The 114,735-nt window shown below is 33.6% G+C and overlaps 1 protein-coding gene and 1 long non-coding RNA gene across 7 annotated transcripts; both read left to right on the top strand.

Moving 5' to 3' along the window:
* The first annotated feature begins 24,442 nt into the window (after positions 1–24,442).
* Positions 24,443–80,994, top strand: LOC124368717. Its single transcript, XM_046826024.1, has 14 exons — positions 24,443–24,728; positions 34,968–35,076; positions 43,530–43,741; positions 45,391–45,541; positions 46,657–46,865; positions 51,378–51,630; positions 55,965–56,234; positions 59,512–61,743; positions 66,028–66,198; positions 67,586–67,629; positions 69,329–69,398; positions 72,422–72,583; positions 78,134–78,216; positions 79,632–80,994. Exons 1-13 carry the CDS (start codon positions 24,612–24,614, stop codon positions 78,163–78,165), a joined length of 4,032 nt encoding a protein of 1,343 aa, XP_046681980.1. The 5' UTR covers positions 24,443–24,611; the 3' UTR covers positions 78,166–78,216; positions 79,632–80,994.
* A 13,732-nt stretch (positions 80,995–94,726) lies between these two features.
* LOC124368716 lies at positions 94,727–108,307 on the top strand. Of its 6 annotated transcripts, none has more exons than XR_006922992.1 (10): positions 94,727–94,952; positions 96,752–96,858; positions 98,002–98,221; positions 99,365–99,584; positions 100,730–100,949; positions 102,095–102,314; positions 103,998–104,217; positions 105,361–105,580; positions 106,724–106,943; positions 108,087–108,307. It is a non-coding gene; the product is annotated as an uncharacterized LOC124368716 (long non-coding RNA). The 6 variants fall into 6 exon arrangements; XR_006922993.1 differs by having other exon boundaries at positions 96,639–96,858; positions 99,478–99,584; XR_006922995.1 differs by having other exon boundaries at positions 96,639–96,858; positions 102,208–102,314.
* Positions 108,308–114,735: the final 6,428 nt, after the last annotated feature.

The raw sequence follows: 114,735 nt of genomic DNA, 5'->3' as shown, positions 1-114,735 counted from the left end.
TAAGAAGAGAATAAGAAACTCCTAGAATGATACACTGGTTTTGTTCTTTGCACGGCATATTTTTCAGATATTAAAAAAAAATATGTGCTAAATGCTAAGTAATAAGTGTTTTATATCTATTTTTTGTTATAAACCAGAGAAAAATGTTAAATAATTAAAATATGCACTTAATGAAGCATTGTTTTTTATTTTTTATTTGTACATAAGTTGAAAAATGTGTATTGTAATTTTTTGTTTTCTAAGTTTTACTCCATGTAACTTTCACATGACTTGAGACAGTAAGATACTGTAAATGTATAAAATATACACAGTTTTGTAGTGAACAAAAAGATTATAACATATACACACTTGAAGAATCTTGGAGCATTTTAAAAAGGTTTAATTTATTATCACTGATAAAAGAATAAAACGTTTTCCAATATACTGTAAATCTTGTTATTGGGCAAGGTCTTTCGGAATCAATGATTCCATCATCAGCACTTCACAAATTAACAAATGTTTAAATTTTTCTAAATAATAGATATCATAATAACATATGGTAGAATATTTAGGTATATGATCAGCCAGTATAAGATTTATACAGAAACAGAATTACATTTTAATTTTCTTATAAATTGAGATGAGAGAAGAAATTTCGAATAGGTCCGTCTCCATTATTGAAGTTTTTACTTCATTTACTAAATTTATTAATTTTTTATGGTGAAGTTTAGTGAAAACCCGAGTCATCAAAAAATATTGATGATGGACGCTCGGATGGTAGAACTTTTAAACGTAAATAGGTAATTACGTCAATGTATTTGTGACTGGAAATGTTTAGTAAAAGTGTGTTAGGATTTGTGATTCAGCAGAATAAGGAGGAGAGTAGGTGCAGTGCGAAGTCCAAAGTACTGATTTGAACTCAGATCCAAAGTCTGACGCATTAGACCGTGCGGACCGGCTGTTTCAGACCGGTTTGAGTATTGTGTACTACACGTCTTGGACTCGGGTATTCATTAATTATTGACATTCTACTGCCCAGTTTATATACTTTATTTACTGTGTGTTATTATTTTGTTAACTGTTCTTCTTAAATCACTGTCAGCAAGGTCCGAGTTATATTATATACAGCATTATCAATGAACGTAAAAGATAAATATAAAAATCTATACAGGGAACTTTATCACACTGCTAAATGGTTTCATTGTTGTTGCAGAATTGTATTTATTCATTATTCTCTGTCTTGCTATATTATACCGGGTGTTTATAAATGAATATCGGTGAATGTGGTGTTTTACATGGAACTTAAAATTATAATACATACATTAAATCAAAGAGCAGCTCAGTTTTTTTTGTTCTCACCTGTGCGCATGCGGACGCAATGTTTCCTCCGGCATCCGTTAGAAAGCAAAAATGGTGACTCGTGAACCGAAGGCTTTTTGTGTTCTCCAGTTTGCAACAACCGAATCTGTAGTAACTGTGCAACTCGCGTTCCGTATAGAATTCGGTTGTGCTCCTCCAATTGATAATAACATCGGTATATGGTAACATCAGTTTGAAGATACTGGCTTCCTTTGCAAAGTGTTGACTACGGGATGACCAACGGTTAGTAAAGATAGTGTTGGGCGAGTGAGAGATACTTTCACGCGTAGCCCACAGAAATCAGTTCGGAAGGCTGGTCGTGAATTAGCAATGTCAGTGGCGAATGTTTGGAAAGCTTTACGGAAGCGCTTACAACTACGTCATTATTGTTTGCAGTTGTTACAGGCTCTAAAACCTACAGACTGTGGTTTACGTGTTAATTTTTTTGCACGACAATAAAGATTTTCTTGATCATGTCGTTTTCAGTGATAAATCGAAATTTCACTTAAGTAGAGATGTAAACACTCATAATGTGCGTATCTGGGGCTCAGAAACCCCTCATGTGATTGTTTTGTGTGCCATATCGAGACGAAAGGCCTTTCTTTTTTGAAGAAGGAACTGTCACTGGTATTTTTATCTTGATGACTAATTCCTCAATTGGAAGAAGATGAACCACAGAACTTCATTTGACAGGAAGATGGTGCATCGACCCACTGGCATAGCTCAGTACGCAATGAGTTGAACGTCATTGTACCCGACCACTGAATTTGGCCGCAAAGGGCCTATGAGAGAGATTGTTTCGCATGGCTTCCAGATTCATAAAGAATTGTGTGCAAGCAGCAGTTGCAACAATCACTCTAGACACACTGATCAAAGTTTGGGAAGACCTGGTCTATCGACTTGTTGTGTGGCGTGTGTTGAATGTTGCTCACATTAAAAACTTGTACTATCGACTTGTTGTGTGGCGTGTGTTGAATGTTGCTCACATTAAAAACTTGTACTATCGACTTGTTGTGTGGCGTGTGTTGAATGTTGCTCACATTAAAAACTTGTACTATCGACTTGTTGTGTGGCGTGTGTTGAATGTTGCTCACATTAAAAACTTGTACTATCGACTTGTTGTGTGGCGTGTGTTGAATGTTGCTCACATTAAAAACTTGTACTATCGACTTGTTGTGTGGCGTGTGTTGAATGTTGCTCACATTAAAAACTTGTAAGCTTGTAGATATAACTATTTGAGTTGCCCTTTAATGTCATGCATTAATTATAATTTTAAGTTTTATATAATAAATTCAACAAAACGTAAAAACTCCGATATTCATTTATAAACACACGGTACCTATTCTAGTCATTACAATTAGAGATAACACTTACTTAATGATGTTAATTAATAATTAAAAAAAACTCTTTTTCGAAAAATAAATGCAATGTAAAGCATGTTTCTGTGTAGAAGAAGCGTAGAGTAGCACTCAACACATTCATGTGATGCGTACACCCAAAGATTGGCCTTGCATTATTTATAACTGGTTACTAATTCAAGCACCCGGTCCCTGACAATGTCGTAAATTTATTTATATGCTGAATTATTTACAGGTTGTTCGAATCGTTAATTTTCCCTCCATTTTCTCAGCTCTTTAAAATGTTTAGTCAATAATATATTGAAGTGTGACGTTGACGTTGGTTTAAAAATAATGTGAATATAGTTCAATCGAGGGTATTAAATATCCTGAAAATGTGTTTAGAGGTAATTGTGTTCACGCAAGTACACAGATAAAACAGTACTACGGTGTATATATTACCTCATTTTTTTAAGCAAAAACTTCAACTACCTTACTCCTTGCTCTCTATCCTTCCTTTTATTCCTTTTCCTCGCCCTTCGATCTCATCCTTTACCTCTTGCGTCTTCTCTTTTTACCCCTCACTCTTCATCCCATTCCTAGTGCCTCGATCTCACCCTTTGCTCTAGCTCCTTACTTCTCGTTTTCATCCCTCATTACTTACCCCTCCATCTTACCTTTCCTCGATCTCATCTCTTAATCTCACTCCTCACTCCTACCTCTCGCCTTTATCTCCTTGCTCTCACTGCTCTCACACGCCTATTGCTCCTTAATGTCATACCTTGCTCCTCGCTCCCACTCCTTCCTTCCTCCTCAGACTCGTCACTGTCACTCACCTACTCAGTCAGCTTACTCAGAGTATTTCCCTTTAGTATCGCACTCATGTTTAAAAAAAAACCAGCAATCGTCTCTAACATACAAATAAGCTTTTTATGAAAGGTAACTGGTTGACAAATGCAAGAACTTTCAAGTATATAATTCCGATTAACTAATCATATACAAAACTGTGATAATGAACTATAAAATAAAGTACAACCAAACTGTAACTCATCTGAAGTGTTAACACTGACACTTTAGAGGAACCTCCAACGGAGATCATTTTAGATACGTATTCTAGCAGTGACTTATTCAGGAACAGTTTGGCAGAACAGGAAATAAGTTTTAAACTATTATAAGGTGAACTAGAAAACTCAAACAAAAATAGTGGCTCAGGATTACATCTTCGTTTACTCCCAAGCGGAGACAGTGATGTGGTGTTCAAGAATGCTAGGAGTGTAGCGACAGAACTGGCCAGAGAGAACACCGCTGTGTAGTCTGCACTAACGACCTCTCAAAGTGTAGTCTACGTGACATGACACCTGCAGCGTATTAGCGGGAAAAGTAAACTGGTTGGTGACAACTCTACACAACATGAATGATCTCTCTTATAGCCACATTGCAATAAGGAAATCCGCAGTTAATTCAAAAATGGCCCAGACCTTCAATAACAACAAACTCCAGTGGCTTGGTTTAAAAAATTATCCAGGCAGTGTTTTGAAAACATGGTAAAGTTAAATGCTCTGTGATCTCATACTAAAGTCCATGAATGAATTCGAAACAGATGACGTTCTGAACAAGACCATGAATGAACGACCTCAGCAGAGCTTCGCGTCAGCAACAGCACCTACGGACACTCCAGATCTCCGTTCCCTTGCAGCCATCCCTCTTTACCGAACTCCACCGGTGTTGTTGGAGAGGAATCCAGGAAATTTATCCAATAAGAATCTTGTGCAGACTGATCCACCTCGGAGGACCCACCAACTGGCCGCAGGGAACAATCTGTCAGCCTGAGCGAGTCGCCTGTCAGCGGGGAAGAGCGGTTCTTGTAGTCGAATTTCGAGAAGGTGTGGTCAAATAAGCGCCGGTCGATTGTGAGAGTCTGAATCGGCGCGAGCACATTCCTATTCCTATGACTGAATGGTTTTTAAACATTCGTATGTATAGATGTAAGACACGTTGTTCATCGTCCATTTATTGAGGTTGTGGCGTGATTGTTTTCGTAGATGATGTTGCGAGAAAGTACAGAGTTAATGCTGTGTATTTTAATATTCAACATCCAAGAGAGACAATTTGTTGTAGCTTATTAAGACTAATTCCTGGGATTCTGAAGCAACTAGAAGTAATAATTCGCTTAAAGTGCATTGGGATTTTATTGTGAATGACCTCGAGTAATGAGTAAAATGAGCGATTCTCGACTACATGGCTGCATTTGAGGAGAAACCAGGTCTAACAAAAACTTGCAGTGGACGAGCCGACTTGGCATCCTCTTACACCGGATCCTGTCCAGCCGGCTAATGATGTTAATGTCATCCAACTAATTAAGAAAAAAACATCATGATATCTGGATAAGGTTTCAACAAACTATTAAAAACCTGCTCTAAAAATAGTGTCATACCTTATCACAGATTCTTTTGTTTAAATTTTGTTATTGACGTTGAAAGGTTTGAAAGGATAACAGGATTTCAGACATTTGCCATCGTTATAGGTTATAAAAGGTATAACATAACGTTTCGAGGATTGAAATCTATCTTCGTCAGGTGGGGGAGATATTAATACATACAAAATAACGAACGGAAATAAGTAAAGAAAGGAAAGAAAAGAGGTCAAACATATCCAAAAGCTGTTTGGAGTCCGGTCCATATACTGTATCCTACTGTAGCCTGTGCTAGTGTGATGTGTGATTGGTATACTCGTACTTGTGATTTGTGCTCAGGACTTGGATCCTGTGCAGTGACAACGCCTGGGCTGGATTCCAAGCAACTTTTGGGTATATTTGAACCCTTTTCTTTCCTTTCTGTATTAATCCTCCCTTTCCTGACGAAGAGGATAGATTCCAATCCTCGAAATGTTGTTTTACACCTTTTATAACCAATACAGATGGCAAATGACCAAAGTCCTGTCCTTTATCACACATTTTACCACAGGTAAATACAGATCTAGACTGTTAAGCTATCTGGATAAGCATGAGAAGCCTAAAAATCTCCAAAACCTTTAACCGTGTCAACCACTCAGAACTGCTTGAAGTTTTGCCTGACACTCCGAGACGGAGCTGTGAGCTGGCTGAACTCTTATCTCTCTCAACGAGAAGAATGTGTGGAGACCATGAAATAACGTCAGATTGGCTGCTAATTTCCTATTCAGTACCTCAGAGGTCATTGGACTATTGTGCATAATTTGCATATAAAAAACTTGCCTAAGCTTACCCATTGCAAAATCACAATGTATGCAGATGATATTGCCCTAGTATGTTCTGGAAAGTCATTGGCTGGTAATGATCTTAGCAGTAATCTAACATTGTCTCACATCCAACACACAAGGGTTGCAGTAATCTAACATTGTCTCACATCAAACACACAAGGGCTGCAGAAATCTAACATTGTCTCACATCCAACACACAAGGGTTGCAGTAATCTAACATTGTCTCACATCAAACACACAAGGGTTGCCCCAGAGACAGCTAAGCCAACAAACTTGTAATGAAAGTATTTCGATTTCTGGGAAAATCACTTTCCTAGGTAAAGTGGAACAGATCATGCTTTATACAATCTTGATTAATCATTATCTATAATTAAAATATTGCAATAATTTAGCCCGCAGTCTGTATAAATTCTGAGGAACTTTGTAGCATCGGTTTCCCCTAAACCAAAGAGATCAATGGAAAAATTGGTTTTGGTTCAATTGGATGTTCAAATCAACGTGAAGTACTGATTGCATACCTTCTAATTATGGTCATGTTTAGCTTAATAAAAGAGTTAACTTCTAAATCTGGAATGGTCTCAGCTTAAAACAGTTGTATCGTCAGCATATTTTAACATAAATTAACTTTTAGTGGTCTAGAACAATAATAATAGTTTAAATCTGAGGTGCCCAAAGTCCTTAAACCTGTGTCTCAATTACAGATACTTTTTGACGGGACAAAGAGTAAAAACCAAAACAATACATTACGATATGTTAGAATTCATTTAAAAATTTGATATCAAAATTTAATTGTTATTATTTATTGAGGTTTTAATTATTTTATGTAATAACGCATAAAAATAAATTGCTTTTGAGACAAAATTGAAGGAATCATTGCTACAGAAATTTCAATTATTATAACCTGTGAATTGCTTTTATTGAAGTAAATCTAAATAACAAATTGTGTTTTTATCGCAAGAGAGGGATGGGTATGTAATCTCTTTAATAGTTTGTTAATATAACGACACAAATTTCTTTTTATATGGAAAATTTATTTATAAATTTAGATTTTCTGGTGGGTGAAAACAACACTCGCACAGGGTATGAGATGACAAACTGGTATAAATGTTCGAATTCCAGTACCTTCTTGCAGTACTAGATGCTGCTGCACCTATCTTTGCTGTCTATTTTTGATGCTGCACCAAAATTCAAACAAAGACAGACTAGATCAGATTTAAAATATGAGTCTGTAGAGATTTCAATGAGCTTTTCAACTTTCTCTATAGGGTCGGAAGGTTTGATACTTGTCAGGGAGCTTATTGATTAGTCGCAATTTATCAATGTGCCGCAACACACCTGTTGTGGCATGTGTTCAGATGTCTGTCAATGTTGCTCCTGCCTGTGGTTTCCTTAATTGGTTTCCTCAGAAATATAGAGGGTAGGCATAGCAAGGAATGCCCTCTGAAAGATTCTCCACACGATTCGCTATAGTTCAACTTCCCAATAACTTTGATAGGCATTGTAGGACTTGCTCCATTTTATTTTTCGCAAAACCTCATCAAAATCCCCAATCCATTCAGGCAAGAAGTGAATGGATTAGTCCATGAAGGGTGTCTTGAGTAGTCCACTATGAGTATCGAAGAAACTTTTGGGATTAGGCTACTAAAAGTATATGCTATGCAAACACAACCAGCCATACAGTGCATAATTCTGATGAAAGGCAATTTTGACTGATTTGATGTCAACTACATCTTCGTGAAATACTGCTTTTAAATAGGAATACTTAATACTGCAGATATCTACAAGATCGACATAAGTTTTTATTCCTGTCGGTCCACAAATATAGTATTCATAAAGATACGAGTTGTTTAAAAAATTGTAAGGTTCAAAAACTGTGTGGAGTATATTTTCTTGTTTGTAATTTTATAGCGGAGGATTAAACATAAATTATTTGAAAATCGTATGGTTTCACAGACATACAAGACATTCAAAAACTCTACTTTCCCCATATTTAACCAATTTTTGTCCAAATTAAGATGATCTTTTTGAGGCTTGCTTCCCATCACACATTTTGTAAACAAAATTTTCATTGTTGCTTTGTCCAACCAATCCCAATGAAGTCTAACGTATAATTATCAAATTTTAAAATAAAATGTTAATGGAATTAAATTTAAATATTGCTGCACATAATTGAGGAGTTGGGAGCAAAAACGACCTGAGTCTGAAAAGTGAGTTTTGAGAAAACGGGCTTTGAAAAGTTAGAACATGATTTTTTATTTTTATTATATTTTTTTATAGTGCTGTACATTGTAATATTCTGTAACATTATATTCTTCTAGTTAAAGAATATATCAGTTGCTAAGTGATATCATTTTTTATACCAAAAGTTATTAAACATAATAGTAGCTAGTGTCCACGTGTCGTTTTTGCATAAAAGTATAGGTTGGGAAAAATTACAAGGATACTGTTTGAAATAATGGCACTAAAACACTGCAGTCTTAAGAATATTATTATTATTAATAATTCAAATTGGTATAAAAATACAAATAAAGCATTTGTTAGAAATTAACTTAATTAAGGATTAATGAAAAAATTAGTTCAAAATTGAACTGATCATATTTTAATGTTTTTTTTTAAACTTTGAAAAGTGAACAATGTTTTAAGGAAACTCATAGGCGAGTATGTTTTCATAGTCCGACTCCTCTTCAATGTCACTTTCTTCGTTTTTCTGCGACCACATTGTCATCTACTTTGGGCTTTTCAATGACATCATTGAACCAACACTGTTCTTCTGCACTTCTGCACTTAAAAAGCAGAACAGACTTGTTAAGTCTTTCTCTTTTGCTGGTTTTAACTGTTTTCTTGGCATACCAGGAATATCTTCAGGGATAAAAAGGTTCAGGTTGGCCCCCTTTACAAGGAAGTTTGAATGGGATGAATGAACCGAGGTAGCTGGAGGAGGCTGAGATGGTCCCTGATGGGTTATACTGGAGCCTGCAGTATTGCTGGATTTTGAAAGAAGTTTTTTTTTGAAACTATATTCTTGTATTCTAAGAAGTAGTCAAGTAACGAAGCACTCCAGTTTTTTTCAAATGTTGATATCCATGAACCAGCTCAGACTTACTGGAAATTATTTTGTCATACTCTTTAGTTGTGGGCCATTCTCGCGCAGTTTTTCTTAAAACGTTTTGAATAGGCCCCAAAGTTGCGGGTCACACTGGCAGTAAGAGTTGGCCTCTTACAGGAAATAACTGGCTAACTTTAATTTTGAACTTCACAGCCAGAAATGAACAAAACATAAGCATTTTATGATTTTTATTTTGACCTCCAGCATTGTCTGACATCAAAATGATTTCTTTGAAGTTTTTATTCTCTTTTAGTCTGTTGTCCCTATGTAGTGGTACAAAAAAGAAACTACAGTGTCTGGATCTTTAGTACACTCAGTCTCTAGGTAGGTATACATAGTGCTAGAGTTATTGTTATGGCAGTGAATATTAAACACGTAATACCACAGCTGTCTTTTATAAAATACAGAATTTACTGTCAATTTTGGCAGTGCAAATTTTGACCGTAGTCAAACTCCAACAATAGACTGTGAGTGTCATTAGATTTTGCTTTTTCTACAATTTTATTTTTTAAATCTTTGTAAGCAGCAACCTTTTTTTTCATGTAATTGCAACATAGTCTTTGTGTTCATTGTCACTAGGATTTTCTTTTAACTTAAAGTTGAGCTTTTCACACATGTCACAAGTATCTGACCTAGGTTTTCTAAATGAGTAGGGTGAGTTCTTTTTGAAGTATTGAAAGTAAGTGTTGTATTTCATCTTGGAGAGAGGTGTGCTTGTTTTTTCTTGAAAATACTTTTTGAACAAGTGGAAAAGCGCTGTAACAGTGAGTGAGGAATTATCAAAATAAAAGTCGCTTGCTTTTTTTGCAGCGTAGTGTGAAGGGGTATTGGGTAATGAGGCCCAATGCTCTTCTACAAAATTCCACACAGAGTCATCTATTTTGGTACGCCTGTTTGTTATGAGTACCTCTTTTTTCTTTAAAATCTAGGCTCCCTTTCTTTAGAGTATCCTGAACAGTACGTATTCTTCTAGAAGATATTTGAAATAGTTTAAGCAAAAACTCTCGACATGTTGCATGTCTTTACGTTAAGTTCTGGTACATTTATGTTGTACTCCCACAATGCTTCAACAGGTCTTGTTGCATTAGTACTCTTCCGAGTCAAATGTCCTTATTCAACATACATCCTGATAAATACAAGTTTTGGTTTGCTTTGTCACCCAATGCATAAAAATTTTTCAAATATCTTATTTTGTTGGCCTCTCAAAACTCGATCACAACATTTCTTTGGGCAACATGTTTTGTTACGACAGAAAAACTGTTTTACCCTTAACTTTAACATTTCCCCTTATTGTATTTTTAAACAAATGATTTACCTTCAGCTCGCCTCTTTTTTATTTACATTTCTTTTCCACGTACTGCTATCACGTTCCTTTCGTCTCCCTCTCTTACGCGAAGGTCCAGGATCACTATGTTCTGAAAGTTCACTTGAGTCATTAGACATTTCAGCATCAGACTTTTCTTCATCAGACATTTTCATTGTCAGTTTCCATGGATGAGAACTGTAAAGACACTTAATTATTCACTAATAAAAGAAAGACACTTATTAACTACGCCAATAAAACGATGGACGCATAACCAAACAATCTTCACAATAACACAGCAGACAGCAAAGTGTTAGTGTTTACGTCCAACAGGTGATCAACAAGTCAAACACTGCTGCAAAAAAAATCCACGGTTCAGCCAATTTCAAAGATATTGGAATGAAACAAACACCAAAATGTTAGGAATTAAAAGGCCGCGTATTTAAGATGTTTTTTTACGCAAAAACGACCCGATGCTGCTCAGGTCGTTTTTTTGCACCCAGCTCCTCAATTTATAAGTATTTAATTACATAATACATTGCTTCTTTAATTAATATTCCTTTTAAAAAGGAATTATTCTAAAAAGTTAAATTTTTTATACCAAAACTAATTTCTTCCATGAATTAAACTATAGCCCAGTTATACGAGTATATTAAAGATATTTTAAGATATGTTTCTTATAATTGTCACAAATTGTGCAGGTAGACACGATGTTATAATATATAGAATTAAAGTAGGTTTAGTTCGATTTGCTTAGAACAATCATAAGCCATCATCGTAGGTTTCTGCAAAAAACGTTTTGCAGTTTTTAAGTTAACATTTTTAACGCATATATATGTGTATATTATATTTATGTATTTGGGTATGAAAACGTTTTCTATGAAAACGAAATACCTCACCAGTTATAAATAATATGAACGGATTTAAAAAAGTTTTAAATCTATAAAAACTTACACCGAATGACAATCAGCTATGTATCCTTCAATACTCAAGTCCTGTCAACTTAACGTAAAATAAAGTGGTTTACTGCTGATATAGTAATTATTGTTTAAATTGTGTAAAACACAAGATCTTTCGTAACGTATTAAAACACATTTTGAATACGTAGTAGCATTAAAGATAAAACTTACGTAAAAAATATAGTTTCTTAAAAGCCTTCAAGTAAAGTAGCCCAAACCCGAAACACCTGACTAAGATTGAACCTTGGGTCAGTAAATTATTGCTACTGCAAAGTGTAATTGAGGATTCCCCTCACAGTCGGCATCAGGAATTGAGTTACAGAGCTCTCCGCGCGGCCGGGCGCTTCTTTGTTTTGGGAATCAGGGAAGCGTTCCATCTTTATGTCGTTACATTCCACTGATCTCTTTATATTGTACTAATCAACACAAACACACAACACGAAAGTCGATATTTTACTGTTTCCTAGTTTGGATATAAATGTTTCTTCAAACTATGTTACGGCAATGTTTTAATTGAACTCAAGAGTTTTTATTCTAATATTTTGTACTCTTTTGGAATTTATTATTTGCAAAGTTGTTCCGCAACATTTTAATTTGGTTAACAGAAGTAAATAAATAAATAAAATGTCCTATATTTCAAGCATATCTCAGAGTAAAAATTATTTACTTAGTAACATAAGTCAACCGTATATACTCGGTGTAAATTAAGTCCTGATACGCCTGGATATATTCCAAATGGGTTAAGATATCAATGTAGTACAACCTTCACCACACCTTTTAAAATACTTTTTTGGACGTTTTGCAGGGTAAAAATATATCACCCTCCTTTTCAAAGGAGGGTAAAAGGGGGTAACTTTAAATTTTCAAGTTGCAACCCCTATCTTGTGACATTTCATTTCAAAGGTAAATTCAAAAGAAGCACAATGACATGAACAAAATATCTCTACGAAGGTCCTACCAAAAGTTATGGGCAAACAACCTCATGCCATTGTGTTTCCATTGAATAAACCTATAAAATGACATGTCAAAAGACAAGGGTTGTAATCTGAAATTTTAAAGTTACTCCCCTTTTTGAAAAGGGGGTGAAATTTCTTACCTTCCAAAACATCCAAAAGAGTAATTTAATAAGTATGGTAAAGATTGTTCATTAATATCCCAATCCGTTTGGAATATATCCAGACGTATCAGGACTCAATTTAAACCCTGTATAGTAAAACTTAAATAATAAAATGCACATGTATACATATTTTTACAGAATATACACGAATTATTGAAAAAGATAAAAAGACATTGCTAAGTGGGGGTTTCCTGTTAAATTAGAGAGTAAGGTATGAAGACATTTCCTCACCTGATTTTTGGTACCCCCCCCCCCCCCCCAAATGTAGCAACGGCAAACTGATTGACCAGCAACCAGCTGCGGCTTAGCAGATTCTGGCAGTATGACTCGGTACCTGTACAGACCTCACATCCTCCCTAAAGCCATTTGGGAAACATAAGTGATGTGTCCGAGGATGTTAGGTTCCTGTCAAAGACCACACCTAATTTCTTGAAAATATCACTCAATCAAATTTTTTGTCACCAAATTAATGTGCACAAGACATCTACTATCTCCACATCATACATACCCTTGACAAAACTTGGCCATTTGGAATCGTGCTCATAAGGAAAGTGGAATTGACAGTCATCAGACTACAAAATGCAGTATTTAGTGACAGGAGGAGTGAATCTAAAGTAAAAGTAACAAATTCTTCCTCACGGAGCAAAGTAACGACACACATGTTACCACTGGGGAATACAGATCTGGTCCGCTTGACCCTTTTGGTATTATTTATGAGGGTACTATTGTACATATGATACTTAGGTCATGCAAAAACAAATACATCCCTTATTCCTCAGTAATATTTACAACTCCTTCCTCCTACACACCTGTAGCTACAGGGAAAGACAGATCTAGACTGTACAGAATACAGTATGTAGTACAGGATGGGAGACCCTGAGGTGGAAGTAACATATTCTCTCTCACGGAGCAGAGTAACGACACACCTGTTGCTACAAGGAAAGACAGATCTACACTGTACAGAATACAGTATGTAGTACAGGATGGGAGACCCTGAGGTGGAAGTAACATATTCTCCCTCTCGGAGCAGAGTAACGACACACCTTTTGCTACAAGGAGAGACAGATCTATACTGTACAGAATACAGTATGTAGTACAGGATGGGAGACCCTGAGGTGGAAGTAACATATTCTCTCTCACGGAGCAGAGTAACGACACACCTTTTGCTACAGGGAAAGACAGATCTAGACTGTACAGAATACAGTATGTAGTACAGGATGGGAGACCCTGAGGTGGAAGTAACATATTCTCCCTCTCGGAGCAGAGTAACGACACACCTTTTGCTACAAGGAGAGACAGATCTATACTGTACAGAATACAGTATGTAGTACAGGATGGGAGACCCTGAGGTGGAAGTAACATATTCTCTCTCACGGAGCAGAGTAACGACACACCTTTTGCTACAAGGAGAGACAGACCTATACTGTACAGAATACAGTATGTAGTACAGGATGGGAGACCCTGAGGTGGAAGTAACATATTCTCTCTCACGGAGCAGAGTAACGACACACCTTTTGCTACAAGGAGAGACAGATCTAGACTGTACAGAATACAGTATGTAGTACATGAGGGGAGACCCTGAGGTGGAAGTAACATATTCTCTCTTTCGGAGCAGAGTAACGACACACCTTTTGCTACAAGGAGAGACAGACCTATACTGTACAGAATACAGTATGTAGTACAGGATGGGAGACCCTGAGGTGGAAGTAACATATTCTCTCTCACGGAGCAGAGTAACGACACACCTTTTGCTACAAGGAGAGACAGACCTATACTGTACAGAATACAGTATGTAGTACAGGATGGGAGACCCTGAGGTGGAAGTAACATATTCTCTCTCACGGAGCAGAGTAACGACACACCTTTTGTTACAAGGAGAGACAGATCTAGACTGTACAGAATACAGTATGTAGTACATGAGGGGAGACCCTGAGGTGGAAGTAACATATTCTCTCTTTCGGAGCAGAGTAACGACACACCTTTTGCTACAGGGAAAGACAGATCTAGACTGTACAGAATACAGTATGTAGTACATGAGGGGAGACCCTGAGGTGGAAGTAACATATTCTCTCTCTCGGAGCAGAGTAACGACACACCTTTTGCTACAAGGAGAGACAGATCTAGACTGTACAGAATACAGTATGTAGTACATGAGGGGAGACCCTGAGGTGGAAGTAACATATTCTCTCTTTCGGAGCAGAGTAACGACACACCTTTTTGCTACAAGGAGAGACAGACCTATACTGTACAGAATACAGTATGTAGTACAGGATGGGAGACCCTGAGGTGGAAGTAACATATTCTCTCTTTCGGAGCAGAGTAACGACACACCTTTTGCTACAGGGAAAGACAGATCTAGACTGTACAGAATACAGTATGTAGTACATGAGGGGAGACCCTGAGGTGGAAGTAACATATTCTCTCTTTCGGAGCAGAGTAACGACACACCTTTTGCTACAGGGAAAGACAAATCTAGACTGTACAGAATACAGTATGTAGTACATGAGGGGAGACCCTGAGGTGGAAGTAACATATTCTCTCTCTCGGAGCAGAGTAACGACACACCTTTTGCTACAAGGAGAGACAGATCTAGACTGTACAGAATACAGTATGTAGTACATGAGGGGAGACCCTGAGGTGGAAGTAACATATTCTCCCTCTCGGAGCAGAGTAACGACACACCTTTTGCTACAAGGAGAGACAGATCTAGACTGTACAGAATACAGTATGTAGTACATGAGGGGAGACCCTGAGGTGGAAGTAACATATTCTCTCTCTCGGAGCAGAGTAACGACACACCTGTTGCCACGGGGAAATACAAATCTGGTCCGCTTGACCCTTTTGGTATTATTTATGGGCGTACTATTGTACATATGTTACTTAGGTCATGTAAAAACAAATACATCCCTTATTCCTCAGTAATACGAGTTATAAATCATCTTTGATTTACGTACGGATACATGATGGTTTTTAGATTACTCTAACATGACTACATAATTGAATAGCTTTTTTTTATTTATTTTTTTTGTATATTAAATCTGGTACGATACCTTTTTCTTCTTCGTGAAGCATCAAATTGAATAATGTTGAAAGTTTCTACACCATTTGCTCTCTTGTAATTCATTTCTGTAAATATGCCAATTAATTGACTTGTATTATACACGGAGAAATATATTGCAAAATGTATGTTTTACTGTTTTTGAATGAATTTCCTACTATAAAAATATTCTACACAAGTTTCGTCTATCTAATTAATTGCATCTAATTTTTAGCAACATCTCAAATGATATTTCTTAGGCGTTAGGTAAAAGTGAATTCTTTTTCAAATGAAGCCCTAATCATTTGCTTTCTAATTAAAAGTTTGCACACAGGTTATGACAAATAAGAGGAAACATTATTGTCAGTTGAGAGGCATCACCTGTTTGTTGCTCTTTATTTGAGCGAGCAAATGCGTTGACGAATTTTGTGGAATATAGCATAATATGAATTTTAATAAATATTGTAAAATAGTTTATATCTTGTACATTTGTTATTGTTATACTGTTTTATTTTTGTATTTGATTATAACACTGTTAAAAATGCACCATTTTTGTGTATTAAAGCACATATAAAAATGTTTTCCCTCTTTCGTCAGAACCTATGTGCAAAGTTACCTTTACTGTTTCTAAAGATAATATTTTTTTATAGAACATGTGACATGGCGGCTAACGGCTAAACGGCACATTTCTCGACCTATGTTTATATGACTTTTTGTTTGAAATCATGAGTACTTACAGGCACAGAGTTTGCGACACTCTTTTCTGAACATTCTGTATATATATATACAGAAATATATATAACAAATATATATATATATATATATATATATATATATATATATATATATATATATATATGTATATATATATAACAAATTAGACTTCTTAGTTTAAATTTCCTTTAATATTTCGGCTTTGCCGTTTTCAAAAAGGTATAATAAAAGGTATAATAAAAAGTATAAAACAAAAATAACACAGCAACAAAAATTTACACAAGTAAATAAATAAACATTTGCATAAATAAATAAATAAACAGGAATTTTTGAACATGTGATTAACACCAAAGAGAAATATCATGAACAGAGAAAGAATTTAGAAAAATAATTTAGAAAAAAATTATAATAACAAAAACAATTGATCATTTCATCTTTTATTCAGACCAAAGGGTACTTTTGATTTTAATATTAACTGATGTGCCTGTTCTAAATTTTCTAAGTAAATTTTGTTTCCATCTTCTGGTACTTTGCAAATACCTTTCAATGAATAACATTGTTCAAAATTTTGTTTGTGGCCTAATGCGTGTTGTGAAACCAATTTTTCATCCTGTTTTTTAGACGAACAACGATGATTATTCATTCTTATGTGCAATGGATTGGTTGTCAATCCAACATAATCCATTGCACAATTTTTACATGTTAATTGATAAATTACATTTTTGCTTTTGCAATTAATTTCTCCTCTAATAGGGTAAATTTTCTTTGTTTTACTACTGGTAAAAAAAATTTTACGATTTTATAATTTTGCAAGTATTACATCGTTTGTCTTTACAGGGTTGACACTTAAAACTTTTCTTCTTTTCTGAATTTTTGAATGTCAGTAGGTGGCAATTTGGGCCGTACCAGAAGATTTTTCAGGTTAGTATTTCTACGAAACACTAGCCTGGGTGGTTTTGAAAATAAGTTTTTTAGTAATTGGTGAATTTTCAAGAATTTTGTGTGTGCCGTTCTTAGAATATTGTTTGTTTTATATAAACCAGGAAAATATTTTGTTATAAATTTTACATCATATATATATATAAGGTACACTGAGGGCTGTGACCAAAATTTAGATTAAAATAAAAAAAATATTCTAACCGAAAAGCGAGTACCACCTTAAACTTTTGACTGAGTAAACGTGTGCTTTCATTCCGTTCATTACAATAGACTAAATATCAGCCATAGTCCGGAGTTTGATAACCGACCTCAGTCATACTGACTAATTCTAGAGGAAACTTTGCTCATCACTTGAGGCTTAACGTTTAGATTTACTGCCTTTATTTCCGGGGCATAACATCGTTTCCGTTCCGCCTAATAGCGCACGTTGTGGATTTATGAGTGAACTTAAACTGCTTTCATAAATGCTTCCTTAAATCTACCCTATTGTACACCGGCACCTAATTCCCGCATAGATCAGCTTCTACTTTTCTTTTGTCATCTTTTGTTACTCATCAGTCAGAGCTAACATTCTTTATCACTCGTAATTATTCTTCACTATCGATCGTAATAATGCTGCTTCTGTAAAGTATGTATTGTAATTTAAATGAAGAAATATATTAATGCGAAACATTAAAAAAAGTGTATTCCTCTTTTTAGATCTAACAACTATTAAGCATTCGAATAAGTTGGTAATTAGTATGTATTCTGTTGTGGTCGTGTTTCGTTAGATAAATAACCTGACATAACATACTGGACACAATGAAAGCATTGTTTAGCCCATTGTTGTAGCCGTAGTGTAACGTTATTTAAAATATACTAAATCAAATACTTTTATCGAAATTCAAAGAAAATACGGGAACGTTTAATGTGGTTTTAATGAATATTTTCTAATACGTATAACAAAACCGTAAAATAACTTTTGAGAATTGATATCTGGTCTCTTCGTCAGGTGGATATTCGAGCACATATATCGAGCACGATTCGGTTGGACACCTCTTTATGTTTCGTGAACCAGGGAAACTTCGACAACCCAATTGGCGATATTTAACCGTCTGTCTTTAATACACTTTTATTTATTGCTTTTCCCAAGAAAGGCAAATTAAAATTCATTATTTTGAATTATTTTATTATGTTTTGATGAAGGTGCTGTACCGTGTTTAGCGAAATTCGATTACAATTTCCTTAGTGTAGAATAGAATTAAATACTTTATTGTCCATTGTCTTATTACAATGTTTCGAACATAGTCATAACGTATAAAAATACTATTCTTAAAATACTATTAACACAACTATTAAAATTATGGGAGACTATGAACAAAAACTAACAAATTCTAATAAGTTATAAAACTCACCATTCATATAAGAAAGGATCCCAATATGGATTTAAGAGACGATTGCCAGGGTAGTTCTTTATGCAATCACGTAAGGAGTCACGGGTACTCAAAATTGCATTTTTATATTTTAAGGGAAACCCCTTTAGTAAAACACATTACTAAATTTCGATGATAAGAAGTAATTAAAAAAATAACAAAATAAATTCACACCAACTTTTTTTGAATTTAGTATCTATGGTAAGGAGCATATTTTCTTATATTACTGCTTTCCATAAAACATGCCATAACCTATTTTCTTCTCTCAACTGTTGGTAAACTTGCATTTTTACATTTTAAAGGGATTTGGTGAGGCAAATACCTAAAAAGTAAGTATTTGTATAATGTTTGTTTTTTTTACGATTATTTCTGAACATTTTGGTAAAACATGACTAAATTTTGATAATAAGAAGTAATTTTAGAAAATAACAAATTGAATGCACACTAACTTTTCTTGAATTTAGGAACTGTGGTAAGGAGCATATTTTCTTATAGTACTGCTTTCCATAAAACATTCCATAGTCAATGCTACCAAAAGTGAAACCAGGAGAAACCTTCTCCTTAACATGATGGAGAGAACAAAACCCCATTTTTAAGGATCTTAGTGCACCTGATCTACTAAAGAAATGTCTGCATGGTAAATTACAGCACCTGAATGAGTCTGTGAACCAAATAATCTAGAATCGCCTCCCAAACAGCGTGTTTACAAGTGTACGTACTCTTCACTTTGGAGTATATGATGCCATACACTCTTTTAACAAAGGAAATATAGGTGTATAGTTTTACAAAAGCTCGGCATAGTTGTGGGGCAGAAAGCCATGAAAAACTTTAATATATATATATATATATATATATATATATATATATATATATATATATATATATATCGGCTACAAAAAGCTCAGCACATGGTTTCTGATGTTGCCAAGAAAACTCGACAAGTCCATGTAAGTGCTAAGAGGAAGCTGGAAGATGAGTGGGAAGACCTAGAGGACCTTGATAATCCCAGTTATGGAGCAGGATGTCACTAAACTACAAATTACCAAGTAAGATTATTTTACCTATGTAAAAAACGTCGGGAACTATTGCTTGGATTGTCTTAAAAATACATTTTTTCATTCCATCAATACACACATTTTAAGCGTGAGACATGGTAAAAAACGTAAAAGTACTAAAAAAGGTAAAAACACTCTTTTTGTTTTTTAACATAGGTTTAAAAAATATTAAAAATAAAACAATTTGAAGTGTTTCGCGCCCTAAGTAGTATAAGCGGTACATATCATAAGGTCCAAAAATTTTATCATGATTAAATCAGTGGTTCTTGAGGAAAAAGTACATAAAGTATAGCAAAGTAACATTGGAAGGATAAATCTTACCGAACACTCTAAAATCTGTATGAATGTAATAATTACTATGCCCCTATAGCACATATGGTTTTATTTGCCATTTACACTTAACTTACTATATTTAAGTGTAAGTATTATTATAATATACACACCTTTACTATCGCAATTCATAAATGAATAAAATTAAATAAAGACAGCTAACTATATTATGTATTTAGGTTTAAGGTGTAAAACTTTAGGATGAAAATTTAAAATATAATATACAAATATTTTAAGAAGTTGCCATTAATACTTTTTTTAATCTACAAGAAACGATCATGTTTAATAGTTTTAGTACTAGAATATAACTATTATAATCATCCATTTACTCTGTTTTAACATACTGGTTCATATCGTGTTTGTAAAATGTAATCTCGTGTATTATGGAAATAAAAAAGTTCGTTCATAAAATTCATTCAAAATGCAATAATCATGTTATGAACATTATTTTAAAATCAAACGTTTACATTTTGTTTTTATTATGAAAAATTCTTTTTGTTTTAATGTTCGTTTTTGACTATGGAAGGTTTAGTTTTGAATGGATCAATGTTTTACTAGATAATTCTTCCTTGCTCTAATCCAAACTTTCCCTTATTAAGATTACCGTCGGTTTTACTCTTTCAATGCCATAACCAACATAAGGATTACACTTACGCCACATGTCCTAATCTCCAATATTAATGCAGTTTCTAATCTGTACATGGTTTTCAATGCAAACAAATTTTCACAGGGGATATTTTATAAAAATGAAAGTGACACTACAGTGACCATCTTCAAGCACATGGCACATTGTATCAGATAAATACTTTACAGTGTTACGTTTATGTGCCTGGCAATGCATTAACCTCTCCCATTGTTTTAAGCTGTGCATATATATTTTGTGCTGAATTGCGGACGTGCATGTCTCCTGGTAACAGCTTGCAGCACGTATGCTCGTTAAGTTGAGTGAACGTGCATCACAAAAGCCGGAGGAGTAAATACCAGACATACTTATTTTGTGTAGGATAGCTCTCGACAGTCGTGATGTGTAGTTCTGACACAATTAACTCAATTCTCTGATTTGTTTTGAAAGTTGAAATGAATAGTAGTTAGTAATAGTTCAACGTGTAAACCATTTCTTTGCAATATATCTTTTTGTAATAGACAACTGGCCAGTTTGAGAGATATCAGAGGTTTGGGTCTACTATTACAGAGAAGTGTTCGGTAATCTTTACTAGCAAGTAAATCAATGACTTTATCACCCACGATTGAACAAGTGCTTGGGGTGGTTCCGGATCGCTTTATAGTTTAATCAGAAAGGGATAAAATTCAACATCTGATCTAATGGCATCGTGTATTCAACATTGTAAAAAGGCCGATTTTTTTATCATAACCTCGAGGAGAACGGCCTCTATTAAATTTTACACAATTCTAGAAAGAACATCTCTTCGGTAATTTGTTTCACTTTCTATATAAGAAACATATTGACTTTAATACTTCGTAACCTTTTTTCGTGTTAACAGATTTAACTCGCCGTTGTTATGACCTTCAGAGTTTTTGTATTGGGGAGCCACTGAATGATGTATTTCAATACACTTTCTGAAGCGGGTACTAAAGTATTTAACATTTTATAAATATTTCATATATATATATATATAATTCTAACGTACGGGAAATTTTGGAAAAGCATTGTTGCTAATGGCAGTAAATCAATGTGGACAGAACATTGGCCAAGACTAGCTAAGAATGAACTTTAGGCCCTTTAAGCTATGAACTTCCACATCAACAGCAGTACACTCCTGAGTTGTGTCGTAACGTGGGCTGACTAATATATACTAGCAGTTACCCGCAGCTTCGCACGCAAATTCCTGTCGAAAAGCGGGAATTCTTAACGCTCTTGAGATGTCAAAGTATAAAAATATTTAAAAAATTCCGTCATTATAGGTTTTTCAGGACATTTGAAGGAACAGGCATAATCCTTCCATCGTCAAAAATAAACTTCAAACAAAGAATTGATTCTCGGTACGGACCCGGAACCAGTAAACAAATAAAAGACCTTGAGAGCTTGTATCTTACGTTAACTAAACACACTAATCGTTTAACTTTTTTGCATACATACGAGAAGGTTGAAAACCTTATGCCTATAGGGTTAACTCTAAAAACTCCTTTTTATAGTAGGAAAGCCAGTCACATTTTGTACGTATTATAACCTGTATTCTGTAGTTCAGTTTTAATGATTAGTGTTTTGTATAGTTTTTTATTAAGTGCGTGTTTCAGAGTTAGTGTTGACACACAACATAGTAGTTGTGATTCCTGACTTAAGCGTGTCACAACGCTTGGGCATGATTTGTTTATTTTAACCTAGTTTGTAATTATTATGTATAACGTTAGTTACTCGCGCCTAATATGCATCTTCTGTACATTGGATTTTAATAAAATTGTTAATTTATTGTCTTTTACAGAATAAATGAATCGGTTTCGATGATGTGACTAATTTCAAACCACACTATATCTATGAAACTATTTCTTTGCTTTCATAAAGATTTTGATTGCAGAAGTATCTAATTTATCATTAATTGCCTTGTTTATGTGAAGCGATGGTTTCGTCATCCGCAAACATAACTACATTACATAACACAATATACTTGGGGCGATCCCTTATGTGTAATAAGATAATATAAGGCCTGTCGTAAATAAGATGTTTTGAAAGTTTGATTCGTGTTGGCAGTGGACTGCTCCTAATAATAGTATGCACATTCTAACCAATGGTTAAAATAAAAACAAATTTTCAAACGTTTTGAATCGTTTGTTGTAAAATGTAAACACATCTAGCTCATGTCTTGTTTCGTAAAATGATTGACGTGGAGTAGTATATTATTATGTTTAGAATTCCAATAAAAACAAGTTCAATTAATTATTGTTAATTGAGTTCTTTGAATTGCCTTTTCTTTTTAAGCTGAAATCTGTTAGGTCGATTGTCAGTTGAAATTCCAATTAAATAACAAGGCATAAAACACATCTCAACTGTTCTTCATAATCTTGTATCTCAAAGTTGTATTGGTGGCGTATGAATGTATGTATTGTCAACGTACTCGACGTTCTATCTCCGTTCCGTAAGGTAGATCCTGAACCATTAAAAACATGTTCCTCTCAGACTATAGGAGTCCAGATGGACGAGCAACATTGCATAATCAACAAAATAAAATATTTTGCTGATACCATACAGAATACAGATTACTCCATAACCTCTGCTATTCTACTTAGAGGTATTGAAATGAATAAAATCGTACATGGTACCACTTGAGTTGATACACTTGCAAAATAGAAATTACTTATATATAATTTTAGTAGCTCCAAGAAAACCAATAACTCGAGCTAGAATTGGCTTTTGATATCAGCCTTTCAAATTAAAATGCTATTTTTGTAGACAATTACCTAACGGAGATTTCTCATTTACAACATTACGTTCCTGAAAGTCTATTAAAACTAGATGCATTTTAAACGTTATACACAACAACTACAACAACAACAACACACAACACACACACACACACACACACACCACACACACACACACACACACACACACACACACACACACACACACACACACACACACACACAATATGCGTTTTCACATAGACACAATACAATTTATATTACAATTGAAATTTATAGCTCAAATTTCTTCAGCTACCTACTCGAAAAACAACGTTTTCAATGGTACTTGACTTTTGAAATAGTAGTACAACGTATGAAAGCATTATTTACGATTGTTTGAGCAAGATTAGAAAGTGTTCCTTGTTTCCGAACGCTTTGACACTAATGTCTTCTGTCTGGAGTACAAGTTGCAGCAGCACCTTTTCGAAAAACGTCCCTCGAGGTAATGCATATAACCTTTCATTATAACCAAGGATATCACGTAACAGAAAAACTTCTGGTAGTCCTCCTCCGTAGACTAATGGATATAGTCTCGGCTCTCTAACTGAGAGATCACGGGTTCAAATCCCGGGGAGGGTCCATCAGGAATAAACATGAATAACCAGTGTTCAATGAAGCCGTCATAGCTTAAAGCTGAGGCTTAAAAAAGAGGGAAAAAACTTCTGGTAGAGGGTCTGGTTCCACATGTCTATGAGATATATATCATATATTACAGACTTGCTTACATAAATATACCTAATGTATACAAAGTTGGGGTTTTATGGACTATTAACAGAATCTGGTTAATTTCTAATGAGAAATAGGAATATAGCACTTTTGATCTTTACGGATACTGAAATGGATTCGAACGGGAAAAAGGAGTTCCATTTATAAACATAACACTCTTTAAAACCTAGAATTCTACTCAACATGAAACGCAAACGCGCGTTTGATGCTAAGGAATTAGAATGTTAGCTTGTGTTTGGGCAAAAAAGGCCTTTTTTGTTAAGTTCTATTATATTTTAACGGGTAAAAATGCAAACCCACCACGGCCTGCGTTGTTCGTCTTATGTCCTATATCGCCAAACGGTCGAAAAGAAAAAAAAACTCAGTTTAGTCAAAGACAATTGGCCAATGGCACAACGGAACGCAACGAACGTTGAACTGAACTGAGTTATGACTTATGAGTCGACTGCAGTAGATTTAAGGTTGGAAATAAGGACTAAATGACAGAATTTGAGCTGTGTCATATATTTATAGGATAATAATGGAAGTGAAATTTATTTTTGGCGAGGTTAGGTATTTATAATTATAGTTATGGGTCAGAAATGAAAGAAGAAACAGAGAGAATACCTTTAAGAACTATACTCTCAAATTTTCTAAACCATATAGATACACTTGAAAACCAACGAACACCTGATAATACATATGAATCTGAGTTCCAGGTAATTAAAAATTTATGTTTATAATATATAACAAATTATATATTTCTCATAATGTTGATGGTTAGAAATTAATGTATGAAAGTGGGTACATGTATCTTTATTTGTTTTGTTGTTACAAACATAACCTACAAACAGTATGTTTTCACATTAGCATAGTATTTATAAATAAATAAAGTCTAACGTTTATAATTTTAAGTTAGTGTTTATGCATATATATTTACATGAATAGTTGATGTCTAGTTACATTTAGACTCATCTTTTGGTCTGATTAATCCATGGTCCTACTTGTATAAAATCAGGCCATGCATGGTATTAAGCTTATAAACAGTGTAGGGCATTGGAACTAGCCTACCTTTAACAGGCAAGCTATAAGATGAATGTTGTGTCTTCCAAATTTATTTCTGAAAAATAATAACATTCCATATTTGCAGTCTTGTGTTTAGTTCGGCTAAATTTGGCCCAAAAGGCACACTTCAAATGTTTGAAAAGGCTTAGCCCTACAATATATACACGGAAAGTGTAGATTATCGATTTAACAAGGTTATACTTGTACACTCATGTGCTAGGTGCCATTTAAAGTATAGATTAACATTGATAGAAAAACATCAACATCAATGACAGCAAAACATTGATGTTTAATGTATCTAAATATACAAGCCGAGAGATTCTATGTGGTCTCCTAAATGCGCAAGAGGGGAACTGCAGCTGGCAAGGATGGGGAGTGGCAGCATAGGGGAGCCGGCTCTCAGCTTAAGCTTGTGACTTCCCCCTCCACTCCACATGACCTGTATGTAGGCTACTGTGCATTGCCGTGCAGAGGACCACATGGAAACTTTCGGCCTGTACACGTTTTGAAAAGCAAATTTTAATGTTTTTTTTTAATTATATTTGGAAAAAGTAGTAAGTATTACTAGTAAAAAGTAATAAAGTATATGTATTTAATTCAAAATTGTCTTAAGTAATTTAAATGTTTATTATAAACACATTTTTTTAGACAATGTAACACAGTAATAAGTATTATGGTTTTTAATCTATAAAAAACATGTCCCACTTCACATGATTTCCTGATTTTGTTTTTAGTTTACGGTACTTAAAAGCGTTAAAGATAGCAATACTAAATAAAATAGTGAGAAAAGACCAGTTAAAACAAATTTTCAGTGTAGGGAATATCTTGATATTCGTAACTTAGACCTGAGATTAAAAAAAAATATTGAAAAATATATGATAATAACAGTAATTAATGTTATTTATTTTATAAAGCTTTTTAAATACTTACCTAACCTAACTATGTGACTGCCACACCTACCCCAGGGCCAGACTGGTTTAGTCAAAGGTCTACCACCCTGCATGAGAACATAAAAGTATTAAAAATGTTATTGTGATGATGAAAATAACAAATAATTACTTAACCTAACTACTTGGCTGTCACGCCTACCTGGGGACCTACTGCCATACCCAGGGGTGTACTGCCCTACCTGAGGCCGTACTTTCCTATCCCATACCCTACCCATGAGCAAACATCTTACCTAAGGGCCTACCACAAAAAACTGAACATATAATGGCAGGAGGTGAAATAAGAATAAGCTGAATAACCATAATATTAAATTAATGTGCTAAGAGGAACTCTGTCCAAACAGACAGTCACTAAAGTAATGTTAAAAATAGCTTATACATAAAAATAGTTAATAGCCTAGTAAATAGTACACAATAATATGTTACTTACAAAATTGATGAAGAGGAGGATAAAGCTTTGTTAAAAAAAATATGAAACCCGTTTTAACAAGGAATACCCCTGCTTGAACTGCTACTCAAGTAAGGTATCCAAGAAATTGTTTTTGGAGATGCAGTACAAGGAATAGTTGAATGCACATCCCTCCAAACCCTCTCTGTAGTGGGAGCACTAGTCTCAGGATTGAAGTGAAGGGTATGGTTATCTTGGGATGCATGAATCCCTCCTGTAACAGTCATAGGTCTTCTAGCAGTTACTGAGAATCGTAGTCACAGAAAGAATTCATTCCTTGATCAAACCCAGCAAAGTCTCAGAATCCCTTTTCTCCACAGTAAGAAGAAATATCTTCTTAGATATAGGTTCAATCCCCTCAAACACCCTAGTTACTCAGTAGCAAATGTCGGAAGAAAGAATACTAAAATGTTGCAAACGAACATGAGTCTCTACTAATGAAATGGTCCGGTAATTATCAGTATTGATATGTACAAACTAAGATGTACAGAGCAAAATTTATGAAGAAAAAACATCAGATCCTAGACATACCGTTGAAGACCTAATATGGTAACCTATAAAAAAAATCTCTTAATTAATTGTTTGTATAATAAAACAAACTGACTGTTAACCTCTGAAAAACAAAATTATATATCCTTGTATGCTCCCCTGCCCAAAAAAACCATTTCTCCTACAGTCCCCAAAATTGTAGGGATATTATTATAAGCATTAAAAACTTCTCTCCTACAGTACAAAAGTCCCTCATAGTGCACACCACATAGTAATGCACTTCCATTGGCCAAAACCCTGATTCTCCCTGTCTCCTAGCTTTTTGGAGTAATTGAGATATGTCTACTATTCGAATAAAATTGTAATTTATTTATGTGTCTGAATTATTGTTCATCGTGCTAAAATTTTTGTTAAAAAGAAAATTATATGTTGTTAAGTTAATTTTAAGTATTTTTCAAAAGTGGCCCTTTTAAATAAAAAAATATGTTTTGTTATTTTGGCATTGAAACAAAATTATAAAAATCGATAGCGACTTGCGAATGTTTAAATTAGGTCAAATGTAAAGTCGGAAACTCAACATAAACCAAAAATGATACATCTATTATTATACAAAAATTATTGTTCTTCTCTCATGTACTTGAAGATTGTACAATGAGAGTGTTTCTACATAAAACATTATGGTTTTTTGAGTTGGTATTCAGCTCAAGCATTCAGGCCATCTAGAATTTTGATATTTTACTAGTAAGTACTAGTTGTTGTAAAGGTGTGCTTCTTGTTCACAGCTGTACCCGTTAAACTAATAGTTTTACGACATTTTGTAAAAATGTTACTACTTACCGATACTTAATTATTTTGAGTTGTTTTTCAACCTATACACTTTTGAGGAATTTTCATTTTGTAAAATTGAACTAGTCGAGTGGGCTGATTGTAATACGTCCGGTCATTAGATGGGAGACAAAAAACTTTCAATTTCATCAGTGAACTATCAAACTTTTAGAGGCTTTGATCACGATTGCAACTGGCTCAGCAGTAGAATTTGACTTGGTGATGTTACCGTTGATCATCTACAAATATCTTGAATTTTTATTCACGTTTCTTTATCTTCAGAAACACATTGTGAGTAACATATCTCAATATGAGTAACATTGTGAGTGGCAAGTGAATTGTATGCAATTGCCTGTTTAAGCACTACCATGAGCACTACATTTAACATGTTCTGTAGGTTGTTTAACACATTTAAATCTAACCTAACCTAACATCACAATAAACAACAACTTCATTGAAAGTTGTGTGTCACAACTGAACTCTTTTATAAAAGTTAATATGTCATAACAGCTTATCAATTAAACAACCTTGTGTTAAAATCAAATAAAAAATTAGAATCTAAGGTTATAAATTAAAGTTAAAATACATGGTTAACATTTTTAAGTTAAAACGAAAATTAAAATTTAATGGTTGTCTCATTAAAAGTCAAATTAAAAAAAAAACTCTCTAACATGATAAAATGGATTTACTAAAAGCCATTAATACATAATATTCTTTAATCTAACATAATTTGTGTGATGAACAATTGGTGGCAGCCTATTAAATAACTTAATGCTCATAACATTGTGGGAAGACATAGTTTAATAGCCTATGGTGAGGCACACAAATTAAATGACTAGACCTGGTGAAGTGGTTATGTACATCAGTAGCAAGGAAGTGGTTATGTACATCAGTAGCAAGGAAGTGGTTATGTACATCAGTAGCAAGGAAGTGGTTATGTACATCAGTAGCAAGGAAGTGGTTATGTACATCAGTAGCAAGGAAGTGGTTATGTACATCAGTAGCAAGGAAGTGGTTATGTACATCAGTAGCAAGGAAGTGGTTATGTACATCAGTAGCAAGGAAGTGGTTATCCAAGTTATTTCCAACATGACATAGACACAAATATGTACAAGTTGATCACAGTTAGGATTTTATTATCTGACAAATAATAGTCTGCAATGGTCAATAGGCCTAGAGAAGGTTAGGGTTCTTAGTGCTTTCTTTTGTATCAGTACGACATTTTATATACCAATGCCATTCCCCCAGTACAAAATACCATATAGCAAGACAGAGTGAAATAGTTCGGTTTTGACACCAGAAAGAAAGCATAATAGCATTGTTTTAAAAAGTTTGAGGCTACAATTTCTCTTAATCTTTTAATCAGGTATATTACTTTTGCCAGTTTATTACTAACATGTTCTGTATGTGTATTCCACGATAGTTTTGGGTGAATATATTTCCTTACCTTATGTTATTAGAAAGCTTATTTAAATTTTAAACCAAATAGAACCAAAACTACGTAATTGAGAAGAATATTAATATATTTTAAACATTAAAAAGGAATTGAAAACAGCAATTGTGAGAATTGAATTGTAACGGTGTATGTATCATACCCGTGTACTCACTCACCTTATATGTACTTAGAGGAAGGACAACTGTGTAAGACTAGGGTTCTTGAACATGGATGAAGTTCCACTAACTACAATGATGTTATTAGAGACGGTGACGTGTGTTACATTAGAATGCATGCATGTATCATACCCGTGTACTCACTCACCTTATGATGTACTAGAGGAAGGACAACTGTGTAAGACTAGGGTTTCTTGAACGTGGATGAAGTTTCCACTAACTACAATGATGTTATTAGAGACGGTGACGTGTGTTACATTTGAATGCATGCATGTATCATACCCGTGTACTCACTCACCTTATATGTACTTAGAGGAAGGACAACTGTGTAAGACTAGGGTTCTTGAACGTGGATGAAGTTCCACTAACTACAATGATGTTATTAGAGACGGTGACGTGTGTTACATTAGAATGCATGCATGTATCATACCCGTGTACTCACTCACCTTACATGTACTTAGAGGAAGGACAACTGTGTAAGACTAGGGTTCTTGAACGTGGATGAAGTTCCACTAACTACAATGATGTTATTAGAGACGGTGACGTGTGTTACATTAGAATGCATGCATGTATCATACCGTGTACTCACTCACCTTATATGTACTTAGAGGAAGGACAACTGTGTAAGACTAGGGTTCTTGAACATGGATGAAGTTCCACTAACTACAATGATGTTATTAAGAGACGGTGACGTGTGTTACATTAGAATGCATGCATGTATCATACCCGTGTACTCACTCACCTTATATGTACTTAGAGGAAGGACAACTGTGTAAGACTAGGGTTCTTGAACGTGGATGAAATTCCACTAACTACAATGATGTTATTAGAGACGGTGACGTGTGTTACATTAGAATGCATGCATGTATCATACCCGTGTACTCACTCACCTTATATGTACTTAGAGGAAGGACAACTGTGTAAGACTAGGGTTCTTGAACGTGGATGAAGTTCCACTAACTACAATGATGTTATTAGAGACGGTGACGTGTGTTACATTAGAATGCATGCATGTATCATACCGTGTACTCACTCACCTTATATGTACTTAGAGGAAGGACAACTGTGTAAGACTAGGGTTCTTGAACATGGATGAAGTTCCACTAACTACAATGATTGTTATTAGAGACGGTGACGTGTGTTACATTAGAATGCATGCATGTATCATACCCGTGTACTCACTCACCTTATATGTACTTAGAGGAAGGACAACTGTGTAAGACTAGGGTTCTTGAACGTGGATGAAATTCCACTAACTACAATGATGTTATTAGAGACGGTGACGTGTGTTACATTAGAATGCATGCATGTATCATACCCGTGTACTCACTCACCTTATATGTACTTAGAGGAAGGACAACTGTGTAAGACTAGGGTTCTTGAACGTGGATGAAGTTCCACTAACTACAATGATGTTATTAGAGACGGTGACGTGTGTTACATTAGAATGCATGCATGTATCATACCCGTGTACTCACTCACCTTATATGTACTTAGAGGAAGGACAAACTGTGTAAGACTAGGGTTCTTGAACATGGATGAAGTTCCACTAACTACAATGATGTTATTAGAGACGGTGACGTGTGTGTTACATTAGAATGCATGCATGTATCATACCACGTGTACTCACTCACCTTATATGTACTTAGAGGAAGGACAACTGTGTAAGACTAGGGTTCTTGAACGTGGATGAAGTTTCCACTAACTACAATGATGTTATTAGAGACGGTGACGTGTGTTACATTAGAATGCATGCATGTATCATACCCGTGTACTCACTCACCTTATATGTACTTAGAGGAAGGACAATGTGTAAGACTAGGGTTCTTGAACATGGATGAAGTTCCACTAACTACAATGATGTTATTAGAGACGGTGACGTGTGTTACGTTAGAATGCATGCATGTATCATACCCGTGTACTCACTCACCTTATATGTACTTAGAGGAAGGACAACTGTGTAAGACTAGGGTTCTTGAACGTGGATGAAGTTCCACTAACTACAATGATGTTATTAGAGACGGTGACGTGTGTTACATTAGAATGCCTGCATGTACACTCACAGTACATATACCAAGAATAAAGACAGCTGTATAAGTGCAATGATCCTTGTACATAAACTCCACCACTAAGACTAAATTTGACATTAGGGTGCCTGTATATACACTCATCATATATACAGGGTGTTTGAAAAGTATGGGTATGGCTTAATATTTTAAAAACCATAGGTGATAACATCTATAAATTTTGCACAGTGTCATATGGCTATGTAAACTATTTTTCCTTGCTATTACCATGACATGCCAACCATGGGGGGACGGCCCACAGAGGAAAACATGGAAATCTTAAATTGAAGCATGGGTCGAGTGATACCTCATTTGAAAGAGCTCACTTAGTAGAGTTGAATGCCGCAAACCGCATCTCAAAAGGTTTATCCAATCAGAAATGGCGGCTTGTTTTAGGTACACATTGTGGCGTACATTATGCGCTGCCATTTCTGATTGGATCGTCGTATTCTGATGCGGTAGGCGGCGTTTCACTCTACTAACCAATGTGTTTTCACTGACTTTTTTTAATTAGCAAATTATGTCATAAATTTATAACACATTAAATAAAACACAATAAATACCAATGTTTTTTAGTTTTACACTGTTACTGTATATACACTCAGAAGGACAACTTTATAAGAGCAGAATTCCACTAAGGTGATATTAGTAGAAATGATTTGCATAACATTAGAGTACGCCCTTTTTTTAAATAAACCAAATTTCTCTGGTAAACGATTCATTCAGTCCTTCCTTTATTTATTTATATTTTATTTAAATAAAACATAACAATGCAACAGAGCATCAAGGAACCCTACATAACAGAACAAAAAGATTACTAAATAACCCAACAAAGTAATTTTATCACCTGTGTTACTGTGTCACATTATAAAGTTTTACATGAATAACCTCAGTTTGTTTATACTAATTTGTTTATTCTGCAATTTTCTTATTGCCATCGTGGTTACCCATAAGACCGAGTCTTATTTGTTATGTTTAATTTTAAACTTTTGGCCCCAAAATTAATACACCTCTGTGACCAATAGGAACCTACCTAACAAGTTTTAAAAGTCTTGAACTTTTCTATAAAAAATTATCTCAGGGATGGACAGGCAACGAGATAATTTTAAAAAGGGCCTTAGACAGCTAAACATTTTTAAGAGCGGACAAAAGAATTTTGTAAGTATAAACTGTTTTTAGCTCAAAGTCTTTTTTTAGATCACTTTATATCAATTATAAAATCCTAAAAACTACTCTTACCCTTCCTGAAGGCAGTTCGACCTGACCCTTAGTGGGCCAAACCCTGTAGAACTATAAATATCAAATAAGTAAGTAACTAATCACTGAGAGTGGCTCTGCCTCAAATTTTAATGTTGCAATGAATAAATTGTATCCACATCGTTCATCACTTTGTTCGGAATTTGGATGTCTCAGAGTCTTAGATATTGGTTGCTTTGGGAAATCCATACCATGGCTCTCTTGAGGCAGGTAGGCTTACATGAGTTTTCTAAGTGGAACAGGATAACATCAAAGCTATGGATGTTTTGTTGTGTCCAAAGATCGTCTGTCCATACATCACAAGTCGTTGCCCCAAAGACAAAATTGCGTAATGCTGTAAATTTAAAATTATATTTCTTTCAGGCATTGACTTTATCATGTAATGACTTTATGAATAGAAATTACATGCAAACATATTATTGATGATTAGGCTTACATATGCTGCTCATGAAAAAAGTTTACAGTATGGCATAATGTTGTTTTTACCTTTCTGAAAAATATTTATATTTTAGAAATATGCCATTTTGTGTTTGGAGCGACAAGTTATGGGAGTTGGCTTTAAACAAATGGTAGATAATTGTGAACTAACATTAAAAAAATTTGAATATTTTACTCAAAAATGTAGTTTTAGATGATTCTGAACTGTTACTCAACCAACTTCAAACTTGGTTCAAACTCTTAAATAAACTTTTTAACACCACAGGGTAAGGAAATATGATAAAACTAGATGTTGCAAACGTGAATTGATTATACAGCAAGCAATGAAGTGTTCAAACTCACCTAACCTAACAACTTGGCTGCCAGACCTACCTGGGGTCAACAGGCCTACCCAAGGACTAACTGGCCTATCCAAAAGTATTTTTTTTAAATCTAACTGTTGTTATTTGATGAAAACTAATGACAATTCATCTAACAACTACTTGACTGTTGTCAAACCTATCCCGAAAACCAGCCTACCTAAGGCCCCACCAGCCTAAACAAAGGAACATTTAGTGTGAGGAAATATGAAATAATGAAGTTATGGGCTTGGATACCTGTAAACCTTCCAAGGAAAATAATAAAATCATGTACATATTGATACTTTGAAGGCAATTTACTATGCTTTAATCCAATCCCACGTAGCTTATGGTATTAGTGTGTACAGAGTAAAAAAACACACACAAAATTCTGTTACAACTAAAACACATAGGGTAATATTTAATTTGAAATGTGTGACTCAGTAGTTAGTAGCCTAAAGCACATTTTTTCAGAACTTAAAATTTGTACAGTATACAGCTTATACATTTATGAAACTATAATATGTAATTCTTTAATAACAATTTAGCAACTGGAAATAAAAGATTGTACAGATTTGTCAAATAGCATAAACTAAAACTTTTGTTCAGAAAACAAATTCTTTAAATGTTCAACATCGCACATTAAATCAATAAATGTTCAATTATATTGTAAGACAAATCTTTCTGTATATTAATCCACTACAAAATTAATTTCTTTTGTATGTAAGTTTATGTTAGATTGGTTGTATTTTTTTATAGAAAGATTATGATGTGATGTAACGTTTTTATAATGTACATTTCATAACAAAAAAAGAGTTGATTTGATTTGATGGAAAATAAGAAACTTACAGCGGTAGGCTCTGGAATAGGATGGTTGGCCCTCAGGTTGATTGATCGGCCCTTGAATAGGGTGATTGGCAATCAATTAAGTTGGATGGTAATGTTGTTAAGGTTGGGTAAATTTTCATTAGATTATCTCAAATAACAACAGTTAAATTATACTCTCAAATATTTCAGTTATGTTATTTAAATGCAACTCTAATTAGGCTATTCATAATTACTAGGCACATGCTTCAATTTTGTTTTTAATTAAATATTTAGTGTCTCAATAGATATGAATCAAAATATATAAACAAAAGAAATTTTATGTATGAAACAGTGATTATGTTGATTTTTGTTATAGCTAGAAACAAAGGTTTCAATCAGAAAATGTTTTTAAATATAGGAAATCATAATATAAAAATGTTAAGTTTTTTCATCAAATCTATAATTTATCCTGTTTCATCAAATTTCTAAAAGTATTTATGGAAGTCTTTGGGGGAGGTTATTCTAAACCTTCAAGTCCTCCAGAGTGTTACAATTTTTCCCCATCCACCATTTGTAGTTATAAACCTGCCAGTGAACTATCTGTTCGGAATTTTAACAATTATAACTTAATTCTTCTTAATTTAAAAGGTGTGTTTTCTTTTTTTAGGAATTGAAGTTGTTCAGCGAATCTATTAAAGGCACAAAACAGTATTCTTGTTCGGAGGGAGAAAAGGAAGTCAATCGGAAGAAAAACCGCTACAAAGATATTCTGCCATGTAAGACATTTAGATTTGTACTTTATTTGTAGTAAATGTTTTTTTCAATTACTCAATCCTTACCTATTAGGCCATGTTGTTGAAGCTACAAGTGATATCTAAATAAATGTTTCTTGTGTATGTTTCCAAACTTGAGTGACACAGGGTGGGCGGCCATTAGCCCTTGCATCGCTTATCCCCCAGTCACTTGGAATTTGTAATGGAGACTTTTGTTCTTTGTTCTTTTTCTGTCACACTCTGAACCTTACATTTATCTGAAAGTAGTTACATTGTGTCCTTGTCTCGAACACTGATTTCTTGTTAAACAATATTAGGATCTGATATTAAAACAAAAAGTTCAGTATTTTGTTGATGTTTGTTTTCTATTGGTTGTAATTTAGATATTTCTATTGGTTTTGCTTTTAATTAAATTACTGTACTTTGAAACGTATGGTAAAAGTTGTTAGCTTTAAGGAGACTACAATATCACTTTTATTGTCCATTTCATACATATCATTATGAAAAGATTTGAGAAAAATTCAAGTTTTAACTTGTTTAAACTTGTTATATTTAGTCATCAAGATTTAGAAGCAGGCTTTGTGTGGATATCCAATCACAGAGCTAAACCTCGCATGCCACTTTCATATATTTTTTGTTTCAACTCTTCAAGATTGTGTTTTTAAGAAATCCAGGTTATTAAAATTATTGTCACATATACACTTTTGAGGGTAAGGACAAATTAATGTGTCCATCAATAGGTATATTCTGTGTATCTCCATGTACTGTACTCACATATGTATTCAATGATAGATATAACCTGTATATACATCTAATGATAAGCATATCCTAAATTTCTATTCCATGCTAGGGGTATATTAAGGAATTTATGTGTCTTTTGAACATTAACACTTTAACCTGGTTGTTTTAGAACAAGCCCGTCTTTAAAAGATCAAAAGTTTCCTTTATTAGGTTTTGATTCATAAAATCACTGGATTCTCTATTCAGCTCTCTAAAATATATTGTAATTAATTGTTTTGTGTTGTATAACAATTGTGTTTCAGTGGCATGGATTTTGGATAAATAAGGATTGTTTTTTTTAAACCTCCGATCTCGTGCCGTGACGGCCAGACACGTGGCAGGTCCGTGTTGTGAGTAGTAGTTGATTATATGGATCTTTCCCGCTACAACATTTATCACTACTAAGATCAAGTACCAAGTTGGCGCTGAGCTGCAGTCGCATAAACATGGTCCCCTCTATTGATTCTCCTGTCAAATGTTAATTGAAGAGTTTTATTGATTTCCTGCAAACAGAAGGGAATAGTGCAGCAGAAATCCATCGGAGAATGTCCCGTGTTTACGGAGAAGACATTATGAGTGATGGAGTTGCACGTGAATCTTGTTCAAAGCTGAAGCCATTCAGCGATTTTTGTGGGTGTCAGTCAACAAGTTTGGCTTTCTACACCTCTCACGTACAACACTATCACTCATAATGTTTTCTCCTTAAACACAGTGCATTCTTCGATGGATTTCTGCTGCACTATTCCCTTCTGTTTGCAGGAAATCAATAAAACTCCTCAATTCACAATTGACAAGAGAATCAGTGGAGGCGGCCATGTTTGTATGACTGCTGCTCAACGCAAACTAGGTACTTGAACTCTGCAGTATTAAATGTTGCAGCAGATCGAATACTGCCCACACCATGTGTTGTGCTGTCATGGCGTGAGATTGGAAGTTAAAAAAAAAACAGCCCTTGTAGATTGGTTCGATCAAACCCGGTCTACAGAAGAGATGGAGTTGTAGGAGATTTCTTGTAGTAGGTTTCTTGTAGTTTCCCAGATTTATTGCTTAGCACCACAATGTTAAATGAATGCTTACATCATCTGTAAACAACTGAGGTTTCGATTTAGCCTTCCTTTCTTCAACAATGCTAGAGAGGATATCCGGAGCTTCACCTGGCTGTTTAATTGGTGATTTTTTATAGCACTGACATGACGCTGGCTGCTGTTTAAAATTGTCTTTTGTTCAGTAATCCTGTAACTGTTTCCACTTTGCGTATAAATTCTTTGCAAAGGTATGGTACATCATTATTCCTTTATATCCCACAGCTGTATTCCCATATAAAAGAGGAGGGATTCATTTTCATGCTAAAAGTAACTACAATGATTTTGTGTTTATGAGTGCGTAACTTGGTTCATTTCATTTTAGAATCAGGGTATTGCAGACTGAAGAGCTAAAGGTTTGAAAAAAATTACAATTGAAGACCTGGTCGGTTTGGTGAAAGTTTTGATTGAAGAACTGAATGTTTTGGTAGATTTTTATTAAAAAGGTGGTTGAAATCAACAAATGGTAGAGATTGTGTATTAAGAGCTGGTCAGCTTGATGAATGTTGTCATTGAAGAACTGGATGTTTCGGTAGATTGTAATTGAAAGACTAGTGGTAGAGATTGTGTTTTAAGAGCTGGTCAGCTTGGTGAATGTTGTCATTGAAGAACTGGATGTTTCGGTAGATTGTAATTGAAAGACTAGTGGTAGAGATTGTGTTTTAAGAGCTGGTCAGCTTGGTGAATGTTGTCATTGAAGAACTGGATGTTTCGGTAGATTGTAATTGAAAGACTAGTGGTAGAGATTGTGTTTTAAGAGCTGGTCAGCTTGATGAATGTTGTCATTGAAGAACTGGATGTTTCGGTAGATTGTAATTGAAAGACTAGTGGTAGAGATTGTGTTTTAAGAGCTGGTCGGTTTGGTGAATGTTGTGATTGAAGAACTGGATGTTTCGGTAGATTGTAATTGAAAGACTAGTGGTAGAGATTGTGTTTTAAGAGCTGGTCAGCTTGATGAATGTTGTCATTGAAGAACTGGATGTTTCGGTAGATTGTAATTGAAAGACTAGTGGTAGAGATTGTGTTTTAAGAGCTGGTCAGCTTGGTGAATGTTGTCATTGAAGAACTGGATGTTTCGGTAGATTGTAATTGAAAGACTAGTGGTAGAGATTGTGTTTTAAGAGCTGGTCAGCTTGATGAATGTTGTCATTGAAGAACTGGATGTTTCGGTAGATTGTAATTGAAAGACTAGTGGTAGAGATTGTGTTTTAAGAGCTGGTCAGCTTGGTGAATGTTGTCATTGAAGAACTGGATGTTTCGGTAGATTGTAATTGAAAGACTAGTGGTAGAGGTTGTGTTTTAAGAGCTGGTCAGCTTGGTGAATGTTGTCATTGAAGAACTGGATGTTTCGGTAGATTGTAATTGAAAGACTAGTGGTAGAGATTGTGTTTTAAGAGCTGGTCAGCTTGGTGAATGTTGTCATTGAAGAACTGGATGTTTCGGTAGAGTGTAATTGAAAGACTAGTGGTAGAGATTGTGTTTTAAGAGCTGAACAGCTTAGTTGAGATTGGCACAATGATCCTGAAATGCCAATGTATTTTGTATGATTCTTAATTTTGTACAAATAAAAATCTGTCACTCAATTTTGAATACATCAAATCAAAATGTATAAAAAACTAGTTATTGTATTTTCATTTCCTTAGAAAGTTATTTTGTACAGTTTCTATTCTACACCATAGGGGTAGTAATACATCTTCCTATAAATGTTTGTAGACATGATCTCTCTGTTTATATTCTCAGTTCTCTGGATTGCATGATAAATAAACTGCTGGTAATTAACATTTTGCGAACCATATGGATATCTTGGCTTTACCATATGGGTTTTCATTATGATTACATATATATATATACTATTTATATTGTATAAAATAGTTTTCTCTTTACTAATACTGTACAAAATGTACTCATACAAAGGCTAGAAGTGAACAATTTTTGTTTATCACTCAAGAAATGTTTTGATCTGTTTGAATTTGGAATATTTGTAAGCAGTAGATATATGTGAGTTGCATACATTTATTTCATTTCAATTTGATCAATTGAATAGTTTTTAGCCTCTATGTATTCTATGAATATTGATAAAAACTATGAACTCATTTACCCAGTTTTAAATATATCAAATCTATATAGATTTGATGGAATATATATAGTGGGGAGTTCTTGATGTAACCTTGTACATTTTGGTTTCTTTGGATGAAACCCTATATATTTTAAATGATTTCTTTCCATTGCTAGAAACTTATCAATTGGCTCAAGCAATGTTGAAGCTTTTCATGCTTGATTGTAACTATTATGTCTCTTTATGATATAAATAATTTGGTACTATTATTATCATTTAATGTTGTTGATCTTTCCATAGCTTTTCTGAATATTTGTAAAAGTAAAAATAATCAGCATTCTGAAGCTATCAAAATTTTTTTTAGTACAGTAGACTCCCGTAAGTTCGGCCACCTCGGGACCGGACCCTAGGCCGAACTTAAAAGCGGCCGAACTAACCGATGCCTATTTAAAAAATGCCCATTTATTGTTTGCAAGGGTAATTTTTCAATAAAAGTTATGAAATAACCGTAAAATTAACCTTTCCAAACATTACCAACACAGAATTAACTACTAAACTAATTTTAAATTTGTACTTACCAATAAAACACGGTAATACTGCATATGTTGGGAATCAATGCGTGTAGGAATCAAACACTTGCACATAGAATACAACACAGAGTAACGCTTTATTTACAAAACCACAGACCTAATTGAAATAAAATAAAATAATACAGTACTGCACTGTACATTGGTGGTTTAGCTTCTTAACACTTAAAATAATCTGTCACTTTTTTCTGAATTTTTGTTTCTAATGATTTTTTTTATGTGCAAACTCACGCCACTTCTTAATAAAAATTACATCGACCTGCAGTTGCTTCTTTTTGCTGTTCGATGTAAGTAGCTGCCAGTTGCAAAGCTGCTTTTCCTTCAGCGTGGCTCATTTTATTTTCTTCGTCTTTCCTCTTCAATCTCAGCACCATCTGCGTTGTTATTCATCTCGTTGTCCTGGCGAATGACACACTCGACGATTTTCGTCATCATTCAGAACCTCGTTGTCTAGCTCCTTTTCCATGTTGATCCACTCCAAAACATCTTCTTCAACAATGGGACCACAGTTCGGTAGTTGCTGAAGGTCGTGCAATAGAGCTGCATTGTCATCAGGTTCGCCATCAAGAATGTTGTTTGGCTCATCTGCTGTTGTGTTGTTTTGATCTACGCTATCTTCTATATTTGGCCAAAGTTTTTCCAAGACTTTACAAACGTGGATGGTGGTATTTCGTCGGTATGCCTTGGCCGACATGTACACAACATCCTTCATGTTAACTGACTTCAACACTTTGGTAAGGTCTAAGCTGTCATCAGTCTCCAGTTTGGAAAGAACTTCCGAAAGTAGCTTACGACGATACTTCCTCTTGAAGCACTCAATGACCCCCTGGTCCATCGGCTGTTGAAGACTGGTTACATTGGGTGGTAGGAACAGCAGTTTAATTTCTTTTTCATCGTCACACTGAAGATGTTCATCATGAGTAGGCGCGTTGTCAAGAAGTAGAAGTGCTTTGGCGGGGAGTTTTCGATTTTGCCAAATGTTTTTTCACTTTGGAACAAATTCGCATACAAACCATTCTCTGAACAAGTACGTGTCCATCCACGCTGATTTCTGTGACCGATAATACACTGGGGAGAGCGTCCATGTTTATGTTCTTAAACGCTCTCGTTTTTGCTGCTTTGCCAATGACAAATAGGGGTAACTTGTGAGTCCCCGAAGCATTTGAACACAAGGCGACTGTTATCCTGTCTTTGCTGGTTTTAAACCCTGGAGCAGACGTTTATTCTTGCGGGGGTGGCAAATGTTTTTTCTAGGCAGAAGTTTAAAATTTAACCCAGTTTCGTCAATGTTGTATATTTGCTCTGGGCAAAAGTTTTCATCATCGATAATTTGTAAAAATCTTGCAGAAAAAGTCGGTGGCCGCTGTTGGGTTTGCTGATAACTTCTCACCACAAACTCCAATAAAATGTACGCCGTGTCTCTTTTTCCAACGAGAGAGCCATCCATCACTAGCCACGAACGCCTCTTCTGGTTGAAGCTTTGAGTGTAAGATCATGGCCTTTTCTTTTAATATTGGTCCACTTAATGGCGTTCCTCGTCTTCGTTCTTGAACGAACCACAACCATAGAGCATCTTCCACCAATTCGTGTTTGGCCTTCCTTAGTGTGCAACGCTTTTCTAGAACTTTTTCGGTATCAATTTGTGTACAAAAGCCTTCAATACTTTTTCTGTTGCGTCGCCAGTCGTTGACTGTACTTTTGCCCACGTTTAAATCCTTGCAAATACTTTGCACGGATTTCTCCTTTGTCTAATCTCTCCAGAGCTTGTAGTCTCTGTTCCATTGACTTGTACTTACGTTTACGCATTTCACTCATTTTAAAAACAGATTAAAACACGATGCAAAACAGTTTTTGTTCAAACACACACGCACACACACACAAAAACTATGAAAACAACAGTACTGTACATACACAAAAGAAATCACAGAAACCCACGAGTAAATAAACAACAGTACAAAACGCAAACTAAAAGAAAATAACTGACTTTGTAGGTCTACTGTAAAAATGACGAGCACCACCCCAGTATGAATGTTCGAGACGAACTGATTGAGCTGTTTTGACAGAGCAGTAAACTAACCAAAGAATACAACGGCACTGTTAGTAGAGACGTGCTGCCCCGCTTTCTGGCTGGCGCCAAGTGCGTGTGACTCATGCTCAGCCGACCGGCCGGACTAAGCGGCGGCCGAACTAACCGAGGCCGAACTTACGGGAGTCTACTGTACATGAATTTTTAGTTTTTATCACCAATTAGTATTTACTAAGTCCTTTTCAAACTAGTATAATTAAATCAAAGTTATAAATAGAAAGAAATAAGTTTTATTCCAGACTAACATTATAACAAAAATCATAAAACTCTGTACATTCATCTTCGTGTTACATTATCAACTTTGTGTTCTGTTCGCAATTCACCAAGTGTGTAAATAGTTTCTGAAGTCTTCAGGAAGAATATTGAAGTGCTTCGCTGGGAGTTTTCGACTGGGGTATAAGAAGGTTTTTTGAGTCAGTTGTTATTCTGTAAACAGGTTCGGAGGATTTGTTATTTCTCATGTTTTGATCATGAGTAGCTGTTACTCTGTACAGGTTTCTATGTGAATTAGCATGTGTGATTACTTCATTGATGTATGCAGAATCTACTTTGAGAATTCCAGCTACTCCCAGATGTAGAGTCAACCAGGATGCACACTTCCTCATAGTAAGATGATTATCCTGTAGCAAATATAAGATTCAAATAGCTTGTGAATCGTTATATTTGTTGTGGTCGATGTATCTACAACTTCGATGCAGAAATAGAATTTAAATTATTCTGCAGTCAATTAATCTGGCAACCTTTCAGAGGATTGTCTTGCGAGAGTAAAAACAACATTATTCAAATTCAATCCAATTTCATTATACGCGTAAATGCTGTATATATTTATTCTTTTTTGAAGAACTTTGAGGATCTTATCAAACAGAATAAGAGGGAGGTCGATATTGTTGATGAAAACTGGTACCATCACAGACAGGATTTAAACCTGCTCTATCTCTTACCTCATGTGTTAAATAGTGTAAACATTTTTTTACAAGCATATATTGTATTGTGTATGTGAATATTTAAATAGGTGTGTATCTAATTAGCACTTGGTAGTTCACTTGTGTACACTTAAGAATGTCATAAAATTTATACAAAAATTAAATAGAATGCAACAAACATAAAAAATTGAATGTTTTCTAAAACTACAAAATTAAAACTTTTCAAAGTAGCATATCATTTTGTCAATTAAATATCTCTTCATTTTCAAATTTATAATCGTATAATTTTAAAAATTCTTTATTACACTTGAATGTAGTTATAGACGTTGTTGCTTCATACGATGGGGTTTTCTCGTAAAACTCGAGGTGGTGATGATTTCGAGTAACACTGGATCTGGTTTGTGTTTAAAGGATGCAACATTAAATTATTATTTTTCTCTCTCAGTTATTGTGTTGATATTGTTGTAGTATCAAAGATGTACTGTCCTTAGACAGAAATCACTTGTAAATCTGTGAAATGTTCTCTTACTGACTAATTTATTATCAGACTCAGAAGTGTTTTATTGATCTTTTTCTTTCATATTATTGAGATACACTCTTTTAGTTACTTCATAAAGACACAAGTCATAATGGATATGAGTATGTATACATAAACAGAAATTATAAGGTTATATGTAGTATCACATATTTAAAATATTCTTATGTGCATTGTTATCTTATTGAAAGGACTAATGGCACTACTGATGGCAATAGTGATACTTTTCGTATTATTTCCTTTTAATTTTGTATGTTATCTTTCAGCATTTTTGAAAAAGAAACTTTACGTCTTGCTTACGGATAACTTAATGCAAATTGATTCAGGGCTTTAGAAATGATGTCCGTTTTGGGTGCACCTGATTAAGTTTCATAATCGTAAGCATAAATAAGGGTGTCTGTTGACAGTTGATGTGAGCAGAGTGGTACTCAACGAGTATGCTGGGGTGCCGGGCAGTGACTACATCAATGCCAACTACATCAGAGGGGCCAGTGGGTCTCCAGCATACATCGCTAGTCAAGGCCCTCTGCCCCACACAGTCAATGACTTCTGGAGGATGGTGGTGCAGTGCGAGGTGCAAGTCATTGTCATGGCTTGCAATGAAGAGGAGGCAGGGAAGGTATGTATACGGTGACAAGGGGAATGTTATGGACAGAAATAGTTTATGTATTCTGTGTTCTTACAAATACACAAAAAGATGTCAACATGTTAAAAGACCCAATTGTTTTATGCCTGGACTTTATACAGTGACGCTCTGTGACATTTTGTGATTAATGTATATAAAACCAGAGAATGAACCATGGATTTCTTCACCTCATACCAAACAAGATATGGATGAATCTGATACAGTTTTTTCGAACAGTGTTATGGATATCCAGGACTGACAAGATACTAATTACAAAGTATACATTAGGACTGATTAGACACTAATTATAAGGTACACATTAGGACTGATTAGACACTAATTATAAGGCACGCATTAGGACTGACAAAACCTAAACTCTTGTATCCTGACAAAGAACATACTAGACTGTTCCAACTATCCAAAATAATCAAGTCCACAAACGAATTGAGCACAATAATGTGTAACCTCCATTGATAGTAATCCATGCTCTGTTTCTTGTATCAGTTACTCAATCCCAATATGCATCTTGATGTCATCAAACTGTCAAACCAATACCCCAATTGGTAGAATTGCCGTCCACAATAAGGAGGTTGTTTAGTGTGATCACTTCACCATTCTGGTGTTGTTGATCATAATATTTAGTGTATGTCTGATGCCATTAAACTGTTACGTTTGTTAACATAGCGTATCAAAGATATCTAACCTATTGTTTTCTAAACAAGCTTGTTCATTGTGAGGTTCTATATGAAATAAAAATCAAGCTGGTAAGTTATGGAGACTTATCAGAGTCTAAATCCGACTAGGTTGTTTCTTCAGTACTGTTCAAAGTAAACTGGGAATCTTAATAATACTAATAATGTAAGCTTTCTGAATTTTGGACAGTTTATTGTCAAGGAATACTAAAGTTCATAACTTTATAAGCCCCATCTCCAGTCAAGTTAAAGTTTTGTTGTTTTATCATGTACATAGGCCAGGACCTGAGATCAAATTTGCATTGCATACACAACCTGGTTTTCCTTGACATCAATAAAGAAATTTCCCTCTAAGAATGAAATCAATTGTCAACCACACCAGTTTTGAAGGAAGCCAAAATAGTAGGGTATCAAATGAATTCAGAATATGAAATGATAATTTTTTATTCGATCATATCAATATTCGTAGCTTGGCACAATCAATGAAACCGACAATCAGTCACGCAACTAACAAAGCCAACTTTCAGTCCGTTTATCTAGTTGTCTGACGACGATATAACTATTATTTATATGTCTGATTATCGGTTTTAATTGTGTTAAGCTAAAGAAAATTAATATGATCCAATAGGAAATTATCATTTTATATTTTTAATCCATTTGATACCCTCCTATTTCGGCCTCCACCAAATCTGGTGCAGTTGACAATCGATCTCTTTTGTAGGCAAAATTCCTCAATCGATTTCAAGAAACACCAGATCGTGTGCTTATATAGCGTAAATTGTCCCTCGGCTCCTAGACTATCAGCAGTAAATATCTTTCAGAGTCGGTGATCGGCTATTTATGTAATTTTTTCACGTCGGATTGTTTTCACACAGTAGTACAGTCTACATGTGGTGTGTACAGATGAAGTGTTGTGTTACATACTGTACACACATTACAATAATGTTACAGCATAAATGTGAGAACTACTGGGTGGAAGGAGAGGGGGAAGAGAAGCAGTTCGGAATGGTCTCTCTGCGTCTTATCAAAGCCAGTACAGTCTGTCCGGACTTCTCAGTGCGCACCATGCGGCTCAAGTACACCAACACACAGTCCAACACAGGTAAGACTGGTACCATACCTATCGTACCAGTTGCAAGTACTTTATAGAATAGCTAAGAACCACTTAAAATGCTGAATATTCTATGACAAACTGTAATTATGTGGAAGTTAAATAACTCTGTGCGCAAAGCCTTGCTTTACCGGACTTCCACTTACTCAAAAACTACTACATAATGTATTTGTAGTGCTTATGAAATTTCTATTTTATCGAAACATTACTTAAAATTACAAGGTTACATTAAATTTAGATTTTTGTTCCAAATAGCCTCAACTATTTTACCTCCTCCCCATTCTCGATTTTACCACTACCCACCACATATTACTTCCCCTTCTATAAACCCACTTTGTTCCACATATTTCTAATGTGTTTGTTTTCTAATATGTAACATGAATGTGTAATAAATGATTTGTTAAAAAAGTTTCCAGACAACATAAGTATATTTTGCACCGTCCTAGCTTGAACTGAACATAGTACTGCTGTAACAATTCTGACAAGTTTTCACTAACAACAACATGTGTAATAGTATATGTTTATGGAAATACACATGATTCAGTTGTATATCGTAATACAATATTTAACAAAAAATATACTTTTTTAGGTTGCTCCCCTAAAATGTTTCATATTTAACCCTTTGTTGTGGTAGCTTAAGTGTGTGCAGTGAACCTTACGACAGGACTTTTATTAAAGCTAATATCCTGACTAATTTTGGTCAGATCTTCATAATTTGTTCACTCAAGTACTCATTAAACTCACGTTAAATTTATAGTAATATTTTTAATTTGAAATTATTTTTCTGCGATTTATTACTGTCAGACAACAAAGAAACGTGTCAATCCAACAGTCGATTCACTATAACAGTGTACCACCTCTTGTCAGACCTCTGTTGGACATGGTCCAGTTGGTCAGAGATACCCAGACCTCGGAGAGTGTGCCACTGCTAATTCAATGTTCTACTGTTACAGAGGAGAGGACAGTGTGTCAGTTCCACTACTCTGCGTGACCGGATCACGGTGTACCACCTCTTGTCAGACCTCTGTTGGACATGGTCCAGTTGGTCAGAGATACCCAGACCTCGGAGAGTCTGCCACTGCTAATTCAATGTTCTACTGTTTCAGAGGAGAGGACAGTGTGTCAGTTCCACTACTCTGCGTGGCCAGATCACGGTGTACCACCTCTTGTCAGACCTCTGTTGGACATGGTCCGGCTGGTCAGAGATACCCAGGCTTCTGAGACTTTACCTGTGCTCATCCACTGTTCTGCTGGCTGTGGCAGGACTGGTACTATCTGTGCCATCGACTATGTGTGGGGTCTCCTCAGAGCCGGGGTCAGTTCTCTCTGATTAGTATAGTTGAAACTTAATAGAAAACATAAGCTACTTTTTGAAACATTTTTATTCTTAAAATATTCTTTTAAAAAGGTATGTAAGATTATTATATATTGTCCTTAAATGAACCTATTGCAGTGGTACCACTGATGAATGGACAGATTTTAAGGCAGCTACGTGGCAAATGCCTTAGACATTCTTGAAACATAAATGCACTGCAATAGGATATACTCAACATTACGTACATTTAGCCACCAAATCCGTAAAACAGCTTCAGCACATGTAGCATGGTCTGAATTTGTTGAGGTGGAAAATCCTGACCTTGGATCGGTTTTTGTAGTTTCACACCCTCAATTTAACTCATTGAGCCTCCGAGTTATTATAAAAAAGGACATTTTTGGCTGTACGAGCTCCTCATGGGCCACCTGGATGGGGTGATCACACACCACGGAAAGAAAGAGTGGCAGAGCCGAGCAGTTCCGACAAACCCTGAACATGCGGCTGATAGTGTCCTCAGTTCGGAACGGTTCTGATTTCTATTATCTATTACGAATTAATGAGTTGTTTTATATCTGAAGATATCTCCAAAACATAGAAATTTTATAGAATGTATACTACATTAATGTTTATAAAGGGGGCTGTGATCCTCCTCTCAAGTTTCTCGGCATATATTTGCAGAGTGATTTAAAATGGCAGACATCATATCGATTATGTGGCAACAAAGATTTCAAAAGGCATATTCTTGATAAGATCTTTAACCCTATAAGTGGCGGTCATTTGTGGTCTCAGTGGCAGGCCGTTTTTGGGTAAATTGCCGTGATCGTTAAACTTATTTTTAGAAAATATTATCTAAGTGATAACCTAGCAACATCATATATTTTTGTTTTCCTTATGAACTATAGAATAAGAATAAATATAATATTTGGTGCCTTACCATTATTTTCAGATTAATATCATTGTAGATGTGTAAAAAAACTTTTTTAGAAAAAATAATTTTTAAGTTCTACTGTCCGTCACTTTGAAACTTCTGGAGCTACAAAATAATGTCAAATTCACAGAATATACACAATTTTATTCTAAACAAATTACTTCTTATACATTTTTTTCTATTTACAAGAACAAAAAAGTTAGATGGGAAAAAACTAAATCTATGTATAAACTGGTTTTTTTTACTCCCGAGTCATTAGAAGGGGCTTGTCTTTTCCTCCCAGTAGTGTAGGGCCTATAATAGTATAATAGTGGCTTAGTTTGTCATAGCACAGTATATTTCGTAAATATAAAACAGGAATTGTCTTATCGCAAACCCCTCCCCATCCTTAGATAGAGGTCAAAGTCGAGCGATCTAGTAGATAACGTGACTACAGATTCTCGCCGCCCGTTCAGCTTGTGCGCCGCATTCTTGTACTTTTCGTGCCGAAGTGTCTGTCGCTTTGTTGTACTTCCGTGTTTTACTGTGTGTGTAATAGATTGGTGATGGATGACACTATGAGAATTTGGAATTTACCTATTCGTTTTTTACAAGATCATGACTAGTTGCCTACATCTAAAATATGCGTTGCGGTCGGCAGCAGTTGCTGCTGAAGGCGGATATCAACTAGACTCGCTCATCCTTGATATTGCTGCTTTCTGGGCATCACAGGAAACCCATTAACAATTAATAATCATTGTAAGTTTGTAATTGAAGAGTTGCTTTTTTCGTTCTATAATGTATTTTTTCTATAAATTTATTTGTTTGTGTTCCTCATACTGGTGTAGTCAGTATAATCCCAAAGTACCCCAACATTTTCCATGACGAACGAATAACCTAAACATTTACCGGTAACACGAACAACACGATAAACAATAATATACTGACAATAACAGTACGCAGAGTCGCCAAACAAAACACTGACGAGACGAGTAGACAGCTGTTCTCTCGTCTGCCGCCAGGTCATACGAAAACCGTCGGAATAATTCAAGCCAGCAAACATTAGTAACATGAATAGACGCTATACTAGATGATATGTTTAGGACATATCATGGAGAATACGATAGTTCAAACTAGGCCTAAAAATAATGGACGGTTGCGGAGCAACGTCCTTAAATGTGAAGCGACGGCTGTGACGGCGCTTGCCACTTCGCGCGGCGGCGTGAATCATACGTCTCAGACGGCGCTTGCCACTTAGAGAGTTAAGAAATAAAGTAACTCGGGACTTCCTGCTTAGTGCGTATTATGCCTTTGTACATAGTCAGCTAAACTATGAAATCACCCTTTGGGGAAACTCTGGCTATTGTGATAAGTTGTTTGTTTTGCAAAAAAAAATCATTAGGCTTATTTGCAGTTTGCCAAATTTGACTCACTGTAGACCATATTTTATACAATTAGGCATTCTTTCCCTCCCATCAATGTATGTTTTTTCTACACTAATGTACATTAAAGAAAACCTCTATGGTTTTCAACATATAACTGATATTCATGGCTATGAAACAAGGAATAGGCATAATATTGTTACAAAAAGATATAATTACTCTAGCACTCAAAACAGCTTTATATATCAGGGCATTAAGTTATTCAATGCATTACCTAGTGACGTCAAAGGCATGTCCCTAAACAGGTTTAAAATTGCTATTAAGTTATGGTTGACTGAAAGATGCTTGTATAGTGTAAGTGAGTACTTTGACATATAGGGTAACTTTCAACCTGGTTTTGGTCCTTTGGCATCTCTGTATTTTATAAATTTTTAGTTAATTTTAAACCTAGACCGTTAAATTGTAATTTTAAATTAGGCCTAGTTTTATTGAACAAAATATTCACCGTTTTGACAATGTCTTACAAAATGACCAAAGACTTTAATCTTGAATATAGTAAATAATAACATGTATTTAAAGGGTTGATGTATTTTTAAAATGTATTTGTATTTAATAATTATACGTTAGTGTGGATTGTTTTTATCCTTTAACTGTTGACGTTGTTATACACTTTGTGTTCTGACAATAAATGATTGATTGATTGATTTATCAAATTAATTATATTAATATTGAACTTTCTTTATAACTCCAAAGACACTTGACAAAATGTGAGATGGTGCACAACGAATAGTGTCATAATTTCATCATATTTTGCACATAGGCTTAAAACAATGGTAAATATATTTTTTTGTTTTATTGGAAAGCTATTCAAATTAATAGGGCAAAAGCAACATATTATCAATATTTTTCTACTATCCAAGCTAAGGATATGCGTGCACTCAGAACTCTTGAGATAGGAGATCAAATGGTGACGCAGTAAGGCTAGTACGAGAGGCATTCTACTATCTGAGCTAAGGATATGCGTGCACTGAGAACTCTTGAGATAGGAGATCAAATGGTGACGCAGTAAGGCTAGTACGAGAGGCATTCTACTATCTGAGCTAAGGATATGCGTGCACTGAGAACTCTTGAGATAGGAGATCAAATGGTGACGCAGTAAGGCTAGTACGAGAGGCATTCTACTATCCAAGCTAAGGATATGCGTGCACTCAGAACTCTTGAGATAGGAGATCAAATGGTGACGCAGTAAGGCTAGTACGAGAGGCATTCTACTATCCAAGCTAAGGATATGCGTGCACTCAGAACTCTTGAGATAGGAGATCAAATGGTGACGCAGTAAGGCTAGTACGAGAGGCATTCTACTATCTGAGCTAAGGATATGCGTGCACTGAGAACTCTTGAGATAGGAGATCAAATGGTGACGCAGTAAGGCTAGTACGAGAGGCATTCTACTATCTGAGCTAAGGATATGCGTGCACTGAGAACTCTTGAGATAGGAGATCAAATGGTGACGCAGTAAGGCTAGTACGAGAGGCATTCTACTATCTGAGCTAAGGATATGCGTGCACTCAGAACTCTTGAGATAGGAGATCAAATAGTGACGCAGTAAGGCTAGTACGAGAGGCATTCTACTATCTGAGCTAAGGATATGCGTGCACTCAGAACTCTTGAGATAGGAGATCAAATGGTGACGCAGTAAGGCTAGTACGAGAGGTATTCTACTATCTGAGCTAATATGTATTAACATAACCATGGAATTTTAACAATCAGTATTTCTTAGCTTTATGTAGAAATTCTTGTGGTTTTAATCACTTTAGTTTTAGCAAGAAATTATAAGGATTTTTAGTAAACGCTCTTAATAGTTTTGTTTATACAATCTAATTCACCAAGGCTATAAATTTATTCTTCTTAAAAAACATTTTGTTCAAGATGGCTACTGGCAATTATACTTCAGTCATATGTTCTTATGTGATGTCTAACTATCATGTTTCTACTAGTATCAGAAAATTGGTAAAGTTTAACAAATCTAAAAATCAGAATATTTAGGAATCCAAATAAAAATAATGAGTGTTTTAGTTTCTGTACTATCCCATTAATAACTTCAGTATTGGTAATTTACTGATCCTACAAATTATATGTTTCCACTCCCAACATTTAAATCAAACTTATTACCCTCATGTTTTGATTGATTGCTAACTACAACAGAGTGTTCATGATTTACAGAAATTAACGAAGGATTTCAGCCTACTCTCGTTGGTGAGGGAAATGCGAAGACAGCGCATAGCCATGGTTCAGACCAAGGAACAGTATGTGCTCGTACACCAAGCGGTCAGAGAGCTGTTCCGAGAGCAACTGCGTATGATCGACTCACACCCGTACGAGAACATTGATTGCAACGGTCTGCCTCTCATCGAGTGTCCAAGCCCTGAACCTACCTATGACAGTATAATACCATTCCAGAATAATAAGGCAGAAGGTATTTACCATTATAATGCTACTTACAAAGTATATTATGTAATTATAAGTATACAAGTATAACATGCGGGTAAATTTGTAATTTATTGATTTTTTTATACCAATTAAGGGCAAAATAAGTATATTTTATCATTACAAAAATATGTATTATAATGGAAGTTCAGCCAAATTAATTAAAAATGTATAAAAGTAAAAAACCAAAAAGAACTGTAATGAAGAATATATTAAGTTTAATTAATTTCCTTAACCCTTTCAGTGCCAACATCCGTACAATACGGACGCTCAGTTTCCTCGAGATTACAGGCTGTATAGTTAACCAAAATGCCTTTTATTAGGATGTTGCAATGTCCAATAGTTTCACTTACAATCATTGTGTCGTTTGTATGTTTATGTTTCATATATTGGTAGTCTGTGGTATAACAAAGGTCAAGGGATTCGGTCTAGCATCAGTGCAGACAGCCTGTGTATGTTTACGTTTCATATATTGGTAGTCTATGGTATAACACAGGTCAAGGGATTCGGTCTAGCATCAGTGCAGACAGCCTGTGTATGTTTACGTTTCATATATTGGTAGTCTGTGGTATAACAAAGGTCAAGGGATTCGGTCTAGCATCAGTGCAGACAGCCTGTGTTTGTTTACGTTTCATATATTGGTAGTCTGTGGTATAACAAAGGTCAAGGGATTCGGTCTAGCATCAGTGCAGACAGCCTGTGTATGTCGTTTCATATATTGGTAGTCTGTGGTATAACAAAGGTCAAGGGATTCGGTCTAGCATCAGTGCAGACAGCCTGTGTTTGTTTACGTTTCATATATTGGTAGTCTGTGGTATAACAAAGGTCAAGGGATTCGGTCTAGCATCAGTGCAGACAGCCTGTGTATGTTTACGTTTCATATATTGGTAGTCTGTGGTATAACAAAGGTCAAGGGATTCGGTCTAGCATCAATGCAGACAGCCTGTGTATGTTTACGTTTCATATATTGGTAGTCTGTGGTATAACAAAGGTCAAGGGATTCGGTCTAGCATCAATGCAGACAGCCTGTGTATGTTTACGTTTCATAAATTGGTAGTCTGTGGTATAACAAAGGTCAGGGATTCGGTCTAGCATCAATGCAGACAGCCTGTGTATGTTTACGTTTCATATATTGGTAGTCTGTGGTATAACAAAGGTCAAGGGATTCGGTCTAGCATCAATGCAGACAGCCTGTGTATGTTTACGTTTCATATATTGGTAGTCTGTGGTATAACAAAGGTCAGGGATTCGGTCTAGCATCAATGCAGACAGCCTGTGTATGTTTACGTTTCATATATTGGTAGTCTGTGGTATAACAAAGGTCAAGGGATTCGGTCTAGCATCAATGCAGACAGCCTGTGTATGTTTACGTTTCATATATTGGTAGTCTGTGGTATAACAAAGGTCAGGGATTCGGTCTAGCATCAATGCAGACAGCCTGTGTATGTTTACTTTTTTTGTATGTGTAAAACAAAAATTGGTCAAAAAATATACAAACCTGGACTGGTGTTGTAAAATGGAAATTTTACTGTACCTTAACAAGAAAAATGGGACTACCTATTTGTTTCTGTAGACCCATAAATATATGTACAATATCATACTATTCTCAACTTAGACACTAGATTTTTTATTGAAGATTTTAGAAGACACAAGTAAAACATGCTTTTTAGTTATTTTTGTCAAGTAAATATAGTTTTGAGTTTACACATTATGTATAGTTAATTTCAAGTAAAAATACCAAAAAACTGAACTTAATATCTTGAAAAATAAAAAATTTGTTTGTGTTTTATGCCAAGAAACACCTTGGCATTTCTCGCATGTATGAAACGTGACCGGCACTCAAAGGGTTAAAAGTTGAATAATATTATTCTAAGTCTAAAAAATTTTTTAAATTTAATAAAAATAATTCATAAATAAAACATTATTTTATCTTTTTTAATACTAGAATGTTTTATTTATTAAATGGATTATGATGTTACAACTTACCTATACTGTAATAAAGAAATATTTAACCCTTCCCGTGCTACAGCAATTTGGGACACACCACCATACCCAAATGCTACATATACCTCAAAATCTTTTTTTCCATAAAGTCAACGCTAATGTTGTTTTTGAGTTTGTTACCATATAAAAAGACTTTTGGGGACGAAAAAAGTATAATTTTTTTAATACGTTTATTTAACTTATAAAACAATATAAATACACTAAATTTAACGAAATGTTGAACGAAATTTTACTATCTTGTATAATATTATATTATAGTATATTATATGTATAGTATGTATATTATATGTAAAATAAAACATTAATGGATATAAAAAGATCTAAAATTAGCCATCACGGTGTTTAAGGTAACGTCAATGTGTGGTACGTCTTGAAACACGTATCCGGGTGCAGGTTCGGCCGGGCAGTGCATGTCTCGCACACGTAAATTGTCTCCTTGCGTAAACTGTTGCGTGTACACAGTTTAATATAATAATATAATAACAAAAACCCAATTTGACAACGTATGCACAAGAGTTCCACTCGCAGTCTACGAACGAACTAAACCGAGCAAGAGTTAGTTTGTCAGTAGCGCTAGTGTCTGGCAAAACAGGCAGTGGCATGGGTAGTGCACCGTGATTATGCAGCTTGGAGAACAACCGTGAGGCGGGGACAACTATTACTGTGTTTTTCTATTGAGGGATTTATGCTCCAGCAGCTACTGCACTCCACCGGAAAAACTGGGAACTACTTACTCCTAATAATAAACTCAATGTTTAAAAGCGAATATATTTGTCAACAGCGTTTCTAGCAAAGTAAAATTTGGCGGTTATATTTGTCAACAGCGTGCGAAGGGTTAAGAAACATTATTGTTATCTTTACAACTCTGAAACACATTGCGACAATAAAGGATGTTTTTAAATCCCTTAATTTAATTCATCTTTAATATATTGTTGCGACACAGCTAATATTGAGCTAAGGTATAGACTGGTCACAGATTGAGCAGTCAGTATTTATTAGTTTCTGAAAAGTTACAGCCTTAATGACATTGGTGAATAAAATGACAGATGTTTGAAAAAATATGACAGTTTGATCGGTTTTCATTGGTTGGCCATTGAGTGCAGACCTATTATGGCCTGTATTCTTTAGTTCAGTTTTAATCATTAGTTTTTGGTTAGTTAAGTACATGTTTTATAGATTGTATAATAGAGCTTGTTTATTGCAATTTCTGATTTATGCGTTTTACAGCACTCTGTTGTGATTAGTTTATTTTAACCTATATTGTAGTTATGTGTTAAGTTAGTTATCTACCTGAGGAAGAGATCAGATTGCAGATCACAAATGTAGTGATACTGATTTCTTGTATCACTGAGCAAATGTTCGAAAAATCTTCTTACCTTCACATCTCTCTTCAGCTGTAGTGCTTCAAAAGCAAATCTCTTATTGAGTGTATAGCAAGTATACTAACCCTGAGCCCTGAAATTGGTTCAACTGTTTTGGTGCTCTCCTTTGTTCAGGAATTGATTGTCTGGCATGCGTAACTCCTGGATATCCCACAGAACAGCTGAGGTCCAATGTGGTACATTGACGAAGCAGTATTTACCAATTCATCAGTGATTTCATTATCTCTAATTCCAGTGTGGCCTGGAACAGTAATATTGTTAATCCTCTCCAACTTGGAGACTGCAAATTTAAAATCCCAAACGATCCTTGACCTGAAAGGAAGATAGGACTTCAAGGACCTCCTGGTTATCTGTGACTCAATCTTGTCCTTGGCTCTAATTCTTCAATCCTCATAAACAACTGTAACGTCTGCCTTAAGTACAGATGGATATTCATCATAGGAAGAAGTGATGTGCACCCCTGAGATTCCCTACCCAAGTTCTCTTCTGTATGTTGGATCGGTCTTTCTACCATTCCGGGTCACATGAGGAAGAGTTCTCCGTCCATTGAGCCAACCCTCTCTAGAAGGAATGTTCACTTCAAATGGTCTATTTATAGAATATCTAAATATCATTTGTTCTGATAGCGTGTCAAAAACCCCAATTCCACTTATCTCCTGAATAATTCTAGTATGTCCACAAGTTCCTGAATTATACCACAATTTCTCATATTAAAGATGACATGGACTTTTTCTAGCCACCAATGTACTCCATATTACTCCAATACACTATTCTCAAATGAAGAAATGATCAGGAGTGACACTGATATATAAATGGTTTTTTTGGAGTGTCATGTGTGAATTTTGAAACCTGTTCTAAATTTTAAAGTGTCTAGTTTTAAAATTAATTCTACTAAACAATGTATACATGCATTGACAATAGTGATTTTGTGTTTTAGAAAAACAAGATGAAAAAGAGAAGGAACAAGCACCTCCTTTGCCGCAAAAGAAACGGTTCCAGACTCTGTCATCCAAGCAGGCAAAGGAGGTAGAGAATCTGAGCGAGCGACAGAGGCTGGCAGAACGAGCTGGCTGTAGCGGTGAAAATGTGGCATCACCCCGCATAGCTACGCTGCGCAGCCTGTTTGAGCGACAGCACACCACACGAGACTCTCGTCAGGTGGCGCGTAGTCACTCGCTTGGCTCTGTCCGGCCACCTGCACAGCCCAGTAAGTGATTTTCCTGTTAGTTTTAAGGTATTCAAGATCAAACTGTCATAACTTTTCTGTTAAAGACATTTTCATTTTCTGAAAACTTTGTTCTTGAATTTTTCGACATTTCATAGAATTACAAAGTGCCGGATGGCCTTTCAAGATATAGGCTGCTCACAGAGTAAGCTGCCCGTATTCACTAGTTTTTGAAAATTTCGTGTTAATGACACTGGTGAATAAAATTACAGATGTGTGAAAGAAGATGACAGTTTGATTTTGTTTTCTTGTTTGTTTGTCATGTGGTATTTGTGTTTTGTGTGTGAACGCAGAAGCTATGGTCAGAATCCACTATCTCTGCAAGACCTAAGAGTGATCTTAGAGATGCACTTCTGTTACTACGTCCAACAAGACAGAACCACTGTGATCGCAGAATATCTCTATTGGGATCTGGTCCCCAACTACCACATTCATTTACACCTAATAATAACTTTCTTGTCTCTACTGATGTAAGACTACTTATTTTATCATTGTAGTGGTTGAATTTCACATGTCGAATCAATGTATAGAATGTCTGTTAAATCTATCCTGTTGGTTATCATTAAATGGTTGTTTCTTTACTCCTTTAAGTGTTGTTTGTCATAAAAATGAATTGAAAGAATTATACCAGCTGTAATACATGGTTTTAGTTTTGTTCTTGGTATGTTCAATAATGATTTTTAATATTCAGCCAATAATTTTTTTAACTGTAAAATTGGAGACAGCTCTATTAATATCATAATTATTAAGGAAACAATCCCGGTATTATAATTCCAGATTTATAACCTTTCAACTCTTTATTGTCATAGTAAATAGCTCTTAACACGCCATAAAATAATCTTGAAATATTTAAATAACAACAGGTTTATTTTGTAATAAAATATTTGAATGTTTAATAAAAATGTGGTTCAAATATGTACCACTAGCGGCCAAATATTTTTGTCTGTAGGTTGCAGAAATTCATTTCAATCAAAAGTGAATGTTAAATTTAGCTCCAGTTCACCTTCCTCTTAGTGCAGCGTCTAGAATCTGACGCTGTCACAGACTTGACACCTTGATTCTGGATTCATGTTCATCTGAAGAGATCCAAAAAAATTCTACAACGAGTAAGCTCAAAACGAATTCTTACATCCAGGGTGGTCATTTGACAGGGAAAAAACCAAGAATAAACCATGAACCTTCCTGTACAACAGGGAAAATCTCAAAAACAATTTTTCCGTTTCTAAAAACTTATGAAATCAAGAAATAATTTGACACTTCCTTGAATCAGGACCTGATCAGTCTTAATGCATTGTATGTTATGTGACGTCCGTGAAACTCTAAATGAAGATCAACATATGTTCACGGATCTAATGGTGATTTCTTCCATTAGTGTAGTGGAGTTTATCTTGAGTCTCTATACACATAACAATCCATTGGAAAATTAAATTCGGCCGTTTGTTCATTTCGGGCCTTGGCCACCATACGAGCTATAGCTGTAAGCAGTAAAACGGCAAAGGGGGAATAGCCGCAATATATACAGTGTTTTTTTGTTTAAGTTTTATTCAATCACCGAAATGGATCTCTGATCGTAGTTGTCTCTAACTCTTATTCTTGAGTGAAAATAGCATTTTGACAAGATGAAAATGTTTGTTAGATAAATTGCACAAACCTAAAATGTAGAGTGTTGACCTTATAAACAAGCTTAGATTTCAAGTTGGTCTATATTATCACCTGTTTCATGGTTTGATAACAGATGCAGTCCGGTTTTTTGAGTACACCAGAATGTCAGTTGGATTTTTGTCAAGACACCTTTTGGAGAAGAAAATATGGATTTGCAACAATAAGTACAGCCGAGAAGGGGGCGTTTGGGTCTGAGAAAAATATAATGTCTGGAATTGGATGTCTACCAGCATGTAACTGTGTGGTATCGCCATGTTGCTCATGTCTATCGTAGCCAGTATCAAGTGTTCTATGTATGTGCAATACAAACATTACAGAGACAACTTGTAAGTCATCAGTAATAATTGCTAGTATAAACAGACATAAGAACTCTCGTGACCACTGTCCCAAACATTGTTGGATAGTTATTTGCACTTGAGAGCAGAGCAGTGTCAGCTATTAAAACTTCAAATATAAACATTGCCGAGACATCACTGCCGTGTATGAACAGACTTCGTATTGACTCCCGCAACAACCAGCGGTACACCAACAGCAAGGATTTGTGACAGTTCTCACGAGTAAAATTGCTTATCTTGTTCACATTATGTGACTGTATTTGCAAACACTCTCTTGCAACTTTATTTGCAAGTCTAAACTCAGCTTAATATTGTTACCAGTCTGCAGATAGCCAGTTTTCTGAATCTACTATGCACATCAGTTCTCGTCATCACAGCGGCATTGACTGGACAACGACTGGTAGAAATAACATTAGTTCTCCAATGAACTAGGTATTCATCTAGACAACTTCCCCGCACATGTGATGATCGGTCAGACAGTATTCAAACTGTTCAAACCAAATATTCCAACATGTATGAGACCCTTACATCATGTTCTTTTGTAGTCCATGACTATAATCTAACGAATAAGTTGTGACTTGAACCAACTCAAATTCATAACACATAACATTGCTATGGTGGTAAGGTTTGATTCAATGTATATATTGTGTTTAGCTCAAGTCCATATGCCTTTTAGTGCAGCATCTCAAAAGAGTTTGTTTTGAGCTACTTGTCGCCTACTTTATTTTGGACCTCTTCAGACAAACATGATTCCAAATTCAAGAAGTCAAGTCTGTAATAGCGTCAGATTCCAGATGCTGCACTAAGGGGAAGGTGAACTGGAACTAGACTCAAAATTCATATTGAATCAACCCTTTCCACTGTAGCTACATTAAACAAAATTTCAAGATATTTCTCTTGCTGTGAGTTCTGTATTACATCGATAATCTGTTTAAATTACTAACCAAAATTTTTACACCTCTGGGATTGCATACATTATTAAGGTGTTCATATACTGCACGATGACCAAGGACAGGTTAGAAATGGAGCCCATCAGTAGTGATAAATTCATGGCCATCCAGCCCATGCAGCAGTTACCGCTGATGAGGGGGTTATGTTGATCCATGAACATAAATCTATAGCCTGTTATGCTTTGAAGATCACAATCACCATTCAGCCAGTATTCTTTTAAGATAGTATAGTGGAATTTAGATGTCTTTATACTTGTATGGAGCCCTCAATTCAGAGTAATGTGCCTTTAGAATTGTTTGTTGTTTGTTTAGATCCTGTGGTCCAGAAACCCATCCCTAACCGTGGGATCCTGCGAGTGCCCCAGACCCAGCCCAAACCGGCTCTGCCTGTCAAGCGCAGCAAGTCATTGAGAGTGCTAGGTTCCGGTGACCGCTGTAAGCTGTCCATCCCTCGTGCGCCACCCTGCGAGACAGATCTGCCCCGTAGACTCAGCCTTGAGTCAAACTACGACGAGATAAAGGACCTGGTAGAGGGAGAGACTCAGCAGCCACTGGTCGACTATTTGTCCGTGGACTCCATTGTCGCGGGTCTGGGGATACGTGAGAGGAGGAACAGCTTCCGCCAAGCGATGCGCAAGGAGACTCAAGAGTCCATGTTGCCCATGCCCAAAAAACCTGGTCTCTTGCGAAGTTACACTTCAATAGACATGCGATGTGCTCGTGAGAAACCAAACATAACTTCGACAAAACCCATCTTACGCCCGAAACCGAATCTTCAGCTCGATTCTAATGACACCAAGAAAACTGCACCAGATTCTCGACTACATTTTCAGGTTCAACCTGTCATGACTGCAGCTAATCAGTTGTTTTCTACTCCAGGGGAGGAGCCTAAGAAATCCCAACAGCAGGCTATCTCTCGATCAGTAACAAGCCAGTCTATGAGCTTGAGGTTGGCACCAAGACCTAAAAGAGAAGATTGTAGAGTTCTCTTGTCCCCCAATATGACCCGATCAGGAATACTACATCAACCAGAACAAGTGTACAGCAGTGGGGATTCTTCAGTAAGTGCTTCTTCAGATCACGGTTCTTCAAGTAGTAAAGTGTTCCCTCTAACTTCCTCCAGACCATCAGGTAAACCGATTCCTTTGAACACAAAAAGTGAAATCACAGAAACAAATGTCAAAGACAAAAATAGAGTACAGCCATTAAGTCAACACCAGAATGATAGGAGTGTTTTCAGTCCTAGAAGTTATGATAGTACAAATTTGGCAAGTAGACAAGATATAAGTGGCAGTGGCATGGGTCAGTCCCTAAGTGTGGTTCCAAAAACACCTCCTGGACGACCAGAGCAAATTGGAGTGCAGATGCACAGTAGAATGAAGTCTTTAGGTGAAATGAAGAAAAACCCACCTTTACAAAATGCAAGACCTGTAGTGTATGACTCTAAAGGCTTGAATCAAAATCCCTCTGCAGTATATGGAATTGTACCTAAGGCATTACCACCCCCTTATGTTGAACCTGGAAAAAATGCCCAAAAACCTCGCTCTAGTCCCTTGTCCAGTCAGGATAAACAGTCAGGATATTACGATGATGTGTATGCAAAAACTCAAGAACAAAGACATGTACATATTATTAGTTCCTCGAGAGATATGATACTCCCGTCTTACTCTTCTAATACCAAACCTAATTCATCCAATACTGATGTTAGATTAAGTTCTCATGAATCCAGTGGAGTGAAATATCCTAGAAACGTTTCAGAGAAAATGCAAACAGAACCGGATTACAAATTGAAAACTCAGGAAGACCCGAGGTACGCAAGGAAGACCAGGGATAAAAGAGCAGATGGACAAGAATACAGGTTTTTACGTCAAGAATCTCAGCTGACACGATGTAGTGGTGAACGCAGATATCAAGATCAGGAAGGAAATGTAAGGAATGAGAGAAGCCTTGTAGAACAGGACCATCACGAGAGCACTCGAGATTCAGGCCCTAAAATGCCTATTGATAGACGACATAGAGAAACTAATCCTTCTTACCATCCGGACAAGTCTTCCGGTGTCAGGCAAGGTACAGATAAAAACCTCCAACTCACCCCTCAAGATCAAGGTTCAAAACGACAAGAAGAAAACTTCAAACACAACATATACGATATGTATTACAGAGATAAGAGGGTGTTCAATCAAGAGTATCGCCACAGTCATCATGAATCTACAAAATCAGGAGATAAAAGAACAAAGGAACAAGTTATGAGCTCTAGCTTTCAAGGATCTTCACAACCAACAATTGAAAGAGTTATAGTCGACCAAAATAGTAAAAGCAGTGCACAGGAAATGTACGTTTCGCCAGTGGAGAGAAGGTACGCTGCGAATTATCAGCCCACCTCACAAGTCCACCCCAAGAACTCTGGTGATCAAGGTTACCAACACGGCAGACAGGACCATAGAACGAGTTATATGTCCAGAGTGCAGCAAACCCCTCGGACTCCGGCCACGGAACCCTTCAACGGAGACAGGCATGGAAATGAATCTGAAACTTCTGTTTACGGTAAGTTATAACTCTAAAAAATTATTTTACTAAAACCGTGCACTGGTGCTACTAAAATTAAAACTGTCAAATTGTTAATTTAAATATTGACTTTCAAAAGGTATATTGAATTTTCAAGAGGAATGAGTAATAACGTAAATAAAAATCAATTGCTTGAAGTTACAGAGCCTCATAATCATAAAAACTGTAGAACAATTATAACATTTAGTGTACATATTGCTTTATGAAATATCAAATGCTGTACAAATATCAATGTTTAATAAGCTTTATATTAATGTATAGGAAAATAGACTTGCTTCAAAATAGTGTATTTAATACTTTACAGATGAATGAGTCTGTATTGTACTTTTAGGTGTTTTATTTCTAGATCAATATGTGATCTTTTTCAGTACACATGTATCCTATTACACGTACCAGACAGTATATTTCACACTTACTTCACTATCATGTTGTGATGCTATCTGATTCTCTGTGGTTTCAATTCCATCGAAATTAAACCTTTTAAAAAACTATGGTTATGCAAATGTGGTTTATCCTATTTCTATTTATTTATTTAATTTTGTCAGTTTTCAAGAAAACCATGTAAATTGTAATAGGTGAAATAAGATAGCAACCAGCTATTAAGCATAAGTAGGAATCAGGTTAGTTTCAGCAACCTTCCTCCCCATGACTATTTACATGATAAGCTGTAATTTTTTTTACCAAAAAATTATACAATAAAATTTAATTTTTTTACGTGTTTTAAAGAAAAGGTTCAGTTTTTTTATATTGATACATTTGTATGCAACTTTTTCATTGTGCCCTATTTAACCCTCCATCGGGCGCTTAAAATTAGAAACACCATCAGGCGCTCACGGAGGTTTCCTCCAGGTTAGTGCATAATGGATATTATAGTCGTTTAAACTGTTTTTATTTGTTTAAATATTCATACTGATTTAATTACAATGTAATATATTCATTTTTAGAATTTAAATAAAAATTACTCTCTTATGTAATGAATTTTCCAAATAAGAATTTCGAAATTTAAAAAAATGTTATTGTATAGTATAGTAACAACATGATTTATTTTAAGGAATAATGCAATTAATTGTAAAAATGTTTAACCTTCTGCAAGAATATATGGAAATTAACTTAGTTTTTAACTTCTTACAAAAACAACTTACTTCAATTCTTGAGATATTATACAATTGTAATGTCAATTATTATTCTAAAATCAAAATTTATTCTTTACTAAAAATTTTTTAACACTACACAAAGTTTCAAAACATTTTCCTTCTGGTTCTTATAACGACAATGTTCACTCCATAAACAGTACTGAAATGTTCCCTAGCACACGGGTACTGTACTGACAAGTCTCTCGTCTTCATTCTCCATTTCACAAAATTCAAATAAAATATATTGTAAAACTTAAAAAGAAACCATCACAGGTCAGACATTTAGGCGCACACGGATTATTACTCCATAAAAACTAAACCCTATAAGGCGCTCACGGAGATTTCGTCCAAGGACTACAAACACGACATCGGGCGCTCACGGAGGAATCGTCCAGGCTCGCACGGAAGTAGACCTCATACTGACAGATTTTGACAAAGATAAGCGGGAGGCTATTGTTTCGCTTCCCCGAAAGATGCTCGTGAAGTACACTGCGGGACACGACTGCCAACATCAGAAAAGTAGTACTATTTTTAATAGTAAAAAATACACAGAGGAAAACTCCGTTTAGCGCCCGATGGAGGGTTAAGTAGGAACAAGTACAACTTATCAAGTGTCATAAAAGTAAATATCTGTAATACTGAGTATGATTATATATATTATATATTAGTGCAAAATATTTCAAATCTGTATATTTGCATAAAAGTTGTCTCTCATAGTTGGCAAACAGCTGTAACAAATAAAATTAAGATAGATAATATATTTGTATTTAATTTATTTTATATAAAATAAGACTAAGTACAATGTCGTATGTCAACATTTGGTATAATATATATTCAAAAAGCTGACACAGTTGACCCTCAGCACTTTTCGGAAACACTCATGAGCCGATCTCATCGGCTTTTTTGCTTTTGGCATATATATATATATATATATATATATATATATATATATAATGAAAGCATTTCTTAGATACAAATGCAATAGACAATAGACAATATCCTTTATTACAATTTCTTCAAGAAATGTTACAGCGTCAAATTAGTATAATCTGTCAAAGTGAAATGAAAAAGCTTCTTCAGTGTTATGTGGGGTCTCCCCAAGCAAAGAATTCATTTAGGGTGTAGAAAGCCTTGTCTAGCAGCCATCTCTGTAGCTTTCTCTTCGTCAGCACAGGGCCTCCAGCTTTCAAGTGGTCTGGTATCTTGTTTAGCATCTTCACTCCTGCATACAATGGTTTCCTTTCATACATGGCTGTTCTGTGACCTGGCACTTGGCACACATAGTTTCCTGCATATCTGGTGTTGTATTCATGCACGTCACTTTGTTTAGGGGGGTCTTTGGTCACACAGTAAAGGACAGTATCTAGGATGTAGATGGAAGTGACCGTCAGGATGTTCAGGTTCTTGAAAACATCTCTACAGCTTTGTCTTGGACTTAAGCCTGCTATTACTCTGATTGCCCTTTTCTGCATACCCAGGACGCGGTTGAGATTGCCCATAGTGGATCCACCCCAGACAGTAATATCATAGCGTAAATGGCTTTCAAACAATGCGTAGTATGCAGTCCTTGTTGCCTCAGGGGTACTAGTTGCCTTGATTCGTTTTATGGCATAGAGAGCTGACCCGAGTTTTAGGCAAAGATTGTCCACTTGATTATTCCAGGATAAATTTTCATCAAGTATGACACTTAGATGTTTGATTTTGTCAGCTGCTGTCAGGTTGGGCATTTCAGATAATGTAGACTTTTTATTCCCAAATGACATTTGCTTGCTTACTTTCATTGAGAACTAAGTCATTTTTCATACAGTAGTCTTGTCATATTGAAGGCAATAAAAGTGTTCACTTCTAGTTGATCTACGTTTCTGTTTGCAGTAAGCAGCACAGTGTCATCCGCATACATGACCATCTTACTGTATTCCTCTAGATGTTCTGGAAAATCATTGATAAACAGCACAAACAGAATTGGCCCTAGGACAGAGCCCTGGGGAACTCCTCTGTTAGTCGGTACCAATTCAGATCTGACAGTACTTGTAAATCCTCTTGTTGTGTGTTTTAGTTCTACCATTTGGCTTCGTCCTTTTAGATAACTTGCAAACCATTTTAGTGCTGTTCGTTGGATTCCTAAATTTTGAAGTTTAGCTAGAATAAGATCATGTCCCAGGCAGTCAAAAGCCTTGCTTAGGTCAAGATACAGGCTGGTGATAGTGTTGCCATTTTCTACGTTCTCAATTATATACTCAGCAAGGTCTATCAGTGCAGTTGTGGTTGATTTTCCAGTAACGAACCCATGTTGGCTGTCTGTCAATGATTGGTTTTGACTAAGATGTTCCTGGAGTCTTACTTTAACAATCTTCTCAATAAGTTTGGAGACAGATGAGAGCAGTGAGATAGGTCGGTAGTTAGAAATGTTTTGTAGGTCCCCTTGCTTGTGTTTTGGAAATACCTTGGCATTAATTCATACATACATATAGTTGCCAAATGATTGTAATACAAACCCTTATTGTTCTTAGTAAATTGATTGAAACAATATGTAAATAATAATAAGTACATAAATAACGCTGTACAATAATACTCACACCATTCAATAAATAAATTTAATCGTACCAAAAATTATTTCAGCATTCTATTACATAGAAATTTTATTTATTTATATATATATATATATAATCTCAATTTAAATATTTATTTATATACCCTCCAAGTAAAATGAAGCCAACAAAGAACCATGTAAGAAAGGTAGTTAGATAATAACTTATCAGAAACATGTAGTCCAAAGAAAATTGTAACCAGAATGCAACAATCTTTTTTGAAATAAACTTAAGTAGCAATATAAATCAAATAACTCAGGTCGTTTTGTTTTAAGTAGATGTTTTCAATTTTAAACTGTACAAAATGTACCAATTCGTAGATTTTAAATCAAAAGGTAATTGATTAAATAATTTTGGACACATATAGTATGTGGCTTTCTAAAAGTTTCCTTTCTTACAGGTGTTCTAAATATAATAAACTTGCTCAACAAACTCATTGGCAGCTGCTTATTGTTTATTTTGGGAGGAGCATTATTCTGTTTTTTAATCTCGTCTCTTCTGTAAATCTCATTGTCACAAATTGTATTGAGAATTAATTGTAGGAGTGAAAATGAGAAGAGGTTCCAGAGACGATCTGGCCCTCTGTGCCTCTGTACCTTCAAGGGTGAAGCGCCATGCCAGTGTGGTTCTCCTTCGCCACAGCCTTATTGAAGGAGCAACTCCCGGCCCTGATGGTGCTGTCTCCCCCCTCAGTGTCTGGAATGAGATGTCAGGTAGTTAACCATTCCTGCAAAATGTAGATATAAAAAAATGCATTTTAGTTCATTCATTTAAATGTCTCATTTAAACGATGCCATATTCTAAGGTTGTGACAAGCACTAATTTGCAGATTGTATTGTTTGAATATGAATTGAAAATAAGAAATAAGAACCTATAATGTAACATGTATTAAGAAAAGCAAACTACAACAGTGCAATCGGTACTGCACAGTATGACAACAGTGGTATGACCAACGCCCACATGGAGACAGCTGCGAGTATGCTATTGATGCACTCACCGCCAGCCATGAGTACAGTACAAATGTCATTGGTTCTCTTTTATTCTTGTGTTCGTAAAATTCCTTATTCCTTGTAATCTATTGCATTTTACTGTATTACTATTTATCCTGAATATTTCCAGTCCCAATTAATCTGGATAAATGAGGTTCTACTGTAATTGTTAGTACCACATCCCAAAGCTGCCTATCTTGTCCTTGGATTGTTAAGTAATTCTAACTAGTGCACAAAAAAATAGCAAGCTGTATTCCTGATGTGCCAACTTGCCAATTACCGCAAGAAGTTTCTTCTTAAACTTGTTTACAGCTTTTTTTTTATTCATGCCTAAGATATGGTTTATTGGTGTGGGGAGTGGCAACCGTAACAAAAATTAATGTATTATAAAAAAAAGAGCTGTCCGTGTACTTGCGGGCCTAGGTAAACAAGACTTGTAAAATTGCTTTTAAAGAATACCTCCATCACTATACATATTTGAAACTGTTGTTTGCAAAATTTAATAGCATATCAGTCATTCATTGGTCCGTCCGTGGTACATGGCCTCAACATCTGATCATGTGTGGACCACTGACAAACACTGCATCAGTAGGCTTTGGTTTGCCATTTAATGTTGATGCCATGTGTTTTTGGAGGTTTCCTGATTGCCTAAAGTGCATCCACAACAAATCGGAATTCTAGCTGAAGTTGAGGGAGCACTGGTAATAGGTTGCTTTTGTTCAGTGGGAATGTTTTCATTGTAAATATATTACATTTATGCTCTAAACTGATTGCCTTGATTAGACTCATCTATGTTGGCTACCTTCTTTTATCTTGAAATAAATTCAAGACGCCTTTTGTTTTTAAGCTTTAAACTTTCTTACAAATAATTGTAAAATATATACACTGCCATACAACTAGTAGTTCTCATACGACAATAAATGTATTTGAATTTGACTAATTAAAGAGCTGTTATTAGATGGACAATTATTCAAGTAATAGACTTCACTTGAATGACTTTTATGGACTTTGTCTAATAATTTTAGTAATATGTTTTGCCACTAGCTGTAGGTACAAGTATTGTGTTGAAGTGTCTGGATTGTGTGTGTGATAAATTCTTTGTTTTTTTCAGCTACAGGAGGAGAGCCTCCTTCAAACCAGATTCCCCCCATGAGGGTGAGTACTATCCTCATTCTAAATAAGTACTCACAAGATTACTCTAGATTTATTAATCTGTTTGTAATGTTAATAATGGATTCTAAATTAAAACTGGCACATTACATACAAATTACAGCTATCACCACTGAATAAAGGTCTATTCACACACATCAGTTCCGGCGCGTCACAGATCAGTCACATCAGTCACGTCACAGTCAAAAAATGTATTCTATAATGGATTTCCTGTTGCGCTATCTACACTCATCCGGCTTAGTTCCGGCGCAGGTCCGTCAGTCGCTCTACCGGCGTCCGTCAGTCATTTTCAGATTTCTTCCCACCGATATTTTTGGATTGTTCGGACGCCTGACGGTCGCATGACGGATGTGTTTGCTATTAGGATTGCGTTTTTATATAAAAGTTGTATTTCTGTGTTGAGTTTATATTTTAAAGACTGTTTGTTACGATCATCAAATGGTCATCCTAAAATATTTAAAGAATTTAGTTTCATCGTCCATTAGTCCCTTAAATAACGTGATGAACTCTCCCTGACTTTCCCTCTTCTTCCATAAATCATGAACCCATATCCTTCGCTTTTTTTCTCTTATTTTCAATCTCTTCGTCATCTAAGGCTATCGCTATTGCAGCTAACTCTACTATAGTAAAATCAGCCATTGAGGTAATTATATATTATCCAATTTAATTCACTCATGATAAAATAAGCTTGACTGTAAGATCACTGTATAAAGTGACTGACGACTGACTGAAGCCAACTGACGGACAGTTGACTGACGAATTCCGGACGGAACTGTGACTGAACTGAGACTGAACTGTGACGGAACTGTGACTCAACTGATGTGTGTGAATAGACCTTAATGCTATGTTATGTTTCTACCTGTGATAAGTACAAATCTAAACCCTCCAACTGATTACCAACGGCACAGACATTCATAAATACTGCTTGTAAATGATAAAGAAGGCACAGCCATCTGTCAATTTTTTGCTATTATTATAAAGTTATAAAGACATGACTTGTACCAGTCGAATCCTCTACTGATAAATACCATTTCATTTTATATAGTTTATATTCATAATATTACTCGTTGTCAGCTGATATCGTTCCAAATGCTGCACGGCATACAGCTGACGGACTACGTTCAAATTATATACGTGAACTATTGGATGATGAAGTGACATATCAGCAAATTAAGTGCTTGATGATATTTCTTTGTCAGGTTTGTTATCAGGTAGTCTGGATGAATATAAACTGGTTGAGTGTGAGTACAGTACATTACATTTACAGTATCTTACTATCTCAAGTCATCAAGTCAGTTTTTTTTTTTTTTGTGAAAGGTAAATGGAGTGAAACTTAGAAAACAAAAAAAATTCAATACAAATTTTTGAATTTATGTACAAATAAAAAAGCAATACTCTAGTAAGTGCATACTGTTATTATTTAAAAAATTTTCTGGTTTCTAAAAAAATTGATATATAACACTTATTATTTACCATTAAGCACATATTTTTCAAAAATATTTGAAAAATATGCTGCGCAAAGACAAAAACCAGTGTATCATTCTGGGAGTTTCTTATTTATCAGTCAGAGGGTTAAGTAGAAACATCTTTCATAGACTATATAGAATTTCTGCAGGAAGCTTTTTTATTTCACAATAAATTTATATTCGTGTTCTCAATACAACAAATGAAACATATTTTACAGGAAGACCCATGGTCCGGAGCTGTAGGAGTGGACCTGGACCAGGTTGCCGCAAGCATCACGTCACAAAAAGGTACACTCTTATTGCTATCTCCATAATTTTAGTTTAAAATAGTTCTACAAACAAAATAAATGGTAAATAACTCTATTCAAAATTTACAACTGGAGACTGTTCGTGTTCTATGGAGACTTTATCCAGACTACTGTTAGCTGTTTAGACACACTGCAACTTGAGTTCACTCAATCTTTAGGGTATCACATTGTCAGACATGTGACTTTTCAATGTGATCAAATGACCAGTTCATTAGCTATGATTCCTCCAAAACGTGGTTCACACCAAATCGTGTTTTAATATTCTCATTGTAATGTGTTCCCAGATAAATTATGTTAGTAAGAACCTGCAATAGTTTTCAAGAAAGATACTAGTGGAACTTGGATAATTCGAATCTCAAGGGACCAATAAAAAAATTCGAATTATCCAAAAATTCGAATTAAAAAAAGTTAAGAATTAAAGGCTTAAAATAATGAAACTTCACATCTTTGCTGAAAACCTTTCTTGAAAATAACATGGATGGTTTCAAATGTATGTTTTTCTGTGCATTTCTACTATTTTTTTCTAAGTATGGTAAAACAGTGCAAAATTGAATCATGAACTATCTAAAAAATACAAAGTTAAGTCTTTCAGAAGTGACAAAAGATTCTGCCATATTCAATAAATTGAAAATAGACTCACTTACATCATTTTTACTTTTAAAAAAACCATCTAAGTTCCATGAGGTGATGTGCTGCTTCGGTTGCACTCGGAACGCTTATTTCCGCCCCAACTGATGACTCGCCGTCTTCGTCACCCGATGCCATGTCGCCATCTTGTTTATTGTTGAGCACTTCAACGATGATCTCCGCGTCTGTCATCTCACCACATACTGCAACGTCTTTATCCACGTTGATAAAATCTTCAAACGAGATGGCAGGGTCAGTAATGACGCCCTCCCAGCCGTCAACTGAAGGTACCGCTTCCGCTATAATGTCGTTGGCTTTTTCGGTGTCGTCCTCGTTTTTTACAAAACCAGCTTTTTTAAAGCAATGTTTGATTGTTTCGGGCGTTACTTTGTTCCAAGCTCTCTTGCACATGTGAGAGGTTCGAAGAATGTCTAACTTGATTTTTAGGGCGTCACAATCTTCAGTCAGTATACGAGTGTATGTTGAGTCAGTACTCAACAAATAAACGTCTGTAAAAATGTTTTAGATTTTTTATGATCCCCTGGTCCATAGGCTGGACAACCAAAGTTATATTGGCAGGGAAAAATATGATGAATGAACTTTAACATTTTCCATTACTGGAATCGTGTTGTGCTCAGTACAGTTGTTTATAAACAAGATAACTTTTCGTTTTTCTTTTATGAACTTTATGTCTAAGTTCAACAACCATTTCTCAAAAAAGTGACTGGTCATCCAAGCTCTTGCACTGTTCACATACTCCACTGGTTTTGATTTGACGTTCTTGAAACAACGGGGACTAGCCGACTTGCCAATCATTAGTAAAGGCAGCTTTTCTGATCCGTCCATGTTTGCACCAACCAGAAGAGTAATTATCTCTTTACTCAGTTTTCCTCCGTGGCATTTTTCCTCTTTAAAATGCGAGTGTTTTGTCAGGGGTGCATTTAAAAAAAAGTCCCGTTTCATCAACATTGAAGATGTAATGTTGGTAAATAAGGATGAAAATAGATAACATGGTTGTCCATCTATAAATAAGCTTTTCTCTAGAAATTTGATTAGATGTGAAAAGTATTGACAATTTTATTTCTTATAGCATTAAAGGCATTTAAATATCAAACTTGGTAGTTATGTAACTAAACAACATTTCAGCACTATAGCCCATACGGTCTTCAAGATAAGTGATTTTAAATGTGGACAAAATCTTCTGCCAATGTGATAAAATCAAGTTTTAGGCCTGCCACCATTTTTAAAAGTTCAGATGTAGTGATTTTTCCCAATAAGTGATGTTGGAAACTATGAAATTCTACACCCTATGCAGCAATACAAAAATTTGCCCTAATCACAGGTAAGCTTTGCACAATATCTCAGGGATTCCAGCTCTTTTCAGTGTAGCTCAGCAGTGATAAGGACTTGTTCTAAAGAAATAAAACAGTGATGTTAATGGTTATTTCACAATATTAATAGTTTTTTTGACAATGACCGTTACTGACCTGAAAGACCTAAGGAATGACAGGATTTCTTTGCATCCTAGTGAATTTTCTTAACAATGCTTGATATTAATCCTCAAAGTGCTGACTATATTCACCGTAGTGCTACATCTTTTTAGAAGTTTTGTAAGCACATGTTGAAAGTAAATAATAAGGGCATAAAAATTAACAATGTGTAATAATTATGTATTGATTTTTTCAGTAAAAGCTACAAAATAAGAATATAATGTTTACAATTACTAACCGTCCCATGTTGGTTTTTTAAAATAATTTTTTCACATTAAGCATAGCATAGCAGTTTACTTAACACCCTGAAATAACAGTGCAAAATATAAAAGATAAAAACAAATGTATTACTAATTACATAACTTGCACATTGACTTTTTAGGGAAAAAAACAGGAACAAAAAATGTGTTGTTTTTTACTACTGAAAAGTCCTAAAAATCTTGCAGAGTCAAACAATTACTTCAACAGATGAGTTTTAAAATAGAAAAAATAAAGATGGCATGTGGATAAATTAATAGTGCTTTTTTTGGTTTGTTACTAAATAAAATACATAGAAAAATACCATCAATTGTGGATGTTGTGTTGTTTGCAGTAATCACCAATCTAACCTCACGTATTACGATGTTAACACTGTCATGTGGCTCACTGACATCGCGTAGGGTGATGTCAGCACTTAAGTTAATTGTGGAAGATTATTCTGTGGGATCAAATCTATAACAATTTTTCAATGAGGTTAAGCCGTGAACCATACTGAGAAATAGTAATGCACGCAAAGTCATGGATTACAAACTGCAAATTGGGCTATTCAGATCTGTCAATTATTTATATAAATTTTAAAGCAATCTTTGTTTTATATGACTTATTTTATATACCATCAATGTTTCAGATGGTAAAATGATGAGAGCAGCCTTGGAGGCCTTGCACCTGAGGAAGGCTTCTCAGTCCACACACAAGGCTTCGAGTCAGACTACTCCGACAGTTGAGGGGAGTAAGGGTGCGACCTCGGCCAGTCAGGTGCCACAGCTCACTCCGGAACACAGCAGACCAGGCAAGTGTCATGGCATTCTTGTCACACCAGCTGCAAACTAATATTATGTGCATACCGACAGCAATACTGTTTCCTGAAGGCATTAGGCCACAATAGTTCAGCAAGCACACACTCCTACAAGGGTCAATTTTAGAGCTGTTTTTATTCAATTACTATTCAACAAATGTTTTACATTCTTGTTGATCAATCAATTTGCAAGTATAAAATGATGATTATAAATTCACACAGCCCAGTATAAAACAAGATAATATGTACAACCATCATTTATTGCTTTTAAAAATATTAAACCATTTTTTTGTCACTGCCATTTAAACATAACTTACACACCAACACTTTTTATATTATTCCTTTACTGAATTTAAAAATGAAGAAATTAAGGGGCTCTGACCAAACTAAATTTCATAGGCTAGCAATTTATGAAAATGTATCTACTTGAATGCTCCACACATTGTGACCTTGGAGCCACTATCTTCCACCACTGGCATCATAGATAATTTACAATGAACAAGCACCAAAAAATGTATAATCAGCAATGTACCAGAGTATATTCACAAAGCTATCTTTGTATACATTACAGAAAAGAAAGTTATACACAACAGCTTATACAAGCACTATACCTTTTTCCTTCAAAAAACAGATATTTATAGACCAACTCACTACATGTAGAGTCCATCATTTTCTCTGTTATATAGTAAATTGTAAAATTTAATTGTAACAGGTTAAATAAATTAAATCATAACTCTCAGTATAGAAATGTGAAAATGTTTTAAAAAATGGATAATATGACATACAAAGTGAATTTCCCGATAAGAGTTATACTTTAATCATTAATGTCAATAAATAATGTTATTGCCTATATTTAGGGATGAGTAATTACATGTCACAGAAATTGTTACAGATGTCCATTAACAACTTTTTCAAGTATTACAAAGATTTATCACATGTGTCATGGATAGAGAGAGGTTCACCAATCTCCCATTAATAAAAAGTGAAATAAAAATACTTATCAGTGCATTTTCCTATATTTTTTATTTTAATTTTCTTAAAATTATACTGTAACAACAAGCCAAAAACATAAAATGGATTACAGATGAAATTAAAGATATAATATTATAATTATGTAGGTGATAGAAAACTCTTAAAATCTCCAAATACAAACATTTACAAGAATTACAAATTAATAAAGAAAAAGAGGGTTAAACAACATATAATCAGACCCAAAAAGAATTTTTTGTGAAAAAATTCATAATTTTAAGAACAAAGTCCACAAGAAAGTACAACCTACAAAATAATATAGTCTTATATTAGCATGCAGATAAACTCCAATTTCATTTTAATTGTTTTTATCAAGACAAATTAGTAAATTATCTTTTTCAGTGTCTAATGTATATAATGAATGTTTTTTTTTTTTATATATCAGTAGATGAGTTTGTAATGCCAGAAATGTCCTTGCTTGTTCGCAAACTCCTAATCTTTCTTTCACTAACATGGTTTTTGTTTTGTACAGTAACGGAACTGCAGTTACAAGCAATAGTTTTGTCTTTTGAAAATAAATTTTCAATTATAACATATGATGTTTCCATAAAATAATTTTAAAGAAACCATGCATATGATTCTGAAACCTCTTACTCATGTACTTAACTCTCCTTCAATAGAAGGTTTTCTCATACCAAGTTAACAGTGGCAAATCTTATGCTTATTTTTAAGAAGGGAAACCTGAGACGCTCTGCTTGCTACAGGCCAATTTCACTACTTCCAATCCTTCCAAAAATCTTTGAACATGCTAATTACATTCAATTGTTAAACCACATCAAGGAAAATTAGTTATTAGTCGAGCAACAGCATGGTCTTTAACTGGAAAATGTACAATAACAGCAGGCAAAGATAGTTTTGAAAAAGTTATTAGAGTATTCTTGGACCTGATCAGAACTTTTTATACAACTTGTTACAAACAACATTTTGATAGAAATACGTGGTAGCCTTGGTATACATAGGAAATAGCTTAGATGCATTTCTATCTAAATAATAAAAAACAATAAATAGAAACCAAAAATGTTACAATTCATTTTTATGGTGGATGTGTAAAATGTTTTGATCAAAGTTGCTGATACTACAGTGTAATGTTCCTTAAAGTGCAGTCTTGAGTCCTGTTTTGATATCAATAGGAGCTATATGGGAAGATATAGAAAGGATGCCCTGTTTGCATTTATATGTTGATTACACAAACAGTAATTAGAAGAAAAATACAAAAAACATTGAAATTTCATCTTTTATTAGTTTGGCAATGGTTAAATTTTATATCATTTTCAATAAAGCAGGCCAGGTCTTGATCCATGTTAGTCATGTTATAAAACAACGTCCTTAGATTTCTGTTACTGTATAAAAGTCTGAAAATAAGTAACTTGCAAACATTATAAATAAGTTATACAGGGTAAGACAGACCATGAGTGTTTTTGGCATCATTTCTCAACCATCCTAGGTAAAACCAAACTTTATATATTAAAACATTGATTTTTTTAAGAGAGCTATTGATAGGTATGATGAAAGTCATACTGTACAATTTTAATTTTGCAGGTTTTACAAGTTTGAAATATCCGAAATTTGAACTATTAAAAAAAATTGGAATTATGCTGATAAGTGACAGCTGTGACATATTTTTAGAAAGAGTACTTCTTTGGTAACCTCAGATAAAAATTTTCCGTACAACTTTGACATTTTGGACCACTCAGTATACAAGAAGCAAAATAAATTAAAACTTTTCTTTCTAAATTATCAGTGAATAGTGTCACTTTGGATTATTTTTGGGTGTTAAAAACTATCTTCCCGAATTCTTTGGGGCCAAAATATGGGAGTTTTCGTTAAAACAAAGGTGGTTTCTCGGTTCAGCCGTTATACATCACAGACAAGTAGTCTGCCTCACCCTGTATATGTTCTATGTAATAAGTGTATATGCCGTTACAATCAAACATAATTGAGGTAAAATACAATACAACTGTAATGCAAAATGGTACTCAGAATCGTGTTAAAACTAAAAGTACAAATTCCATAAAATTTATTTTTAAGAATCGTAGAATCTTTACTGTTTTTCATTTATATATTTTTAGTTCATTTATCTTGTTAAAAAGCTTTTTACTGCACCTTCAACAAACAGTGGTCACAATTTAGAATTTTTTTATAAAACTGACTTGTTATGTTGAAAAAAAATTTATACACCAAATAATGAGTAACATTGTATTAGAATAAAATCTTTAGTGCAGTCATTGAAGCAATATTGCTCGAAATTTTTTTACTGTGAACCGGAATGCATACAATTTTGGAATTAGGTTCATCTTACCCTTAACTTCAAAAGTGAAAATGATTTGTACTCCGCAACCACCCTGGAGGTGGTTGCCACACCCTTCTCGGGGGTATTTCTTGTTTTTCAAAAATAACCTTGGATATCGATAGAAGGCTTAATTTTAAGCAAAAAATCATCTATAAAGTTTTTCGAAAAATCCAATACTTTTCAAATTATTGGCAATTGAAAATTCACAATTTTTTCACGTTTTTCATAGTTTTTTTTTGCAAATATCTCCAAAAATATACGTTTTATCGAAAAATTGTATAAAGATCAAAATTGTAGCAGGTAAAAAATTGAACAATTTTGTTTTTTATAAAGTATCAATATTAAACTAGATATTAAAGATCAAAGCCGTTTTTTATTTTCTCTGAAATTTAATCGATGTGGTCAATGCCATCTAGCGGCGAGCAGATGCATTTTTAGGCATTCTAATAAAAAAGGGTTTAGTAGTGCTTGAAATAAGCTTTAAAATGATTACTATTAAAAGTCTTTTGCACGTAAAATAAGTGAGCTGTATTGGCAAAATAAAAGGAGCATCTAAAGTTTTTTTCTTTTAAATCAATGGGTTTCATAAGTGCCATTTCCCACCAAAATTAAAATTAATCGTATTCCGCCTAGAATTAACTTTATTATGAAGAGTTTTGATAGATTTTATAAGTTTGGCTGCTTCAGGACACACATGTTTCGAAAAAGTCACGATTAAAAACAAAATCAAATTAAAAAAAAAAAAAACCACCTTTTTTCATAATATCTCAAAAAATTAGGACAGATACGTATAAAAGTGTAGGAATTACAAATTTAGGTATTTTTCTGACAAACAATTTGGTTTTTTGTTTTTTTCTGTCAAACGAAAATTGACGGAGATATGATTGTTTAAAGGAGCGCGTGGCAGCGCAATCACAGCCTCTCTTAAGCCCTTTAACCCTTCACCGTTTGAGAAAAAGGTTTTACTATATATTGCAATAAAGGATGTTGTAGCTCTCTTAAGTACCTTTACAATGGTTTTTTATAAATTGCGATAGCATGAAAATTGAAGGAGTTATGGTCCAAAAAGTTATCATATTTTTTCTACTTAGTAACTGAAAGTTTCGGAGTGTGAATATTTGGAGCAATGTGAAAAGCACGCAGTTTAATAGAGACCCAAAACTATTTTAATGTGTATATATATACATAATAATGGCTAATATATTTTGGAAACGTAGGCATGAATACACACCAACGTTCTTATATGTATATATAACACACATTGTGAGTAAACTTTTTATAATTTGTAAATATTTTATTCAATAAATGGCAATTTTTTACTCTAAAATTAAATTATTTTTAAATATGTAATCATATATATTTACGGTTTTAATTTAGGGATAGTTTTAAGAGTAGAAAACTTAAGAATATGATAATCATTTTCGAGAGTGTGGAATAATATTTAAATCCTTTTTCATTTTATAAAAAAATTTTAACAATTTTTTATCAAGGGGTAGTTTTCAAGGGTTAAAAGGGGGTTAATAATTTGATAATTATCATAGAGAATATAAAAAATATTTTCTTACTCTATACTTACATCTTTTTATGTCGTACCCAAAGTATTTTTTGTGATTTTTTTCAATTTAGGGGTTGTTTGAAAGGGTTGTAAGATTTTCAAGGGGTTGAAAATGATTTTAATATGAGGTAATTGTGTTAGAAAACACTTTACAATTTCACCACTTACTATAAGACATGTCTTCTAGCGATGAAATGGCTCAATGTCAATTTTTCCATTAAGGGGTTGTTTACACCCCTTAAAAAATAATAGGCGGAGTTCAGATCATTTTCAATTTTGAAGTTAAGGGTAAGATGAGCTTAATTCCAAAATTTCATGCAAATCGGTTCACAGTAAAATAATTCTGAGGTAAGGCCGTATTTTTCGCTTCAATGACTGCACTACTTGATACGTTTAAAAACAAGTAAAAGAATATTTGCTTGCAAAATAATTTTATTAATTGCAGGAGTTTGCTGAAAAAGTGGTCAATGTTTGTCATTTGTTTTGGGTGGTAACTTTACAAATTATTGTTGGTTGTTTGTAATTTTACAATTAAATTGATTTTGATTTGACACTATTTCATTTTTCTATGTATCACAGTTTCATTTTTTTAAATAGATTATTCAATCTTATCAAATTTGGATCTCAGGTTAAATTTCTATAATTTCATAATATTTCTTTCTTTTTCTAGGTGTATTTCGGAAACAGCAGCAATATCTGTGATCAAAAATAATTGTTATAAGAACTTCTACTCACAGTTACTTGCAGATGGGGGTAAGTTTAAAATTTGATTAATCAACCACTATATTTCTCAGTTTTACAATGTCAATTTTTATTTTAGTATCATAGTAGTGCTTGGTAATGGTTTGTTTCTTATTTGAAAATCATACAAATAATTTGGATAACATTGTAAGTATTGTAATTCATTTTCCATTGGAATAATTAAAGTAGTGATTACTTGTTATCAATTGAAATTTTGTAAGATAATGACAATCATCCATTGTCGTATAACTTTGTAAAAGTATATTGAGTTTTGAAATTATTTTGAACTAATTTAAGAGAGTGTTCAGTTTGAACTGAGTACTTGTACCAAGACATATCCATGTATAATTATCGCTGACAATTTAAAGTCCAGTCCAGGTATTGTGAAATGCCATTATAACGTCTCCTGCATATATAGTTTTTCCGCTTACGTCTAATATATTTCACATAAAATTGGGCTATTTTAGAGCAAAAATCCCGATTTTAAAGCATCCCATTTGTACAGTGCTTTTTTCTGTACATTTTGATCATTTGTAATGTTTTTGTCCCTGCAAATCATTAGGTTGTTTTGTTGAGCACACTAGACGCAAGGGTTGCAGTGGTGGTTGCGTCAGCAATACTACCGCTCTTGCTACTCTAGCTGGCCACTCTGAATCCTATTCTACTTCTAAAAGACATAATAAATAAACATATTAAGACATAAATATACATTAATACAATTAGACACATTGCTGCCAAGCACTAACATCCATGCATAAATACAGCAGATGCGTGACAATGTGAAAACATAAATATAAAAAATACAAAAAACAAGCAAAATATTGTTTTCGAAACTACGATAATTTTCTCAACTATGTATTATTTCATCCATAAAGTAAAACTAAAAGACGCTTTAGTGATCCATAATTTACGCACTACTGATCACTAACATAGTGCCATCAATGTACATAAATCATCAACTAACTGCGGACAGTTGAGGGGTAAAGAGAATGGATGATAGTCAAATGAAACTTTGTATTAAGATTTGAACTTGCTTTTGGTCAAGAACAATGCGTGATTCCATGAGGTTAGAAAGTTTCATGCCTTCTATTTGTAATGTCTACGCTATTTTTTGTACAGCTGAGTTGTAGGACCCCTCTCTCCCCACTTCTTGTTATTATTGGGTCAAAATAGTCTTTTTTATTTTCTTAAGGGCAGTGGATATTTATTTTTCATACAATAGACGCCTTAACCGGCACGTACAAGATCGAAGTTAAGTTGGATAAGAAAATAGTCGGTTTACATGAAATGTGCCAATGTTAACTTACCACATTGATCAGACGACATTGGTACATTAACGTTGGCACAAAGAACACTTTGTTCTGAGCTCCACAATAAATGTATATGATGCCAATGGTTTATCATTGTTAAAACAATGTATTTTACAGATTACACCAGCTAGACTTCATTCCTGAGTTCTACAGTTAATGTCCATGATGTCATCGCCGTGTCGTCGAGTTAATTAATCAGCAGTGAGAGCAATGAGTTCCTCACAACTACGTTCATGTCCATGGTGCAAAACATCTCTTTACACTGTACAGGCGACAGCAGCACCACATCGTTCCTCACTCATTCACTAATTAATGTCTGTATATAGCATTTAGAGTTAATTGTTTATATATACTAGAGTGACAAAGTATTTGTTAATGTTCATTAGAGTTCATTGTTTTTTTCCGAATGATATATTCATACAGTAACCTTAATTAATTGTTTATTTGTTACGTTTAATAATATAAATATGTTATAAATATTGTACATTTAGTCAAGTACAATTGAAACAAGTCTTCCATTAAAAAAGGTTATGTAAAAATGCAAATTATAGGCTTTTATTGACTTGGAGTAAATACTATCTGCATTTAACAAACCATTTTTGGAAATAATTTTTTGAGACAAAGTATATTTGTGGTATATAAGTACATGTGCATTTATTACAGTCAATCGTGTACACTATTTAAGATGTTCTATTTACAGAGTTTCCCAGTATTGATCTACTACGCCATAGTAAAAAAATTAACTCATCCTGCTATGTTTTTACTTTTCAAACCGTTATCAGGTAAAAAATATATTTTTTGCCTGAAAGCCTATTTTTTATAATAAATAAGTAGATGTAATACACATCTGAGAAAAAATAAGAATATTGTGTAATAGCTAAATACCTAGGAGTAATATAACTTTCATTATTTTTCTTTTTTGCTTTCTTAACTTTCTGATATCTACAGAAAATGCTATGAAAGATCTGTATTTTTGAGCTTTTCTTTTTCTTACCTAATTTGGTCGACATTCAGCCATTTCACTTTTCGCCATGAACATTAGTTTGTCCTTCACAAAACAACCGACACTTTTTTTAATGCGCCATAGCTCATAATGTCTGTCTTCTTCATAAACTGAACAAAATTCACAATAAGTTTTACTACAAAAAAAAGTAGTAGGGACAGCTTAACGTAGCATCTACCCCACCCATTCGAATATCAGATGCCTCTTTAACTTACTTTTGAGCTAATCTCGTGCGTGTTGTAAAAAATTCACATTTTTATATTCAGCAGTTTTTATTTTGGCCTCATTAAAAAATTGTCCAAATTTTCTACTTAACCCTGGAGCTGCCGGTCGATACCATTGGTACCAAATCCGTTCTTTCTAAAATGCCATCGGTACCATGCGGTAATTAATGTTTTTACTACTCATTGAATTTTACTGTAAGTCAGAATTTTCACATGAAATTGTACAGTATCTCTCAGATCAGCTTACTAGTATTCAAGGTTATTCCGCTGTCTGTGACCTGAGTTTCGTGTTTATGAGTTTTGTATTTGATCAGTTGTGACGCTACGGAGTCTAAGACTTGGTCAAGTGTTGATGCCAGGCTTTGAGGTTAATAGTGCCGAAATAAGCTAAATATTTTGTACATTGTTTTACTGTTGTTGTAAATATGTGTTAAATATTGTACGTATAATAAGCAATGTACTCTGAAAAAATATTTTCTCATTTGTGTAAAAGAGTAGTAAGTATGTTTTTAATTCATTACTAATCCAAAACCTTGAAAAGAATTGATTTGAATACAAAAATGTTTTTTACACTTTTTTGGATGGGACATAACAAAAAAATCCCACCATTACCATTAGAATCTACGACTTTAGCTGGAAAACCTAATATACAAAACTACTTTAATATCAAATTAGTAGTATTTTTTATGAATTATTGAAAAAAGCTTACAACAGTGGAGAAGATCTTATAGCATTTTAGTAAATATTATAGACAGTTCCAGGGTTAAAAGCCTATAATTCCTCACGTCTTGATAAAATAGCTTTTTTTCGATTTTCCTGTCTTCACAGACTTTATTTTACTGGAATGTGACTTGGAGATTAAAATAACATTACTAAACAAAGAGCAATTGCACCTCTTAGACATTTTAAAGTTATATATGATATTTCAGAAGGAAGAAACAGCATCCAGTATATCCAAGACTGTTGAGGATCCTATGACACAAGACATACATGACATTATGACAGGGTCCTTTGACATTACATTATTCTACTACTGAGTCTAAAACTTTGGTATATCCAAGATCCTGAGCTCACTGTACTACACCTTGTCAGTTTTTAAAAACCGTATCAATGAGTACAACACAAGACAATTGAAATTAGGCTATCAGAGGCGGAGATCATTATCAATGCTGGGTACAGGGGATCTGATCCTTGACTGTTAGATAGTTATTTCATCTAAGAAAATATTGTATATATGTATATATAAACGTTATTCATTCGTTCATTCCCCTGAAACTAGTTCTTTTGTTTCTTGGTATAAAATGGTTATGCCAACTCTTAGGAAAGTTAAGTTGGTTCTATATGAAGTGAAGGGAAATATTACCTTCATTATATATTACATATTAACAAAGTCTCAACCGCTTTTAATGGATCCATCTAACTTTTAGATGTTCTTTAACCCTGGATGTGGCAGTTGAAAATTCTCTACTGGCAAGCAGTATTTTGCTATTTGTGCACATCATATTTTGAATGTAATTATGTTAAAATGTTGTTAAAGTATATATTAGTATATGTTTTATGTTTTAATACATTACAGAGAATAATCATTTGTAGGTAATTGCCTGTTTTATATTTCAAATTAGTTTTGTTTTGCAATTACAAACCAAGAACAAGAAAAGTAAAATAGTACGTAAAAAATTCCACTATAAAAAAAACTAATTATTTAAAACAATTAAGTGTATCAGCTCAATCGGCGATGGTGACAATTTTGTCAAAACAAAGACGTTAATAATTAAAATAACATATTCAGCTGTAGGCGAAACTTATATAACTTGCTAGCAAATTTTGTAAGCAAATGTTTGGTGTATTGTAACACTAGTCACCAGTGGGAAAAGTAGCAACTAGTCACATATAGTTCTTTGCTGTAAGTGGAACAGTACAAATAATGTTTACAATGAGATTCATACTGGTCCTGTATAATGAGAAATGGTTGTACGAAACACGTGTTCTTGTTCAGAAAGACATATCCTACACAGCGTCTTTCCTAAACAAAATTCCCCGTGATAAAATAAACTAGTCGCTTGCCATTAGAGAAATGTTCTAAAACGGCTAGACTAGTTGTTTGTCAGTTACAGGGTTAAAGATTGGTAATCATTTTAAGTTATTTGTGAATGATTTTAAAATTACCCGCCTTATCCTAAATGAAAGTTTTGAGGGAACTCAAATATGTTAACATAATAAATTAAATCAATTATATTAACCCTTTTAGGACGAGCGGACTATTAATAGTCCGCACTAGTTTTGCCGAAGAAGACGATGCGGGCTTTCAATAGTCCGCACTAGTTTTACCGAAGAAGACGAGCGGACTTTTATGTGCCCGCCGGTTTACGTTTGCATAATACTCACGTAATATCGAAAATACGATGAACAAATTAGTTTTCCTTGTAGAGGCACATCCTGAGACAGGAAATGGAGTATTTCGGAACTTATCTTGGCCAAACAATACAACATATGTCTATTTTTAGAACAGCTGCACGTGAGCGCCTATTGTAGTGCCAGTCGGCGGAGCGCGCCAATTCCGTCTAGTTTGTTTACATTCAGTCAGTCACAGTGCGGTCGCGTTGACTATAGTTGATTGTTTCAGATCAGTTATAAACTTAGTGTTTATAGATTTATAGTGAAATGTGTTTTGACATTGAAACGAGCCTCCTATATTTGTTCAATTTGCAAGGAAGGGTGTCACCCGATTTGCTTTCCAAAACATACATGTGCTAACTAATTAGACCATTGTTGTATATAGTGTATATATTTTTGTGAGTGTTTTATAGTGTTTCTTAGCAATACTACATATTTCAATACCTGTGGATAAATTTGACCTGTTAACCACATTATATGGTAAGTAAAACCACTTTAATTGTTTGACTTTTATTTTAGTCCGTTTTATATAATTTGGTACTTTGTAGTAATGTAAGTTTTTTTGTTGTAAAACAATTATTTCTCAACCAATGTTAATAAAATTTTGTATTTAAACTGAAAAACTATGTAAGAAACATAGTAATATTAGTTCCCACAGTAAAAAAATTTTTTTTTTATCATAGTAAACTGAAGCCAAACTAATAAAATAAAAAAATAAAATAAAAATTCTAAAATTTTATTTAATTTTTAATTTTTCTGGTTATTGTAAATAGTAATAAATGCTACCATATTGTAGACAATTTAATTATGTACATGTGGATAAAAAATGGTGTAAGGACAATTTAAAATAATGGACTTATAATATATTTATCAAACTACTACATTTTGCCCAATTTCACCGTCGTCTTCTTTGGTATGTTCGCTATGAAATATGGTCACGTCAAAAAATGCGTACCTAAAAAATAACCAAAATTTTTGTCGTCCTAAAAGGGTTAATGAGATAACAAAACAATTTTCAACCACCTCATTTAAAATGTTTGCTATCTATTGTTCTTTTATTTGAAAGTTAATTTCCAAGTTGGTGGAAAAAACAATGACCCTGTTTACAATATATTTGTGTACATTTGGTCTGTTATTCCCAAGTTACGTCTACTTCTAGTTAATTTTTTACAGCGTAAATCATTGCTAGAAGCATTCTAATATTGTTTTTCTTTATTTTTTATTAAATTATCATCCATCGGTCTCTTGTTCACTACATCTAAATTTAACGTAGACTAAATTAACTTCCTTCTTGCTGTAATATAGATATTGTTATTTCTTTGTGGACAGTAACCGACAAATTGTAATGTATATATTATTATACTTTTTTCTTTCTCATGTAATGTATTACTTGTAATTCTGTGTAGGTTGAAAAGTAGTAATGTAATTTTTTTTATTCGTGAAATGACAAAGGGTTGTGAAATTTGTATACTATTGTTAATATATAAGGTTGATATTTCAAATACATTTATTTTATGACCTTGTTTATGTTTAATTACTAGATAGATTTTTTTAATGTATGCTAGTAATTTGAAAATCCGTATGGTACAATTTATAAAGAGAAATGTTTTGATCTAATTATTATATATTTTGTTTTACTGTTACAAGTATTGTTCTCTTGTTGACTATATAGTAAAATTTATAATTTAAGTGTTAAGTCCAGTAGTATATTTATGTTGTTAAAATGAAAACTATTTCGTATAATTGTTGGTTTTCACATGTTTAATATGTATAAGTAGCAGATAGAAAAAACGGACAGACTTGGGCAATGGAAGTGAAGATTCGGTACCTAGTGATCATGGCATACTTTTAATATCTTATATCACGAATATCTTACTTTTACTTATAAATCCAACGAAACAGACAAGAATCCACCTAACAGGTACAGCTTAGCAATTAAAATGTATATTAATTGTTTTCATAAATTAATAAATCTTTAAATTTTATAAATAGTTTTTCTCGGTTCAGGACTAAAAGACAGTATGTCAGATATCGGACATTCTTTTGCTATGATCTAAGACCTGACAGGATAAAGTGTCTTGTATGATTTCTGCTTATGCACGTGATCAGTAAAATACTGTCCCATTTCATGCACTTGTGTGGGTTGTGTAACTAATGGTAATACAGTTAAATTAGGATATGAAAAAGCTCGATTGTGTATTACGAAAGGGAAAACTATGTAGAGATGAGTGTAGTGACAAGCGTGTTAGGCCCATGCCAAGAACTTCCCACACCACAGCATGTGTGATTGATGTGTACACCACACCAAACAGTTGCTCAGAGTAGGTCTGTTGTACTGACACAAACCACAAACTAGTCATTGATACACGTTTGGGGGCCATAAAATATACTGCCTAAGCTAACCTACATTATGTTGTAGTTACAATGTACTTGTTTCGGAAAAACTTTTTTATCCGTTATTTTGACCTCAGTAAATGAGTAGTCGTCACTATAATGGTTATCCAAATGATATTTGTCCTTATTGTTCCCATATTTCTGATACTTTTTAATTATAATTTATCAATTTTCTCCTACATATGTGCTATTCCTCAAATTTATATTACCTTGTGCCGTAACTGAACCTTGGCAACAAAAATTCAAAATGTAACCCTTTTTTTATTTTCTAACTTGTTTAATTCTACCTTCAAATTAATATACTTTCCACATTATAAAAAGTATTAATACTTTTGAAAGTCCCAGAACCTGTTTTTACACTATATTTCCAAATAGCGTAACTGGCACATTCTAAGTATGAATTACTAACTGCCTTTGATGTGTGAATGGAAGGAAGTAATTTTAAATACAATATCAGAGTGCAGAGTTTAAATTCCAAAATGTTTCTATATTTAACTAATAATCGTGCCCAACTTAGTTAATCCCACTCAAGTGCTGAAGGAAATTTGTAATTTTAATCGTGGTCGATTGTTTGTTACAATACAGTTTTGCTTGCAATGAGCGAGGCAAACATTCTCAGTTGTCTAGTTAAGAAGCTGCTGAAATCTTTCAAGGAAATCTCCGAACTGGCCGTTGTTGATTTGTAACTATAACCACATCTTACAACTCCACCACATTTCAACTCAAGTGATTTGAAAATCTATACCACTTCCAATACGTAACTTCACTGGTTTAAAAGTAATTTAGTTGGGTGCAAACCGTTCCTACTACATCTCCTAATGAAAATTACAAAATTTGGACCAGATGAAATCTCTGAATCTTCAGTAACAGAGATTCTCACAAATGATTGGAAGTTCAGATAATTTATGTGTTGCTATCAAGAAGTGTAGGCTATGCTGATTTTGGAACTTGAGAATAAGTTACAGGTATGTGTGTAACTGCGGGTATAATGATATGGGCCGGTATACGAGTCGGGTTGCACATAGCTACAGTTACGAACTTACTCTTCCACTCGCACAATGTAGTCTGTGTACAGATTCAGGATCTGCGTAGCTGCAGGTATCAGGCAGTTGTAGGAAGCTTGGTAGTCCTTGTGTTATTATCATATTTCATCTAATTTTGTTACCAGTGACAGTTAGAGTCAATGTTGGTATAACTGTTCTCTCAGTAACCCCCTGTGACATCGACACCCTGACGACATTCCTGTATGTGTTAAAATGTGATCATCGATGTAGATACACAATTTTAATTGTCTATGTTTACCTAGTTTGAAGGACCAGATGTAAGAATGAATTAGTGCGACTTGTAAAAGGTGAAGCGATCGTCTTTAATATATTTTTATTGCGATGTATATTACTTGTAGATATTTGCCGAACAAAACTTCCCATTCCATGCTAGCTTTGTCAAAAAGTTTAATATTTGGTTTGTTTTGTAATGTATCCTTTGTAAAAATAAAGATATATTAGTGTTTCTGTACCTTGTAAAGGGCACCTTCGGTGCCTATATTTATAGAGTTAGGTTTTAAAACCGTAAGTTTCCTCTTCCACTTTTTCAGTTAAAGTTTAATCTCAATTTATCAAGTTAAGTTACCGCTCTGGAACGCTTGCCTTGGTAATTAGCCGCTTAGATGTTGCCGACGGCTGGGTAACATCTAGCAGGTAATCACTCAGCAGTCTCGTAATTACCTATCTAAGGAGTGGCTGTGCTCGTTACTTAACTCAGCTATCTTGTAGTAATGGTTGTACCCCCAAAATGACTTCCATTAGAGACATAATATATAATGCTTATAACTATAGTTAGTTTACACATTGTATGGTTAGGTGCTGGAAGCAACCTTACGATGATATTGTTTCCATGTCTTTAGAAGTAGTAAGTCTCGAGTAGCGTTTACACTTGAGTCTATAGATATACTGTATATAGGTGTATGTTAGACACTTTTATATTTTATTCGTAAAGGTATATTTTTGGAGATACAAAATAAAATTCGTAATATCTATTAAGAGATACATATATTCATTAAGTCCATGTTTACAATATTCTCATTCCCATTATTTTTTAAGTAAATAAATGAAATGTATAATATTAGTATAATACAATCGATGTACTATAATCAATGTGTTTTCGATGCTGGCTATTTACATTGGGAAAATTTCAAACTGGATTTTAATTTTTACACAACTTGTAAATATTTGAAGGAAATGTCAGTAAAAATATTGTTTTTACGGCTGTTAGATAGAAGCTAAGATAAAACTTTCATTCCAGACTTTTTCCTAACCCCACGTTTGGAAATGTTCTAATATAAAGAATCTTTGAAATGTAAGTGCCGGCTGCTATCTCAATGTATTATCTTTCATGACCTCGCACATTTCCTTGCATTCACAGGCACACAATCATCAGATTTGAATGCAGGAGATGTTTGCAATCAGTCCTCAACTCCATAGAGTGCATCTGCATCTGATGGAATTCAAGATGTAGAATGATGTTATTGGTGAGGAAGCAGTTGCAAAGATTTAATGTAGGAATTGCGATGAGGATAAAATTTTAATTTTCTGATATGAGTCATGACTTCTGAAGTACGGAAAGTCGGGAGAAAAAATTGAGAAAATGCTTTTTCATGATTTCTTCTCTATCTGATGACTCGATTTTGAGTGATCAATGGACATTCACACTATGAGAATTTCACAAATGCGTTGAATAAATGGGGACATATTTGTATGTCAGAAGATTATATTATTCGGTATGAACAGTGATGGAGATGAAACGTTTTGTGCGTTCTAATAGAGAGAAAATTATATTTTTAAAACCTGTTTTAGTTTATTTGTATGAAACAGTACTTACTTTTCAGATATGTTTTGTATTAGTACATTTCACTGTATGTTTTAGTATCAATACATGTGTGTTTGGTCTTGTTTATGTAAAGAAATGGGTTTTAGGTGTAGGAGATATAAATGTTACGCTTATGAATTTGTAGCGTTTGTGATATTTTAAATTATATCACCTTTGTCTTTCAAGGGAATAATTCTAAAGTAATCGAGGTATCACTTGAAAAGTTGTAAATAACATAGTTGTACTTTGCTCATTACATTCTCCTGGAAAAGATACCTTAGACTAGACTGATATTCGATGTTATGCTTTTGAGTCATAAGAGGAATTTTATGGCAGGTAACTGCTGGGTAGATTTTCTACCTTTATAATGACTTTACCATGTACAAGTAATATTAGTTTATATATTTACAATGTGGATATTGTACAACTCAGCTGTAGTGTATTGTACATTCCTTCAACTGTGTTACACGTTTCGTTAAAGGTTGTCTTAATTGTTTGTTAGTGAACACATTTTATTTTGATGTTATCTAAATCATATCTATTATGCACAAGTACACTATTGCCAAAGTATATTATACTCCCTGTTATAGTTTTATAATTTTCTGAAGTACAAGAATCAATGGAAATCTGACTGCAATTCCTGAATCAATACTGAGTGTATCAAACCTTACAAATAGCTTTAACTGTTTGGATCAAACATTTTGTGAACAAAGATGTGTTTATTTCTCCATTTATTTGTGTTTTTTGTTTACATAAGTAGTTCTGTGTCATAAGCATTTCATGTACATGTATCAGATAAATAATCTCCTAAGTTAGAATTCAGATTTAAAAAGTTATATTTATAAATTGTTAATGGAAAATATACCTTTTGACAGTATATAATCTGTCGTGTTTATGACCAAATCCCACAGCCATTGCATGTGATATTAAATATTTATAAAAGTAAGCAATAATGTCATTACTACTTGTCTATTTATATGAGTCTATGGTATAGCTTTGTCCACCAGCCACACAATATCTTGTATCCCAGTGTATGGAAGATTATGGTTAGTGGTTTTATACGTATTAACCCCAATACTCATCCGTGTGTATCAGTCTTAATGTGTCTAGACTGCTCTAATTGTTTATGCAATATGTCTTAAATTTTTCAGTGTGGGACCACCGAAAGTCATTTACCTGATAATCTAAGATATCGGTTTTCAGCGATGTTTCTATGATTTTGTAGAAATCATAATCAAAATAAATATAATTTGTATTGCCATAATAATTACAAAAACTATTTATTAACAAAGTCAAATTTGCAGCTACAGCGAAGTCTGTCTCTGTTTTTAAAGACTAGCTAAAAACGTTTACAAAATTAATTACAATAAGTACAAATTCAGGCTCCAATACTGTTTTAAATTATATTAATTGTGTAGAATAAATTTCCCAGAGTGTTGGATATTGAACCTGACTTAATTATAAGCCCACTTTAATTTCATCCACAAACGTAGAAAGGAATTATCTTAAACATCAATAATGTAATGATGTACTTTTAATCATATAGAATTACTTTCAAATAATATAAATCTTTTACATTTTAAATTTTATTAGTGTTGAAAAAATTACTGAACATCCCTTTAGTAATAACTTTTTCTTAAATGAAAAGTGTTATGTTTAACCCTTTGACAGCTTTATATTGTGCTGCTAGCCGAGCCACTTGCGCCGAGTTTTTCTTAGCCTAACTTGCTCAGGCGGTGCCGCGATCGTTCCATTCACCTTTGGTAACTATATGCTTAAAGGGTTAAGACGAACTCTTCCACAACAAATCAAAAGTTTATCCATACTTTACAAATCCATCTTATCTTTTAATGTCAGAATTTGGGTTGTGTTTAGCTTATCTAGTTCAAGTGTTATCAGCCAAGCAGTGCTGTCGTAGCCATACATGGTAGAAAGGTTCTAGATACCATGTCTGGATATTTGGACCATTCGACTTAAGGTTGAGTTGTACTGAATTGACAGTCTAGATATAGTCTGTGATATTATCATATGACTGAAACTATGCTCATCATCTGTTTAGCTACAAGGTATGAGCTTGGAACACTTCATCAGTGGATTCAAATCCTTTAGAATAACCATTTTGTTCCCAAGATAAACTCTAAAGCCATCTTAAGTTTTGTTTTAATTCAGCCAGAATCTTGCACATAGCTTTTCAATTTCAGGCTCACTGTATCCTTGGGATTTGCTGGAGGGTCAATAGAATAATCATTTTGTTCCCAAGATAAACTCTAAAGCCATCTTAAGTTTTGTTTTAATTCAGCCAGAATCTTGCACATAGCTTTTCAATTTCAGGCTCACTGTATTCTTGGGATTTGCTGGAGGGTCAATAGAATAATCATTTTGTTCCCAAGATAAACTCTAAAGCCATCTTAAGTTTTGTTTTAATTCAGCCAGAATCTTGCACATAGCTTTTCAATTTCAGGCTCACTGTATCCTTGGGATTTGCTGGAGGGTCAGCTACTACTCAATTCTGAAAGAAATTAAACCTATTTTTCTCCATTACCTCCATTACTTTTACACTGCCTATAGTTGTTAAGAGCCTTATCTTGAGGTAGTTAATTACACTTGATACCAATTGCAGTTCGTTAATTGTCGTTGATGGTTAGTATTATGTATGAAAGGAACACCACAAAAGTATGTATCAATTATTGCCATTATAGCTCTTAGTACCAGGTTTTCTTTGAAGGCTTAAAAAAATATGATAGATATCCTAATGATTTTCTGTGGATAAACTATCATGATTTGTTTTAAAGACATTCTAAAATCATTGAGAGCTCAGCTAGAACGTCATACATGATCACCAAATCTAACAGGAATCGAGATGATGTGAGATGGTTATTTAGACAATTTATGGTACTTTACCTTGTCAACACTTCCAAAAATTGTTTTGTAGAACCAGGAAGTAGAGGAAGAGACATAACCTTCAGCCCTCGTGTCTGTGCTGCCAACTGGGAGGTTCGGCTCCATAGTTCTGTGTGTGCGGGCGGTAGGCCTACCATCTATGTGTACCATAAATTGTTAATCGTGTATATGTCTTATTTATTGTATCTGTGTGTTTTATTATATGTTACTTTTAAGTGTTTTTAACTGCCGTTTATTTCTGCGTTTTTATACACCTGACGATGGGACTTTCGCCCCGAAACATGTAGTGATAACTCTACAAATAATACCATATATTTGACTATAATTACAATTTTTGTGGTTATTACATGTTTAGTGCTCACTCAGTTTGTGTTCTATTCTTATCCTCTGGACCAATGTAAAATAGTCGTACAATGTCTGATATCGGTTACAAATGGCTGTTGCTCATTTGTAAGAACTAGCTACTTATCTTGTACAAAAAATATGAGCAATTTTGTTCAGTTACGAATCTAACTCGCCAGCTCACTCGGCTAGTTCTCTTTCGTTTTGGAGTGATCTGTTATAAAGAGTAAATAGCTTACCTACGGAAATGTCTGTCTTTTTCTTAGCAAGCTCTAAATTGTGGTGATTAATTTCTACTGAATTCCTTCCCCTTGTGGTGTATGCGTGCTTGTTTGCTTGTATTAGTCCCGGCATATGCTCTTTCACAAACATAACTGACTGAAAAATGTGCAGCCCATATACGGTCAAAATACCTTGACCTATGAAATGAGCTTTAACAGTCCTTTATTTTTAGTCCTAATATGATTTTAATTGCTCTTTTTTGAAGAAAAAGAATCTTATTATCTTATCTTATAGTACCGAACAAGAAAATACCATAGGAAATATGTGAGTAGATATATGCCAAATATGTTGTCCTGAGTGTTGCAGTATTACATAAATATAACACCTTCTTAAGAGCATATAAACCGGAATATAATTTCAAACAAATTTTCTACATGTTTATCTCACGATAAATGTTTGTCAGTTATTAAACCTGAAAGTTTTACTTCATTTAATTGCTTAAGAGCGTTGTTGTCAATGGATATACAGTATAAGGTTCTAATTTTTGTTTAGTTGAAAATGAAATTAAATTTATTTTTTTCCAGAGTCAACTGTAAGTTATTTATGGATATTTTTATTAGTGTTCATCATGATATACCAAAATTTACAAATACTGTAGCTCTGCTGTCGCATTTTCAAACTAAATTGTGATAAACCACCTAATGTGTCTATAGCACTTCATGTCTCGGTTGTCCTGAATGTCTGAGACAGCGTAAGTCACTTGGATTCAGGGAATTTGAATCAACATTCTGGCAAGTTAGTTTTAATATAGTTTAATGTAAAAAAAACCTAACAAAGCTTACAGAGATGATATATATATAAAACATTATACTAAAATTTTCTACACTTTTTAAAATTATCTACTACCTTATACTAAAACAATAATATTTTAAAACCCAGCACCAAATTTATATAATATATTTGTACTATCCTATTAATTACATTTACTCTAACTGTTAGATGCTTAACCCTTTGGCTCTTGGCCAATTTTTAAAATCTTTTCCTAAGACTGTTCAGCTATAACCAAAACTGTTCAGCCCAGAATGTCCTTTGCAGGGTTTTGCTTATAAAATTTATAACTTAAATCATGATATATGCTTGAAATTAATTTTTTGTGCAGAGAATTAAATTGGAACGATATATCATTGTTAAACCATTTTTCGCAAAAACACAAACAACGATAAATCGTTCTGAAACAGCCAAAGGGTTACTGACCACATAATAGCTTTATGTGATTCATTTTTACTGTCAGATATGATTACATTCTCTAACTGTTGGATGCTTCATGAACATTTAATAGCTTTATATGATCCATTTTCACTGTCATATATGATTAGATTATTTTGTATTTTCTGATGCTTAATGAACACGTCAAGTTTTTATGTGATCTTTTTTACTATCATATATGATTACATTTTCTCTAACTCTAGAACTACACTCAAATTTTCAAAATAAATTATTCTATTTAAAACTAACTACTTCATTATTTTTAAACTAAAACAATATTTTAAAGCCCATCACAAAATTTCTACATTTTTAAAAACCATCTAAAAAACAACTGTTAGATGCTTAACCCTTTGCCTGTTGGTCAATTTTTAAAACCTTTTCCTAAGACTGTTCAGCTATAACCAAAAATGTTCAGCCCAGAATGTGCTTCACAAGGCTTTGCGCATAAAATCAGTAACTTAAATCTTGATATTTGCTTGAAATTAGTTGTTTGTGCAGAGAATTAAATTAGAACAATATATCAATGTCAAACCATTTTTCGCAAAAACACAAACAACGATAAATCGTTCTGAAACAGCCAAAGGGTTATTGACCTTATAATAGCTTTATGTGATTCATTTTTGCTGTCAGATATGATTAGATTATTTTTTACTTTCTGATGCTTAATGAACACATAAAGCATTTATATGATCTTTTTTACTATCATTCATGATTATACTAACTCTTAGAACTAAAATAAAATTTTCAACATAAATGATTTTATTTTTAACTGTCTACTATCTTACTTTAAAACTAACACGAAAATAGTATAAAACCCGTTAACTATATTTATATAATCTATGTTTACTGTCAAATATTATTACATTTTTTTAATTGTTGGATGCTTAATGAACACATAAGAGTTTTATATGATCCATAACAATCATCTTTTAAATTAAAATAACCATGAACTAAGTGCACATGTATATTTTAAGATAATTACCAGTTTTTTGGGGAAAACAAACAAGTTCTGACAAACGATATCAAATCATATAACAGCATATAAAGGTTTCATTTAAGTTATTAATATAAATTTTTTCTGAACATCACAGTATTTATATCTGAACATGTATATATTTTATATATGCCCCATTTCTATAAACTCTTTCATTCTTAAGTCTAAGAAAGTTAAACTGGCGGAATATATACATGAAGTAAGAGAACAGTTGTTAGTAATCTTAATTATTTATTAGTGAATTACATGTTTAATATGAGTTAAAAAATGTACTTATTTAAACTTACATTTCTACCAATGTAACGGATACAATTGATTTGTAAAACATCTATTCAATTCTGATTACATATAATAAATTGACAAAGTGCTATCTGTTATACCTAAAATGTTAGTTAGAATGTTGTCTTCCCCAAATGACTCAAAATACTTGAAAACAGCTGAATCTACAAGTGAGAGCCCGTGGATGGTATTACTTCACTAAGAGAACAATGATATATTGTGGTGATATCCAGATTAATAATGTTTGTGTCGAAACATTAGAGGTGATAATGTTAACTTTTATATTTGCATTCCTTTGTCAAAGAACTCCTATAAACACCTCTCTTTTTTATAGGTAGAAAAAGGTAGAAAAAATGAGCAAGGAGGAGAAGTGAAAGTGTTATAGTAAGGGTGGTACACAGAAGAGATATTGAAATAAGGAAGTGAGATGACCTCTGTATATTCTAGTGTCGGAAATACAAGCGGTAAGCCAAAAGTTGCCAGTAAAGTAGAAAGATGTGGGATCTCATTTGGAAAGAAAGCAGATAAAATCCTGTGGAAGGAGCATGTCACAAGTAAGTAGAAGTAATAACATACTCAGCTCGGGTATCCCCGTGGTCGCCATCCACGTACTCATAATATGATATGAGCCCCTGGGGGTAAATCATGCCCGGATCTTTGGGGTTTATTAGTGGGTGCGAGTCCCACACACGAGCAAATTTCACTGACGGTACATTAGAATTTTCCCTATCCATAAGAAAAATTTCTTCTTGTCAGGCATAATCACTGATCAAGTCAACTACGAAACATTTAGGAGGAGACGCAGTATTCACACCTCTACAAACAGTTTTATTTATTTAGACGCAAACGTTTCTAAACCTGCATGTTAGCACAATATACCTATTTTTATTTAATTAAAAAGTGTTATTAAATAATTATAAAGATGACACCTAATTTTGAATACAATTTTATTAAATATATATATACGTCATTTAATATAAATACTCGTATTAGAATATATGATTGAATTTTTGAAAATAACCCAAAACTGTCACCTGATTAAAAATGTTCTACTGCTGAATAATGTCACTATTCCAATTATTAAATACATTTTTTAATAACTATTTCTTGTATAGTTAATATCAGACAACTGTTTACTATGTATACGTTGATATTTGCATTCATTTGTTTGTCAAGGATCAAGTTAGAGTGCTACTTAAAATTTAAATATTATATTTTACAACTTTTATTATGGTTGTTAACGACTCTCTGTACTACTACTAAAATATTTTTTTGGTGACCAAAGACAATACCTTTGTTTAATATAATATACCTGTCAACAGTTAATCAGCTGTCAAATATACTATATCAAACAAAGAATTAAAGTCTTTGGTTCCAAAAAAGTATTCATAATAGTACAAGTTAAATTGTGACACTGACTATACAAGAATTAGTTATTAAAAATCTGTATTAAATAATTTCAAAGATGACAACTAATTAGAATTTAATTTTGAATTGAATATAAATATGTAAATGAAAAGGAATATATATTTGAATATAATTTTGAAATTTTGAATATAACGTAAAACCTGTCATCAAAATAAAAGTTTTCTATTCCCAATCAGTGTCACCATTCAAATTATTAAATACATTTTTTAATAACTATTTCTTGTATAGTTAATATCAGACAACTGTTTACTATGTATACGTTGATATTTGCATTCATTTGTTTGTCAAGGATCAAGTTAGAGTGCTACTTAAAATTTAAATATTATATTTTACAACTTTTATTATGGTTGTTAACGACTCTCTGTACTACTACTAAAATATTTTTTGGTGACCAAAGACAATACCTTTGTTTAATATAATATACCTGTCAACAGTTAATCAGCTGTCAAATATACTATATCAAACAAAGAATTAAAGTCTTTGGTTCCAAAAAAGTATTCATAATAGTACAAGTTAAATTGTGACACTGACTATACAAGAATTAGTTATTAAAAATCTGTATTAAATAATTTCAAAGGTGACAACTAATTAGAATTTAATTTTGAATTGAATAAATATGTAAATGAAAAGGAATATATATTTGAATATAATTTTGAAATTTTGAATATAACGTAAAACCTGTCATCAAAATAACAGTTTTCTATTCCTAATCAGTGTCACCATTCAAATTATTAAATACATTTTTTAATAACTATTTCTTGTATAGTTAATATCGGACAATTGTTTACTATGTATACGTTAATTTTTTATAGGAAAAAGAAGGTAGAAAAAATGAGAAAGGAGGAGAAGTGAAAGTGTTATAGTAAGGGTGGTACACAGAAGAGATATTGAAATAAGGAAGTGAGATGACCTCTGTATATTCTAGTGTCGGAAATACAAGCGGTAAGCCAAAAGTTGCCAGTAAAGTAGAAAGATGTGGGATCTCATTTGGAAAGAAAGCAGATAAAATCCTGTGGAAGGAGCATGTCACAAGTAAGTAGAAGTAATAACATACTCAGCTCGGGTATCCCCGTGGTCGCCATCCACGTACTCATAATATGATATGAGCCCCTGGGGGTAAATCATGCCCGGATCTTTGGGGTTTATTAGTGGGTGCGAGTCCCACACACGAGCAAATTTCACTGACGGTACATTAGAATTTTCCCTATCCATAAGAAAAATTTCTTCTTGTCAGGCATAATCACTGATCAAGTCAACTACGAAACATTTAGGAGGAGACGCAGTATTCACACCTCTACAAACAGTTTTATTTATTTAGACGCAAACGTTTCTAAACCTGCATGTCAGCACAATATACCTATTTTTATTTAATTAAAAAGTGTTATTAAATAATTATAAAGATGACACCTAATTTTGAATACAATTTTATTAAATATATATACGTCATTTAATATAAATACTTGTATTAGAATATATGATTGAATTTTTGAAAATAACCCAAAACTGTCACCTGATTAAAAATGTTCTACTGCTGAATAATGTCACTATTCCAATTATTAAATACATTTTTTAATAACTATTTCTTGTATAGTTAATATCAGACAACTGTTTACTATGTATACGTTGATATTTGCATTCATTTGTTTGTCAAGGATCAAGTTAGAGTGCTACTTAAAATTTAAATATTATATTTTACAACTTTTATTATGGTTGTTAACGACTCTCTGTACTACTACTAAAATATTTTTTGGTGACCAAAGACAATACCTTTGTTTAATATAATATACCTGTCAACAGTTAATCAGCTGTCAAATATACTATATCAAACAAAGAATTAAAGTCTTTGGTTCCAAAAAAGTATTCATAATAGTACAAGTTAAATTGTGACACTGACTATACAAGAATTAGTTATTAAAAATCTGTATTAAATAATTTCAAAGGTGACAACTAATTAGAATTTAATTTTGAATTGAATAAATATGTAAATGAAAAGGAATATATATTTGAATATAATTTTGAAATTTTGAATATAACGTAAAACCTGTCATCAAAATAACAGTTTTCTATTCCTAATCAGTGTCACCATTCAAATTATTAAATACATTTTTTAATAACTATTTCTTGTATAGTTAATATCGGACAATTGTTTACTATGTATACGTTAATTTTTTATAGGAAAAAGAAGGTAGAAAAAATGAGAAAGGAGGAGAAGTGAAAGTGTTATAGTAAGGGTGGTACACAGAAGAGATATTGAAATAAGGAAGTGAGATGACCTCTGTATATTCTAGTGTCGGAAATACAAGCGGTAAGCCAAAAGTTGCCAGTAAAGTAGAAAGATGTGGGATCTCATTTGGAAAGAAAGCAGATAAAATCCTGTGGAAGGAGCATGTCACAAGTAAGTAGAAGTAATAACATACTCAGCTCGGGTATCCCCGTGGTCGCCATCCACGTACTCATAATATGATATGAGCCCCTGGGGGTAAATCATGCCCGGATCTTTGGGGTTTATTAGTGGGTGCGAGTCCCACACACGAGCAAATTTCACTGACGGTACATTAGAATTTTCCCTATCCATAAGAAAAATTTCTTCTTGTCAGGCATAATCACTGATCAAGTCAACTACGAAACATTTAGGAGGAGACGCAGTATTCACACCTCTACAAACAGTTTTATTTATTTAGACGCAAACGTTTCTAAACCTGCATGTCAGCACAATATACCTATTTTTATTTAATTAAAAAGTGTTATTAAATAATTATAAAGATGACACCTAATTTTGAATACAATTTTATTAAATATATATACGTCATTTAATATAAATACTTGTATTAGAATATATGATTGAATTTTTGAAAATAACCCAAAACTGTCACCTGATTAAAAATGTTCTACTGCTGAATAATGTCACTATTCCAATTATTAAATACATTTTTTAATAACTATTTCTTGTATAGTTAATATCAGACAACTGTTTACTATGTATACGTTGATATTTGCATTCATTTGTTTGTCAAGGATCAAGTTAGAGTGCTACTTAAAATTTAAATATTATATTTTACAACTTTTATTATGGTTGTTAACGACTCTCTGTACTACTACTAAAATATTTTTTGGTGACCAAAGACAATACCTTTGTTTAATATAATATACCTGTCAACAGTTAATCAGCTGTCAAATATACTATATCAAACAAAGAATTAAAGTCTTTGGTTCCAAAAAAGTATTCATAATAGTACAAGTTAAATTGTGACACTGACTATACAAGAATTAGTTATTAAAAATCTGTATTAAATAATTTCAAAGGTGACAACTAATTAGAATTTAATTTTGAATTGAATAAATATGTAAATGAAAAGGAATATATATTTGAATATAATTTTGAAATTTTGAATATAACGTAAAACCTGTCATCAAAATAACAGTTTTCTATTCCTAATCAGTGTCACCATTCAAATTATTAAATACATTTTTTAATAACTATTTCTTGTATAGTTAATATCGGACAATTGTTTACTATGTATACGTTAATTTTTTATAGGAAAAAGAAGGTAGAAAAAATGAGAAAGGAGGAGAAGTGAAAGTGTTATAGTAAGGGTGGTACACAGAAGAGATATTGAAATAAGGAAGTGAGATGACCTCTGTATATTCTAGTGTCGGAAATACAAGCGGTAAGCCAAAAGTTGCCAGTAAAGTAGAAAGATGTGGGATCTCATTTGGAAAGAAAGCAGATAAAATCCTGTGGAAGGAGCATGTCACAAGTAAGTAGAAGTAATAACATACTCAGCTCGGGTATCCCCGTGGTCGCCATCCACGTACTCATAATATGATATGAGCCCCTGGGGGTAAATCATGCCCGGATCTTTGGGGTTTATTAGTGGGTGCGAGTCCCACACACGAGCAAATTTCACTGACGGTACATTAGAATTTTCCCTATCCATAAGAAAAATTTCTTCTTGTCAGGCATAATCACTGATCAAGTCAACTACGAAACATTTAGGAGGAGACGCAGTATTCACACCTCTACAAACAGTTTTATTTATTTAGACGCAAACGTTTCTAAACCTGCATGTCAGCACAATATACCTATTTTTATTTAATTAAAAAGTGTTATTAAATAATTATAAAGATGACACCTAATTTTGAATACAATTTTATTAAATATATATACGTCATTTAATATAAATACTTGTATTAGAATATATGATTGAATTTTTGAAAATAACCCAAAACTGTCACCTGATTAAAAATGTTCTACTGCTGAATAATGTCACTATTCCAATTATTAAATACATTTTTTAATAACTATTTCTTGTATAGTTAATATCAGACAACTGTTTACTATGTATACGTTGATATTTGCATTCATTTGTTTGTCAAGGATCAAGTTAGAGTGCTACTTAAAATTTAAATATTATATTTTACAACTTTTATTATGGTTGTTAACGACTCTCTGTACTACTACTAAAATATTTTTTGGTGACCAAAGACAATACCTTTGTTTAATATAATATACCTGTCAACAGTTAATCAGCTGTCAAATATACTATATCAAACAAAGAATTAAAGTCTTTGGTTCCAAAAAAGTATTCATAATAGTACAAGTTAAATTGTGACACTGACTATACAAGAATTAGTTATTAAAAATCTGTATTAAATAATTTCAAAGGTGACAACTAATTAGAATTTAATTTTGAATTGAATATAAATATGTAAATGAAAAGGAATATATATTTGAATATAATTTTGAAATTTTGAATATAACGTAAAACCTGTCATCAAAATAAAAGTTTTCTATTCCCAATCAGTGTCACCATTCAAATTATTAAATACATTTTTTAATAACTATTTCTTGTATAGTTAATATCGGACAATTGTTTACTATGTATACGTTAATTTTTTATAGGAAAAAGAAGGTAGAAAAAATGAGAAAGGAGGAGAAGTGAAAGTGTTATAGTAAGGGTGGTACACAGAAGAGATATTGAAATAAGGAAGTGAGATGACCTCTGTTTATTCTAGTGTCGGAAATACAAGCGGTAAGCCAAAAGTTGCCAGTAAAGTAGAAAGATGTGGGATCTCATTTGGAAAGAAAGCAGATAAAATCCTGTGGAAGGAGCATGTCACAAGTAAGTAGAAGTAATAACATACTCAGCTCGGGTATCCCCGTGGTCGCCATCCACGTACTCATAATATGATATGAGCCCCTGGGGGTAAATCATGCCCGGATCTTTGGGGTTTATTAGTGGGTGCGAGTCCCACACACGAGCAAATTTCACTGACGGTACATTAGAATTTTCCCTATCCATAAGAAAAATTTCTTCTTGTCAGGCATAATCACTGATCAAGTCAACTACGAAACATTTAGGAGGAGACGCAGTATTCACACCTCTACAAACAGTTTTATTTATTTAGACACAAACGTTTCTAAACCTGCATGTCAGCACAATATACCTATTTTTATTTAATTAAAAAGTGTTATTAAATAATTATAAAGATGACACCTAATTTTGAATACAATTTTATTAAATATATATACGTCATTTAATATAAATACTCGTATTAGAATATATGATTGAATTTTTGAAAATAACCCAAAACTGTCACCTGATTAAAAATGTTCTACTGCTGAATAATGTCACTATTCCAATTATTAAATACATTTTTTAAATAACTATTTCTTGTATAGTTAATATCAGCCAACTGTTTACTATGTATACGTTGATATTTGCATTCATTTGTTTGTCAAGGATCAAGTTAGAGTGCTACTTAAAATTTAAATATTATATTTTACAACTTTTATTATGGTTGTTAACGCCTCTCTGTACTACTACTAAAATATTTTTTTGGTGACCAAAGACAATACCTTTGTTTAATATAATATACCTGTCAACAGTTAATCAGCTGTCAAATATACTATATCAAACAAAGAATTAAAGTCTTTGGTTCCAAAAAAGTATTCATAATAGTACAAGTTAAATTGTGACACTGACTATACAAGAATTAGTTATTAAAAATCTGTATTAAATAATTTCAAAGGTGACAACTAATTAGAATTTAATTTTGAATTGAATAAATATGTAAATGAAAAGGAATATATATTTGAATATAATTTTGAAATTTTGAATATAACGTAAAACCTGTCATCAAAATAACAGTTTTCTATTCCTAATCAGTGTCACCATTCAAATTATTAAATACATTTTTTAATAACTATTTCTTGTATAGTTAATATCGGACAATTGTTTACTATGTATACGTTAATTTTTTATAGGAAAAAGAAGGTAGAAAAAATGAGAAAGGAGGAGAAGTGAAAGTGTTATAGTAAGGGTGGTACACAGAAGAGATATTGAAATAAGGAAGTGAGATGACCTCTGTATATTCTAGTGTCGGAAATACAAGCGGTAAGCCAAAAGTTGCCAGTAAAGTAGAAAGATGTGGGATCTCATTTGGAAAGAAAGCAGATAAAATCCTGTGGAAGGAGCATGTCACAAGTAAGTAGAAGTAATAACATACTCAGCTCGGGTATCCCCGTGGTCGCCATCCACGTACTCATAATATGATATGAGCCCCTGGGGGTAAATCATGCCCGGATCTTTGGGGTTTATTAGTGGGTGCGAGTCCCACACACGAGCAAATTTCACTGACGGTACATTAGAATTTTCCCTATCCATAAGAAAAATTTCTTCTTGTCAGGCATAATCACTGATCAAGTCAACTACGAAACATTTAGGAGGAGACGCAGTATTCACACCTCTACAAACAGTTTTATTTATTTAGACGCAAACGTTTCTAAACCTGCATGTCAGCACAATATACCTATTTTTATTTAATTAAAAAGTGTTATTAAATAATTATAAAGATGACACCTAATTTTGAATACAATTTTATTAAATATATATACGTCATTTAATATAAATACTCGTATTAGAATATATGATTGAATTTTTGAAAATAACCCAAAACTGTCACCTGATTAAAAATGTTCTACTGCTGAATAATGTCACTATTCCAATTATTAAATACATTTTTTAATAACTATTTCTTGTATAGTTAATATCAGACAACTGTTTACTATGTATACGTTGATATTTGCATTCATTTGTTTGTCAAGGATCAAGTTAGAGTGCTACTTAAAATTTAAATATTATATTTTACAACTTTTATTATGGTTGTTAACGACTCTCTGTACTACTACTAAAATATTTTTTGGTGACCAAAGACAATACCTTTGTTTAATATAATATACCTGTCAACAGTTAATCAGCTGTCAAATATACTATATCAAACAAAGAATTAAAGTCTTTGGTTCCAAAAAAGTATTCATAATAGTACAAGTTAAATTGTGACACTGACTATACAAGAATTAGTTATTAAAAATCTGTATTAAATAATTTCAAAGGTGACAACTAATTAGAATTTAATTTTGAATTGAATATAAATATGTAAATGAAAAGGAATATATATTTGAATATAATTTTGAAATTTTGAATATAACGTAAAACCTGTCATCAAAATAAAAGTTTTCTATTCCTAATCAGTGTCACCATTCAAATTATTAAATACATTTTTTAATAACTATTTCTTGTATAGTTAATATCAGACAACTGTTTACTATGTATACGTTGATATTTGCATTCATTTGTTTGTCAAGGATCAAGTTAGAGTGCTACTTAAAATTTAAATATTATATTTTACAACTTTTATTATGGTTGTTAACGACTCTCTGTACTACTACTAAAATATTTTTTGGTGACCAAAGACAATACCTTTGTTTAATATAATATACCTGTCAACAGTTAATCAGCTGTCAAATATACTATATCAAACAAAGAATTAAAGTCTTTGGTTCCAAAAAAGTATTCATAATAGTACAAGTTAAATTGTGACACTGACTATACAAGAATTAGTTATTAAAAATCTGTATTAAATAATTTCAAAGGTGACAACTAATTAGAATTTAATTTTGAATTGAATAAATATGTAAATGAAAAGGAATATATATTTGAATATAATTTTGAAATTTTGAATATAACGTAAAACCTGTCATCAAAATAACAGTTTTCTATTCCTAATCAGTGTCACCATTCAAATTATTAAATACATTTTTTAATAACTATTTCTTGTATAGTTAATATCGGACAATTGTTTACTATGTATACGTTAATTTTTTATAGGAAAAAGAAGGTAGAAAAAATGAGAAAGGAGGAGAAGTGAAAGTGTTATAGTAAGGGTGGTACACAGAAGAGATATTGAAATAAGGAAGTGAGATGACCTCTGTTTATTCTAGTGTCGGAAATACAAGCGGTAAGCCAAAAGTTGCCAGTAAAGTAGAAAGATGTGGGATCTCATTTGGAAAGAAAGCAGATAAAATCCTGTGGAAGGAGCATGTCACAAGTAAGTAGAAGTAATAACATACTCAGCTCGGGTATCCCCGTGGTCGCCATCCACGTACTCATAATATGATATGAGCCCCTGGGGGTAAATCATGCCCGGATCTTTGGGGTTTATTAGTGGGTGCGAGTCCCACACACGAGCAAATTTCACTGACGGTACATTAGAATTTTCCCTATCCATAAGAAAAATTTCTTCTTGTCAGGCATAATCACTGATCAAGTCAACTACGAAACATTTAGGAGGAGACGCAGTATTCACACCTCTACAAACAGTTTTATTTATTTAGACGCAAACGTTTCTAAACCTGCATGTCAGCACAATATACCTATTTTTATTTAATTAAAAAGTGTTATTAAATAATTATAAAGATGACACCTAATTTTGAATACAATTTTATTAAATATATATACGTCATTTAATATAAATACTCGTATTAGAATATATGATTGAATTTTTGAAAATAACCCAAAACTGTCACCTGATTAAAAATGTTCTACTGCTGAATAATGTCACTATTCCAATTATTAAATACATTTTTTAATAACTATTTCTTGTATAGTTAATATCAGACAACTGTTTACTATGTATACGTTGATATTTGCATTCATTTGTTTGTCAAGGATCAAGTTAGAGTGCTACTTAAAATTTAAATATTATATTTTACAACTTTTATTATGGTTGTTAACGACTCTCTGTACTACTACTAAAATATTTTTTGGTGACCAAAGACAATACCTTTGTTTAATATAATATACCTGTCAACAGTTAATCAGCTGTCAAATATACTATATCAAACAAAGAATTAAAGTCTTTGGTTCCAAAAAAGTATTCATAATAGTACAAGTTAAATTGTGACACTGACTATACAAGAATTAGTTATTAAAAATCTGTATTAAATAATTTCAAAGGTGACAACTAATTAGAATTTAATTTTGAATTGAATAAATATGTAAATGAAAAGGAATATATATTTGAATATAATTTTGAAATTTTGAATATAACGTAAAACCTGTCATCAAAATAACAGTTTTCTATTCCTAATCAGTGTCACCATTCAAATTATTAAATACATTTTTTAATAACTATTTCTTGTATAGTTAATATCGGACAATTGTTTACTATGTATACGTTAATTTTTTATAGGAAAAAGAAGGTAGAAAAAATGAGAAAGGAGGAGAAGTGAAAGTGTTATAGTAAGGGTGGTACACAGAAGAGATATTGAAATAAGGAAGTGAGATGACCTCTGTATATTCTAGTGTCGGAAATACAAGCGGTAAGCCAAAAGTTGCCAGTAAAGTAGAAAGATGTGGGATCTCATTTGGAAAGAAAGCAGATAAAATCCTGTGGAAGGAGCATGTCACAAGTAAGTAGAAGTAATAACATACTCAGCTCGGGTATCCCCGTGGTCGCCATCCACGTACTCATAATATGATATGAGCCCCTGGGGGTAAATCATGCCCGGATCTTTGGGGTTTATTAGTGGGTGCGAGTCCCACACACGAGCAAATTTCACTGACGGTACATTAGAATTTTCCCTATCCATAAGAAAAATTTCTTCTTGTCAGGCATAATCACTGATCAAGTCAACTACGAAACATTTAGGAGGAGACGCAGTATTCACACCTCTACAAACAGTTTTATTTATTTAGACGCAAACGTTTCTAAACCTGCATGTCAGCACAATATACCTATTTTTATTTAATTAAAAAGTGTTATTAAATAATTATAAAGATGACACCTAATTTTGAATACAATTTTATTAAATATATATACGTCATTTAATATAAATACTTGTATTAGAATATATGATTGAATTTTTGAAAATAACCCAAAACTGTCACCTGATTAAAAATGTTCTACTGCTGAATAATGTCACTATTCCAATTATTAAATACATTTTTTAATAACTATTTCTTGTATAGTTAATATCAGCCAACTGTTTACTATGTATACGTTGATATTTGCATTCATTTGTTTGTCAAGGATCAAGTTAGAGTGCTACTTAAAATTTAAATATTATATTTTACAACTTTTATTATGGTTGTTAACGCCTCTCTGTACTACTACTAAAATATTTTTTGGTGACCAAAGACAATACCTTTGTTTAATATAATATACCTGTCAACAGTTAATCAGCTGTCAAATATACTATATCAAACAAAGAATTAAAGTCTTTGGTTCCAAAAAAGTATTCATAATAGTACAAGTTAAATTGTGACACTGACTATACAAGAATTAGTTATTAAAAATCTGTATTAAATAATTTCAAAGGTGACAACTAATTAGAATTTAATTTTGAATTGAATAAATATGTAAATGAAAAGGAATATATATTTGAATATAATTTTGAAATTTTGAATATAACGTAAAACCTGTCATCAAAATAACAGTTTTCTATTCCTAATCAGTGTCACCATTCAAATTATTAAATACATTTTTTAATAACTATTTCTTGTATAGTTAATATCGGACAATTGTTTACTATGTATACGTTAATTTTTTATAGGAAAAAGAAGGTAGAAAAAATGAGAAAGGAGGAGAAGTGAAAGTGTTATAGTAAGGGTGGTACACAGAAGAGATATTGAAATAAGGAAGTGAGATGACCTCTGTATATTCTAGTGTCGGAAATACAAGCGGTAAGCCAAAAGTTGCCAGTAAAGTAGAAAGATGTGGGATCTCATTTGGAAAGAAAGCAGATAAAATCCTGTGGAAGGAGCATGTCACAAGTAAGTAGAAGTAATAACATACTCAGCTCGGGTATCCCCGTGGTCGCCATCCACGTACTCATAATATGATATGAGCCCCTGGGGGTAAATCATGCCCGGATCTTTGGGGTTTATTAGTGGGTGCGAGTCCCACACACGAGCAAATTTCACTGACGGTACATTAGAATTTTCCCTATCCATAAGAAAAATTTCTTCTTGTCAGGCATAATCACTGATCAAGTCAACTACGAAACATTTAGGAGGAGACGCAGTATTCACACCTCTACAAACAGTTTTATTTATTTAGACGCAAACGTTTCTAAACCTGCATGTCAGCACAATATACCTATTTTTATTTAATTAAAAAGTGTTATTAAATAATTATAAAGATGACACCTAATTTTGAATACAATTTTATTAAATATATATACGTCATTTAATATAAATACTTGTATTAGAATATATGATTGAATTTTTGAAAATAACCCAAAACTGTCACCTGATTAAAAATGTTCTACTGCTGAATAATGTCACTATTCCAATTATTAAATACATTTTTTAATAACTATTTCTTGTATAGTTAATATCAGCCAACTGTTTACTATGTATACGTTGATATTTGCATTCATTTGTTTGTCAAGGATCAAGTTAGAGTGCTACTTAAAATTTAAATATTATATTTTACAACTTTTATTATGGTTGTTAACGCCTCTCTGTACTACTACTAAAATATTTTTTGGTGACCAAAGACAATACCTTTGTTTAATATAATATACCTGTCAACAGTTAATCAGCTGTCAAATATACTATATCAAACAAAGAATTAAAGTCTTTGGTTCCAAAAAAGTATTCATAATAGTACAAGTTAAATTGTGACACTGACTATACAAGAATTAGTTATTAAAAATCTGTATTAAATAATTTCAAAGGTGACAACTAATTAGAATTTAATTTTGAATTGAATAAATATGTAAATGAAAAGGAATATATATTTGAATATAATTTTGAAATTTTGAATATAACGTAAAACCTGTCATCAAAATAACAGTTTTCTATTCCTAATCAGTGTCACCATTCAAATTATTAAATACATTTTTTAATAACTATTTCTTGTATAGTTAATATCAGACAATTGTTTACTATGTATACGTTAATTTTTTATAGGAAAAAGAAGGTAGAAAAAATGAGCAAGGAGGAGAAGTGAAAGTGTTATAGTAAGGGTGGTACACAGAAGAGATATTGAAATAAGGAAGTGAGATGACCTCTGTATATTCTAGTGTCGGAAATACAAGCGGTAAGCCAAAAGTTGCCAGTAAAGTAGAAAGATGTGGGATCTCATTTGGAAAGAAAGCAGATAAAATCCTGTGGAAGGAGCATGTCACAAGTAAGTAGAAGTAATAACATACTCAGCTCGGGTATCCCCGTGGTCGCCATCCACGTACTCATAATATGATATGAGCCCCTGGGGGTAAATCATGCCCGGATCTTTGGGGTTTATTAGTGGGTGCGAGTCCCACACACGAGCAAATTTCACTGACGGTACATTAGAATTTTCCCTATCGATAAAAAAAATTACTTCTTGTCAGGCATAATCACTGATCAAGTCAACTACGAAACATTTAGGAGGAGACGCAGTTTTCACACCTCTACAAACAGTGTTTATTTATTTAGACACAAACTTTTCCAAACTTGCATATCAGCACAATATAACTTTGTTCTGCTAGCGAAGTAATAACACCCATCATGTATTAGGCTGTTTTCAAATGTTTCGAGATGACTACATACTAATTAGCATTACGTTTACCATACACATGTATCTACAAAAACTATTGATAACAATATACCATCTTATACACACATAATACAATAAAAGCCCTTACTTCATGTTGACCCTGTTTGTTTGTAGGCTTACTTGATATTACTGAATAGGTTGTTTTCTTCTCCTCCGAAAAGCTGATTGAAGACAGGCTGGAACAGCAGAGAAGGGTCGGGGCGCTGAGGCAGTGGTGGTGCAGTCGGGGGGAACGTGATCCTATTATCAAAGGCAGGCTGGAGCAGCAGAGAAGGGTCGGGGCGCCGAGGCAGTGGTGGTGCAATCGGGGGGGATGTGCTCTCATTATCAAATGTAGACTGGAACTGCAGAGAAAGGTCTTGGGGCTCAAGCAGTGGTGGTACAGTTGGGGGAACATGCTCAAATCACCAATCGGGTAAGTCGACAAGTCACTCTCTTCAGATTTCTGGAGACAAAGGCAATGAAAACACATTTACTTACATAACGCTTCCATGTAACAGGCAAAACTGTATGAACATAAAGAATGAACAAACTTTAAACTACTCCTTTTTATAGGGGCAACTGTCTTTAATGAAGAGGTTTTAGGGATTTAAAATCTACTATATATTATGTGACGTTACTCATCTCAATTAATTATTGTATTTTACATTGACGGCCTTTATTTATGAGAGTAAAATATGTCTCAGATGGGCTTAATAATGTTGAAGTGTTTTCACTTGTAAAACACAATAAGCCATAATCTTACCATCATTTATTATCAGCTTTACCTTCTTTAAAAAATTAACAATGAAAGTAAATGATGTCTTGTTTTACCAGGCGAATTTAGGGATAAGGAGCCCTCTCTAACACTTAACCTGGGGACCAACGTCTTAAAGGTGATCTCCGAACCATCAGCAACGGCAGGTAGGTGGACTGCTTGCTAAGATCAATCAGCGGTCACCCATCCAAGCACCAGCCACGCTCGCGTTACTTGATTCAGTTATCATGCGATAACAGCTGTACCTGCTACACCGTGCCATTGCCAATCAACGCCTTCTTAAGAATATCCACCATTATAAGAATATCCTATCCGCCAAATATCAGGTAAAAATATTGTTGGTGGTCCTCACTTATAACAGATTTTAAAACATTTCTTTATCATAAGTTCATTTTTAATGCATTTATGTGTAAAGGCTATAAATAAAATAATTAAGCTGACCAGTATCCGACATTCGTGTACTCTAAATGTCTGATGAGACGTCTCGTTATGGAGTTTAAAATGATATGCAGCTTGAGTTACGCTCATGTCTTAAATATAAGGTTGTACCCCTATTACTCGTGAGACATGTTGGTGAGGTGAAGTTTCCGACAGTACACGAATTAGTGTATTATGTAATAACTTAAACTAATTATGAAGCCCTACTGCAATATTATTAGCATACTGTATAAATAGGTATAGACTATCTGTATAGTTGCATTACAAACCGTCAATAAAGAGATGTATGATTGAAGTAGAAATTTGTGGATAATGATCACAAGATCATTATTCGTGACAAGTTCATCAGATTTATATTTTAACAGTTCTGACAGTATAAATCATAAATATTATAAAGTACACCTAATATTTTGTTCATCAATTTAGCAAAAAATTGCAGACAGAATTTAAAATTAATTGGAGATTCATGATGAATGTTAACAAACTAATAAACAGCAGAATTTTTCAAATTTAAATAATGTATGGGGAAAACATAATAATGTGTAAAGAATAAAGTTTCGACTCGTGTTACAACTAACTGAATCATTTAAAAAGAAAAATTGTTCAAACAAAAAATATGCATTATTTTTTAATATATATTTCTGGTTAGTATATTTTTAATAATAAATTTTTCTCTGTACACATAGCATCAAAACATTACTAACACAATTCTTTAATATTTATGTGTTACAAACTCAACTCGTTCAACACTGCTCGTGCATACAGACAAACATAAATCAAATTTTGTTCATCAGCAACTGGCAGTATAGATGCCTAGTGAATACAATCGATCATAACATCTTCTTAGATTACTTTTTCCACAATAAGAACAGCTATTTCAATATTCATTAATGACGAGTATTATGTTAATACTATTATAGTTAATTATTATAGTTTTTAAATTTAGAGTTTAATCTTTTTATTCCAAGTAATTCATAAAAATTTGATACATTTATTGAAATTTACAAAACTTAATATTTTTTTTAATTTAAACAATTTTCAAGCTTTATAAAATGCAATATAACTTGTTAAACTTTGCAACAATTTTGTTTTATTTAGTTGATTATTCAGTTGGTTAATACATTTTACTTTCTTAACTTTTGTAAAATGTTTCTTTTACTTTAAATTTCACCATTTTCTCTGCCTCTTTAGAAAACCTTATATGTGCTAATTAATATCTGATTCTATGGCTGCTCAGCTAATGGAAGACTATAAAAAGTGACCTTGTAAAAGTTTCCTGTAACTTCAAAAAGTCTAGTAATTTCATTTCGCTACCTACTTTAACATAAATATTACACAATAGCTATGTGGTAGTTGTAACTATGTAAACGTATAACCCTTCTCCTTCACGATGATTTCAGTGTATACATTTGATTTTTAATTAATTTAGTAGTATTTGAAAGGGGGTATACATATTTAGAATTGTGACTTTGTTCCAGTGTTATCGGTTTTGTTGTGATTACTTCAAGATCTAATCCTCAAAAGTTCAGCTACAATTTAGGCCAGTACAAAAAATAGAAAAACCAGATATAAAATATAAGATAAAAAGGTATTGATACCTTCTCGAAACACACTTTACAAATAAATACATCTTTGTTTTAGAAATAGCTGTTTATATCGTAAGAAAAACTTGCACAGATTATGTGTTTTGAGAAGATATATTTCTACATTATTCTCTAACATACTATCTTAATATAGGATAATGGAAGATAACTGTTTACTGATTTAGTATGAGTTTACTCTGCAGTAGATTTTAGTTACCCAACTGCCAGAATGACTTTTAAGAATATTAAAATATACTTAAAAAATAATTTTACTGTTGGAAAATATTAATACATGCTAGAATTTGTTGGAATTCAAGTAGTGGAAAAGCTCACCTTTTTATTTCTCTTAATCTTGAGATTAACAGCTATCGCTTGAGAACCGTGTGGCTTCATCTCTAGACCATCAATTTTGAAGTTTGCGAACTTCTCCTTTGACTCCTGTACTTTGGCCTGGATTTGAATCACCTTTGTCTTGGAAATGAATGGCTTCATCTCTTCTTTATCGACACTGTAATCTTTGCTCTTCTTCATTAGGTTTTGTCCTTTGGGCTGGATTTCAATCTCTGTGAACGTGGTAGTGCGTGGCTTCATTTCCACATCATCAGAATTGCAGTCTTTGGACACCTCTTCCCGATTCTGTCCTTTTGGCAAAGTTTCAATCTTTCTGAATTCGGAGTTGTTTAGTGGCTTCATCTCTAAATTGTCATCGCCGTTCGGGTTATTTGGAACATCCACGGCCAACAGCCCACGTTTGTAGGTTTTGCGGACCCGCTTGATTTTTATGTACATTTGTACTACAACCCATACAGCTGCAACACATGTTCATACTAAGTAGACACAATTACATAACAGTCTCAGATACATTTTCCTAATATTAGATATAACTAAAATACATGTCTTCAATAATCAAAATTCCACTATAGCATATTGACCAAGGTTCCTGATAAACAAAACACTCCAATGTTTGCCTAAAGATAATTCCATCATCACTAAAAGTTGCATATACAATCAGTTTTATACTGAGGTATGCTAGTCAAAGAACATTATTTAGCCTCGGAGGTGTATTAGTTTTATTTTGAAATAAAGAAAAGTTTATTTCCAATGTATTACAATGAAAAATTAGTTTCTCATTAATTTTATAAACATATTTACATTTTGAATACAGGAAGTTAAGATATGCAATAAATAATTATAGATAAACATAGTTTTAAATATTGTAGATGGAGCTTATATTGGTACTGATACTTACATTAAAACATTAAACTAATATTTAACACTTTTATTATTTTGTGAGGCCTTTTGATATCAAAGATATCTTCTTCAGACACATCTCAAAAGATATCAAAAGGCCTCACAAAATAATAAAAGCGTTAAATATTGGTTTAATGTTTTAATGTAAGTAAGTTAGTTTTAATTACATTAAGCTTGTTTATAAATGATATATAAGAATAAATGGATACTTTGACACTATGCCATACAGCCTGTGCGCAGGCTAAAGTCACTATCATATCATTTATACAACTAAATTGTGTATAAGAAATCTAATTACAGATTATAGATAGTACCATATAGATTTCGTTGGAAAAAGGACCATTGCATTTTTTATAACTGATGAAAAACAGCTGATATCTTTCAACTGATAATATTTTCGTTGCTCCTGGCATGTTCAATCATAGTACATCAAAAGTGATCATGATCGCTTATGCACTAACGGATTTCACTGAAAACTACCGATGGAATAAAAATTACGAAATAGTTGGTAACTTGTAAACTTTTTAGAACTATACTGCATTTTTTTGTCATTTGACTTTAAAAAGTTTAAATAGGTGCTGTTTTATTAACATTAAAGCAAATCACACTAATATTTTTTAAAGATTGTTCTTATTTATTTGTACCTATATGCAACATTTGGTGTATATACCTTTACTATCTCCAGACTTTTTTATATAAACAATACAAAATGGTAGCTAGCGGCTAAAATACACATTTCTCGAACTATGTTTATAGGATTATTTTTAATGATGATTACTATGAGCCACCCTTTTGTGAACACCCTGTATATTTCCTGGTCTGTCTCAGCCAGGCATTTAGTATGAGACTACACTGGTCACTCACACTCGTTCTTGAAGACTACACAGGTCATACACACTCATTCTTATAGAAAGTACGGACACATTGACAGATTGACTCGAAGACAGACGGACAGCACGGATATGCGACATTCGCCGACATACGATTGCCTCCCTGGCACCCCAGAAGAGTCTGGACCAGAGTGGCATGTGTGGACATCTAGAGACTAATCTAGAGACCAGTGTCAGGAATTCTATTAGTGCGGAATTCGAGACGCGTTTTTATGCAGAGACAGTGTGACGTAATATTGTCTGCGCGGCTCCTGGATGTTACAAAGGAGTGGGTGTAGTCCGAAGATAGCAGTTCCCGGGTACTGGCTCAGCGGTCGTCAGATCCGCAGGCGGAAGCGGCACCCTTTCTTTTCCGCGAAACTCACAGCACAGAGTTTGGCCAACTCCCCTCGCGTGACATTATCTGACGCTCCAGAAATATACTGAACTGAATAACACAATGTTGTGTTTTACGATAAACATTAGTTTTGTCCAAGGGGTCTGGACCCCTACCCCCTCAATTTTTTTCAATTACTTTTTTAATAAACGATATTATCATTTAAATAATTCAGTATTACTGACATGTACTGCTGAAAGATCGTTCTAAACAAAGAAACGGGTCCAGAACTTTTTAAGGAACAAAATGGGGCCTTACTCTCTGTACATTACGGGAAATATCTGATGTCTGGACCCCCCCAAATATTTTTCCTGGCTACATCCTTGTTTTGTTGTATAAAAGAAACTAATTCAATCGTCCATGGGCACTGTAAACACAATATTGCCTATTTTTTATTTTGTATGGATTACGTCAAAGAAACGTTTTAGTGATTTGTTGGTGATGATGGTTGGAATGGCCTTGAGTGTTGTCCATAAGAACATTATCAAACCTTCAGGTTTACGCTTTTATTTTTAGTTGGAAAATGATGGTAAATGTCTCGTTTTAAAGATATAATCAATACAAATCCAAACCATTTTTAGTAGTGTTTTATGTTGTTACGGGTTATTCGGAAAACATATTTACAATAAATTAGCACACGCCAGGCTTTGGGTCAACGTGGGCGGCTTCGAGTTTGGCCCGTAGCGGACATCTTGGCCCCGCTACGGCCAAACGTCATTATTAATA

Source organism: Homalodisca vitripennis, chromosome X (assembly GCF_021130785.1).
Source record: "Homalodisca vitripennis isolate AUS2020 chromosome X, UT_GWSS_2.1, whole genome shotgun sequence".
NCBI lineage: Eukaryota > Metazoa > Arthropoda > Insecta > Hemiptera > Cicadellidae > Homalodisca > Homalodisca vitripennis.
The sequence above is the reverse complement of the archived record's forward strand: the minus strand, read 5'-3'. Positions and strand labels throughout refer to the sequence as shown.

Coding starts and splice junctions, on each gene's coding strand:
- LOC124368717 (XM_046826024.1), top strand. CDS start 24,612: ATGAAAGAAGAAACAGAGAGAATACCTTTAAGAACTATACTCTCAAAT. Junction 43,742..45,390: donor ATGAAGAGGAGGCAGGGAAG/GTATGTATACGG, acceptor ATAATGTTACAG/CATAAATGTGAGAACTACTG. Junction 72,584..78,133: donor TCCGGAACACAGCAGACCAG/GCAAGTGTCATG, acceptor TTCTTTTTCTAG/GTGTATTTCGGAAACAGCAG.